This window comes from Eucyclogobius newberryi, unplaced genomic scaffold (assembly GCF_026437365.1).
Source record: "Eucyclogobius newberryi isolate DKJ021-1_F unplaced genomic scaffold, fEucNew1.0.hap1 SCAF_7, whole genome shotgun sequence".
NCBI classification, from domain to species: Eukaryota; Metazoa; Chordata; class Actinopteri; order Gobiiformes; family Gobiidae; genus Eucyclogobius; species Eucyclogobius newberryi.
This window is the reverse complement of record NW_027316389.1, coordinates 41,000,477-41,136,854: the sequence shown is the minus strand read 5'-3', so window position 1 is coordinate 41,136,854 and position 136,378 is coordinate 41,000,477. Positions and strand designations below refer to the sequence as shown.

The window sequence follows — 136,378 nt, the reverse complement described above, 5'->3', positions numbered from 1 at the left end:
CTCAAAGACATTCTCCCCCTAATTATAGACCCTATTCTTAATATAATAAATACTTCACTCGAAAGTGGCTATGTTCCACAGTCCTTCAAACATGCAGTCATTAAACCTCTTCTGAAAAAGCCTAATCTAGATCCCGACCTATTGGTAAACTACAGACCTATTTCAAATCTTCCCTTCGTCTCTAAAATCCTTGAAAAAGTTGTAGTAAAACAGCTTTGTCGCCACCTGCAGGACAATAACTTATTTGAAGTTTTCCAGTCAGGGTTCAGAGCCCACCACAGCACTGAAACTGCACTAGTTAAAGTCACAAATGATTTGTTATTAGCCGCTGACGATGGACTGGTCTCAATCCTGGTTCTGTTGGACCTCAGCGCAGCGTTTGACACCATTGACCACAACATTCTACTGCAGAGGTTAGAATGTGATGTAGGTGTTGGAGGAACAGCCCTCAGCTGGTTTAAATCCTATCTATCTGATAGGTTCCAATTTGTTAATGTAAACCAGAGCTCCTCACCAAGCTCTAAAGTAATTTACGGTGTGCCACAGGGTTCGGTACTCGGTCCAATTCTGTTTACTCTTTATATGCTGCCATTAGGTCACATGATCAGGTCACATGGCATTAACTTCCACTGCTATGCAGACGACACTCGGCTGTATTTATCAATGAAACCTGATCAGAGCGATCAAGTAGACAGACTTAGTACTTGTGTGAAGGAGATAAAAACCTGGATGACACTTAACTACCTGCTTCTTAACCCGGAAAAAAACGAGGTCATTGTGCTTGGCCCTAAGCATCTACGAGACGCTCTATCTGAGCAGATAGTCACACTGGACAATGTCAGTGTAGCCTCCAGTTCTACTGTAAGAAACCTTGGAGTCTTATTTGACCAGGAGCTCTCATTTAAAGCTCATATAAATCAAGCTTGTAAAACAGCCTATTTCCATTTGCGCAACAAGAGCCAAAATCAGAAGAATCCTGCCTAAAAGTGATGCCGAAAAACGTATCCAAGCATTTGTAACGACTAGATTAGACTACTGTAACTCCCTGCTTGCAGCGTGTCCTAAAAGCTCCATAAAAAGCTTTCAACTGGTTCAAAATGCAGCAGCAAGATTACTAACAGGAACAAAAAGAAGAGAGCACATTACGCCAGTGCTGAAGTCTCTTCACTGGCTCCCCGTCGAGTCTAGAATCAAATTCAAAATTCTACTCTTGACCTACAAAGCCATAAATGACATGGCCCCATCCTACCTCAAAGATGCTATAGAACCATATCATCCAAACAGAGCTCTTCGCTCTCAGAATGCTGGCCTTCTGGTGGTGCCAAGAGTCTCTAAAAGTACTGTAGGAGGTGGAGCGTTTAGCTACCAAGCTCCTGTGTTATGGAATCAGCTCCCGCCCCATGTTAAATATGCTGACACAGTCTCTTCATTTAAGTCCAGGCTTAAAACGTTCCTCTTCGAAATCGCTTATGGTCAGACTAGTTAGGAACATAAAGATAAACCCACAGCTTCAGCTACGCTGCCCTAGGAGTAACTGTGCTGGGGGAAGTATGACAGCTTGAGCACTATCCTCTTCTTCTTCTGACTACTTATGCTATCAAACAATATTTATTTTTTAATTCCACTTGCAAACTGTTCACCGCCTTCTTTTCTTTCTCTCACTCCTGAGGACCTGTGGACCCAGATGCCCCTCCCCTGGTGAAGTGGTCCCTGCCCTGTGTGGACGGTCCCTCATCTGCCTGAAGAGTGGGTCCAGCTCCAGTCTCCCTCGTGTCCGTCTGTCCGTCTGTGAGAGTGGGATCTCTCCTTCACTGGAACTCCTCCAGGTTTCTACGCTTTTTTCCCAAAGAGGTTTTTTTTGTAGTTTTTCCTGGCCGAGAAGGAGAGTCTAAGGACAGAGGACCCTGGGACATCGTCCCTCGCCACCACAGACATTGTCTGACTTCATTGCCACCACAGACATTGTTGATTCATTTCTCCCTGTGGCCCTCAGAGGCAACTGTTGTTGTGATTTTGGGCCTTACAAAAATAAATTGATTTGATTTGATGAAGAGTCCATTCTGCTGGGTAAAAGGGGGGGGGGGGTTAAGAGTCCATTCTGCTGGGTATATAAATATGGCCAGTGTAAGTTTAATAACTGATTGTCGAGTTGTGGTTTTAAGTTTTAAGCTAAATAGTTATCAATATTTTTGGCATGAGATCAATACCCTGAGTATTGATCCGCCCATCACTAGTTGATGAATTCAAATATCTTGGGCTGGTACTAGACCCCCAACGAAAATTTGACAAGAAAATATCCATAACAATACAAAGAAATCTAAATTGTTTTAAACTAATTAGTAACTACATCCCAAACCAAGCGGCCCTGCTGTACATGTTACATGCTACATTCTCTCATATTTCATACTGCATGATATCATGGGCCCAGGCAGCTCCCTCAGCCACAAAGAAAATCGGTTCACACGCAGTGCTGCGCGCGCACACATAGTGCACTGCGCGCGCACACATAGTGCACTGCGCGCGCACACATAGTGCACTGCGCGCGCACACATAGTGCACTACGCGCGCACACATAGTGCCCTGCGCGCGCACACATAGTGCACTGCGCGCACACACATAGTGCACTGCGCGCGCACACATAGTGCACTGCGCGCGCACACATAGTGCCCTGCGCGCGCACACATAGTGCACTGCGCGCGCACACATAGTGCCCTGCGCGCGCACACATAGTGCACTGCGCGCACACACATAGTGCCCTGCGCGCGCACACATAGTGCACTGCGCGCACACACATAGTGCACTGCGCGCGCACACATAGTGCACTGCGCGCACACATAGTGCACTGCGCGCACACACATAGTGCACTGCGAAAACTTGAAAATCTATGGCGCGCAGAAAATAAAATTCACCACAAACGGACACCGGGGCCAATCAAGCAGGAAGCGCAAGTGTTTGACACTGAAGAAGACTCTTGTGGACAGTAGAAGACTCTTGTGGACAGTAGAAGACTCTTGTGGACAGTAGAAGACTCTTGTAAACAGTAGAAGACTCTTGTGGACAGTAGAAGACTCTTGTGGACAGTAGAAGACTCTTGTGGACAGTAGAAGACTCTTGTTGACAGTAGAAGACTCTTGTGGACAGTAGAAGACTCTTGTGGACAGTAGAAGACTCTTGTGGACAGTAGAAGACTCTTGTGGACAGTAGGAGACTCTTGTGGACAGTAGAAGACTCTTGTGGACAGTAGAAGACTCTTGTTGACAGTAGATGACTCTTGTGGACAGTAGAAGACTCTTGTGGACAGTAGAAGACTCTTGTGGACAGTAGAAGACTCTTGTGGACGACAGTAGATAATTAATCATTATTTAATGCATTTAGAAAACAATTTGTACATTCAGCCTTGCATTTGTTGCTTTGTTACAAGTTACAGGTCAAATCTTGCGTGTAATTTATAGTAATTCATTAGTTCACACAAACGCACCATATTTTCCTGGCCCGGCCCCTCGGCCAAATTTTAGAACCCAATGTGGCCCTCGAGTCAAAAAGTTTGGGGACCACTGATTTAGAGTAAAAGTACCTCAGTTCCATTGCAATGCAATGCAGGGGTCCAGTGCTGCAGATCTCACAGCGCTTAACAGTGCAGGGTTTTAGCTTAGCTTAGCTTAGCTTAGCTTAGCTTAGCTCCGTCCGGCTCCGGCCGGTCGACAACAACCAGCCGAACTCAGTGGCTAGCGCAGGAACAAACGCCACGAGGACCGGGGGCACTTTTGTCTTAAGCATTAGATAGATGTAGTTGTGGTAGAATCATAAGCTCTGGAGAAAGTCTGGAGAAATGAATTAAACGAAAGCGTAGCTGCTGCTGAATAAGTAGCTGAATAAGTAGCCATGTGCTTCGCAGCTGATTGGTCAAAAAAGAAGAACAACATTGCGCTGCTGAAAAAAGGTAGCACGAAAACTACCCATTTTTAAAGCTTAATGTGTACTTTTAAGGTAAAGAATACTGTTCTCTGAAGCACGGAGGGGGAGGGGCTACTTCATAACTTCAACTTTCACATAATGCAAAAAAAAAAAAAAAAAAAAAAAAAAATCACAAATTTGCGGGGAAAAAGCCACAATCCTGTTTTTCTCCGTTTGGTCCAGGTCGACTTGTGGCGGTTTTACGGGCGGCGAGTCACATATGTGTCCCTCAGACTCTTCGACCGCATTCTGCAGATTATTAATTATTTGGACCGTATCGACTATCAATACATATATTTTAATTGTTTAAAAGTTGTAATAACTTACCAGGCAGTCCAGTCTCCTCACGGATCTTCCTCCAGGCTCAGTCCTTCTTGTATTCCACCAAAGACACGTCATAAAGCAAGAGAGAGGAAGGAGACGGCATTGAAAGTTTCCTTGAGAAGGTGATTCCAGGGCCCATTTCCAGCTCTGGAGTTGCCTGATTATGAGCGCCTCATGAAGGCTGCAAAAGTTAAAGGAGTACAAAGGCAAACAAGTGCTCTTCACCCCTGACATTCATTACAGCCCCAATCTGCAGCACATGTAAAACCAGTAAGAACGTTTGTAAATGACTCAACTAGGAAAAATAGGCCAACATTTAGGGAAATCTGAGAACATTTAAGGTGAGACAAAATGTTTAGTCCAACCTGTGACCTACGAAAAAAGATAATTTGTATAAATGTACCAATGTTAGAGTGATAGCAGCATCCTGTCCTGCACTGATCTTCTGTTGTGTTGAATTAGAGTTATTCTGGCTAAACATCTACAAGGAGAAAAATAAAAACATGAATACATTTTTGTGATAAAAAAAAATTATACAAAAAATACTAAATCAACAAAACATAATTCAAATGTTCCTTTAGACCATAGTCCAGTGGTCCCCAAACTTTTTGACTCGAGGGCCACATAACTTTTCCCTTCTCTGATGGGGGGCCGGGTTAGAACAGAAAAAGTGTGACGATTGCAAGAGCCTAAACGTAAAAATATATTGTTTTCCAGAAAGCACAATCGAATAACCCTCTCTGGGTTCTTCACAGAACAAAAGTAAAGAAATAAATAACACTATTTATGAAATAAACAACTAAATAACCCTCTCTGGGTTCTTCACATAAAAAAGTCCATAGAACATAAACCTTCTGTTGTGCCGTGCACAATCTTAACAGGTCCAAGTTCAGCTTAGTTGTCAGAGCAGAATCTCTTACTTATGTTGAATGGCTCATATGAGCAGGCTCTCAAAGTTCTTGTGTTCCTTCCTTATAATCTTTTTGTAGGTTCCAATAGCTTTTAGACATCGCTGTTTGCAGCTCTCTCTCTCAACTTCCCTGTGAAACACCCAAAGCAAACAGGCTGAGAAACTGAACTAAGTGATACAGCACCCACACAGCACAACCAGTACCACTACCAGTAGGGTTGTGGACATGGATTTTAAACCAGTAGAATTTATTATGATTATATTTTTATACTCAGAATGACTCATTCAAATACATTATCCCCGATTTCTTCAATGAGTCTGGTGATTGTACTCGCTGATAGACTCACTGCATTAAATACATCTTTCTTCTCGGGACACACCTCCTCCGCGACAGCTTTCATGCATTTCTTGACAAACTCTCCATCAGTGAAAGGTTTACCGCTGCTAGCTATCAGTTGAGCAACCCGAAAGCTGGCCCGAACATATGACTGGTTCAGCTGAGCTTGGCCTACATATGTTTTCTGCTGAGCTAACAGTCTACTTTTTAGCTTTGAGAGTTTGTCTGCTCGCATTTGGCCTTGCAATCTATCATACTTGTCTTTATGACGGCATTCATAGTGTCTCCGCAGATTGTATTCTTTGAATACTGCCACCGCCTCTTGACAGATGAGACAGACAGCCTTTCCTTTGCATTGAACAAAAAAATAATCGTTTGTCCACTGCAGGTTAAATGCCCTGCATTCTGAATCAATTTTTCTTAGTCTTACCTAATCTTTTCGCCATGATTCCGTTCTCTCTTTTCCCCTATTTTTTCCCCAATTTGTACGTTGTGACATGAGATATTTACACATCTGACCAAGAAAGTCTCATTTACACAATAGTGACACGCCAGTTCCCACGTGCCCGCGGTCCGCGCTGCGGGACTAATAAGACTAATTTCTCAGTGAATATGATTCTGATTGTAATAAAACACACAGCGTTTCGAAACTAAAAATGTAGAGAACACGACGTGTCCCCTGGACAGTGCTTCTAATGTCCACAAGATCTACAGTCTGTCAAACACTGGCGCTTCCTGCTTGTTTGGCCCCAGGGCCATTTGTGGTGAATTTTATTTTAGCAGCTTAGAGGGAACAGTGGCATCTTTTGGGGAAATGTGGGCATTACAGGCCAAAGGTCAAATGAACAGCCAGCCACAGTATCGTGAGTTTGAATCCCGACTCCGACATTTGCTGCATGTCCTCCTTTCTCTCTCATCATTCCCCTTCCTTTCTCATTCCATCAACTGTCTAATAAAGTCTACGGCAAAAAAATAATAATATTTTAATATAACTTGGGACACCCCCCCCAAAAAAAATTGGACAATGTAAACTCAATTTAATGTGTAGAATGTAAACAGATTTAGCCTGGATGGTGGTGCATAGAGCCATACCAACAAGGGTTTTCCTTAAAGGTCCCATATCATGCTCAAGTCGACTTTTCAGAGTTTGTAACCTTCTTACAGTGTTATTGGTCCCTCATATATGTGCCCAAAGTGGTTTTTGATCGATTCCTGCAGTTTATTAGCTAGAGAACCTCACACCTACCACCAGGGACGATCCTCACACCTACCACCAGGGACACGCCTCACACCTACCACCAGGGACGATCCTCACACCTACCACCAGGGACGATCCTCACACCTACCACCAGGGACGATCCTCACACCTACCACCAGGGACGATCCTCACACCTACCACCAGGGACGATCCTCACACCTACCACCAGGGACGATCCTCACACCTACCACCAGGGACGATCCTCACACCTACCACCAGGGACGATCCTCACACCTACCACCAGGGACGATCCTCACACCTACCACCAGGGACGATCCTCACACCTACCACCAGGAACGATCCTCACACCTACCACCAGGGACGATCCTCACACCTACCACCAGGGACGATCCTCACACCTACCACCAGGGACGATCCTCACACCTACCACCAGGGACGATCCTCACACCTACCACCAGGGACGATCCTCACACCTACCACCAGGGACGATCCTCACACCTACCACCAGGGACGATCCTCACACCTACCACCAGGGACGATCCTCACACCTACCACCAGGGACGATCCTCACACCTACCACCAGGGACGATCCTCACACCTACCACCAGGGACGATCCTCACACCTACCACCAGGGACGCGCCTTACACCTACCACCAGGGACGTGCCTTACACCTACCACCAGGGACGATCCCCTCACACCTACCACCAGGGACGATCCCCTCACACCTACCACCAGGGACGATCCCCTCACACCTACCACCAGGGACGATCCTCACACCTACCACCAGGGACGATCCTCACACCTACCACCAGGGACGATCCTCACACCTACCACCAGGGACGCGCCTTACACCTACCACCAGGGACGATCCTCACACCTACCACCAGGGACACGCCTCACACCTACCACCAGGGACGATCCTCACACCTACCACCAGGGACACGCCTCACACCTACCACCAGGGACGATCCTCACACCTACCACCAGGGACACGCCTCACACCTACCACCAGGGACGATCCTCACACCTACCACCAGGGACGATCCTCACACCTACCACCAGGGACGCGCCTTACACCTACCACCAGGGACGATCCTCACACCTACCACCAGGGACACGCCTCACACCTACCACCAGGGACGATCCTCACACCTACCACCAGGGACACGCCTCACACCTACCACCAGGGACGATCCTCACACCTACCACCAGGGACGCGCCTTACACCTACCACCAGGGACGATCCTCACACCTACCACCAGGGACGATCCTCACACCTACCACCAGGGACACGCCTCACACCTACCACCAGGGACGATCCTCACACCTACCACCAGGGACACGCCTCACACCTACCACCAGGGACAATCCTCACACCTACCACCAGGGACGCGCCTTACACCTACCACCAGGGACGATCCTCACACCTACCACCAGGGACACGCCTCACACCTACCACCAGGGACGATCCTCACACCTACCACCAGGGACGCGCCTCACACCTACCACCAGGGACGATCCTCACACCTACCACCAGGGACGATCCTCACATCTACCACCAGGGACGATCCTCACACCTACCACCAGGGACGATCCTCACACCTACCACCAGGGACGCGCCTCACACCTACCACCAGGGACGATCCTCACACCTACCACCAGGGACGCACGTCAGCCCTTGCCTGTTTCAGTCCCTCCTCCAGGGAGCACTCTGTTCCTGTAACATGCCCCCCTCCCCCTTCGCCCCGCCTCCGCGCTGCTGCCACTGATCTTTAAAATAAAAGAGGATGTTCTCGAACTAATGGGGAAAAAGTAGAAACCTGGAGGTGTTCCAAAGAAGGAGAGATCCGACTCCCTCAGACGGACAGGAGGACGTGAGATAGACAGTGGAGCTGGAGCCACTCAGGAGGAGAACCAGTTCTTCAGGAGGAGAACCAGTTCTTCCAGGCAGATGAAGAACCGTTCATATGGAGTAGAGATCGCTTCTCCAGGGAATCGAGGAGCATCTGGGTCCACAGGTCATCAATGTGCCTGTCCCACTCCCGGTGGGGAAGTGGGAGAAGAAGAAATGGCAATGAACAGATTGCAAGTGAAATGAAATATTAAATATTCTGTTTGTCAGAGCAGAGCTCAAGCTGCCATACTTCCCCCAGCATAGTTGCTCCTAGGGCAGCATAGCTGGGAAACTGAAGGTTTATATTTCTGTTCCTAACTGGCCTGACCATAAGCCATGTCAAAGATCATTGATAAATACTGTGTGTCATCTGCATAGCAGTTTAAGTTAATGCCATGCTTTCTGATAATGTTACCTAAACTCTGGCTAAACTCACATCTATGCTGGACCATGAGTGTCTAACCCTGCAGGACACTCTGTCCCCTGCAGGACACTCTGTCCGCTCTGGAGAGCAGCTTCAGTGAGAGACTGATCCACCCTCGCTGTGTGAAGGAGATGTTTCGCAGGTCTTTCCTTCTGCTGCTGTCAGACTCTACAACAAACACTGTTAGTCCTGAACACTCGCAATACTGATGTAACCATGTGCAATACTGATGTAACCATGTGCAATACTGATGTAACCATGTGCAATACTGATGTAACCATGTGCAATACTGATGTAACCATGTGCAATACTGATGTAACCATGTGCAATACCTGTAAATAAGAGTTCTATTTTGTTTTTATCCGGTTTACTTACCTGCTAATAGTATTACCTAGTCTTGTGCTAGTTATTTTTACTTTATTTTATTTTAACTTTATTTTATTTTCATTTTATTTTATTCTATTATCATTATTTTATTATTATTATCTTAATCTTTTTATTTATCTATTTTATTTTATTTCCCCCCCTCCATTCCCTATTAAGATAGGAGAGGAGTTTTGTTAAGTTTTTGTTCATTTTTTGTTTTTGAAACTTCCTATAATCTGTCCTTTCCTCCTGTTTCTACTTTGTTGTAACAACGAAATTTCCCCTTGTGTGGATATTATAGGATTATCTTATTTTATCTAAAGGCAGCTTATAAAGATTAAAAATAATTGGATCGAATACTGACCCCTGAGGCACACCGTAAGTTACTTTAGAACAAGCTGAGGAGCTCTGATTTACATAACAAACTGGCACCTATTAGGTAAACGGGCTTCAAACCAGCATCACATTCTAACCTCTGCAGTAGAATGTTGTGGTCGATGGTCAAACGCTGAGGTCAGAACCAGGATTGAGACCAGTCCATCGTCTGAACCCTGCTGTGGTGGGCTCGGAACCCTGCTGTGGTGGGCTCGGAACCCTGCTGTGGTGGGCTCTGAACCCTGCTGTGGTGGGCTCTGAACCCTGACTGGAAAACTTTCAAATAAGTTATTGTCCTGCAGGTGGCGACAAAGCTTTGTCCAGGATTTTAGAGACAAAGGGAAGATTATAAATAGGTCTGTAGTTTACCAATAGGTCGGGATCTAGATGAGTCTTTTTCAGAAGAGGTTTAATGACGTCATGTTTGAAGGACGTGGAACATAAACACTTTCTACTGAAGTATTTATTATATTAAGAATAGAGTCTATAATTAGGGGGAGAATGTCTTTGAGGAGCTTGGAATGGGGTCTAGGACACAAGTGGAGCTTTTAAGAGGACATAAGGGCTGAAGTTCTCTCTCTTGATCAACAGCTGTGAACATTTCTAAATTTACTGGTGGATTTATATGTGACACTAGTTTTACAGTTTGGGCTTGTTCAGGGCGAATAGTGGGAGTCATTTCATCTCATTTATCTCTGTTTTTATTTTATAGTTGAAAAATAGAAGGAAATCAGAGCGGAGAGAAGCTGGGAGTGAGGGCCCTACTTGGGCGGCAGTAGCTCAGTGGTAGAGTGCAGGTTGGCGGTGCGATCGCAGCTGCCTCATGTAAATACTGCCATTGTGTCCTTGGGCAAGACACTTAACCCAACTTGCCCCCCAGTGTCTGTCGGAGTGAATGGGTGACTGGTTCCTTGATGTAAAGCGCTTTGAATACCTTGACGGTAGAAAAGCGCTATATAAATGTGACTGCGCTGTGACTGTTAGCCTTTTGGCTAAGATCAAGTGTAGTATCTTTACTATATTTGGTTTTAGTTTTGGGTGAGACAGCGGTCACCTCTGGGGTCAACCTGGGGTTTGCCTTTGTGGCACTCACCTTTGGCCTCAGAGGATAAATTGTACCGTTTTGTTAATTGTAACTTTTGTTTATATTTTTTCAGCACTTTAAGGCACCCCAGCACTTTATTGTTCGTAAGTGCAATCTTAACTGGTTTTAGCTGCACATATTTATTTTTTAATTGGTTTTAAGCTAATTTTAGTGAATTTTAGTTGGTTTTAAGCTGTTGGTGCCCCCAGAATGTCGGCCTCCCATGCCGGCAGGAGGAGGCACCACACCTGAAGGAGGTGTCTGGAAAAGTACCACAGTTTTCACGTTTGGACTTTTCCAGACACCTCGTCCAGAAAGCTCTGAATTTCAAAGCCGATGACCTGAACTGTATCTTGACCCTGCCTTTCAACAACGACTTTGATGTGAGCTTTCGCTCTGCGATCATTCTGAAAGAATTCTGCACAGTGAAAGGCCGGGCTATTAAGGTCAGAGATGTGGACGGCATTTGGACAGGCAGCTTGAGGGTCCCCATTCAACAATGGCAGGACCCTCGGTTGGGAGACAACTGGGGCTATATTCACTACCAAGGACAACCCAAGCTCTGCCGGGGGTGTGGGGAGCATGGGCACTGTGACAGAGCTGCTTAGTCTTGAGAGGACTTACATGAGACACGAGCACACTGGTGGGAGATGGTCAAATCTAGGACTAGGACTTTTTTTAGACGCATGGGGAAAAATAAAAAGAGAATAGCCGCATGTTGGGACTGCAGAAGCGTTTACAAAGATATTTTAACTTGATAAAAGTTGATTTTAATGAAGAAATAAAAGAGATCAGACCTATCTGAAATAAAAAGTAAAGGAATCATTTTAAATCTCTACAGTACCAAAGAAATTAATGAAACCGTCTGCCACACTTCTTAACTCCATCGAAAATATTTGATCAGACAGTGAGCTTTTAACCCGCATTTTAACAGTTTGATATAGTTTTATTATAAACTTATTTTATTATTTTAAAATGACATACCCGTTTTTAATCATACTCATGGCGATCACACTTTCTACAATCAATGTGAGAAGTGAAGAGTCTAGAGTGTTTGATCCTGTATTGACTCTTAACCTTGATGTGTTTTCATTACATTTTTAAATCACTACAGGAACTGGGAGGAGTTGTGGCCACACACACATCCATTAGGAGTGGCTCAAACCAAAATACCCCTAGATGACTGGCAGCACTGTGGTGAGAGACCGGACACTTTTGACATACCCATCAGCCATTTTACCACCGCTGTTTTAATAGATAATTCATTTATTGAAGGAAGGTTTTTATTGTTCATGTGCATTGCAGCATCTCTGGGAACGTTGCACCTCCACTTTCAGGTCAAACATTCAGCCTTCTTTTTTTTCTTCCTTTTCGACCGTTTTAACATTACATTCCAAAAAGTGTGCCATCATAAAGTCATGTTAAATACTCTGTGCCGTGGTGGTTTGGAGTCAGACTGTACTGTGCAGTACACTTTATATGGACACGTGTGGAGCTGTGTGCGTTCTGACAGTGGATTGATCAACACATTCTGCTGCATCAGTCTCTTCTCATTTTGTTTCTATATTTGATCTTTTGATTAGGTTTTAATGCCCTGAACATGAAAGGATGCTACTCGTATATTTAGAAAGCCACAAAACAGAAGAAAAAAATACTGGAAAACCAAAAGGATTAATTGCAAAAACACAAGATGAACTCACCAAAAATGAAAGGGCCTACGACTCCCCACATCACTATGCTCTTCTGCCATAATCCAATATCCATTTTTAGTACCTTATGAAGTAAACGTACTAAAACAAATACTTTATGCAGGTTTGTTATCAATCCCGAGAGTTTGAACCAAACATGGGTTTCCCAAACATGCCCGTCTGAAATCAACAACACAAACGTATAGAGTATGTATGTCTATATAAATGCCAATGCCATTCTGTTGTCACTATCATCATCGTAATAAGAGAATATGGACTTCTCGAAGCCTCTTTTCACCTCTAGTTATGACTGGACATCATCTGATGAATTTACCGCTACACTACAGAAACAAGACCCAAGATGGCCATGGAAGGGATTTCCTGTGAGGAAATCCTTGGTAGGACAAGTTTAAGCCCGATTGCAAACCTTTCCTGGTTTGTAAAACATAATTCATCTCCCTGTCTGGGACTTGTCTTGTGCATGACAAGCGAAGATACTGTCCACTATACTAACGAGTACATAAGAGAAAAAGTATGAAATGTTTTTCATCTTGACAGTTTTCATCCCGGCCACAGGGTTAAATTCATTGATCTCTTTGATGTAAAGTTAGAAGAACTACACCAACAATTTGGCCATTTACAAGACCCTTTGAGGATGCAGAACGTCTAGATTTGCTGCCAAGGCTTGGTTTCTCATAAAAGATCATCAAATTGTGTTGGGCAGGGCCAAAAACACAGAGCCTAACCACATGCTGAATGCAGAGCACATCGCACTGGGCTCCGCAGGCTGCCTCCATTCCAAGAGGACAAGGAGAACGCCACAAAGCAAAGAGGAAGTATAGGAGGAGATGACCAATTATTCTATTTTGATTTCTTATTGGTGCCCGTCACGTCAGTATCGCCAAGTCTCTTTTTAGTTCCAACATTAAAGTCCATCATTCATAAAGGAGCTCAGCGCGTTGTGTGAGGCAGAGCTACATGCGGAGGATGGTGGATTGTGGGCTTAATTGAGGGTAGTTTGGAGGCAGTGGGGATCAAGGAGGTGTAGCCGCCCTGCACGGCAGAACATTCCCCGACTCCTGCCACCCGCTCACCGCGTCCAGCTGAGGATTCACGCTGGCCGTGCATGGCAGTGCGCTCCCCGGCCTCTGCGTTTTGTGCCTCACCGGAAGACACTTTCCCTCTGGCTTTTTGAGCCGCTGGTCCACCTGTCCTCTCTTACCACAGTCAGAAACGAGCTTAGGATCACCACCCGGAGCCCGAGAGATGTCCCCCCCTTTGGAGGTAAGGTGCGGGGCCTGTTCCGCGCCCATCCTCCTCCCGGGTTCAGCCTTTGCCTCCACAGGTCCAGGAGGTAGACCCTCACGGGTCCCACCCTCCGGTCAGGAGGAGCAGTGGACACTGGTTGTCCTGCCTCTACCTTCCCAGACGCCAGCGCTGTGTTGGAAACCTGCTCCTGTGACACCCCCACCACCCACGCCATCCACTTCTTAGACTGAGAGCTCAATTTCGGGCATGTTCCAGGCACCACCACGACTCCTCCAGCCTCTCTATCGTCCCCACCAGCGTTCTCCTTGTCCTCCTCCATGTCACCCGCACCACATGGTTAAAATGTCTGAACATGCGGCACTCTCTGTATTTCAGAGCCCTCTGCGCGAGAATGAAGACATCCTCTACACACCCGCTCTATCGTGAATTACCAACGTCACATGATGTCTGGGTCTCTGTCTCTGGGTGGAATCTGCATGTCCTCCCCGTGGGTTCTCTCCGAGTCTCCGGCATCCACCCACCATCCAAACGCATGCATGTGTGAAATTAAAAGTGTTGTATAAGACAAGACAGATGAGTCTGAAATGGAGGATGAGAGAGAAGGGAGGACATGCAGTAAATTGTCGGAGTCGGAATCCAAACTCACGACACTGTGCCGACTGCACATGGAGCCTGACATAGCATCCTTTAACAGCACACTGAACCCAATCAAACGATCAAAAATGTTAACAAAAATGAGAAGAATAAACATTGAACATCAAAACAAAATGTTGTGGTATAAAATGCATTATATTCATCATACAGAGGGAAACATAAGAGGGGATTAGCTATACTGATTGCAAACCCAATAGCTTTAAAACAGCGTTCTTGAACGCAAAGACAAAGAGGGCAGATATTTACTGATTAAAGGAAGTATGAAAGGAAAGGTTTTTGCCCTGATGAATGTGTGTGCTCCACCAGGGAGTGACATCATCTTCTATACGGATATTATGCACCTGATTGTAAACCACTCTGAGGGAACCCCAAGTTGTGGCGGCGATTGGAATTTCCGCATCCAACCTACATTGTACTTGACAACTTTGAAAGGCACTGGAGGAAAAATAAACTTGAAGTTCCATAAATGAATGAAGGTTATCGGAGCGAGTGAAATCTGGAGGGAGATGAACCCTTTATGTATGCCAACATACCCAATTTTCTAATCGACATGCAATTTACTACAGAATAGACTTCATTTTCAAGAGATCTAAAATGACTGAAGCAGATACAGGCACAATAGACCTAAGCGATCATGCTCTACATTTCTGTAGATTTGGAGGAAAGACAAAAAAAAACACACTGGAGGTTCAATGCAGCTGCTTAATGACCCTTTGTTTAAGGACAAAATGTCCAACAACATTAAGACTTATCTGGGCAAAATTAGACATTTTCCCACCCACACTTTGGGATTTGTTTGTTGTGGGATTCTCCAGATGTTAAGTGGATTCAAATTAGTTTTCCACAAGATGCTCAGAGACATGGCACGGCAGCCAATGTGGGCGGAGCGACTTGAGGGGACGCTTCCAAAGCAGTCTTGAGAGGACAAATTATAGCCATAGCCTCTGAAAAAAAGAAACAAAAGGGAGCAAAAGCTAAAAGATCTGCAAGAAAGTTTAAAATTGCTGGAAGAAAACCTTGCCAAAAATGGGTGTCTTAAAATGCTACAAGAAACTAAAAAGATGAGAAATTAATGATCAGACTTCACACAAAATAGCTAAGAAAATGCTCTTTTCCAAACAATGATTATGAGAGTGGATCAATATTTTCTAAATTACCATCTTGAAAACTAACAACTGAAAAAACATGGGACAGGTAAAGTTATGTAATCTTCAGCACTTGAAACCTTCTTTAAAAAAACCTTTCAAAATTTCCAGACAAGAAGAAAGTATACATTCCTTTCTGGACACAATTTGCCTGTGAAGCTGAAATGACAGGGAAATACAAGGCACAATCAAAAGATTAAAAGAACCAAACATCGACAGGAGCAATGGGTTCACTTCAGAGTGGTATTTAACCTGCTGCAGACGATGTATTTGACCAAACCAGAAATTTAAATACCCAACGTGATTCATTTTTTCAAGAAGTTTGTACATTTAATTTTATCCAGACATTGAACCAACAAACTGAGATTCTCCCTTACTGGCTCTGACCTTTGGCACAAAAAAACTCTTTGATATTAAAGTGTGGTACTTCATAGAGACCCATCAACAATTCTGGAGAAACATTATACCCCTCTTTATACTTTGTTAAATAAAAATATCTGGAAACATTGAACTTTTTACCCTATTTATGTTAAAGGATTGAAACTATAAATTGCATATTTTGCCCTGATTTCTCCATCCGTCCCAGATTCTTCGATTTTCATCCACAACCGGCTGTTTGATGAGTGGAATAAAACAATCTCTAGATTTATATGGCAAGGGAAAAACGCTGTACAGTGAACCCTCGTTTATCGCGGGGGTCACGTTCCAAAACGAACCCGCAACAGGCTAAATCCGCGAAGTAGAAACCTATATTTTTTTAGTTATTATACAATGAAATACTCCATAAAACATTGAAGCTCACGCTCGCTCTCACCGGCCTCGCAAACTTCAATTTGGCAAGCGGTTTTACGTACGTGTCCATATGAATCCATAACGTTATTGACACAGGTAGAGAAGACGCAGAGAGACTGTTTAGCCAATCAGAATGCAGAACACAATGCATGATGCAAATCCGCGAAGCAGCGAGAGCGTGAAAAGTGAACCGCGTTATAGCGAGGGATCACTGTACATGATTTAAAACTTTACAATTATCAAAAGAAAAAGGAGGCGGAGTTTACCCATGAAAAAATACTTTATTTCAGCTCAAATCAGAGCGTGGCTGGTGTGACTCAGAATATGAAGCTCAATGGTCTTATACTGAGAGTCATGTGGTGCCTGAGGTTCCTGTACAGGTCTTATACTGAGAGTCATGTGGTGCCTGAGGTTCCTGTACAGGTCTTATACTGAGAGTCATGTGGTGCCGGGGGTTCCTGTACAGGTCTTATACTGAGAGTCATGTGGTGCCTGAGGTTCCTGTACAGGTCTTATACTGAGAGTCATGTGGTGCCGGGGGTTCCTGTACAGGTCTTATACTGAGAGTCATGTGGTGCCGGGGGTTCCTGTACAGGTCTTATACTGAGAGTCATGTGGTGCCGGGGGTTCCTGTACAGGTCTTATACTGAGAGTAATGTGGTGCCGGAGGTTCCTGTACAGGTCTTATACTGAGAGTCATGTGGTGCCGGGGGTTCCTGTACAGGTCTTATACTGAGAGTCATGTGGTGCCGGGGGTTCCTGTACAGGTCTTATACTGAGAGTCATGAGGTGCCGGAGGTTCCTGTACAGGTCTTATACTGAGAGTAATGTGGTGCCGGAGGTTCCTGTACAGGTCTTATACTGAGAGTCATGTGGTGCTGGGGGTTCCTGTACAGGTCTTATACTGAGAGTCATGTGGTGCCGGGGGTTCCTGTACAGGTCTGACTTGCAGATGACAGACGCTTGAGTCATTTGGAGGAAGTTAAGAATCACTGGGTCAAATCTGTTCTTACAACATGGAAGGAGCTGATCAAGACATAAACTAAACAAAGATGTTAAAATCTTAAACTGGTTTTCTTATGATCAAAATGTCACACCAACAGCTCAGACTCAAGATTTAAAGTCTGGACACCAAACTGTATAAAGGTCTTTTACCAGATTGTAAAGGAGAATCATCTGAAGACAATGGGCAGCATCTTTGGAGCATCCTCCTGGCAGCAGCAAAAAAGCCCCGCACAAAAAAAAGGGACATAAAACGCACATTATATTGAAAACTAGAAAAATGAAGAAAATATATATATATATATATATATATATATATATATATATATACATACACACACACACACACACACACATTCAGACTAAAAATGAGCACATTTGACATTTTGTGGGCAAAAATGGAATTTTTTTGGGTGTACGTGTGTTTTAGCTTCGATTGTTTTATTTTATGTCTTGTAGTAATAATAAATAAAACAAATCTTGATAAAATAAAGACAATTATCCTGAATGCAGACGGTCTCAGAGCCGCAAACCTCCTGAGTCGCCTTTAAAAATGCCGGTGGTGTGATATGTGCTCCCTCAGACACTTCCAACTCCACAATGAGTTCATTCATAAACTTCCCTTTTCTTTTTTGTTCTTCCCTTCTAATATGATATAACAGTCTTACCTTCTCCACTTGTCCATGATCCAAAGCTTTTGTCGTGTCCAAGCTGGGGTCCGATGCCATGTGGTTTGCATGTTTTGCAAAAAAAGAGCAAACTAAACCCAAACTACACAAAAAAGCACATGAATGTGAGCGTGCTCTGCTCCCACAGCTGCACTGATGACTCCCTCTGTGGGCCGTCCTCCAAGCTGCTGTGGCTGAAGTGAAATACTGAGGCTCAGAACTCCTCTAAATATACACTGGCCATAGTTTATTGCATACAATACTCTGTGACACCACTTGCCTTGTCAAAAGAAAGTCCCTGTTCCCGTCAGCTGATTGTTATTAATTGTTTTTGCGTCTATGAAGTGGCCACAGAGTATTTAAGCTTCTGTTTTATCTGTGTGTTTGAAGTAGGATTGGCTCTAGCATTAGTTTTTGCCCCGAGAACATCGACACGGAGCATGTCTGCTTCAGGAGCACTTTTCTTTCATGGATCTATTATATTATCTGCATAAGGCTCTGCCCGCCATCCAAACTGAGTAGTGGCCACTACGCGGGACTGCAGCCTCACGGTCGGACCATTTCAAGAGTTCGGCCTCGAAAATTACCCAAAATGCTAAATTATTTTTAGTCTAAGAATAAAATAGAAGGAATTTGATTGTTTCTAAAATCCTTAAAAAATATTTTTTTGATCTCACGGTGAACGGTGTACGCGCACCGAGCGCGCACGCAATCCTCGTGAACGAGCCTCAGAAGAACATGTGACGAAAACTAAACACAAGCAGAAGAAAGTGGACGAGACGAGACCACGATCCACGTGTTTTATGTCCTCACGTTTTCACACATTCAATATGAAGTGTAAATCAGCTATTACAGTTAACACAAGCTAACACAAGCTAACACAAGCTAACACAAGCTAACCTTTAGCTACACAAAAAGTTGCATTTGGAATGATACGCCGTGATTTCACGGCTCATGCCTTCTGCAAATAAATAACTCATTATTTTCTCCGTCCAAGATAAATTGTTTTAATGTTTTGTGTTTTCTTCAGGTGAAGTTTAACACAGACCAGGGGAAATAAAGTGATGTTTGTATTATGTGCAATCAAAAACTACCATTAATTCAAATATAACCTGCTGAAATGGGTCATATCTTACACATGTAAATGTAAACCTATTACAAGTATGACGTATTACGTAAAAGTGACAGTGGTGTACTCACAGGGCTGATAAGACCACATTTGAGCTTTTATTACATATTTAATAATGAAGTGTTTAAACAGCAAAGCACACGCTTGTTTTCTATAGGAATGTCATGGATTTACTTCCACGGAATATGTAGAGATTTAGAAAACATGTGAGTTATGCTCTAACTTCTAAGGTTTAAACTTATGCAAAAGTAACGACTTTTGGTTCTAGCTTTAAAAATGATGTGAAAAGAGGAACTTTTGTGTTAGAGAGCGAAATGTAAATGTGTCAATCACATATTCCAGCTTTTCTCTGTTAAATATACAGAATATATCGATGTTCTAATGAGAATCTTTCATCTTCTCCAGAGCGAAGCAGCCGTCCAGAGCAGAGCTGAGCGTCCAGAGCAGAGCTGAGCGTCCAGAGCAGAGCTGAGCGTCCAGAGCAGAGCTGACCGTCCAGAGCAGGGCTGAGCGTCCAGAGCAGAGCTGACCATCCAGAGCAGAGCTGAGCGTCCAGAGCAGAGCTGAGCGTCCAGAGCAGAGCTGAGCGTCCAGAGCAGAGCTGACCGTCCAGAGCAGAGCTGACCGTCCAGAGCAGAGCTGACCGTCCAGAGCAGGGCTGAGCGTCCAGAGCAGAGCTGAGCGTCCAGAGCAGAGCTGACCGTCCAGAGCAGAGCTGACCGTCCAGAGCAGAGCTGAGCGTCCAGAGCAGAGCTGAGCGTCCAGAGCAGGGCTGAGCGTCCAGAGCAGAGCTGAGCGTCCACTCTTTGTTATTTGACAACTTCTCATTACAAAGCAAACATGCAGTCAGTCCTTCTGCATTGGCAATGAAAGCAATTCATTCTTCCTTTAATCCTCCGCCCACGTGCCCCGCCCACGTGCCCCGCCCACGTGCCCCGCCCACGTACTCCGCCCACATGTGTTGCAGGCTATGACACAAATCTTCGTTGACAGAAATGCTGAAATTGAATATTTATTATAAAAATGTTTACATTGGAAAATGTTCAGAATGTTTGCGTCATGTTTGTCCTCCGACAGAAACCATATTAAAACAACAAATATATCCCCCCATCTGTTTCTGTTTTCAGAGAGGCACTAGAAGACTAACCCTAACCTCAAAGAGACGCATGCGGCTCCGGAGCCGCGGCTCGCCGATCCCGGCCCTAGGAGTATGATATTTGTAAAAACTCATGAGTCATGTTTAGCGGATTTCATCCTATTTTTTACTGGTGTTGTCACCATCTCCCTCTGCGCCAAATGTCATCATTCTATGATCAGATTTTTTTGGGCCATTTCCTATCGCTCAATGCATTTTTTGTACATTTGGGGCGACCGGGCCTTTCCTGTAGTCGGCCCCAAACTTTAGAACGCTCTTCCTCCACATAAAGACCCTTCAGCTGATGAAGAGCCTTCAGCTGATAAAGACCCTTCAGCTGATGAAGAGCCTTCAGCTGATAAAGAGCCTTCAGCTGATAAAGACCCTTCAGCTGATAAAGAGCCTTCAGCTGATAAAGACCCTTCAGCTGATAAAGAGCCTTCAGCTGATAAAGAGCCTTCAGCTGATAAAGACCCTTCAGCTGATAAAGACCCTTCAGCTGATAAAGACCCTTCAGCTGATGAAGAGCCTTCAGCTGATAAAGACCCTTCAGCTGATAAAGACCCTTCAGCTGATGAAGAGCCTTCAGCTGATGAAGAGCCTTCAGCTGATAAAGACCCTTCAGCTGATAAAGACCCTTCAGCTGATAAAGACCCTTCAGCTGATAAAGAGCCTTCAGCTGATAAAGACCCTTCAGCTGATAAAGACCCTTCAGCTGATAAAGACCCTTCAGCTGATGAAGAGCCTTCAGCTGATAAAGACCCTTCAGCTGATGAAGAGCCTTCAGCTGATAAAGAGCCTTCAGCTGATAAAGAGCCTTCAGCTGATAAAGACCCTTCAGCTGATGAAGACCCTTCAGCTGATAAAGAGCCTTCAGCTGATAAAGAGCCTTCAGCTGATAAAGAGCCTTCAGCTGATAAAGACCCTTCAGCTGATAAAGACCCTTCAGCTGATAAAGACCCTTCAGCTGATGAAGAGCCTTCAGCTGATAAAGACCCTTCAGCTGATAAAGACCCTTCAGCTGATGAAGAGCCTTCAGCTGATGAAGAGCCTTCAGCTGATAAAGACCCTTCAGCTGATAAAGACCCTTCAGCTGATAAAGACCCTTCAGCTGATAAAGAGCCTTCAGCTGATAAAGACCCTTCAGCTGATGAAGAGCCTTCAGCTGATAAAGACCCTTCAGCTGATAAAGACCCTTCAGCTGATGAAGAGCCTTCAGCTGATAAAGAGCCTTCAGCTGATAAAGACCCTTCAGCTGATAAAGACCCTTCAGCTGATAAAGAGCCTTCAGCTCATAAAGAGCCTTCAGCTGATAAAGACCCTTCAGCTGATAAAGACCCTTCAGCTGATAAAGAGCCTTCAGCTGATAAAGAGCCTTCAGCTGATAAAGAGCCTTCAGCTGATAAAGAGCCTTCAGCTGATAAAGACCCTTCAGCTGATAAAGACCCTTCAGCTGATAAAGACCCTTCAGCTGATAAAGACCCTTCAGCTCATAAAGACCCTTCAGCTCATAAAGAGCCTTCAGCTCATAAAGAGCCTTCAGCTGATAAAGACCCTTCAGCTGATAAAGACCCTTCAGCTGATAAAGACCCTTCAGCTGATAAAGACCCTTCAGCTCATAAAGACCCTTCAGCTGATAAAGAGCCTTCAGCTGATAAAGACCCTTCAGCTGATAAAGAGCCTTCAGCTGATGAAGAGCCTTCAGCTGATAAAGACCCTTCAGCTGATAAAGACCCTTCAGCTGATAAAGACCCTTCAGCTGATGCTCTCAAGTCTGGTTTAAACATACACTTTTATTCACCAACATTTAACCCGGCATGAGAATTGTGTGGTCCTCTGACAGTCTTTTATTATTTATATATTTCATGTTGTTTTTAATGATTTTTTATTTGTTAGTTCATATTTATTGATTTATTATGTATGTATTTATTTGTTTTTTCACATATTTTGCCTGTGCTTGTTTTGTACTCTGTGCAGCACTTTGGAGACTTTGTGTTGGTAAAATGTGCTATACAAATTGGATTATATAGGAATGCAAATTTCCGTGTCTTTTCTTCAATATTTACTGGATGAAAAATAGGGCAGGTGCTCCTGAAGGGACCGGCTGCACCTGCAGGTCCAAGACTCTGCAAGGTGTGTCACAAGAAGACCGCTGCTGGCTGCAAGTCTTGTAACATTCCTCTGTGCTTTGTGCCGGCCCAAACTCTTACGGCCAGTGGCACAAAGACATGAGACTGGAGTAAACCTTTTTCTATTTATCATTTTTGTGAATAGTTTTACATTTTGCACAATTTTTTGCCTGTTTTTTTCATGGTGACACTGATGTTTACATCATCGAGGAGCTAAAATTGTAGTAAAACAGTTTGGCACAGTTGGCACATATTTGGATCACTTGTTCCGAATATACTTTTTGATACAAAAAGGTCAAAGCACCAAAATGCCTGTTTCTAGAGATCTGAAACTTGACACAGTTGTTGTCATGACAACAGCATGTGCAGTGAACAGCATAAGCACACAATGAAGTATGTCATGCTCAGGACCATTACACATGGACATTATTCAGGCGAGACTGAAAAAAGGATGTTTTGTTCATGTTTGTGCTTCTGTAGTGTAAGTTCTGAAGCCCTGACAGTTTGACATCTGCACATCTGCAGAAACTAGAAGCTTTCCCATGATGCATCACACTCACATTTGGGCTGTAAGATCTTCTTTTAATAAGCAATGACATTTGGGTCTGATCATTGTGCACAGGGCCAAAGAGGCTGATGGAAACAGGTTAAAGACACTAGAAAAAATATACACATCAAGCTTAAAAAACAGAGTCAATAAAAAATATAGAGATAATGTAGAGTGTTTGCAGCCTTTTGACCCTCTACTTTTGTATTTAAGGTTATTGGAATATAAAGTAAAGTACAGACATAAAATAAAGGCGGCAAATAAACAGAAATACAAAACCAATTCAATCAGTAAATTTAAAATATGAAGCTATTTTTTATCACAAACAAAATGTCAAAGCAGCCAGTAAACAAGAGTACAAAGCCAATCCCCTTCATACATAAGAAGGTTAAAGCAATTTTTAAACAAAAATACCACAATTATGAACCATTCAAAATGAAACTCTTAACTCTTAAACAGCTTACAGGAAAATCATGAACAATTTAAACTTCACTTTTGTCATGTGACAGCTTTTAAAGAAAGCTGAAGATGGTCCACAATATGTTTGTTGTGTGTGTTTAAGAACCAGGACTTACCTTTTAAAAGGAAGACTTTATGACTAAAGCTAAATGTGCTGCTGTAGCTGATGCCTGTATCTCAGAGGCGTATTTACACGTGTGCAACAATAACTGCTCAACTGCTGAGCTAGTTTATGGATCTGCTCCACATGTAACTCCAAACGCCAGCTGAAAGTTCAGTCAATCATTTGCAATTGGACGACATTCCAGCCGAACTTGTATGTTTGAAACCATCGAACAGCATTTAGTGGCACTTAATATACATTTGATTCAAGTTGTAACCTTGCCAAAGGGGGGTCAGTGGAGGGGGCCCTCGACCTGTGTCCCCTCCCCAATTACACGGACCGTAAAGCTCTTGCCATGTAGCAATGTGGACGGTTGTTTGTTGTCAGTAAAACTTTCATATAAAGGACATTAGGAGTCTAAGTATGTGGAGACAGGGCGGCTAAGGGTACGGGAGCAGACGTTAACGTAGCGGCTAAGGGTACGGGAGCAGACGTTAACGTAGCGGCTAAGGGTACGGGAGCAGACATTAACGTAGCGGCCAAGGGTACGGGAGCGGACGTTAACGTAGCGGCTAAGGGTACGGGAGCAGACATTAACGTAGCGGCTAAGGGTACGGGAGCAGACGTTAACGTAGCGGTTAAGGGTACGGGAGCAGACGTTAACGTAGCGGCTAAGGGTACGGGAGCAGACGTTAACGTAGCGGCTAAGGGTACGGGAGCGGACGTTAACGTAGCGGCTAAGGGTACGGGAGCAGACGTTAACGTAGCGGTTAAGGGTACGGGAGCGGACGTTAACGTAGCGGCTAAGGGTACAGGAGCGGACGTTAACGTAGCGGCTAAGGGTACGGGAGCAGACGTTAACGTAGCGGCTAAGGGTACGGGAGCAGACGTTAACGTAGCGGCCAAGGGTACGGGAGCGGACGTTAACGTAGCGGCTAAGGGTACGGGAGCAGACGTTAACGTAGCGGCTAAGGGTACGGGAGCGGACGTTAACGTAGCGGCTAAGGGTACGGGAGCGGACGTTAACGTAGCGGCTAAGGGTACGGGAGCAGACGTTAACGTAGCGGTTAAGGGTACGGGAGCGGACGTTAACGTAGCGGCTAAGGGTACGGGAGCGGACGTTAACGTAGCGGCTAAGGGTACGGAAGCAGACGTTAACGTAGCGGCTAAGGGTACGGGAGCAGACGTTAACGTAGCGGTTAAGGGTACGGGAGCGGACGTTAACGTAGCGGCTAAGGGTACGGGAGCGGACGTTAACGTAGCGGCTAAGGGTACGGGAGCAGACGTTAACGTAGCGGCTAAGGGTACGGGAGCGGACGTTAACGTAGCGGCTAAGGGTACGGGAGCGGACGTTAACGTAGCGGCTAAGGGTACGGGAGCAGACGTTAACGTAGCGGCTAAGGGTACGGGAGCAGACGTTAATGTAGCAGCTAAGGGTACGGGAGCGGACTTTAACGTAGCGGCTAAAGGTACGGGAGCGGACGTTAACGTAGCGGCTAAGGGTACGGGAGCGGACGTTAACGTAGCGGCTAAAGGTACGGGAGCGGACGTTAACGTAGCGGCTAAGGGTACGGGAGCGGACGTTAACGTAGCGGCTAAGGGTACAGGAGCGGACGTTAACGTAGCGGCTAAGGGTACGGGAGCGGACGTTAACGTAGCGGCTAAGGGTACGGGAGCGGACGTAGCGGCTAAGGGTACGGGAGCAGACGTTAACGTAGCGGCTAAGGGTACGGGAGCAGACGTTAACGTAGCGGCTAAGGGTACGGGAGCAGACGTTAACGTAGCGGCTAAGGGTACGGGAGCAGACGTTAACGTAGCGGCTAAGGGTACGGGAGCAGACGTTAACGTAGCGGCTAAGGCACGGGAGCAGACGTTAACGTAGCGGCTAAGGGTACGGGAGCAGACGTTAACGTAGCGGCTAAGGGTACGGGAGCAGACGTTAACGTAGCGGTTAAGGGTACGGGAGCAGACGTTAACGTAGCGGCTAAGGGTACGGGAGCGGACGTTAGGTTAGAATGTGATGTAGGTGTTGGAGGAACAGCCCTCAGCTGGTTTAAATCCTATCTATCTGATAGGTTCCAATTTGTTAATGTAAACCAGAGCTCCTCACCAAGCTCTAAAGTAATTTACGGTGTGCCACAGGGTTCAGTACTCGGTCCAATTCTGTTTACTCTTTATATGCTGCCATTAGGCAACATTATCAGAAAGCATGACATTAACTTCCACTGCTATGCAGACGACACTCAGCTGTATTTATCAATGAAACCTGATCAGAGCGATCAAGTAGACAGACTTAGTACTTATGTGAAGGAGATAAAAACCTGGATGACACTTAACTACCTGCTTCTTAACCCTGAAAAAACCGAGGTCATTGTGCTTGGCCCTAAGCATCTACGAGACTCTCTATCTGAGCAGATAGTCACACTGGACAATGTCAGTGTAGCCTCCAGTTCTACTGTAAGAAACCTTGGAGTCTTATTTGACCAGGAGCTCTCATTTAAAGCTCATATAAATCAAGCTTGTAAAACAGCCTATTTCCATTTGCGCAACAAGAGCCAAAATCAGAAGAATCCTGCCTAAAAGTGATGCTGAAAAACTTATCCATGCATTTGTAACGACTAGATTAGACTACTGTAACTCCCTGCTTGCAGCGTGTCCTAAAAGCTCCATAAAAAGCTTTCAACTGGTTCAAAATGCAGCAGCAAGATTACTAACAGGAACAAAAAGAAGAGAGCACATTACGCCGGTGCTGGAGTCTCTTCACTGGCTCCCCGTCGAGTCTAGAATCAAATTCAAAATTCTACTCTTGACCTACAAAGCCATAAATGACATGGCCCCATCCTACCTCAAAGATGCTATAGAACCAATCATCCAAACAGAGCTCTTCGCTCTCAGAATGCCGGCCTTCTGGTGGTGCCAAGAGTCTCTAAAAGTACTGTAGGAGGTAGAGCGTTTAGCTACCAAGCCCCTGTGTTATGGAATCAGCTCCCGACCCATGTTAAATATGCTGACACAGTCTCTTCATTTAAGTCCAGGCTTAAAACGTTCCTCTTCGAAATCGCTTATGGTCAGACTAGTTAGGAACAGAAACATAAACCCACAGCTTCAGCTACGCTGCCCTAGGAGTAACTATGCTGGGGGAAGTATGACAGCTTGAGCACTATCCTCTTCTTCTGACTACTTATGCTATCAAACAATATTTATTTTTTGATTCCACTTGCAAACTGTTCACCGCCTTCTTTTCTTTCTCTCACTCCTGAGGACCTGTGGACCCAGATGCCCCTCCCCTGGTGAAGTGGTCCCTGCCCTGTGTGGACGGTCCCTCATCTGCCTGAAGAGTGGGTCCAGCTCGCCTCAGTCGGTCCCTCTTCTGCCTGAAGAGTGGGTCCAGCTCCAGTCTCCCTCGTGTCCGTCTGTCCGTCTGTGAGAGTCGGATCTCTCCTTCACTGGAACTCCTCCAGGTTTCTACGCTTTTTTCCCAAAGAGTTTTTTTTTTTGTAGTTTTTCCTGGCCGAGAAGGAGAGTCTAAGGACAGAGGACCCTGGGACATCGTCCCTCGTCCCCACGGACATTGCTTAATCCGTTTTTCACTGTCGCCCTCAGAGGCAACTGTTGTTGTGATTTTGGGCCTTACAAAAATAAATTGATTTGATTTGATTTGACGTTAACGTAGCGGCTAAGGGTACGGGAGCAGACGTTAACGTAGCGGCTAAGGGTACGGGAGCAGATGTTAACGTAGCGGCTAAGGGTACGGGAGCAGACGTTAACGTAGCGGCTAAGGGTACGAGAGCAGACGTTAACGTAGCGGCTAAGGGTACGGGAGCAGACGTTAACGTAGCGGCTAAGGGTACGGGAGCAGACGTTAACGTAGCGGCTAAGGGTACGGGAGCAGACGTTAACGTAGCGGCTAAGGGTACGGGAGCAGACGTTAACGTAGCGGCTAAGGGTACGGGAGCGGACGTTAACGTAGCGGCTAAGGGTACGGGAGCGGACGTTAACGTAGCGGCTAAGGGTACGGGAGCAGACGTTAACGTAGCGGCTAAGGGTACGGGAGCAGACGTTAACGTAGCGGCTAAGGGTACGGGAGCGGACGTTAACGTAGCGGCTAAGGGTACGGGAGCAGACGTTAACGTAGCGGCTAAGGGTACGGGAGCAGACGTTAACGTAGCGGCTAAGGGTACGGGAGCGGACGTTAACGTAGCGGACATTATTGAAGTAATGGTAAATTGGGTGGAGCAGGATCCTGCAGAAGAATTAGATGATGAGCTTGTCCATGATCGACAGCGGCACTGCATGTACCAGGAAACATTCTTCATGCCTGTTGATATAACTCAGGAGGCTCTTGATAACTTTTTTGAGGGTGTTTTAGATTTAGCTCCGGCTGAGGGTAACAGCCTGGTAAGTTTGTTAAAGGATAAAGAAGATGAAGCTAAATGCTTTTCAAAAGAGTTTCTCTTTGAAGGCGATACATTTCATACCCCTCGGAAAACACGTTTAACCTTGTGCCGATATTTCGTTAACAGACTATTGCATGTGGATGGCAGATTTGCAGAAAATGTTAAGTTTTTCTTTTTGGCATTATACATGTTGGAAGTTGAGCAGGTTGTGTGCCCATAGCTTTGCGAAAAGCGACATTCCGGTCATGGTATTGCTGCTTTACAGGAATTACTACAGTTTGATAACGGTTATCGCTTTATGACACCTATAAGAGGAACGCCGCCCTTCTTGCAGTCGGCACACTTTTTTTTGTTGTATTCATTCGTCAGCTCGGTATTCCGTGGTGGTTTTGCTCCTTTAGTTCTGCAGATCTCCGGTGGCCAAGCCTCTTGAAAACACTCTTAAAGCAGGAGGGTTGGACCCGGAGGGTGCAGATTTGGACTGGGCTGAGAGATGTGACCTTTTGCATCGTCACCCTGTAACCGCGGCTTGCATGTTTGACTCCCGTTGGCACAGATTTTTACATAAAGTTATTATGTCACCAGCTCAACCATCAATAAAGTCATAGATTATTTCTATTGCATAGAATTCCAGCAGAGGGCAAGTCCACACTGTCACCGTCTCATTGGATAGACCAGGCTCTGAAACTTGGGGTAAACTCTGACCGGGAGGTCTTTACGTTTGTGGATAAATAAGTCACCTGTAAACGGCCCTCAAACCCACATCTATTGGAAAAAGTTACTTTGGTGCAGCAGCAGTCCAAAAGTCACTCCAAACGTGTAGTAAAGGTAAAAAGGTGTGCTATTTTAATTTGCCCTGCCCAATATTGATGCGTACGTTCATCAAACAGCTGAATCTGTCCCACTTGTTACAAGGGAACAAGCTGAAGTTATTATGGCTGCGCTTAAGAAGGGTTAGGGTTCTTGATGAACATAACCTGTCTCTTAGTGCTCAGGAATTGTTTGCATCCTTTGGGTTATCACAGTGTGTACGGCGTTTTAGGCGGACACACACACAGTTTCAGACAGGGAACTCGACAAAGTCTGGATTAATAATTACAACGAGAAGTTATTCATTTGCTGGAATGCCAATATGGACATCCAGTTTGTTATAGATGCGTGGGCTTGTGTTGTGTACATTATTTCATAAATTTCTTGGTCTGGAAGTGAAATGTGTTTGCTCTTAAGTTGTGCACAAAATAGGCTTCTAAAGGTAATCTTAGAGCAAAATGTTAGTCATCTTCATAATCGAGATGGTCTGCGCAGGAAGCTGTCTATCGTGTAACAGGGATTCATTCCAACAGGCGATAATATAGTTCACATGAGCAGAGCCATAAGGGAAATAGATGAGGAAATAGATGAGGAAATAGATGAGGAAATAGATGAGGAAATAGATGAGGAAATAGATGAGGAAATAGATGAGGAAAGGCCGGACGATATTTGGATGAGAAACACTATTGATCGTTACTTGGGTAGACCACATAACGAGACCTTTAATGTGCATTGTGACATTCTTATCCGAGTATCGCTTACTCAGTCTGACAAATGTAAAAAAATCTATTATGTTACAAAATCATTTGGGTGCAATTATTAAGAGAACACGGACCAAGCCTGCAGTTTTTCATGATGCACGGTTTTATGAGACTAAAGTTAGAGTTATTTCATCAAAGTATCCTTCAGTTATTCCTGCCATATCGCATTGAGGCTGACCTTAAGCCGCCTCCGTATGATACGTTTGAGGAATTTTATAACAACTGTGAAGTTCGTTTGAGTGACAGGTCCCTACATACAGTTAAATCGATTGTTGATTCAAATAGGCGTTGCTTTGAACTTGCGGCTGAGGACCTGGAGGAGGTCCAGGAGCAGATGGACGGTGATGACGTCTTAGAGGATGCAAGGAGGAGAACAGAGAGACGATGCAGGGAGTCAACTCTGAGCATGAGCAAGAGCCCATTCCCGACTTGGCCGTGAGCAATCAGCAAATTGGTCATGTGGAGAAAGCAAATGTCATGAGTCGTAAAGAGGGTCTTTCCCTTGTGAGAAAAATACAGCCATTTAAGCAAGAACCCTGACCTATTACACGTTTTTATTACGGGTGGAGCAGGCACTGGGAAAAGTCACCTGATTAGAGCGATTCAATATGAGGCGTCTCGGTTATTGGCTCCTACGTGCCAGAGTCCTGATAATGTCAGCGTTTTATTAACGGCTCCGACAGGGATAGCAGCATATAATTTACAGGCGGCTACTATCCATTCAACATTTAGTATCGGTACAAGTATTTCCCTCCCCTACACACCGCTGGGGGAGGAGAAGCTCAATACATTGCGTGCTAAATACGTTGATCTACAAATTGTAAAATTGATGAAATATCTATGGTCGACAAAAAGATATTTACGTACATTCTCCATTTGTAAATTTGTCCATTATAGTTGTAAGGGATTTCTTTCAATTGTCACCAGTCATGGGTCATCCTCTGTACAAGGAAGAGGATTAGGAATAGATTTATTCAAAATTGCGGCACAATAGTGAGACAAAGCGATAAGACTCTTGCAGAGCTGCTAAACCGGCTCAAGAGGAACACACATGCTTGATGACGATCGAGCTTTATTACAAAGTCTTGAAACTAGTGAAGATCCTGACGTGTTGCACATTTTCACCAAAAACGAGTTTGTGTGAAATCATACTTTCAAAGTATTAAATCGAGTATGCGAGGAGACGATACCAGTCTGTGCGCGAGATTTTGGGTATGACAAAAAGACAGGGAATTAAAACAACTGAAAGGACATCTCCATAAGTCCAAACAAGCCAGTTTGGAGGAGACTTTAATCCTGGGGGTAAATGCAGGCGTTACGCTGTGTAAAAATGTAGATTTAGCCGACGGTCTAGTAAATGGGGTATGTGGCTTTGTTACACATATAGTTGAAAATCCACAGGAAAAGCTGTCTCCTTTAGCAATATATGTTAAATTTGACGACGATGGTGTAGGTGCGCAGAGAAGGAGGCAAACACGTACCGCTGCAGACCTGACTGGTTCTACCCGCATAGAACCAGAGGAGGAACAGGCCAATAAAAGAGGCGAAAAGCGGCGTCAGTTTCCTCTAAAACTCGCGTGGGCGTGTACAGTACATAAAGTACAAGGTGTAACCGTCGATAAAGCCATAGTGTCTCTTAAGAAAGTATTTACGGCGGGTCAGGCGTATGTGGCCCTTAGTCGTGTTAGGAGTTTAGAGGCTCTGATTATTCAAGACTTTAAAGAAGATGCCATTTATTGCAACAATGGCATCAGAGCGCCCTTGAGAGCATGCCTCCCTTCATGGTCCAAAGTTTGCCCTGGCACTTGGAGGCACATGTTCTGACTTTCTTTTTCATGAATGTCCATGGTTTGGCTCGACATGTGTCAGATTTGGCTTCATGCACACAGCATTGGCGGCCTAACTGTAATGCTGTGGTAGAGACATGGTTAACTGTAGATTCATCTTTTCAAACTAGTCACATTTATTTCTTTCTAAATGCATTTATCCTCCAGAGCAGTGGTCATCCAGCTCGGTTTAGGGGGGCCCATCCGTGATCTGACACCTTGCTGTACTTTCATGATCCCAAGAGCTAAGAAGGGCAGGGGTCTACACCCCTGGCAGGTTCAACCATGCCGGACAGGTGAAGGGGGAGAAGGCAGACTAAGATCAGATCATCAAACTATGACTAATTTAATGACATTTACAAAGAAACTGATTTTTCCAAAGAATCTGTTTTACTAACTACCCCTTTTCCTCCTTTTTCAGGACACAAAGACAAGACCACTAGGTTAGGGTACCCTAACCCATCTACAACAGCCAACAACTGTCAATTGTAGTAGTTATAAGTACATGGAATACTTAATAATCAAATTAAGAAACATTGCCCATTTGTTTTGCTTTTCTTTCACCTTCCCAACAATGTATTCTTTTCAAAGTATCAATGTACTGATTTGTAATTTATATTACCACTTTGCATCAAGTAGTTAATAAAAGACTAGTATAAAGTTCTTTGTCTCCTTTTCTTTCAGTACCAAAGTAACTCCATACAAAGTTGACCCATTGTTACTGTTACAAATGTGTCTATACGACCTGTAAAACAGTTGAACTAAATATCTTATTAAACTGTGGTGCTTCACTACAAAATGACAAAAAGTGAAGTGATTCACAATATGAAAGCCTCACTTATCCTGATCTTACCAGATTGAAGTCAGACAGAGGAAAATGAGTGCATACTAGCTTACTCCTCATTTTAATGTATTGGGTAAAAGTGGACTAAGCGAGCTACCTTCTGGCACGGCCTTATGGACCTGTCAGGCCCCTCGCCAGCTCGTGGCGCTCGGGCCAAATAATACGAAACAGACAAAGAAAAATGGTAGCTAATGATAATCTCTCACATCGTGCTGTTTTTATTGCAGAATAGTTGTTGCATAGGAGAGTTGGATGACACAAAGTCAGTCCAGTGCGTTCTGCAGGGCCGACAGGAGCACTCAAGGTGTGGCAAGAGGCCGACAGGAGCACTCAAGGTGTGGCAAGAGGCCGACAGGAGCACTCAAGGTGTGGCAAGAGGCCGACAGGAGCACTCAAGGTGTGGCAAGAGGCCGACAGGAGCACTCAAGGTGTGGCAAGAGGCCGACAGGAGCACTCAAGGTGTGGCAAGAGGCCGACAGGAGCACTCAAGGTGTGGCAAGAGGCCGACAGGAGCACTCAAGATGTGGCAAGGCTATTGAGACGTGTTTTATTCATTGTAGTGATGGCTAGAATTTGCTTTTAAATTTACAAATATCTAATTTATGTGAATATCAAAATCAAACAGTCTAAATTTCAGCTCAGACTTCAAATAACTGACAGTAATTCCAGTATTTCTGCCTGAAAGACATTTGACATTTGTGTTTGGATCATGGGTCTTGTTTGTATTTATTGTTAATTTATTATTATTATTATTATTATTATTATGGAGTTATTATGGATTACCCTTTTTAGGGTTTTTGGTTGTTTTGAAGTGAAATGTTTCATTTTGTTGGAATCTAAAGCCTGATGATCAATGTTGACTTACAAACAAGTGTCTGTGGGATTATAACTCCAAATGGAATATATCAGTCAATTAATAACTGTGCAAAACAGAAGATGTTAATGACAGTCCACTTGGACTCAGACATGCTGAGCGGCCCATTGTTGCTCTGACTCTATTTACCCTATTTGTCTTTCTTATGAGGGAAAATATTACAATTGGTTTAATGTCAGTGACTGTTTTTTTCTTTTCTTTGAATCTAATCAAACATTCATGACCACATATTTCAACATCAGTATCACAATCAACTTATTCGATTCACCGCTGAGTTCCCTGAAAACAAGCAGTTACAACGTGGACAATAATGAGCAGTGTTATATAATCAGACTAGACTTATTATTTTAGGCCTATATTTATCTCTTTTTTATTATTATATTAACTACACCAAGATGTCAATATGATTTTGCTCTTTATTCACGTCACAACATGTCATTGACACACACAATACAAGTGAACGTAATCACAGAAAGAAACATGCACATTCTTGCATCATTACATATGGCACAAGCCACAGCTCCAACAACGGCTCACTTGACTTCAGTAACAAAGGGAGGAAGGCTCGACGGCGGTGTGTCTGATGCCATGTTCTCCGTCCTGGGGTGAGCCATGCCCAAATTAACAAAAAACACCCAGTAAGTAGTACCGGGAGGGGAACAAACTAAAGAACTGAAAAAACAAAATCAAAATGATCAAAAACAACCTTTAAACACCAAAAAACGATCTAAACCATGCAGCAAACCACTGCTCTCACACACCTGCTCTCATGCACCTGCTCTCACGCACCTGCTCTCACACACCTGCTCTCACACACCTTCACTGTGGGCGTGTTCAGGGTGTAATCTATGTTTACGTCATTGGACACTCAGGAGTGTTGTGGAAAAATATAATCTGGCCCTTTGCTTTTCAATTTTCAAATTCTATCTTAATTGGATTTATTTCTAACACGGTCAACAGCCGGACACGACTCCTCTTGGCCTGGACATGTCCATGTCCGGACGTCCTGGAGTGACTAGGACGTCCCACGTTCTGTTTCAAACTAGGACAAAGCCAGCAAGACGTGTGAATTGAATTAATGCAAATGTTCTGTACTGTCTCCTTCCTGAAACCACTGTTTCTTTTATGTCCCATTTGCTCCTTGGTTCCTTTGTACCTGAGAGACCAGTGACCGGGAACTTCTGTGTGTGGTCATGTGACCTTCTGTGATTTAAGGAAGTGGACAGACGTGGGACGGGAGGACTTGGGAAACACACATTTTGGGGAGCAGAAAAGAGACAGACGTGTGGACTCGGCCTTCCATGAGAATGAGTCCACACGAGTTTCTTTCTGGTTCAGCCACAAGTTTAAACAGTTTACTTTTGAAACGAGACAACTTGCTTCTTTGTCTTATCGAGAGATTTTTGCCACCACAGGAGGAACAGACAAGCTTTTCTTGTCAACTTGACTCTTTCAACCTAAAGAAAACCCTGCTCAAATGTAAGAGTCAATGTTTCAAGACACCTTTTGTGCTTTCTTTATCATTTGGCCATTTCCCCGCTTTTAGCCTGAATATTATTCTATTATTCCTATGTGTTTTGGCATAAAATACTCTGTTTCCATGAAATACATAGAAAATACCATATAGACACCACTTGTTTAGTCAAAATAAGTTTTTTTGTTTTGCATAAAATACTTTTTTTTTCCTTTTATATTTAAACAGGTAAATCATTTCAAAAAATGCTGACAACGCCTGGTATTTTTACATAAAATACAATGCAATGTTTTTCAGGTTTTATTTTAAATACTCTTTTTAAAAATATATATAAAACAGGTAAATTGTGTTGAAAATTGCTTTCAGCATCTGGTATTTTTAAATACTTTTTTTCCAAGCTTCAGAATATATTTTTTGGCCTAAAAAACTCTCTCAAAATGTACAAAAGTAGCAGGAGAGCAATGTTTTGCTTAGTTTTTGCTTAATATACTCTTTTTTTATTTTACACTCAATTGCTTCAAAAAATGCTTTCCGCACCTGGTATTTTTACGTACTTTTTACAAGTTTCAAAATATATATATTTTTTGCCTAAAATACTCTCAAATGTAAGTAGCAAGACAGTAAAGTTTTGTTTTTATTTTTTTGCCTAAAATACTCTCTCTATATATATATTTTTTTACACTCAATTGTTTAAAAAATGCTTTCAGCACCTGGTATTTTTTACATACTTTTAACAAGCTTCAAAATATTTTTGGGGCATAAAATGCTCGCTCAAAATGTACAAAAGTAGCAGGAGAGCAATGTTTTGTTTGTTTTTTGCTTAAAATACTCTTGTTTCGAAAAATGCGTTCATCTCTTTGTATTTTTGCATAAAATACTCTCTCAAATGTACAAAAGTAGCAGGACAACAAGGTTTAGTTTAGTTTTTTGCTTACAATACTCTTTTTCTTTTCTACTCAATTGTTTCAAAAAATGCTTTCAGCACCTGGTATTTTTTACATATGTAATAACCTGATGTTTTAATTATCAGGATATTTTATTTTGCATTTCATTATACAATGCATAGGGCATTTGTAATATTATTTTTTAAAATATGCATTTTGCATTGGGTTAAAATGTTCATTCATTGTGTTTCAACTTAACAGTTTTTTCAAGTTATATCTGCTTTTATTTTGGTTTTCTGCGCTCGTGTCTATCACGCACGAATGTGACTCAGAGCACGCGCAGAACAGGTGCACACAGAGAGACTCACAGAGAAGCCACGAGGAGCATGTAGTGATGAGCTGCGCTGCGCTGCTGAGGACTGTAACTCGCTTAAAAATGATTAAACTTGCTTAGAGCTGTGTGTCAATCGACCTGGTTAACTTCCCCTTGCGCCGGAGGATCGTGGAGGTCTTGTGTGTGTTCAAGGTGGTGAGTTTTGTACTATTTTGCCATGGATGTAGCTGACGGAGCTAAGCTAATGCTAAGCTAGGCTAAAGCTAAAGATGCTATCGCGTCTGTGCTGTTTATATCAGACCGTGACCACTGCAGATCTGCACTCACCTTCGTGAGGACGTCGAGGGAGTGGATTGCTGCGCCCATCTTTTCTCCTGGCTAGCTCGCCCATGGACTAAGACCAGTCGCTTTCATCAGTCGTAGTCTATCTCCATCCGAACCCTGCTCATAAATTGGAGTATCTAGCATTAAAGTGGGCAGTTGTCGACAAACTACATGATTACCTGTATGGCACAAAGTTTGAAGTCCGAACAGACAACAATCCATTGACCTATGTGTTGATGTCGGCCAAATTGGATGCAACAGGTCACCGTTGGCTTGCGGCTTTGTCTACATATGATTTTAGTCTCAAGTACAGATCAGGAGTTCAAAACATTGACGCTGACGCTTTGTCAAGGCGCCCACATCCTGACCATAACCCTGAAAAACAATGGACAGACATCTCTGCAGATGGTGTCAGAGCAATGTGTCAAACATCAAATGCATCAAAGACAAATACTTTTCTTGTTTAATACAATATATTAATAAGTACTACGGTGTGTCTTTTTGTACATTAACACTTCTGGGAAGCCTGATTTAAATCGTTTTCTACAGTGAGGATCATACTTCTAACCTAGATGGTTTTATACATTGGAATGTCTCTTTTGACGCTTTAGTTAAATTTGAGTTTAAAGGGGTTCTATCAGAACGTATTATTACCTCTTTATTTTAAGCCGGTTGGTACTTTTAACAAGCTTCAAAATATTTTTGGGGCATAAAATACTCGCTCAAAATGTACAAAAGTAGCAGGACAGCAATGTTTTTCAGGGTTTCTTTGGGGCATAAATACTCGTTTTTTCATAAAACAGGTAAATTGTGTTGAAAATTGCTTTCAGCACCTGGTATTTTTACATAATTTTTTACAAGTTTCAGAATATATTTTTTGGGCATAAAATACTCTAAATGTACAAAAGTAGCAGGACAGCTCCCCCTGCTGTCCATATTCTAAATAACAGTTTGTACAAAAATGTGTCTGACCGTGGCCAATCCAGTTACATGTCTACCCGCAGACATTTTGAGTTATTCACAGATTCTGAAAGTGTGAATTCAAAGCTTTCCAATGATGTGTCACTCATGTAGATCTGATCATATTTGAGTAAGTTGTGGTCATTTGAATGTAAACAACTCTCAAACCCATTCACTGAGAAAATGGCTTCCAAAGTTTCTCACCGGAGTGAGCCCAGAGTCACAGGGGGCGGGGCTCATTTGTATCTCATTGAGATAAACCCTCCCCCTGTCACACTGACAGCCCCTCCCCCTACAGCTGTCACTCAAGACTCAAGAGGAGTGTTATTGATGTGAACTGGACTTGAATCAGAATTAGAAGTTACTATATTAAAATGGAAATACTTGGATTACAAAAGGCCCTGAATAGAATCAAAGAATCAGAATGAGAAAAGGGTTCATTGCATTTGTCGATAAACATAATTCACAGGTGATTCAGTGCAACACAAACAACAAAAGATAATATAAGATAAGATAAGATAGCCTTTAATGTTACAACGCAGTAGATACAGGGGGAAAGGACAGTAACTTATAGGAAGTTTAAAAAACACTCTTAATAGAAGAACTCTTATAAACAGATGCCAGGGCCAGGTATACGAACTGCAACGGGTCCATGGCTTTGAATATATGAGATATGAGATAATAGATATGATATGTACACCACCAGAGTCCAATTACATCAGAGATCACATCCTCATCCTCTTCTTGGTCTGTGCACTCTTCTGTGCTGTGACTCTCGGCTCTTGGCATCAAAGCTGTAAACAAATAACAGGACATTTAAGAAATGGCTAACTATTTCACATAAAACACTCATTAACTATTTTTTTTTTTAACACAATGTGAGAGTTTCAATATAAATACCTGAAGTGCTGATAACTCTTGATCTTTGGAAGCCGTCTGAAGAAGGGACTCAGATGCTTCTGCCAGTCCAAGTTCTTGACAAACACTTTGTCATCCGCCGTTCCAACAAGCTGTGGGATACTGAGGTGAGACTCAGGAGAGCTGTTTTCCACTCCCTGATGACAAGGGCGACAATGTAAAAAAATTAGAACAGAAGAAACATATCTTAAGCAGAGAGCAGCACTGAAGTTTTGCCAGGCTAATGTTTACACATTACAGTAGTCAAATCATATAAACTAACCTCAGCGACGTCTTCCAAAGTGTCAACCCTGGTCTTCATGTATGCTCGCTTGATAATCTGATGATCTGTGCGTGGCCTGCAGCTTCTGATGTGTGGGTGAAGCTGTTTCCACAGTGATCTGAAGCTTGATGTACAAACTGCAGGCTCACCTGAAAAACAGATGTTGCTTATGGTTAATTATACTCTAATCATTAAAACATGAAAATCACCAAAATAATGTTTTACACTTACCACGCTCCTTAGCAGACTTCACGTAGAGACAGGTCATGTCAGTCAGGGTGTCTTTGCCAATTCTGAAAAGGGGGATAAAAGGATTAGGGTTAACAGTAATATGGGAATAACACGCTTCACAGATAACAGTTCACATTGTGACGTTAACGGTGTATTTAAGATGCAAAACGCGGAGATATTGGGACATCTGCCATCGGCTAGCGATGCTAGCTAGCTCACTTGAGATAACACGGCTCGTAAAAGCAAAACACTTGCAGAACAGCACACAAAAACATAAACATACACTCGAGTTTAAAACCGGCGCACATTAAAGTGATTAAAAGCGGGTGTTTTAGTCGCAGAGCTTACCTGGTTCAGCCGTCCTGTCGTCTCTCCCAACACCGTGCACAGAGAGACACACAGGAAGCTGATAATGGCCAGGCAAGCGCGTGATTGGTTCGAGTGACGCAGTGCGTGCGTGACGTGCAACGTACGTAAGCCACGTGACCAGAAGTGGTATCGGGAGTTGTAGTTTTTTTCTCTTCCCACGCCGAAAAATAACCCGATAACATAGCAAAGTTTAGCTTACAACTTAGCTCCGAATAGCTGCGTTTAGCTCCGGGCTGTGGGGCTAACAGCCGGTTTAGCACCATAAAACACACACAAAGCACGACCCACACAACCCACGGGCCAACCCACGCCGAAAAATAACCCGATAACATGGTGATAACAGCAAGTAGTCACATTAAGCCCGTATTGCAGAGTGCACTGAAGCAACATGTTAGCTTAGCATTAGCTCCACCAGAGCAGACAAGTAAGAATCTAAAGTGATCACGAGACCGCCTTAAAACACAGCGTTAAAGCAATAATTTAGTAGTAAAGTAAAAGTGTACCTGAGTAAACAGTTCCGTTGCAATGTAGTCCAGGAAATGTAAGCTCTGAAGACTGTGCTCTGCAGACGGTCTGGAGTCATGAGAGGAAAACACAGAGCAGCAGCTGCCATGAGGATCACAGCTGATTGGTGGAAAATGTAAACAACACGTTGGCTAGAAAAAGGTTACGCCCCCCAGGGGAGCAGGAAAAAGACCCCAAAACTCCACATTTTTAACAGCTTAATGTATACGTTTAAGACAACCAATAGTGTTATCTGAAGCACACAGGGGCTTATTGATAACTTCAACTAGCACATTCTGCAAAAAAACGAAAATCACAAATTTGGGGAAAAAAAAGTAAAATGCTGTTTTTCTCAGTTTCACCGAGGCCGACATGGTCCGACAATTGCCGTGGCGAGTCACATATACTCAGACGTCGTCGGCAGGATTCGAACTGGCGCAGGGTTAAAGTTGTGGCACACCGTAAATTACTTTAGAGCAGGTGAGGAGCTCTGGTTTACATGAACAAATTGGAACCTATCAGATAAATAGGATTTAAACCAGCTGAGGGCGGGGCCTCTGAGGGCGGGGCCTCTGAGGGCGGGGCCTCTGAGGGCGGGGCCTCCAACACCTACATCACATTCTAACCTCTGCAGTAGAATGTTGTGGTCGATGGTCAAACGCTGCGCTGAGGTCCAACAGAACCAGGACTGAGACCAGTCCATCGTCAGCGGCTCATAACAAATCGTTTGTGACTTTAACTAGTGCAGTTTCAGTGCTGTGGTGGGCTCTGAACCCTGCTGTGGTGGGCTCTGAACCCTGACTGGAAAACTTCAAATAAGTTATTGTCCTGCAGGTGGCGACAAAGCTGTTTTACTACAACTTTTTCAAGGATTTTAGAGACAAAGGGAAGATTATAAATAGGTCTGTAGTTTAACAATAGGTCGGGATCTAGATGAGTCTTTTTCAGAAGAGGTTTAATGACGTCATGTTTGAAGGACGTGGAACATAGCCACTTTCGAGTGAAGTATTTATTATATTAAGAATAGAGTCTATAATTAGGGGGAGAATGTCTTTGAGGAGCTTGGAATGGGGTCTAGGACACAAGTGGAGCTTTTAGAGGACATAAGGGCTGAAGTTCTCTCTCTTAATCAACAGCTGTGAACCTTTCTAACTTTACAGGTGGATTTATATGGGACGTTAGATTTACAGCTTGGGCTAGTTCAGGACTTTTTTGATCGGGACGCCGAAAATCAAATTTTGTGCAAAATTATTTTTTTCTTCCAAAAAGTAAAATTTCCACGGACCATGTACAATTTCATTTCACTCTGTAAGGTAAGTATGAAATGGAAATGTCAGAGATTGAGATTTTCCCGTTGGAGGTTTATTCAAAATTTCAAACATTTTCAACAACGTTACATTTTTACATCCTATATACAATTTGATTTCACTCTGTAGGGGGTGCTATCATGGCCCTTTTCTTAACTATGAGCAGGTCCAGGCTTGAAAGTCTATGAACCAATTTAAATGTGGGCGAAATCGGACTTGGGATGAGCAAATGGGAGCAATTTTGTTAATGATAATTTGTCTTTGTCGGACAAATTTGCACCTGCGCCGCACACATACATTGTATAATTGAAATTTGGATACCTTTTGATGCCACACTCCTGAAGATGATTTCCCCCAAATTTGAGCTTGATCAGGCAATCGCCCAAAGAAGAGTTTGTTAAAGTGTGAAGCGTAAACATTTGGACATTTCAGAGATTTTGTACAAGGGCTATTAAGCCATTAACTTTCGACATTAAAGTCATAATCGTATGAGATGAAAGTCAAAGTCAAAAAGTTGTAATTTAACAAGAATAAAGTCATGAATTTATGAGAACAAAGTTGTGGTTTAGGGGCCGGTTTAGGGGCTCTGAATGTTCTGATTCAAAGTGACATGAGCAGTTCACTTTCAGCACGCCAGGACGCAAATGAACGGGCTTGGATGAGTTGACAGTTTAGAACTACACAAAAGCCTGCAATAGATGTTAAAGTGTTTCCTGGCCTTTAAAACAATGTCTTACGTGTGTGCTGATTACAAGACAAGACACTGCAGTTTATCAGCGCCAGGACAGAAGGAGACGCCTCTGTGTTATATTCACACATGTTCTGCTCCTCTAAGTTGTTTTTCTACCTGGGCACTTTGCGCACAATCACAATTCTTACTCATTGTGTGCACTTACGTTTTATGCACCGATTCTAACCTTTTTGTCGTCCCTTGGACAAACTCAGTAAAAACACACGGAACACAAAACAGCTGTTTGCTGTCTGCGCTTCCTCTCAGATCCTCCTGTCTAACGCTTGGATCGTGTTTGGCACAGCCAAAAAGCGATATGTTTTACGCACACGCCATCATCCATACAACTCATTCCACCTCCTATAGCCGAGTAACACAAGTACAACCTGATATACCCATGTAGCCCAGGCTGATGACTACAATGAGAGGATACTATAAAGCTCCAACAACACAAGTGCACCCAACACCGGAGTACGTCATTTTACACATCAATCCTTGTTAACTGTGAGGCACTGCAGCTCCACCAGCCGTAGTGCTCTGATATAAAACCTATGCAACAAAAAACTTATATGAACAGTGACTTTGTACAAAGTTTAGGAGGTTGAAGAGGCAGATGTCGAGGGAGCAGATTATTGGTGAAAATGGTCCGAGACTCCCTCGTCTTCTGTGGCTCTGAGTGCGGTCAGTGTCCTACCCAGTGTCCAGGACCTGAGCCATGCGCAGGCAATTAACCAGAAGGACATGGGGACACTGCACCTGGGAAATGATTGTATGTGATGTCTGAAAGGCCAGCATTATAAAGATCAACATCTATTGTGGGCTTTGTGTAAACTTTTAACCAATCCAAGTCCATTTGCGTCCTGGCCGTGGTGCTGAAAGTGAAAGTAAACTTTAATGTCGAAATGTAATTACTTTATTCTCTTAGTGCCCCTTTTTTTTGTTTTGGATTTGCCCTTATACTTTGTTGTAATTTTGCGATTTTCACAGTACGATAACATTGGATGTTTCTCTTATTGCTACGGCTACACAGTAAAAAATATGGCATGGGTCCAATTGGCTTTTTTGATTGGGACGCCAACATTGAATTTTGGGCAAAATCTTGAACATTTTTGTAAAAAAAAAAAATTCCCCACTATATATACATTTAAATGTCACGCTAGGACGCGGGGACGCTATCGCACACATTTACATTTTTTTTCACAATACACAAGTCCGAGCTTGAAAGTTGATAACTGATTCAAATTTGGTCCAAATTGCACTCGTTTTGCGCAAATGGGAGCAATTTTTTAATTAGCAAAATTTCAAAATGTGGTGTAGAGCATGTAAGCTGTGAGTCCAGACTACTGCAGAGTGATATTGCCTTTAAACACCTCTCTCATTTACTTCTCACACAGAGTTCAGTTTCCTGAGGCTTTGGATGCAACGCAAACTACAAAAATGGGACTCTTCACATTCTGTGTTGTTGCTATTGCCTTCACAGGTAGGAAAAAGTACATTTTACTTTGGTTAAATGTTGTGATTACGTGTTGGTGGAAAACTAAAGGTATATTAAAAACGAACCAGCAGTTTGTCTTTATATGTTAAAGGAAAAACATTTTTAACCTTGAGTTTATGAATACGATGTCACATGCCTGAATGTTTTTGTGTTTAATTATGATTCCAGGTTTAGTGTCAGGAGATGGTGTGTTGCCTGATTCTGTGGAAGCAGCTGTTGGAGGCACAGTCATGTTCACCACATCAATTCCTCCAACACAAACACCTTTTTTTAGAATGGAATGGGATTTTGAATATATTGATATAGTCGACACAAAGCGTGATGGCATTTATCCAAAGTATAAAGACAGGGTCACTCTGTTCAACTCTACTGGATCTCTGGAGCTCAGGAACGTGACTTTTGATGACGCTGGACTGTACCAAGTGGCTATTGAACTAACACAATTATCTAAAAGAAAAGGGAAAACAAAACTGAAAGTTTATGGTAATTGTTTTATTATGATGTAAATGTATGCATGTAAAACTACACACATTTTAATCTCATATAAGCACCATATATGAAACATTACAATTGATTTGGATTCAAATGATTTTTTAATTAAATTTAATCTATTTTATTCTGTATATTCATATATATCTGTATATTATTCCTACACCATCTTCAGGTTAATGATGAGGTTAATGATAGTTTTATGAAAAATACAAACGTTATAGAACAGTAATCTATATAAAATCCTTAATCCCAAATCCACCTCCCTGGGGCCCTAATTTAGATGCTGAGCCCTGTAGGTTGGGAGTCACTGCTCAAGGTGAAAGTGGGTTGGCACAGGCTTATATGATCGCCATGGCATTCATTCTCTTATTGTATGTTGATTAAATGACTCTGTCTCTCCTCCCACAGAGCGAGTGTCTGATGCGAGAGTCACAGTCAGCAGCTCAGACTCGGTGGAGTTCATCAGTTCTGTGACTCTGTCGTGCTCTGCCTCTGGCCTCTCTCTGTCTTTCCTCTGGTTAAATGGCAGTGATGAAGTCACAGCCAGTGACAGAGTGAATCTCACTGATGGAGGCGCAACTCTCACTATAGCCACTGTGAGGCGCTCTGACCAGGGACCATTCAGATGTAAAGTGTCTAATCCTGTCAGTAGCAGCACCAGTGATCCTGCAGAACTCTCCATCAGCTGTGAGTGAATGATGTCTACTGTTAATCACATTCACGACTCTCCACATTTAACTTTATTCAATGTTTTCTTCCTTCAGACGGACCTGATGATGTCATTTTGAAGACCTCTCCACAAATCGATGACTTTGAGGAAGGCTCAGACGTCCTTATGTCCTGCTCAGCTGACTCTAGACCTGCAGCTCAGTTTCAATGGCTTTTTAATGGAGAGCTGTTGTCTTTTACTGGAGCACAGTTAGAACTGATGAAGATCCAGATGAACCAGAGTGGAGACTACAGCTGTCAGGCTTTCAACAGCAAAACTCACAGATACACAACTTCTGAGCCTGGACTCATCTCTGTGTTGAGTAAGAGCAGTGTCTTTTATCCATAAGATTTGTCTGTTGAACGTATCTTCATAATTTGCCTTCATGCCATGTCCTTTAAAATGTCAAAAGACAAATATTTATTACGTTTGCAATATTTACTGTAACTAATCTAACATCTTCAGTGAGGAAATCTTTGTGATATTTAGTTTTTCTTCCACAGAGAGAATAATGAATATTTCTGTCGAGTCATCGTCCAATCAGCCGATGGAAGGCTCCTCAGTGAATATAATCTGTGATGCCTCTGGCTCCATCTTCAGCAGAAAGTGGTTGATAAATGGACAGGAGCTAAAGCCTTCTGAAAACATTGTATTTTATGAACAAAAACAAGTGTTGTCTTTTAATGTCCTGAACAGAAAAGACAGTGGGACTTACGTCTGTGAAATTAGTAACTCCATCAACAGTGAGACAGCGTCTTACTCTCTGCATGTGAACTGTAAGTGTCAGTGCTAAACGCTTCATGTTTCATTCATCTACGTCAAGCATTTACTTTAACTCTTCATTATTTTTTTCAGATGGACCAGAAAATGTTCAAATCTCAGGTCCAAAAGAGATTCAAGAGGGCAAAACATTAAAATTAAGATGCTTTTGTGACTCTGTACCAACTGCTAACTACACCTGGATTAAGAATAGGAAGATCCTCGCTCAATCATCTGAATATACTAAAGAGTCTGCTGGATCTTCAGACAGTGGACAATACATCTGTAAAGCAACAAATAAAATCACAAAGAAAACAGTCGAGGCTTCACATACAGTGCTTGTGACAGGTAAAAAAACAGAATCTTTCTTCAGATGACAAACAGGCTAACTATAGATCCTTTAAACCAGCCGTATTGAATGGCTGTTTCCACAGACATGAATTCACTTACTCAGATCTAAATAATCTGCAGTAACTTGTGCAGTGACTAAATGGCACTGTGCTCTCTGCTTAAGTCACTACATCTGAGCAGTTTTGTTTCACTGTATCTCATTCTATGTCGTTAGTACCTCAGGAGGGCCTCTCAACTGGAGCCATCGCTGGAATCATTGTTGTAATATTCGTGATTGTTGCTGGAGCGATTGTAGGAGGTTTACATTTGTATAAATGCCAGTAAGTTATTAGAACAAGATCTACAGTCTTGATTTAATGTACATAGGCCTACTGTATTGATCCTGTTCTGTTTGTTTTTCAGAAAAGGCAAACAATAAGTAATAAGAGAGAATATCTACTCTTATTACTTATTTTTAGTAGAAAAAAAAAATCTGTTGTCATTTGGACTCTGGACTGAATGGAACACTCCTGGCCGAATGAGGATTACACCGACTTATTTTTTATAGTTTATTTTCATGGTTTTAGAATATTTTATAGTTTATAAAATATTCTATAGTCTGCTTGTGAGTGTATTTTTTGGACGCCTCGGAAGAGTGGAAACTACAGCTGTCAGGCTTTCAACAGCAAAACTCTCAGATACACAACTTCTGAGCCTGGACTCATGTGATAAAATGTGAATATATGATTATATTTCTGTAATGTATTTTATCTGCATAATAGTGATATATTATCTGCATCATTAGTCTAAGAGAAAAACAGCATGCGTGTCAGCATTTGTTTGTGAAGGTGTCGTAAAGAGAATGTTTCTCCTAGGGAGGGGTGTAACACCCCAGGGGAGTTAGATAAACATTACCCACGGCTTTATCTCTACAGACTGTTGTAAAAGACAAGTGCTTTGATGTGAAGCTGACCAATGAGAAATGTGCCTATTCCAGAATATCTAATAAAACCAACCTGCATGAGAAAAAACGTCGTGAGACGCAGGAGGGTCACGCGGCCTGCTTACAACAGCCTGCGTGACCGGTCCCGGCGTTTTCTCCATGCATGCCACACAAACGTCTGATATTTCTGTCGTTTCATATTCTAAGTTGAATTGTGTTCTCTGTGTGTTAAGGAATAGCATTGGTGTATGTCTGATTCCATGACAACTCATCTCTCTGTTGAGTAAGAGCAGTGTCTTTTATCCATAAGATTTATCTGTTAAACGTATCTTCATAATTTGCCTTTATGCCATGTCCTTTAAAATGTCAAAAGACAAATATTAAGTTTGCAATATTTACTGTAACTAATCTAATATCTTCAGTGAGGAAATCTTTGTCATATTTAGTTTTTCTGTCGAGTCATCGTCCAATCAGCCGATGGAAGGCTCCTCAGTGAATATAATCTGTGATGCCTCTGGCTCCCATCTTCAGCAGAAAGTGGTTGATAAATGGACAGGAGCTAAAGCCTTCTGAAAACATTGTATTTTATGAACAAAAACTAGTATTGTCTAACCCTAGAACATTTTTATAGTTTATAAAATATTCTATAGTCTGCTCGTGAGTGTATTTCTCGAACGCGCATCTGGAGCCTCGGACGCGCGTCTGCACGTGTGCGTATTTTTCGACTTCTGTAAATATATATTCATATTTAGCCACAACATGATTTTATATTATAATTATAGTCAGTTTATTTTACTCTGTTCAGAGCAATTGTATGGAATTTGATTACTCCTTAGAATTGATGCTTGTGGATTTATTTTGTTTCTGCCGCTCTCCACTTCATCCAACTTGTTCTGGTTTTAAAGTGAATAAGTCTTGTTTGAAATTATAATTATAATTTAATTTTGTTCGTACAACAGCCTGTTCGTTAGTACAACAGCCACTTTACGTGGGATCTAAGCGGACATATGACAGCGGAGAAAGTGACTGACAGCGAAAGTGGGGCATAGGCCACCAGACACACGCAGGAGCGTTACACAAGCGAGACGTTGCAGGGGTGAGGGCCTAGGAGCGACGGCACTAAAGAAGCCAAAGTAGGTTAAGGATTAAATTAAAGGCCGTGGCTGGAGAGCCGCGGCGCGGTCAAATTGCTGCGCAGTTTCAGGGACCGCGGCATTTCCCTTATAGCCCGTTATAGCCTCATGGCTAACCCTTACCTTAACCTTAACCCTAACCCTAACCCTAACCTTAAAACTAAAACGGCGCTAAAACGCGGTCAAATAGCGGCGTTGTTTCAGGAGCCGCTATATATATATATATATATATATATATATATATATATATATATATTTCGCCCTAGGAGGAGTTTGTTAGAGTGTGAAGCGTAAATGTCAACATTTCAATTTGGCGTTTTTCCTATTTCTGACACATATTTGCGGGTCCGCCGCACAGAGACCGTAGCACTTAGAATAAAAATATGGATAGCTTTCGATGCCCCGCTTGACTAGATAACATTCCCCAAATATGAACTTGATCGGGCTATCGCCCTAGGAGGAGTTTGTTAAAGTGTGAAGCGTAAAAATGTGTTTTTTAATGGAGGAATACATTTTATTTGAGACTAAATGTAAGTATCTGAGGGAAAACTTACCAGTATTTGAATGTGGATATGTGCATCACTGAAATAACAAATAATACATTTATTTAAAGGAACACTGTATTACAGGAGTAACACTGACACAACAACATACCTGGAATGGTCTTGTCAGGGGGCAAAGGTCATGTCAAGAGGCTTTGCACATTTTCTTTTGCTTCTGACTCAATGTAAAGGAGATTTTCCCTTGAAATACAAAAAACTGTATTTATCTACTGAGCAGTATAGAATGTTAATTTTATACAGAGGGTAACTGGAGTAAAGCCATGCAGGTACAGGAGGAATAAAGAAACAGTACAAATATTACTTTTTGTACCAATGAAACTACATTTTACCTTGATCTACTTTTTCCAGTCGCTCGTCAGCTTCACCATCTCTGTGGTTGCACATCCAGTTTTTTACATATTTTTCCTCAAAGTTTTTGTCTTTGGTGAATGACTCTGTGGTACCAAAAAGGCAACATACAGAATGAATTATTGTGACTTGTACATAAAATGTAGATTTACCTAATTCCAATAAAAAGTATGAATTCCAGTGCTATAAATGCTAACCACAAGTAATTAAATCCAGACGTCTTCATATGAGGTCCATGCTTGTTAGGCTGCATGTTGTCTTCATATGAGGTCCATGCTTTGTTAGGCTGCATGTTGTCTTCACATGAGGTCCATGCTTTGTTAGGCTGCATGTTGTCTTCATATGAGGTCCATGCTTTGTTAGGCTGCATGTTGTCTTCACATGAGGTCCATGCTTTGTTAGGCTGCATGTTGTCTTCATATGAGGTCCATGCTTGTTAGGCTGCATGTTGTCTTCATATGAGGTCCATGCTTTGTTAGGCTGCATGTTGTCTTCATATGAGGTCCATGCTTTGTTAGGCTGCATGTTGTCTTCATATGAGGTCCATGCTTTGTTAGGCTGCATGTTGTCTTCACATGAGGTCCATGCTTTGTTAGGCTGCATGTTGTCTTCATATGAGGTCCATGCTTGTTAGGCTGCATGTTGTCTTCATATGAGGTCCATGCTTTGTTAGGCTGCATGTTGTCTTCATATGAGGTCCATGCTTTGTTAGGCTGCATGTTGTCTTCATATGAGGTCCATGCTTGTTAGGCTGCATGTTGTCTTCATATGAGGTCCATGCTTTGTTAGGCTGCATGTTGTCTTCATATGAGGTCCATGCTTTGTTAGGCTGCATGTTGTCTTCATATGAGGTCCATGCTTTGTTAGGCTGCATGTTGTCTTCATATGAGGTCCATGCTTTGTTAGGCTGCATGTTGTCTTCATATGAGGTCCATGCTTTGTTAGGCTGCATGTTGTCTTCATATGAGGTCCATGCTTTGTTAGGCTGCATGTTGTCTTCATATGAGGTCCATGCTTTGTTAGGCTGCATGTTGTCTTCATATGAGGTCCATGCTTTGTTAGGCTGCATGTTGTCTTCATATGAGGTCCATGCTTTGTTAGGCTGCATGTTGTCTTCACATGAGGTCCATGCTTTGTTAGGCTGCATGTTGTCTTCATATGAGGTCCATGCTTTGTTAGGCTGCATGTTGTCTTCATATGAGGTCCATGCTTTGTTAGGCTGCATGTTGTCTTCATATGAGGTCCATGCTTTGTTAGGCTGCATGTTGTCTTCATATGAGGTCCATGCTTTGTTAGGCTGCATGTTGTCTTCACATGAGGTCCATGCTTTGTTAGGCTGCATGTTGTCTTCACATGAGGTCCATGCTTTGTTAGGCTGCATGTTGTCTTCATATGAGGTCCATGCTTTGTTAGGCTGCATGTTGTCTTCATATGAGGTCCATGCTTTGTTAGGCTGCATGTTGTCTTCATATGAGGTCCATGCTTTGTTAGGCTGCATGTTGTCTTCACATGAGGTCCATGCTTTGTTAGGCTGCATGTTGTCTTCATATGAGGTCCATGCTTTGTTAGGCTGCATGTTGTCTTCATATGAGGTCCATGCTTTGTTAGGCTGCATGTTGTCTTTGAGGGCTTTTTAATAGTGTACACTTTTGGGTGGCCACATCACATTTTCTGCCTTTTACTCCAATAGGAAATGATAAAGTGGAAGCTGAGGTGGTCATGGTAACTGTACTGTAATTCTATGATTGTCTTTAGTGTGGTAAATGGTCTTTGTCCATATCAGATGCAGCACGGCCTGCAAGTGGAAGAAAGTTAAATTAGTAATGTACATGCAATACTTATTCTGAAACATTTTCAGGTGTAACAAAATGTATTTAATTGATGGTCATCTATAAACAATAAAACATAATTAACCACTAAGTAAACAGAACCATCATAAGTATGGCAGAGTAATGAGGAAATAAAAAGATAAATAAAGCACAAGTGTAACAGCTGCAGAGCTCAAGAAACAAGCCACACAAAAGTTTCACCCAGAAACTTGCATGTCGTTTGTTTGCTGTTGAATGGATTTAAGTGAGAATAGCATAGAAATAAATCATATTGATGAGAAAAATAAAATGTTTGTTTTAAAGCCAAATTAATCATTACATTTCCAATACTTTAGAAAATTCATAGCATAGAGTACTTGTACTTTCAGAGACAATAGTCATGGAAAATAATGGAAAACATTTATTTGGTAACCTGCTCTATGAGCTATTCTCTCCTCCAGACGCATAGACACAGACAGAAGCTCTGCTGCGTCTCGAGGCTCCTGTCCCCACACCGCTCCCAGAGAGGCAGGTCAGCCCCATGGTCGGCCCCTGAGGGCGGGCGCACAACCCAGAGTTTACTCCCGTGTCCACATAACACACATAGATTGGTCCACTCTGTGCCTATTCAACCCATATTTTATCCCAAGAACAGATTATGATTATTTGATGTTGTACTAATGACTTTTTCTAGTAGTTAAGCTAAATGCTTGCAAAATGTTAGCTACTGCAGCTAACAGACGCTAGCTAACAAGACAAACAAGGTTAACAATAAAAACTTGTGGGATTTCTATTCACTTCTCAATAATACAAACATCATGATGACTCACCGTAAGTTGTCTCACTGCTGAGGCTCCGCCTCTGCTCACCAGTATGATCTGTTTCTCCTGTCTCTGCTTGGCATAGAACAGCTGTCTTTTGTCAGTAAAACGTTTGTAGCAGGAGGGATGAGAGTAGTAATCACTGTCCAACATGTGTACGATGTGCAACACGGCGTTGTTCTCTCCCCTTCAGTGAGATCCACTCTTTTGCGATCGTCCTGAATGTGTCCCATCGTGTTCGAGTCATGACGCAGGTATTTTCGTCACAATTTTTGTCTACAATATGCATACAGCACGCAGGATTTTCCTCTGGATTCGGCATTGTGCGCTGCCGCGTTCAACAGGGCGCGCCATCTTTGTTTCTTCTTCTCCTTGGGGTTTTTTGGCGGCCTCAGTACACTCCTCTGTCCACCGGGGGGTCACAGCAGCCTCAGTACACTCCTCTGTCCACCGGGGGGTCACAGCAGCCTCAGTACACTCCTCTGTCCACCGGGGGGGACAGCAGCCTCAGTACACTCCTCTGTCCACCGGGGGGGCAGCAGCCTCAGTACACTCCTCTGACCACCGGGGGGGGACAGCAGCCTCAGTACACTCCTCTGTCCACCGGGGGCAGGTTACGCGGTTGGCGTGATATGTAAAGTTTATGAATGCGTTGGATATCTCCTGCCTCTCCTTGAACCGACACCTTAACGTGGTGGAGGGGTTTGAGTGCCCTAATGATCCCGGGAACTATGTTGTCGGGGGCTTCAAGCCCCTGGTAGGGTCTCCCAAGGCAAACAGGTCCTAGGTGACGGGTCAGACAAAGATCGGTTCAGAAGCCCCCTATGATGAGTAAAAAAACAAGGCCGTTTACGTCGCCCGGATCGGCGTCACCGGGGCCCCATCCTGGAGCCAGGCCTGGGATGGGTGCTCCATGGCGAGCGCCTGGTGGCCGGGTCTTACCCCACGGGGCCCGGCCGGGCACAGCCCGAAAGAGCGACGTGGGGCCGCCCTCCCGTGGGCCCACCACCCGCAGGAGGATCCATAAGGGGCCGGTGCAGAGAGATCTGGGCGGCAGTCGACGGCAGGGGCCTCGGCGACCAGATCTCCAGACACAGAGACTAACTCTGGGGACATGGAATGTCACCTCGCTGGGGGGGAAAGAGCCTGAGCTTGTGCGGGAGGTTGAGCGATACCGACTAGATATAGTCGGCCTCACCTCCACGCACAGTTTGGGCTCTGGAACCCATCTCCTCGAGAGGGGCTGGACGCTCCACTTCTCTGGTGTTGCCCGCTGGGAGAGGCGGCGGGTTCATGGGAGTTTTCCCAACCAGTCCACATGTGCTTAGTGGATCTGGAGAAGGCTTTCGACCGTGTCCCTCGGGGTGTCCTTTGGGAGGTGCTCCGGGAGTACGGGGTCCGGGGCCCTTTGCTCAGGGCTGTCCGGTCCCTGTATGACCGGAGCAGGAGCTGTGTTCGCATTGCCGGCAGTAAGTCAGACCTGTTCCCAGTGCATGTTGGACTCCGCCAGGGCTGCCCTTTGTCACCGGTTCTGTTCATAATTTTTATGGACAGAATTTCTAGGCGCAGTCAGGGGTCGGAGGGTGTCCGGTTTGGGGACCAAAGGATTCCATCTCTGCTGTTTGCAGACGATGTTGTCCTGATGGCTCCATCAAACCCGGACCTGCAACATGCACTGGGACGGTTTGCAGCCGAGTGTGAAGCGGCTGGGATGAGAATCAGCACCTCCAAATGGGGGGTAAGACCCGGCCACCAGGGGGTAAGACCCGGCCACCAGGCGCCCGCCATGGAGCACCCATCCCAGGCCTGGCTCCAGGATGGGGCCCCGGTGACGCCAATCCGGGCGACGTAAACGGCCTTGCTTTTGTCGTCATCATAAGAGGCTTCTGAACCGATCTTTGTCTGACCCGTCACCTAGGACCTGTTTGCCTTGGGAGACCCTACCAGGGGCTTGAAGCCCCCGACAACATAGCTCCCGGGATCATTCGGGCACTCAAACCCCTCCACCACGTTAAGGTGTCGGTTCAAGGAGAGGTGGTGCTGTGATTGTGTATCAACTCGAAAAATCTCAAAGTCTCCCACCCAGTCTCTACGTGTACAGAACCCGCCCTCGACACTTTGGCTGCACAGTAGAAAGACCTGTCGCCGTTCTCGACCAGTTTAATTTCACCAGTAACTCGAATCACATGGAACTGCCCAAGTTTATTGTAATCGACACCGGGTTGCGATAACTACAGCGCAATGTACATTATTGCTCGCAAACTCGTAAGCGACACCGAGCGTGGTAAAATGTTACCCGAGTACGGTAACAGGCTATTCGGAGAAGCTAGCGCGATGGGTCTCTTTGGGCAGCACTCACTCGATGCGGTAACGGTGTTCAACCACCACGAGGTGGCTATTAGGACAGACGCAATGTGTGTCTTGGATTTTTGTTGGCGGGGACTGGGTCCCAAAACGGCCTGCCTGAGCTCGATACCTAAATTGAAAGGACTGAAAGCGATCGTTTGGTCGAATCACAGCCACTGTGTGCAAGACATCGAACGCGGAGTGTTGACCTGGCTCTTTGGTTACACTAACGAGCTTCCGAGAGAGGTGCAGATGATCGATCAAACAAACGAGAAACTCGGGGTCAGGTATATATGTTTGGCCATGGATAAGTTCCACGATGTCCTGCCTAAACCCCCTTGCGCTAAAGCGTCTTTCTTTACGCACATCAATTTTACCGGGGACTTTAGGTTGGCGAGAGCCGCGTTGGGCACCATGGCCGGACCTACAAGTAGAATCGGATCACCTTGTCCAAATGACACATCGGGTTTTTGGTACAAATTACCGACACTCGGGTCTTGTTACCCGACACCATTTAGCTGCGGTCGTAAACACTCGAGCGCTCAAACTACCCCGAGCGATTTTAAGGCGTCTCTAGTAGAATGGACACGCCAGCAAGACGGCTGTGACTATCAGGGACTTTCCGTCCAGTACACCTTATACTACCACTGGGAAATGGGCCACTATAAAATTATGATCACGCACACTGTCAAGGACACAGACCCGACACTCAGTATGTTCAAACTGTGTTTTCACACACACACACACACACACACACACACACGCACACGCACACGCACACGCAGAACACACACACATATATATACGCTTTTCGCTAACGATGTAGCGGATTGCTGCGTACTGTGCATCAACGAGTCAATCAAGTTGATGGCCTCCAGCATGATACCACTGAACCACCAATGCGCACATGGCGCATTTGTATGGCCATCTATTTATTTATTTTTTTCCTTCAACCACATTTACGGACGCATTTTGCCCTCGGACATGGCTATAACAGGAGCTGAAAAGAAAAGAAATATCACAGACCCCCCCATGGCCCATGGACGAGGGTGGGTAGGGGGTGGTTGGGGAGGGTATCACAGACCCCCCATGGACGAGGGTGGGTAGGGTGGTGGGGTATCACAGACCCTCCCATCGCCCATGGACGAGGGTGGGTAGGGGGGGTATCACGGACCCCCCATCGCCCATCGACGAGGGACCCCCCATAGACGGAGGCTGTGTATCGCTGACCCCCCCGTGGACGGAGGCGGGGTCTCGCTGACCCCCGTGGACGGAGGCGGGGTCTCGCTGACCCCCCGTGGACAGAGGCGGGGTCTCGAGGACCCCCCGTGGACGGAGGAGGGGTCTCGCTGACCCCCCGTGGACAGAGGCGGGGTCGGCGAGACAGTTAAAAAATAAAATAAAATAATAAAAATAAAAATAAATACAAATTAAATACAAATAAAAAAAAACTCAGTTCGTCGCCGTAGCCGTAGAAGAGGTCCCCTGCGCGGTCTAGCCCAACGTGAGGACTTGACCGCCCTGCGCTTCGTGTCGACCAGTTCCCGCGGGATCTCGCTCCTGTTGGCACGCAACGTCCCCAGCAGGGTGAGCCCGTCCCTCTCGAAGAATCCAGGTTCTTCTCCGGAGGCACGCGCTTATTGGATTTCCCGGTGTAAACCTGCATCTTCCAGGCCTAACTGGACAGCGAGTCACACGCGACCCACAGCTTGATTCCGTACTTCGCCGGCTTTGAGGGCATGTACTGGCGGAAGGGGCAGCGACCTGTCGAAGAAGAAGAAGAAGAAGAAGAAGAAGAAGAAGAAGGTAAAAAAAATAAAAATAATTATGAAGGAAAAACAAGAACACAAGAACAACAAATATTATTTGATTTTAATTTCCTTTTTTCTTATTTGTTTATTTATTAATTATTATTAAAAAAAATATATATATTATTATTATTTAAAAAAAAATCACCTCTAAACGGAACCAGCCTCTCGTCTACGGTGACCTCGGGTCCCGAATTGTACATGAGCGGCAGTCGCTCGCGCCACAAGTCCCACAGCTCCCTGATGGGCGCCAACTTGTCTACTCCTCCTCCTCCTCCTCCTCCTCGCCTCGCCTCGCCTCTCTAGTCTCGCGATCGTCGAAGCGGAGGACGCTGGAGTAGGAGTGAAACGTCGCGGAATATCGAGCGTCCGGTCTCCGGGTTCCAGAGGCTCTCGCACGCCTCGCCTCTCGACCTGTAAACCCCGGCCAGGATCAGCAGTCCAACGTAGGCGCGCAATTCGGTCCGATCGAGGGGCTTTCAGCTCGTTGGCGTCCGAGGCCGCGGCCGCCGCAGTTGCTGCAGCTGCTGTCTCCTGGCCCCTTCCAGATTGGTCATTTCGATAGCTATGTCCTCTAACTCCGGGTGGAAGTACGCGAGGAACAGGGACAGCGGGTCCCTGGACGCGGCGCGCGCCGCCGCCGTGGGTCGCAGCCTTCTCCTTCGCCTTTGTCTTCTCCTCCTTCTTCTACACGTTCTCTTGCTCCTTCTTCGTCTTAAAACTGAATAGCCCTAGGTCTTTTGTCCCCTTCTCCTTTGGCTAAAAACTGAATAAACCTAGGTCTTTTGCCGCCGCCTTCTCTTCTTCTTCTTCTTCTTCTTCTTCTTCTTCTTCTTCTTCTTCTTCTTCTTCTTCTTCTTCTTCTTCTTCTTCTTCTTCTTCTTCTTCTTCTTCTTCTTCTTCTTCTTCTTCTTCAACAGCTGAAGAAACCTAGGTCTCGTGCGGGACATGATGGTAATTCAGTAGGGCTAATAGCCGTTGACGTGATATCCGTGACAAGGGATCACGTTAGTAAGGAGAGATATCGCTCTCGATCTATCTTTATCTATATCTATCTCTCTGACGCTCGCTTGCTGGGGGGGGTGGGGTATCCTAGAACCCCGCATCAGACACTCGGCTGGGGGTATCTTAGACCCCCCCATCAGACACTCGGCTGGGGGGTATCTTAGACCCCCCCATCAGACGCTCGGCGGGAGGGTATCCTAGACCCCTGCATCAGACACTCCGCTGGGGAGTATTTTGGACCCCCCCGCATCAGACGCTCGGCTGGGGGTACCCTAGACCCCCCCACCCCCTGCATCAGAAGCTCGGCTGGGGGGCCCTAGGCCCCCCTTTATTGATTGTCAGAATGGGACGCACAAGGGTTAAGTAAACAAACATGCGCGACAGGTGTATTATTTGGAGAGTTCATAACTTCTAAATATAAACTTACCAAAGGATGTTCAGGGATGTTCGCTAGAGGTGAGCAGGGTCCATCAAGCTACTATCGTTTTATCAACGTGTAAAATTTTATGTGAAGCCAGTCTTAAGTCTTTTGGGGGGGGAGGGGGTCCAGAGAGAGACGAAAAAATTAAGTCTTTTCAGCTTCAACCCATTTTGAGATGATCCTTTAGCTCATGACCAAAAGTTCTCCACTCGCATCGCACCAGTTTTTTTACGGCGAAAACTTAAATGCGGAAATATATTCTAAGCCTGATAGCGCAATATCCCTACGCCTGAATCATTCCGCCTCTGAATCAGCCAATAAGGTGAGACATTACTACAACAACATCAAACATGGCTGCTCTTGTGGAGCGGCATGTTGTCTCTCGAGCCGATAGAAAACGCTATGAAAATATGGATTACACGTGCATCACACACATTTCATCGGTAGAAAAAGAACAAACACAGCCACTGACTGTTGTCCGCTGGAGGAAGCTGGTGACTTGTGCTCGGAAGTGGATAGAAATCGACGGAATAGACAGCGCGTTAGCGGCAGCTGTTTGTGTCACAATGATGACTTCGCCAAACAAAACTGTCCTACGTCTTCTGTTGCTTCTTCAGATGAAAATCTTGCTCATCTTCTGGAGAGTAACAAGCCAGGTTTTCACCCTACATGCTATAGACGTTTCACCCTACATGCTATAGACGTTTCATTGACAAGAAACTAATTACTAGTGCTGAAAAGCAAAACAGTCGGTATGTGGGCAGCATGGAGAGGCTGACGATGACGCTGAATCTACCACATCAACTCTGCCACCTTCTCCCAAACAACTGAGATCTACCACAGATCAAGACAGACAAAATCATCTAAAAAGTCAAGCAATGTACTTCCTGCAGTTTGCATTATTTGCAAGAAGGTTGATCGCTGTATCAAAGAGGCTCACAAGACAAAGAAAGATAAATTGGTCCAAGCTGAAACTTTAACTGCTGGTGAGTAGATTATATACTGATTCTGGCATGTGTGTTTTCTCTTGCTCGTGGTAAATAGGACTAATCACAGTGAAATAAGTTGGCCAAAATATACATATATGTGCCTAGGTTATTACATGTAGGTGTAGATGTAATGTACGTAAGACTGTATGATGATGTGAGTTGAATAAAAGGGCAATACAACTTTTGCGATTGTTTACTGATTGTGCTCACCCTCGATTGAAATTCTTTTACTTATCCTTTACTAGGACGTTTGGTCAAAGCAGCTGAATCAAGAGCAGATGAATCCATCCTGATGTGTACCAGAGGTAAAGATTGTATTGCCATTGAAGGCACCTCTATCACAAGAGGTGTTACAAAGAATACACAAGCTTTCTGACAAAGAAGACAAGTGATGAAAGGTAACATTTTGGTAATCAAATAAAATATATATATTTCCATATATTTAGATAAATTCATAATTTAATTGAAAATAATTGTAATGACAACACAATAATTTTAAAGACGTTTGAATCAAAGCAAATTTCTGTTTGTAGTGAGCTAGTATATTTCTATCACTGACCAATCACTGCATTTCCTTGCTTTATACAGGTGATCTAAAGTCTGGGAGTACGGCGATGCATATACAGTATTCTGTGACACTGTCATCCGGACACGACTGATTGAAAACCAGGAAATCCTCAGAATGAAGAAGCTCTTGTCCCTGTTCCAGAAATTCATCAAAAAATACCCTGGTCATGGAAGTTATCGGTAATTAAATTATTCTTATTGTTTATGAAAGAAAAAAAATGGAAGATCAGATAAACATCACAGCTATGTTTGTTCATGAAATTTCATTCAAGATCAAACCAATCCTGTTAGCTACAGGAGTCTACGTATTATCATTCAATTTATTTATTTATTTATACAGGGAAAACCCAATGAGAAAAGTGGTTACCCTGTTAAAACACAACACAAAATAAACAACAAACATAGGATACTAAAACACAAATAAAATAATAATTTCTATCTAAGAAAAGATAAGATAATCCTTTATTGTCCCACATGGGGAAATTTCATTGGTGCAGCGCAGGAAGATACAGAGGCAGATACAGAAGAAAAGAACAGATCACTTATAGGAAGTCAGAAAAACACTTTCAGTAGAAGATCTCCTATAAACAAAAACTCCCATAGACAAATAAATAAATACATAAATACCATTGCATGTGATCACGAAAGTAATTGCACATGAATATGTGTCACGACAGCACATAGATTGCACATGAATTTCACAGTAATTGCACATGAATCACAACAGTAATTGCACATATGACGGAGTTGCACATGGTTAGGTCAGTATTGCGAGTGTTCAGGACTAACAGTGTTTGTTATAAAGTCTGACAGCAGCAGGAAGGAAACACCTACGAAACCTCTCCCTCCCACAGCGAGGGTGGATCAGTCTCTCACTGAAGCTGCTCTCCAGAGCGGACAGAGTGTCCTGCAGGGGGTGACACTCATGGTCCAGCATAGATGTGAATCTAGCCAGGACCCTTCTGTCCCCCACCTCCTGCACCGAGTCCAGAGCGCAGCCCAGGACGGAGCTGGACTTCTTGATGACTTTGTCCAGTCTCTTCCTCTCCCTCTATGTGATGCTGCTGCTCCAGCAGGCCACACCGTACAGGAGCTGATGCCACCACAGAGTCGTAGAAGGTCTTCAGGAGTGGCCCTGTCACTCCAAAAGACCTGAGTCTCCTCAGGAGGTAGAGCCGACTCTGGCTCTTCCTGTACAGTGCGTCTGTGTTATGAGTCCAGTCCAGTTTGTGGTTCGGATGAACACCCAGGTACTTGTATGAGTCCACTCTCTCAATGTCCCGTCCCTGGATGTTCACTGGTGAGGTGGCAGTGGGGTGGCGTCTGCGGAAATCCACCACCATCTCTTTGGTCTTCCCCGCGTTGATGAGGAGGTGGTTCCGCTGACACCAGTCCACAAAGTCCTGCGCCAGTCCTCTGTACTCCGCATCATCGTCATCCGTGATGAGTCCGATGATGGCAGAGTCATCAGAGAACTTCTGCAGGACACAGCTGTCCGTGTCATGTCTGAAGTCTGCAGTGTAAAGGGTGAAGAGAAAGGGCGCGAGGACAGTGCCCTGGGGCGCCCCCACATTGCAATCCGAGTGTCAGACACACAGTCCCGGGCTCTCACAAACTGGGGTCGGTCCGTGAGGTAGTCCAGGATCCACTCTGCCAGGTCATACTCCACACCAGCTGTCTCCAGCTTGTCTCTCAGGAGCAGCGGCTGGATGGTGTTGAAGGCGCTGGAAAGATCGAAGAACAGGATCCTCACAGAGCTGCCAGGCTTTTCCAGGTGAGAGAGAGAGCGGTGCTGCAGGGAGATGACGGCGTCCTCCACTCCGATGCCAGACCGATATGCAAACTGCAGCGGGTCCATGGCTGAGCTCACGGTGGAGCGGAAGTGGTCCAGGACCAGCCGCTCCAGTGTCTTCATCAGGTGGGACGTGAGAGCCACTGGCCTGAAGCTGTTGAAGTCTTTGGCGCGCGGTGTCTTAGGCACAGGTACCAGACAGGAGGTCTTCCAGACCTGTGGTACCACCCTCAGCTTCAGGCTCATGTTGAAGACATGCTCCATAACTCCACACAGTTCATCTGCGCAGGACTTAAGGAGCCTGGGGCTGATGCCGTCAGGTCCTGGTTAGTCACTTCCTCACTTTAATCCTCTTCAGCTCACTCCTCACCTGTGCTGCTGTGACAGTCAGTGGTTGGCAGGGGGACTGTGTGCTGGGGGGATGGGTGAGTCCAGGCGAAGTGGGGAGCTGATGGTCCGGGGCAGAGAAGCGAAGAGGAACAGATGCAGGCCATTGTCCAGCTGTGGAAGAGGGACCATGCAGCTGTGCAGGGGGAGGGGCGGGTGACCGATCAAATCTCAAGAAGTGAGCATTTAAATCATTCACCCACTGTAGATCCCCCTCTGTCTGGGCAGGGGGGATTTTGAAGCCCGAGATGGTTTTCAGGCTTCTCCACACTCCCTGAATGTTCTTTTTCTGCAGCTGCTCCTCCATCCTCCTCTTGTAGCCGGCCTTAGCCTGCCTGATCTATCAATACTTATGAATTTCTATTCCTTGACTAATTTTTACAGATCCGATCTTCTGAAGAAGAGATTACAGCGAGACTTCCCACAGCTGAATTTCCACCAACCACCAAGAAGAAACCTGAGTGAAATGGTTTCCACAGAGACGACAGGACTTCTCCACCATGGTTCTTCCACTGAAACTGATATGTCAGTTTCTGAGATGTCATGTAGTGATGGAGAAATGGTGCCAGAAAGGGGTAAAGATGCTGCACTGCGAGAGCACTCAAGGACAGTTTATAGTGCGGGTATATTGCTGAAACAAGCGGTCAAGAGTGCCCCTAGTATGGATGTAAATTGGCCTCCTACATCAGAGGATCTAAATGTTTCCTCTGCCAGAAAGATTGTGCAAATTGAACTTTATAACTTACTAGCTTGGTGTGTAGGTGCTAGTGATGAATTGACATTGTCTAACATGGTAAATGTATCCGAGGGGGTTGATCTTTGTTTACTGTCAATTTGCCAAGATATATATTTGTCCTCAAAAGGTAAAAATCAAACCAGTTGTACTTACACATTTTGACATCAATCATACTTATATCATTCCTCTGTTTGTTTGTATATCCTATTCTGCAGAAAGTTTGCCTTATACTAGATCGAACGATACACATGTTAATTAGCCTGTTTATCATGCTGGAAATACTGCTTTTATGATTGTAATTATTTGTTCATATTGTAAATACATTCCATAAAATTATATCCGTTCTATAGAATAAAACTTTTACCAATAGCCTATGTTTTCTTTCTTCAAATGGGCAACTGGTGTTGAAAGGGTTAAAATACTACTTTTAGATTATGTTTTTATAGTGTAGTATGAATCAAGACTAGAGAATTAGTAATTGTTGAAGCATTCAGTTGAATACTAAATGTGGAGTAAGTGCGTAACGATAACAAAATAAAAACTTTTTTTGACTTACATTTGCACATAAACTGAAGCACCCAGAGTCTCACCACTTTACATCCTCCAAGAAAGTAGTTATGTCTCTGAGAATCTGAATTTCTGAAGTAATCAATCAAAGAAAGAAAAAAATAAGAAGGTATGAAGATGGGTGTACACCACAATTTGTCACATATTTGGGTAAACTGGCAACTTCGACACCTATTTTCTCAAATACTGGAAGAAATCATAAGGAGAAATTTTTCCCCCAGCTCAAGTATATCTTTGAGATTGGAAAACCACTTTTGAAAAGTAGTCCTGGTGTGGTGGAGCGAAATTCATTTTCTAGCCACATTCTGAGTTACAGCCTATGGCCTACACATCATATTGGCCAGAATGAACCCCCTCCCTTTCTTTTTGGGCTAAGCTCCGAATGTTTAGGATGTCTGGCTCCGCCTCTGCCTCAACCTCTGGATTAGCATTTACCCCCTGAGCAGGGTTTACTTCATCTTGTGAAACGGTTCTGACATGTTTTTTTTTTTTCTTAATTCATCTGTTGGATGTTAGGTCTAGTAACAAAAAGCCTAACTGTAAAATCTAGCTCGCCCTCAATTGGCGCTAATACACCTTAATTCTGAGGGACCGGCTCATCCATTACATTTGCTGTTTCTATGTTAGAAAAAAACAAAACAGATTCACATCAAACAATAGCAATGGAATCATTCCCCATAGCCACTATATGTAACACTGGTAAAATATATATTTGGCTTATGATCTTATATACCATTGAGGAGGTTCTATATCTATATTTTTAAAGTTCAAATTAAGGTTAGGGCCTGTTTTGTATGACTACAAATTATATTTGAACACTTTTGAAAAACAACAATAATTGCCCCACAAAGTTTCATATACCGCCCCTTTAATATTTCACAGTCTTTAACCTTGCGTATGTCCTCTTAGTGTCTATAATACATATCCAGTGTTCCAAGGTAGGTCCAAAAGTCAAAAGTAACTCCAATTAAAAAATTGTCTTTAAATCCTGCAAAACCCCAAAAATAAGAACGCAAAGCATGCAGCTATGCATGTTCTCGTGCCGTCACCAGCGGAGAAACGGAGAAAATCAAATTAGATCTTGCAGACCTGGGTCCTGTCGGTCCATCTAACTAGGAGCTTGGTACCTGCTACAAACCCGGAGAACATAATCACACGCCATTAACAATACGCATGGCGCATAACAAACATTTGCATACAATTATAATATATGTTGCCTGTGCTACACAGTAATATCAGAAATGATTCATGAGATTGGTCCTTCACTTTTGCAGCCTGAATGAAAAAAGATTCACCTTTCAATTGAAATGATTCTACATCAAATAAGAAGAAAGTACCAAAAGGACAAAAAGGAAAGATGGATTATCTTACCTCTTACTTACACATTTACTATCACTGTAATTTCTCCGATTGGAAATAATTCTGCCCATCATATTTGGTAGTTGAGGACTGTGTTCCGTGTCCTTTGCCTGGTGAGGATTTTACGTGACATCTGCGTTCACATCTGGGCAGACAAACAAGTCCGTACAGCAGTGGTCCCCAAACTTTTTGACTCGAGGGCCACATTGGGTTCTAAAATTTGGCCGAGGGGCCGGGCCAGGAAAATATGGTGTGTTTGTGTGAACTAATGAATTACTATAAATTACACGCAAGATTTGACCTGTAACTTGTAACAAAGCAACAAATGCAAGGCTCAATGTACAAATTGTTTTCTAAATGCATTAAATAATGATTCTTCAGTGTGTCAAACATTTGCGCTTCCTGCTTGATTGGTCCCGGTGGCCGTTTGTGGTGAATTTTATTTTCTGCGCCCCATAGATTTTTTTGTCCGCGCACTAAGTGCGAGCAGTGCACTATGTGCAAGCAGTGCACTAAGTGCGAGCAGTGCACAGCGCACTGTGTGCGAGCAGCGCACTATGTGCGAGCAGTGCGCAGCTGCGCACTCGCGCAGCTTGGAGGAAACAGTGCCATCTCTTGGGGAAATGTGGGCATTACAGGTGAAAGGTAAAATGAATGGCCAGCCACAGTATCGTGAGTTTGAATCCCGACTCCGACATTTGCTGCATGTCCTCCTTTCTCTCTCATCATTCCCTTCCTTTCTTTCTCATTCCATCTACTGTCTAATAAAACCTACAGATTTTTTTTTTTTAATATAACTTGGACAAGTTTGGCTGGCCGGATTGAAAGGCCAAACGGGCCGGATGTGACCACTGCCGTAAAGGTTTATGTAAAGAAAATAAACATGTAAGCAGTCCTAAAACCTACTCCGACTTTAGCAAAGAAGTAACATCCAACAGTAACAATAGGAGAATACAGTGCATTCACGTTTCCTGTGCAAATTACTTCAGCTAACCATTTGTGTAACCACAGTGTGAAGTAATTAGACATAAACCAATTCTATTCCTTAACACACAGAGAACACAATTCAACTTAGAATATTAAACGATACAGAAACGTCAGACTTTTTGTGCAGCTTGCATGCAAGGAAGAAACCGTCGGGCCGGGTCGCCAAGGCTGTTGACCCTTGTATGATTAATTGTGATTCTCACACCTGTTAGTTAAAGGCGCAATGGACGATTTTTCGGCGATTTGAGAACGCAGGCAGAAGTGCGCATGCGCACTCCCCCGTGCGGACTGATACAACACACAGGTGCGTTTGTTTATTAGCGCGACGGATCGCATTGCGTCTCTCGTCTCCGTAGATTTCCGTCTCTTATGATTCGGCTCGAACAGTCTTTCTCCGTCTTCATTTTGTCCCGTACACTGAGGGAACTATATTATGATGGATCCATCCGCTTAGACACGTGGAAAAGTGCTGCTCTCAGAGGACGAGCCGCACGCGGCTGCAGGTGAGCGGTAGGTGTGTTTTATGATGGCAAGACTAATCGGCAGTCCACGCCACGAGGATATAAGACTCAAATTTGGGCCCAAAAAATCGTCCATTCAACCTTTAATCACATTCAGACTTTCTCTCTTACTTACTTCGTTCATAGCGCTTACATTCACTCGTCTTTGTGTCAGTAACAACTCGTACATAAGGCTTCATGACTTTCTTTCGGTGAGCAATTTAACTCCTTTATTTGAGAACTTATCTACATGCATAAAGCCTACCAATATTTTTTCAGTAATATCAAACTTCTGCTTATGTGAGAAACTTATCTCGTGCATAAGCCTACATTATTTCTCAGTAATACCAAACTGGGCATAAAGCCTACAATATTTTTCAGAAATATTAAACTAATGCATAAAGCCAACAAAATTTTTCAGAAATATTAAACTAATGCATAAAACGTTTTATGGCTCACTCTTTTTCACACTCAAAGTTTTTTCTGACCTTCTTTGCCTGTGTTCTCCTGCTGCCTCGAAACAACGCGCTCTCCTCGCGGAGAATGAGGTGCGATGGGCGGCCACGGGGAAAAGTGGACTTCCTTCTGCTGTGCACACAGACTTTCACTGATTCACAGCTCAATCTCCGCGAAGGGCAGCATGTCATCCGGCTCGAAGGACCAGAAAATGTCAAGAAATTAGACAGAAACCAATGTATTCCTTAAGAATACATTGGTTTATTGAATACAATTTGAAGTTGTGAAAAGTTATGCGGTATAACTTTAAATTATTCTAATAATATTTTTTTATCTCTCACAAAATAACATGATACTATCACAAAGTGATAGTATCATGTTAAAACTTGAAACTGAATAAAAACACCTGTGATATAATTTAAAGAACAAGTAATACTGCAGGATTTTATTCAAGTACCATTGGCAGCTCTACGCTTCCATACATAACAAATACAGACAAAGTAAATGAAATGAACATGTAATTAGCAATGCTTACTGACAAGTAATAACAGGTATAAAGTTCAAAATGATTACTGCTTGCTGCATATGTACATAAACTACCAACCATGCACAGATAACATTATTTTCTTCATTATGTACATAAGGACGTTTTTTTTTTTTTTTTTAATTATTTTTTTATTGAAAGAATAAACACAGATCAATCAATACTTGTGTGTAAATAAAGATACAGACCAATAACATTGTGAAAAAAGAAAAAAAGAGAAAGGAGAAAAAAATAAAGAAAAAAAGAGAAAGAAAGAGAGAAGAAATACATAAAATAAAGACAAGAAAGTGCTGAGTGGGCGGAGCCAGAGAAAATACAAAGTGTGTATTGTGAGATTACCGTTTTTAGAATAATGCATCCAAATGAAAATAAAATACATGGTTAGGGCACACCTGATCCATAATGTGAGTCCCATTTCGTCCAGTTTATGTCAAATTTGTCCATTTCCAAGTTAAGTCCATATGTGATTTCTTCCATTTTCCGTATGTCCATTATGATTTCGGTCCAGTCCTTTATTGTTGGTGCAGTCTGTGTCATCCATTTTTTTGTGATGGCCTTTTTCCCGGCCACCTAAAGTATTCTCCAGAGATATCCGTTCCCAATGTCCATGGCAGGGGTCCTGAGACCCAAATACATGGATCTAAAGTCTGATGGGATCGTAGTGTCAAAGATTGTCTGTAGTGCCATATTGATTTCTGTCCAATAAGTCTGTACAACAGGGCAGTCCCAAAATATGTGATAATGACGTGCCTCCTGGCAACCACACTTCCTCCAACATACAGCCCCTCCCTGTGAGTAATGAGAACTTTGATAAGGTGTTATAAAGAAACTTGTCACATTCTTCCAACCGAACTCCCTCCAGTGTCCCACTGTCCACTGTCCCAACTTTCAAATTAACTTTATCTTATATCCATTTGTTGGGAGTTTGCAGACCAGCTCATTGTGTGTGGTATCTAAGAAGTAAACAGATGACACATTGGACATGGCCAATGTTGTGCATAACCAGTGCAAATGAACACAATGCTGACTCAATTCTGAGTCACAGTAGAATGAAAAAATGTATGACTTTTGATGCCCTACTCCTGGAGATGATTGTCACCACATTTAAAGTTGGTTGGGCTAACTCCCAAGGAGGAGTTCGTTCAGAGTACAGAGTGTAAAAATGTGCATATTTCCAAGATTTGCTATTTTCCAATTGGTATAACATGAGATGTTAGTGTCATTGCTACGGCTTTCCCAAACAAAATATGGCATGGGTCCATTTGGCTTTTTTGTTTGGGACGCCAAAATAGAATGTTGTGCAAAATTTCATGTAATTTGGAAAAACTATATTGTTTGTTGGCCATGCTGAAGGCCAAACAACTCCAATTCTTGAAAAATAACTAAAGATGATTCTCACATTTTAGGTTGGTCGGGGGAACATTTGGGGAGGAGTTTGTAAATGTATGAAGTGGAAATGTCAGATTTTCCCATCGGGAAAACATTGGAGTTTTCCGTCATCGCTACAGCATGTTCAGGGGGTCAAATTAGAGCTCAAAGAGCTTCCAATGGCCGCTGGGCTTCGTACTCCGCACTTTCAACTTGATAAAAATGGCGCTGATGCGCCCTCATTTTATCTTATCTAAGAACTAAACAGACAGCGACACATTGGGCATGGCTAATGTTGTGGGATAACATTGGAGGGTTTTGTCATTGGTACGGCTCAGGGTTCACAGGGGGAACAGGGATACCGGGGAATAGCGGCCCCAGGGATGACCGGTACCGGGGAATATAGGGCAGAACCCCCTGGACCACTGTGCTTGACGTTTTTATATGGCACATAATTCTTTTAACTTTCAGCTGGAAACAGCATTGTCCAATCTGCACCTAAAGATGTTGCATTTTTTTTTATTTAATCAACTAGTTTTTAAATATTGTATCCAGAATCGTGAGTATTCAAATGAAATATGTTGATATGAACTTTTTTAAAAATTAAAATTTGTACCGTTACCATAGCAATCCCTTGCTCGATTGGGACAAAGACATTGCTTTCTTCTTCTTTGGTGTTTTATAGCGGTTGGTATCCAAGTGTTACATTACTGCCATCCACTGTTACCAACACCCATTGTCTATTTCTTCTTCTTCTTTGGTGTTTTATATATCCAAGTGTTACATTACCGACATCCTCTGTAGTTATACCGCTTAGATATGAATTAAATAATATGTTTTGTTGTCATATAGGACGTAAAAATGGTCACAGTTGTTATGGCAACAATAACATTTGATGTCAGGATTCAGCATCAAGCCAAGATTCTAGAACGTCACTTTAGACCCTCCTTTAAAGTAACACATTGGCGGTAATGTAAGTGTTACATTACCAGATTTTATTCAGTGTCTGTCGGTATTGCAACACTTGGATGCCAACCGCCATAAAACAACAACAACAACAACAAGTGTTACATTACCAGGCGGTATTCTTCAAAGTCTGAAGAATAAAGTCTGGCGGTAATGCAACACTTGGATACCAACCACCATACAACAACAACAACAACAACAACAACATCGTACAACTACAGTAGGCATAGAGACGTCTCTTAAACTGCATGGGTAAGAACTCAAACAGGTCAGGGAAGTGAGATTCAAGGCTTAGTTGGCGACAACACAATGATCAGTGATAAATGCAAAAAGGTGAATAATCTGCTTCGTTTTCTGTCCGGCCAGGACTGGGGAGACAGGAGAGGGTCGCTCCTGAATATTTATCGGGGTATCATGAGGGCAACTATTGATTATGGCTGTATTGCCTAAATGTCTGCAGCTGAGACTAACTTATCCTTAGGCGGATTTTTGTCCAACTGTCTCTAAAGACACCTCTCCAAATTAAAACCATACTTGTATGTGGATTATATATAAAAACTCGGTAACTGTGTAAAGGTAACATTCTCCATGTTTACTATCAATAGTCAGAACTACTCTAAGTCTGACTGAACAAAAGTTATAAATCTTGGATAAACCACAAAAACGTTTTTTGTTAAAAATGAGGATGTTTGTAGCTGCTGTTTGTATGTGAGGCCTGAAATACATGAAATATCATTACAAAAACTAGTTGGTCATTTAAGTTTCAAATGTGAGATCATTATCTGTAGAAACAAGTATTTTACTTCACTTATTGTAATACTTTATCCAGGCATTGGATAAAAGGACCATTCCCTTGTCCAACTCTATCCAAACCTATCCAAATTGGACACATTTAGAAAACATTTGATCACTTTTGACTTCTTCAAGCTACATACATCAATGAGGGCTCTATTGAAAGCTTACAACTAGGGGAATCCATTTCTTTACACAGAAATACTATAATATCTTATTGAAATGCATATTCCATAAATAACAATAAAAAAAAGACTGGGCGTACCGGCGCTGCTTATTTTGTGCCTGACCTGGTGGTCAAGAAGAGGTTAACAGATTGCCTTTCTGTTTTTACATCGGAACTCATAGCGATATAGTTAGCATTGGAATGGGCTGAATCTACTTTAAAGTGTTGCGGCGTTGTGGTGGCCTCTGACAGCCTTTCTGCATTGCAAAGCATTAAATCTGGGAAGTCGGATTGCAGACAGGATGTTTTCAATAGTATCTTCTGTCTTATACTCTTATACATAGGAAGGATGTGAGGGTTTCCTTCATTTGGGTTCTTGCGCATGTGGGGGTAGATGGTAACAAAGTGGCTGATTCACTGGCTAAAATTTCCCTTAGGCGGCCATCAATTGATGTGACGGCTGAGTTAAGCAAATCTGAAGTCAAGCCAATTATCAAGAGTCAAGTGTATAAGCTTTCGCAGGAATTTTGGAGTCGGTGTGATACTGGACGGCATCTCTATCAAAAATAGGGTGGTGTTGGTCCATGCAGATCCATGGGCAGGAATGCGGTGGAGGAAAGGGCCTTTGCTTGCATGAAGTTGGGCCATACTGGACTCAATTGGTCTCTGAGTAGAATAGGCAAGCATCCGACCGGTCTGTGTAATCACTGTCAAGAGCCAGAGACGCTCGAGCACGTGCTGATTTGGACCGGGTTGGCCTTGTGGTTTCAGAATAATGGGCCGGAATTAAAACTGCGGAATGTTCTTTCATTTCAGTCACAGGGTTTGTGTAAGGCTGTAGTTGCTTACTTATATAACACAGGGTTGGGTTGGGTAGACGTTTATAGAGTTGGGGTGTGTTGGGCTGCTGTGGTGTGTGGCGGTGGTGTGGCGCTTGGGTGCCGGACGTCTTCCATAGGCGCAATGTATTTTGACTTTTGTAGGTAGAGCCGTTTTTAACACACATAAAATTGGCATAGGAAAAAACCTACATTTTTTGCAGATTCTGAATTTTGGGCAAACATTTTTGAGTTTTTGAGCATGTTCAGAGGTCAAATTAGAGCTCAAAGAGCAGAAGAGAAAAGTGGGGGGACATTTTTTTAAATGTATTTTTGTAACACCCAAAATCACAACAACGGTTGCCTCTGAGGGCCACAGTAAGAAACAAATTAAGCAATGTCTGTGATGGCGAGGGACAATGTTCCAGCGTCCTCTGTCCTTAGCCCCTCCTTCTCGGCCAGGAAAAACGACAAAAAACCTGCTTGGGAAAAAGTAGAAACCTGGGGGAGTTCCACAGTGAAGGGTGGATCTGACTCCTACAGACGGACAGACGGATGCGAGGGAGACAGTGGAGCTGGACTCACTCAGGAGGAGAACAAGTTCTTCAGGAGGAGAAACAGCTCTTCAGGCAGATGAAGGACCGTTCATACGGGGTAGAGACCGCTTCACCAGGACAGGAGCATCTGGGTCCACAGGTCATCGGAGTGAGAAAAAGAAGGAATTAAATAATAAATATTGTTTGATAGAATAAGTAGTCAGAAAGAAAGGATAGTGCCCAAGCTGCCATACTTCTCCCAGCATAGTTGCTCCTAGGGCAGCGTAGCTGAAACTGTAGGATATATTTCTGTTCCTAAATGGCTTGACCATAAGCGATTTCAAAGAGGAAACGTTTAAAGCCTGGTCTTAAATGAAGAGACTGTGTCGGCCTCTTTAACATGCACTGGGAGCTGATTCTATAACATAGGAGCTTGGTAGCTAAACGCTCTACCTCCTGCTGTGCTTTTAGAGACTCTTGGGACCTCCAGAAGGCTCTACCTCCTACTGTGCTTTTAGAGACTCTTGGGACCACCAGAAGGCTCTACCTCCTACTGTGCTTTTAGAGACTCTTGGGACCTCCAGAAGGCTCTACCTCCTGCTGTGCTTTTAGAGACTCTTGGGACCTCCAGAAGGCTCTACCTCCTACTGTGCTTTTAGAGACTCTTGGGACCACCAGAAGGTCAGCATTTTGAGAGCGAAGAGCTCTGTCTGGATGATTGGTACTATAGCATTTTTGAGGTAGGATGGGGCCATGTCATTCATAGCTTTGTAGGTCAGGAGTAGAATTCTAAATTTGATTCTAAACTCGACAGGAGCCAGTGAAGAGACATGAGCACCGGCGTAATGTGTTCTCTTCTTTTAGTTCCTGTTAGTAATCTTGCTGCTGCATTTTGAACCAGTTGAATGGTTTTTATGGAGCTTTTAGAACACACTGCGAGCAGGGAGTTACAGTAGTCCAATCTAGATGTTACAAATGCATTAATACGTTTTTCAGCATCACTTTTAGGCAGGATTCTTCTGATTTGGGCTATATTGCACAAATGGAAATAGGCTGTGAAGGCTTGAGTTATATGTACTTTAAATGAGAGCTCCTGGTCAAATAAGACTCCAAGGTTTCTTACATTACGACCATGACCGTTTTTTTCAGGGTTAAGAAGCAGATAGTTAAGTGTCATCTGCATAGCAGTGGAAGTTAATGCCATGTGACCTGATAATGTTGCCTAACAGCATGTAAAGAGTAAACAGAATTGGACCGAGTACTGATCCCTGTGGCACACCGTAAGTTACTTTAGAGCATGGTGAGGAGCTCTGGTTCACATTAACAAATTGGTACCTATCTGGTAATAGGATTTAAACCAGCTGAGGGCTGTTCCTCCGACATCTACATCACATTCTAACCTCTGCAGTAGAATGTTGTGGTCGATGGTGTCAAACGCTGCACTAAGGTCCAACAGAACCAGGATTGTGACCAGTCCATCGTCAGCAGCTAATAACATCATTTGTGACTTTAACTAGTGCAGTTTCAGTGCTGTGGTGGGCTCTGAACCCTGACTGGAAAAATACTATGTAAAATAAGTTATTGTCCTGCAGGTGGCCACAAAGCTGTTTAACTACAACTTTTTCAAGGATTTTAGAGACGAAGGGAAGATTTGAAATAGGTCGGTAGTTTACCAATAGGTCAGGATCGAGGTTAGGCTTTTTCAGAAGAGGTTTAATGACTGCATGTTTGAAGGACTGTGGAACATAGCCACTTTCTAGAGAAGTATTTATCATATTAAGAATAGAGTCTATAATTAGGGGAGAATGTCCTTGGAATTGCGTCTAGGACACAAGTTGAGCTTTTAGAGGACATAATGGCTGAAGTTATCTCTGCTTGATCAACAGCTGTGCCCCTTTCTAAATTTACTGATGGATTTATATGGGACATTAGTTTTACAGCTTGGGCTAGTTCAGGGCTAATAGCGGAAGTAATTTCATCTAATTTATCTCTGATTGTTTTTATTTTTTTGTTAAAAAATAGGAGGAAATCATCAGAGCTGAGAGAAGCTGAGATTGAGGGCTCTACTGCTGTGATAGTTTGTTAGCCTGGCTACAGTGCTGAAAAGAAATTTAGTTTTACTTTTGTTGACTTCTATTAGATTTGAATAGTATCTGGTTTGGGCCTTACGCAGAGCATGCTTATAGGATAGTAGCAGCTTTTCCATGCTTTTAGGGATTTTTCTGTGTGGGAGCGACGGAATGATCCTTCTAACTTTCTAACTCAGGGGTGTCAAACTCGCGGGCCGAATTTCGATGCTCAGGCTGGGTCACGGGCCGAACATAACGTAAAACATAAAACTATTAAAAATATAAGAAATAAATAGCTTTGTAGCGCCTACGCTGTTTTGAAGCAATTACTGGATCGATAAAAAAATTACAAAACGTTTGTTCTCATAAACTGAAATGTATTTCGAAAAACAAGTGTAATTTCAACAATACTGTGCTTCAGTTTATGTGCGTTACAACTTCAGAGTTGACCTACAGTTCTACACAGAGATAAACATTTGACTTTATAACAAAATAAACTTCTCTAAAAAACTTTAAATGTACCAACTAACATTTCCACGTCTGTGTAGTTCTCTGTACACCTGAACTGACACACCACTAAACTTCTGCTCAAAAGTGCTTAAAGTGCACTTCTCCCTCGGCAGCTCACACAGCAGAGCCCCGTGGGGGAGGGGCGGCCACCGGCGGCATTGTGGGACGCGTAGTTTTAGAGATAAAAACGTTTACGGATGTAACTACGGTTCTATGAATCGATTTTTTTTAAAAATTGAAATGTTCGGCGGGTCAGATTAAAACGTCTGGCGGGCCAGATTTGGCGTTTGACAGAGTTTGACACCTATGTTCTAACTCTTTGTTTATGTGAACGCAGAGATCGTAACACTTAGAATAAAAAATTGGATCGGTTTTGATGCCCCGCTCCTGAAGATGATTGTCACCAAATTTAAAGTAGGTTGGTCTTACAAAATATGACATGGGTCCATTTGGCTTTTTTGATCGGGATGCCAAAATATAATTTGTGCAAAGTGTCATGAATTTAAGAATAACTAAAAAATTGTCTCCCATGCATTGGCAATTTTCCCATTGGGATTACATGGGAGTTTTCTGTCTTTGCTATGGCGTACAAAATATGACTCCGACCCTTTCGACTTTTTTGATCGGGACGCCGAAAATCTAATTTTGTGCAAAATGATTTTTTTCTTCGAAAAAGTTAAATTTTCACGGACCATATACAATTTCATTTCACTATGTAAGGTAAGTATGAAATGGAAATGTCAGAGATTGAGATTTTCCCAATGGAGGTTGGAGGTTTATGCAAATTTCAAACATTTTCAACAACGTTACATTTTTACATCCTATATACAATTTGATTTCACTCTGTAGGGGGTGCTATCATGGCCCTTTTCTTAACTATGAGCAGGTCCAGGCTTGAAAGTCTATGAACCAATTTAAATGTGGGCGAAATCGGACTTGGGATGAGCAAATGGGAGTAATTTTGTTAATGATAATTTGTCTTTGTCGGACAAATTTGCACCTGCGCCGCACAAATACATTGTATAATTGAAATTTGGATACCTTTTGATGCCACACTCCTGAAGATGATTTCCCCCAAATTTGAGCTTGATCAGGCAATCGCCCAAAGAAGAGTTTGTTAAAGTGTGAAGCGTAAACATTTGGACATTTCAGAGATTTTGTACAACGGAGTATAAGGGCTATTAAGCCATTAACTTTCGACATTAAAGTCATAATCGTATGAGATGAAAGTCAAAGTCAAAAAGTTGTAATTTAACAAGAATAAAGTCATGAATTTATGAGAACAAAGTTGTAGTTTAGGGGCCGGTTTAGGGGCTCTGAATGTTCTGATTCAAAGTGACATGAGCAGTTCACTTTCAGCACGCCAGGACGCAAATGAACGGGCTTGGATGAGTTGACAGTTTAGAACTACACAAAAGCCTGCAATAGATGTTAAAGTGTTTCCTGGCTTTTAAAACAATGTCTTACGTGTGTGCTGATTACAAGACAAGACACTGCAGTTTATCAGCGCCAGGACAGAAGGAGACGCCTCTGTGTTATATTCACACATTTTCTGCTCCTCTAAGTTGTTTTTCTACCTGGGCACTGTTACGGCAGTTTCCTGTAAACAATGATCAAGTAAAGAGTAACCAGGCAATAACTTGAAGCAGAAACAGAGTCTCTCGGTCTCTCTCAAAAGGTGGAAGTTTATTCACGTGCACAGTGGATAAACACCCTCACTCTCCCTAAGACAAGTTCGTTCTGTCCCTACCTAACTTTACAAGTTACAAAGTACACCTTTTATAGGTGGTAACAAACATGACATAATCACAACCCAAATCAGCTCAAAAAGAGATAGACCAGACTATCACGTTTGTGACGGTTCCAGCTCTCTCTTCAGAGGTTTAATCAAAGACCATTTCCACACTGAATCCGGTCCTGACGCATTAATTGATGATTAAGAGGCGCCGGACAGTAGATATTCCGTATAATCAGGACCTCATATTCTTATCCCATCTGCACACAGGAGAACAACAAAGATATTAATTCCGTGACATGTCATGGCCTAAAACAACATTAGAATGACTTGACATGACCCATTTTCCGCCTTCTTTGCGCACAATCACAATTCTTACTCATTGTGTGCACTTACGTTTTATGCACCGATTCTAACCTTTTTGTCATCCCTTGGACAAACTCAGTAAAAACACACAGAGTACAAAACAGCTGTTTGCTGTCTGCGCTTCCTCTCAGATCCTCCTGTCTAACGCTTGGATCGTGTTTGGCACAGCCAAAAAGCAATATGTTTTACGCACACGCCATCATCCATACAACTCATTCCACCTCCTATAGCCGAGTAAGGCAAGGCAAGTTTATTTGTAGAGCACATTTCATACACAAGGCAATTCAAAGTGCTTCACACAGCAGGAAAAATGCATTCAAATCACAAAGAAATTACATAAACAGAAATACAATAAAATTAACTAAATTAAAAATTATCAATCCAACTGATTGTCAAAACTAATAAAATCACAAACAAAAGAGAAGAGCGCAAAGAAAAAAATCCTTTCAGTCATATGCGCAGCTAAACAAAACAGTTTTTAGCTTAGATTTGAACATTGTCAGAGTAGAAGCCTGTCTCACATCTTCAGGAAGACTGTTCCAGATTTTAGCTGCATTAAACTGAAACGCAGATTCCCCATGTTTTGTCCTGACTCTGGGCACCAGCAGGAGGCCGGTCCCTGAGGTCCTCAGAGTCCGAGATGGTTCATATGGCACTAACATATCCAAGATGTACTTTGGTGCTAGGCCATGGAGAGACTTGTACACAAGCAGAGCTGCTTTAAAGTCTATTCTCTGAGCCACAGGGAGCCAGTGCAGAGACCTGAGAACAGGACTAATGTGATGGTACTTCCTGGTTCTAGTCAGGACCCGAGCAGCAGCGTTCTGGATGTACTGCAGCTGTTTTACAGCTCGTTTGGAGAGGCCAGTGAGCAGGCTGTTACAGTAGTCTAATCTACTGGAGACAAACGCATGGATAAGTCTCTCTAAATCTGGTTTTGACACTATATTTTTGATTTTGACAATGTTTTTTAGATGGTAAAAAGCTGCTGATGTTATTGATTTGACGTGGCTATTAAAGTTCAAGTCTGAGTCCATTATTACCCCCAGATTTCTAATTTGGTTTGTAGGTTTTAGAGCGAGACTCTGGAGGTGACCGCTAACACACTAACCGATTATTTCAGGCTTGTCTGAGTTCAGCTGGAGAAAGTTGTTTTGCATCCACAAACTGATCTGTTGGATGCAGTGACAGAGTGAATCTACTGGTCCATAGTCACCTGCCGACAGTGAAACATAGATCTGAGTGTCGTCTGCATAATTGTGATAGGACACATTTTCACTGCGTATCAACTGACCTAACGGCAGCATGTAGAGGTTGAACAGAAGGGGACCCAGGACTGACCCTTGGGGCACTCCACAGGTCAGGGTCATGTGGTCTGAGACACAGCTACCAATTTCAACAAAGTACTTCCTGTCCTCCAGATAGGACCTTAACCAGTTTAGGGCAGTGCCAGTGATGCCCACCCAGTCCTCTAGTCTCTGTAAGAGGATCCCATGATCGACAGTGTCAAAAGCAGCACTGAGATCTAACAAAATTAAGACTGAGGCTTTGCCCGTGTCAGTGTTCAGGCGGATGTCATTTGTCACCTTGACAAGAGCAGTCTCAGTGCTGTGATGAGGTCTAAAACCTGACTGAAAAACATCAAATGAGTTGTTTATTAAGAGGAAATCTGTGAGCTGTTGGTAAACAACCTTTTCAAGGACTTTGCCCCAAAATGGCAGATTAGAGATGGGCCGGTAATTACTCAGTACTGCGGCATCAAGACTGCTCTTCTTTAGGAGAGGCTTTATGACCGCAGTTTTCAAAGACATTGGGAATGTTCCAGATTGAAGCGACATGTTGACTATGTGAGTGAGTGGTGCTAACAAACTGTTCAGCACATACTTTAGAAATCTGGTGGGTAACACATCGAGGCAGCATGTAGATGAACTCAGACTGGTGATGATCTCATGGACAGTTTTGTCAGTTACTGGTGGAAAGTGAGTTCGCTCTAAGTGTCTTGGTGGTTTTACGGTAATTTTTTGCATTGTGGGATTTATAGCATTTTTAATGCCCTGAACTTTGTCATTAAAGAATAATCCAAACTCATTACACTTGGATAATGAAATGAGTTCTAACGGCGGCTGAGCTGGAGGGTTTGTTAATCTGTTTACTGTGGCAAACAGGACACGCGAGTTGTTACTGCAGCTTCCAATTATTTCAGAAAAATATCTTTCCCTAGTTCTACATAAGATTAGGTTGTACATGTTCAGCTTCTCTTTGTAAATCTCTTTTTGAACCTGGAGCTTTGACTTGCGCCATTTCCGTTCGGCCCTGTGACACTCCCTTTTCTGTGCCCTGACCGAATCATCATTTCTCCACGGCGCCTTCTGCTTATTTTTAACCATTTTAGCCTTCATAGGGGCGATGGTGTACAGAACATTCAAAACACTAGATGTAACAGAGTTCAACAAATCATTTACTTTAGAACATGAGACATTTTCAAAGTTTATTATTTCCATAAACAGTGCACATGTGCCATCACTTATGTGTCTCCTCTGAACAACTGCAGGACCAACCGGAGGTTGGAGAGAAACAGACAGGTCAAGGAAGACACAGAAATGATCAGACAGAGCAACATCGATCACATTAACATTTGAAATATTTACCCCCTTTGTAATTATGAGATCTAGAGTGTGTCCTTTGCTGTGGGTGGGGCCTCTCTGCTGTGGGTGGGGCCTCTCTGGCCTCTCTGCTGTGGGTGGGGCCTCTCACATGCTGAGTAAGACTGAAGGTTTCAAGGACAGCATCAAACTCTTTAGCGTTTCTGTCACAAATATTATCAACATGCACATTGAAATCACCTGTAATGACCAAACCATCAAAGTCTGTGCATATGACTGAAAGCATCTCAGTAAAATCATCAATAAAACTTTGGCAGTGCTGGAGAGGCTTGTATAAAACAATGAAGAGAATGGATGGAGACCGTTTTAGCTCCATTTTAAAGGATACATACTAAAATGATGAAAACACCCCAAAAGACAACCTGCGGGTAATTATTTCATCTCTAAAGACAACACAGACTCCACCCCTTTTTTTTTCTTCTCGTGTTTCAGATTCAAACTTAAAGTTGGGTGGAGCAGATTCTATCAGAACTACATTTCCTGTGTTTTTGTCAAGCCATGTTTCAGTTAAAAACATAAAATCAAGATTATAAGAAGAAATAAAATTATTAATTAAGAGAGATTTGTTACATAAGGATCTGACATTTAGCACAGCAAGTTTCAGACTAGTTTCAGTGAGACTGGGCTTTATCTTTTCACAGGGAATATGAATCACATTTCTCAGGCCTGACTCGCATTTTGTTTTTCCATCTGTGTGCTGATGTGACTACAGAAATAGCACTAGGGGGGGGCTCGTTTTACATAGGGCCCCGGGTTGGTTTTATTTTTAATGTGACAATAAGTCCCGGCAACGTTGAGACCCAGTGCATCCTAGCTATGGGAGATACCAGGTGAAAGGCGAGGTTGGATGGGTGGTGGGGCTTTTGTAGCCAAGGAGAGTTTGGGACCAGGTGAGAGGCGAGGGGGGGGATGGGTGGTGGGGCTTTTGTTGGTGTAGTCGGCTTGGCCAGGAAGAGTTGCTAAGTATTGACATAGCCCTTGATCTTGCTATATTGGGCGTGAGTGGAGCCATCTTAATGCCTGATTTGATCAGACTTTCAAAATGGCTGGGAAGGCCCATGGGTGAGAGTGGAGATGAGAAGGAGAATGATGAATCTTTAGTGGGAGTAGATGTTGCAGGGGGAACCCAGGGCTGGTGTGAAGGCAGGGGCGATGACAGGGATGTTGTTGGGCTTGTCACAGATGGGTCCAAGGCCTTTGAAGATTGTTCCTTTGCTGGAGGCGGTGGAGGTGAATGTGGAGCAGCTGGAGCTGAATCCTTTGCTGGTGGTGGTGGAGCAGCTGCTGATGAATCCTTTGGTGGAGGCTGAGGTTGTGGTGCTTTTGATGTTGAAACATTGGCTCGGTCTCTGGCTGATGGAGCAGGAATTCTTCTCTCATTCCTCTCTTCTCTAACTATCTGCTCAGGACCCTGTCCAGGCCCAGTCCAATGCCTCAGAGCGTGGAGCAGGTTCTCTGTCAGCACCCTCACTCCACCTCTGCATAGGTGGGGGCCATTTCTCTTAAACAGGTCCTCACGTTTCCAGAATAGATAGAAGTTCTCAATGTAGTGTAGTCCTCTAGGGGCACACTCTTTGGACAGCCATGTGTTCAGCTGAAGAAGCCGGCTAAACTTGTTTATCCTCCTGTCGATGTTTGGAAGAGGTCCACTTATGAATGTTTTGATTTCCATTTTATCAAGCACGTCGAATAACTTCAAGAAGTATTTTTTCAAAACTTCAGTCTGTTCCCGCCGCATGTCCACTGCACCCTCGTGCACAATCAGCTGTTTAGCTCCTCCATGCTCAGCCATAATATTTGGAAGGAGTTACGTTATCTCAGAAACAATGGTGCTTGGAAAAGAATGTGTGTTTATCTTTTCATGCGTCACGTGACTTATTGCGCCGTCTCCAACCAAAACAATCTGCGTGACCTTGGCTCCTGGCACAGATCCTCCTCGCTGTATTTTGGCCACGTCATCTTTCCTTTTTTTATTTAATTCCATCTCTGAAAGTGGTAAAAATCTGTTTGTGAGCTGTATTTTAGGTGACTTCACCTTATCTTTGTATCGTTTAGGCTTTGCTCCAAGTTTGTTCCAAGAAACAGCCTGGCCTTTCTGGTTTTTAGACAGTTTTGGAAACGACACAGAGTCACTGCGGTTCAGGTTGAAAGTAGCAGTTTTTCTTGTAAAAAGCGTGCTCTTCTTACCATCGGTTGACACAGGAATGGTATCGTGAAGAACTTTTTCAGATTCCAAAACAAATATCCGTGTTTTCAGCTCATCAATTTCTTGTTGATATTTCCGACAGCGTTCACAGTCTTTCTCCCTTCTTCTCCCGGACATGTCGCTGGCGTCAGATATGTCGTTAAAACTGGAAAAATGTTCTTAAAATCCTTGGTTTACTTGAAAAAGTCTAAAGCAAAAATGTTTGGAAGACAAAAACTGATTAAAAAGCAAAATAAATAAGGAAAGCAGCGATAGCAAGTGGAGCGAGAGAAAAAGCGTGTGCACTCTTCGGAAGCAGGAGTAACACAAGTACAACCTGATATACCCATGTAGCCCAGGCTGATGACTACAATGAAAGGATACTATAAAGCTCCAACAACACAAGTGCACCCAACACCGGAGTATGTCATTTTACACATCAATCCCAAGTTAACTGTGAGGCACTGCAGCTCCACCAGCCGTAGTGCTCTGATATAAAACCTATGCAACAAAAAACTTATATGAACAGTGACTTTGTACAAAGTTTAGGAGGTTGAAGAGGCAGATGTCAAGGGAGCAGATTATTGGTGAAAATGGTCCGAGACTCCCTCGTCTTCTGTGGCTCTGAGTGCGGTCAGTGTCCTACCCAGTGTCCAGGACCTGAGCCATGCGCAGGCAATTAACCAGAAGGACATGGGGACACTGCACCTGGGAAATGATTGTATGTGATGTCTGAAAGGCCAGCATTACAAAGATCAACATCTATTGTGGGCTTTGTGTAAACTTTTAACCAATCCAAGTCCATTTGCGTCCTGGCCGTGGTGCTGAAAGTGAAAGTAAACTTTAATGTCGAAATGTAATTACTTTATTCTCTTAGTGCCCCTTTTTTTGTTTTGGATTTGCCCTTATACTTTGTTGTAATTTTGCGATTTTCACAGTACGATAACATTGGATGTTTCTCTTATTGCTACGGCTACACAGTAAAAAATTGGCATGGGTCCAATTGGCTTTTTTGATTGGGACGCCAACATTGAATTTTGGGCAAAATCTTGAACATTTTTGTAAAAAAAAATATATACATTTAAATGTCACGCTAGGACGCGGGGACGCTATCGCACACATTTAGATTTTTTCACAATACACAAGTCCGAGCTTGAAAGTTGATAACTGATTCAAATTTGGTCCAAATTGCACTCGTTTTGCGCAAATGGGAGCAATTTTTTAATTAGCAAAATTTCAAAATGCGGTGTAGAGCATGTAAGCTGTGAGTCCAGACTACTGCAGAGTGATATTGCCTTTAAACACCTCTCTCATTTACTTCTCACACAGAGTTCAGTTTCCTGAGGCTTTGGATGCAACGCAAACTACAAAAATGGGACTCTTCACATTCTGTGTTGTTGCTATTGCCTTCACAGGTAGGAAAAAGTACATTTTACTTTGGTTAAATGTTGTGATTACGTGTTGGTGGAAAACTAAAGGTATATTAAAAACGAACCAGCAGTTTGTCTTTATATGTTAAAGGAAAAACATTTTTAACCTTGAGTTTATGAATACGATGTCACATGCCTGAATGTTTTTGTGTTTAATTATGATTCCAGGTTTAGTGTCAGGAGATGGTGTGTTGCCTGATTCTGTGGAAGCAGCTGTTGGAGGCACAGTCATGTTCACCACATCAATTCCTCCAACACAAACACCTTTTTTTAGAATGGAATGGGATTTTGAATATATTGATATAGTCGACACAAAGCGTGATGGCATTTATCCAAAGTATAAAGACAGGGTCACTCTGTTCAACTCTACTGGATCTCTGGAGCTCAGGAACGTGACTTTTGATGACGCTGGACTGTACCAAGTGGCTATTGAACTAACACAATTATCTAAAAGAAAAGGGAAAACAAAACTGAAAGTTTATGGTAATTGTTTTATTATGATGTAAATGTATGCATGTAAAACTACACACATTTGAATCTCATATAAGCACCATATATGAAACATTACAATTGATTTGGATTCAAATGATTTTTTAATTAAATTTAATCTATTTTATTCTGTATATTCATATATATCTGTATATTATTCTTACACCATCTTCAGGTTAATGATGAGGTTAATGATAGTTTTATGAAAAATACAAACGTTATAGAACAGTAATCTATATAAAATCCTTAATCCCAAATCCACCTCCCTGGGGCCCTAATTTAGATGCTGAGCCCTGTAGGTTGGGAGTCACTGCTCAAGGTGAAAGTGGGTTGGCACAGGCTTATATGATCGCCATGGCATTCATTCTCTTATTGTATGTTGATTAAATGACTCTGTCTCTCCTCCCACAGAGCGAGTGTCTGATGCGAGAGTCACAGTCAGCAGCTCAGACTCGGTGGAGTTCATCAGTTCTGTGACTCTGTCGTGCTCTGCCTCTGGCCTCTCTCTGTCTTTCCTCTGGTTAAATGGCAGTGATGAAGTCACAGCCAGTGACAGAGTGAATCTCACTGATGGAGGCGCAACTCTCACTATAGCCACTGTGAGGCGCTCTGACCAGGGACCATTCAGATGTAAAGTGTCTAATCCTGTCAGTAGCAGCACCAGTGATCCTGCAGAACTCTCCATCAGCTGTGAGTGAATGATGTCTACTGTTAATCACATTCATGACTCTCCACATTTAACTTTATTCAATGTTTTCTTCCTTCAGACGGACCTGATGATGTCATTTTGAAGACCTCTCCACAAATCGATGACTTTGAGGAAGGCTCAGACGTCCTTATGTCCTGCTCAGCTGACTCTAGACCTGCAGCTCAGTTTCAATGGCTTTTTAATGGAGAGCTGTTGTCTTTTACTGGAGCACAGTTGGAACTGATGAAGATCCAGATGAACCAGAGTGGAGACTACAGCTGTCAGGCTTTCAACAGCAAAACTCACAGATACACAACTTCTGAGCCTGGACTCATCTCTGTGTTGAGTAAGAGCAGTGTCTTTTATCCATAAGATTTGTCTGTTGAACGTATCTTCATAATTTGCCTTCATGCCATGTCCTTTAAAATGTCAAAAGACAAATATTTATTACGTTTGCAATATTTACTGTAACTAATCTAACATCTTCAGTGAGGAAATCTTTGTGATATTTAGTTTTTCTTCCACAGAGAGAATAATGAATATTTCTGTCGAGTCATCGTCCAATCAGCCGATGGAAGGCTCCTCAGTGAATATAATCTGTGATGCCTCTGGCTCCATCTTCAGCAGAAAGTGGTTGATAAATGGACAGGAGCTAAAGCCTTCTGAAAACATTGTATTTTATGAACAAAAACAAGTGTTGTCTTTTAATGTCCTGAACAGAAAAGACAGTGGGACTTACGTCTGTGAAATTAGTAACTCCATCAACAGTGAGACAGCGTCTTACTCTCTGCATGTGAACTGTAAGTGTCAGTGCTAAACGCTTCATGTTTCATTCATCTACGTCAAGCATTTACTTTAACTCTTCATTATTTTTTTCAGATGGACCAGAAAATGTTCAAATCTCAGGTCCAAAAGAGATTCAAGAGGGCAAAACATTAAAATTAAGATGCTTTTGTGACTCTGTACCAACTGCTAACTACACCTGGATTAAGAATAGGAAGATCCTCGCTCAATCATCTGAATATACTAAAGAGTCTGCTGGATCTTCAGACAGTGGACAATACATCTGTAAAGCAACAAATAAAATCACAAAGAAAACAGTCGAGGCTTCACATACAGTGCTTGTGACAGGTAAAAAAACAGAATCTTTCTTCAGATGACAAACAGGCTAACTATAGATCCTTTAAACCAGCCGTATTGAATGGCTGTTTCCACAGACATGAATTCACTTACTCAGATCTAAATAATCTGCAGTAACTTGTGCAGTGACTAAATGGCACTGTGCTCTCTGCTTAAGTCACTACATCTGAGCAGTTTTGTTTCACTGTATCTCATTCTATGTCGTTAGTACCTCAGGAGGGCCTCTCAACTGGAGCCATCGCTGGAATCATTGTTGTAATATTCGTGATTGTTGCTGGAGCGATTGTAGGAGGTTTACATTTGTATAAATGCCAGTAAGTTATTAGAACAAGATCTACAGTCTTGATTTAATGTACATAGGCCTACTGTATTGATCCTGTTCTGTTTGTTTTTCAGAAAAGGCAAACAATAAGTAATAAGAGAGAATATCTACTCTTATTACTTATTTTTAGTAGAAAAAAAAAATCTGTTGTCATTTGGACTCTGGACTGAATGGAACACTCCTGGCCGAATGAGGATTACACCGACTTATTTTTTATAGTTTATTTTCATGGTTTTAGAATATTTTATAGTTTATAAAATATTCTATAGTCTGCTTGTGAGTGTATTTTTTGGACGCCTCGGAAGAGTGGAAACTACAGCTGTCAGGCTTTCAACAGCAAAACTCTCAGATACACAACTTCTGAGCCTGGACTCATGTGATAAAATGTGAATATATGATTATATTTCTGTAATGTATTTTATCTGCATAATAGTGATATATTATCTGCATCATTAGTCTAAGAGAAAAACAGCATGCGTGTCAGCATTTGTTTGTGAAGGTGTCGTAAAGAGAATGTTTCTCCTAGGGAGGGGTGTAACACCCCAGGGGAGTTAGATAAACATTACCCACGGCTTTATCTCTACAGACTGTTGTAAAAGACAAGTGCTTTGATGTGAAGCTGACCAATGAGAAATGTGCCTATTCCAGAATATCTAATAAAACCAACCTGCATGAGAAAAAACGTCGTGAGACGCAGGAGGGTCACGCGGCCTGCTTACAACAGCCTGCGTGACCGGTCCCGGCGTTTTCTCCATGCATGCCACACAAACGTCTGATATTTCTGTCGTTTCATATTCTAAGTTGAATTGTGTTCTCTGTGTGTTAAGGAATAGCATTGGTGTATGTCTGATTCCATGACAACTCATCTCTCTGTTGAGTAAGAGCAGTGTCTTTTATCCATAAGATTTATCTGTTAAACGTATCTTCATAATTTGCCTTTATGCCATGTCCTTTAAAATGTCAAAAGACAAATATTAAGTTTGCAATATTTACTGTAACTAATCTAATATCTTCAGTGAGGAAATCTTTGTCATATTTAGTTTTTCTGTCGAGTCATCGTCCAATCAGCCGATGGAAGGCTCCTCAGTGAATATAATCTGTGATGCCTCTGGCTCCCATCTTCAGCAGAAAGTGGTTGATAAATGGACAGGAGCTAAAGCCTTCTGAAAACATTGTATTTTATGAACAAAAACTAGTATTGTCTAACCCTAGAACATTTTTATAGTTTATAAAATATTCTATAGTCTGCTCGTGAGTGTATTTCTCGAACGCGCATCTGGAGCCTCGGACGCGCGTCTGCACGTGTGCGTATTTTTCGACTTCTGTAAATATATATTCATATTTAGCCACAACATGATTTTATATTATAATTATAGTCAGTTTATTTTACTCTGTTCAGAGCAATTGTATGGAATTTGATTACTCCTTAGAATTGATGCTTGTGGATTTATTTTGTTTCTGCCGCTCTCCACTTCATCCAACTTGTTCTGGTTTTAAAGTGAATAAGTCTTGTTTGAAATTATAATTATAATTTAATTTTGTTCGTACAACAGCCTGTTCGTTAGTACAACAGCCACTTTACGTGGGATCTAAGCGGACATATGACAGCGGAGAAAGTGACTGACAGCGAAAGTGGGGCATAGGCCACCAGACACACGCAGGAGCGTTACACAAGCGAGACGTTGCAGGGGTGAGGGCCTAGGAGCGACGGCACTAAAGAAGCCAAAGTAGGTTAAGGATTAAATTAAAGGCCGTGGCTGGAGAGCCGCGGCGCGGTCAAATTGCTGCGCAGTTTCAGGGACCGCGGCATTTCCCTTATAGCCCGTTATAGCCTCATGGCTAACCCTTACCTTAACCTTAACCCTAACCCTAACCCTAACCTTAAAACTAAAACGGCGCTAAAACGCGGTCAAATAGCGGCGTTGTTTCAGGAGCCGCTATATATATATATATATATATATATATATATATATATTTCGCCCTAGGAGGAGTTTGTTAGAGTGTGAAGCGTAAATGTCAACATTTCAATTTGGCGTTTTTCCTATTTCTGACACATATTTGCGGGTCCGCCGCACAGAGACCGTAGCACTTAGAATAAAAATATGGATAGCTTTCGATGCCCCGCTTGACTAGATAACATTCCCCAAATATGAACTTGATCGGGCTATCGCCCTAGGAGGAGTTTGTTAAAGTGTGAAGCGTAAAAATGTGTTTTTTAATGGAGGAATACATTTTATTTGAGACTAAATGTAAGTATCTGAGGGAAAACTTACCAGTATTTGAATGTGGATATGTGCATCACTGAAATAACAAATAATACATTTATTTAAAGGAACACTGTATTACAGGAGTAACACTGACACAACAACATACCTGGAATGGTCTTGTCAGGGGGCAAAGGTCATGTCAAGAGGCTTTGCACATTTTCTTTTGCTTCTGACTCAATGTAAAGGAGATTTTCCCTTGAAATACAAAAAACTGTATTTATCTACTGAGCAGTATAGAATGTTAATTTTATACAGAGGGTAACTGGAGTAAAGCCATGCAGGTACAGGAGGAATAAAGAAACAGTACAAATATTACTTTTTGTACCAATGAAACTACATTTTACCTTGATCTACTTTTTCCAGTCGCTCGTCAGCTTCACCATCTCTGTGGTTGCACATCCAGTTTTTTACATATTTTTCCTCAAAGTTTTTGTCTTTGGTGAATGACTCTGTGGTACCAAAAAGGCAACATACAGAATGAATTATTGTGACTTGTACATAAAATGTAGATTTACCTAATTCCAATAAAAAGTATGAATTCCAGTGCTATAAATGCTAACCACAAGTAATTAAATCCAGACGTCTTCATATGAGGTCCATGCTTGTTAGGCTGCATGTTGTCTTCATATGAGGTCCATGCTTTGTTAGGCTGCATGTTGTCTTCACATGAGGTCCATGCTTTGTTAGGCTGCATGTTGTCTTCATATGAGGTCCATGCTTGTTAGGCTGCATGTTGTCTTCATATGAGGTCCATGCTTTGTTAGGCTGCATGTTGTCTTCACATGAGGTCCATGCTTTGTTAGGCTGCATGTTGTCTTCATATGAGGTCCATGCTTTGTTAGGCTGCATGTTGTCTTCACATGAGGTCCATGCTTTGTTAGGCTGCATGTTGTCTTCACATGAGGTCCATGCTTTGTTAGGCTGCATGTTGTCTTCACATGAGGTCCATGCTTTGTTAGGCTGCATGTTGTCTTCACATGAGGTCCATGCTTGTTAGGCTGCATGTTGTCTTCATATGAGGTCCATGCTTTGTTAGGCTGCATGTTGTCTTCATATGAGGTCCATGCTTTGTTAGGCTGCATGTTGTCTTCATATGAGGTCCATGCTTTGTTAGGCTGCATGTTGTCTTCACATGAGGTCCATGCTTTGTTAGGCTGCATGTTGTCTTCATATGAGGTCCATGCTTTGTTAGGCTGCATGTTGTCTTCATATGAGGTCCATGCTTGTTAGGCTGCATGTTGTCTTCATATGAGGTCCATGCTTTGTTAGGCTGCATGTTGTCTTCATATGAGGTCCATGCTTTGTTAGGCTGCATGTTGTCTTCATATGAGGTCCATGCTTGTTAGGCTGCATGTTGTCTTCATATGAGATCCATGCTTTGTTAGGCTGCATGTTGTCTTCATATGAGGTCCATGCTTTGTTAGGCTGCATGTTGTCTTCATATGAGGTCCATGCTTTGTTAGGCTGCATGTTGTCTTCATATGAGGTCCATGCTTTGTTAGGCTGCATGTTGTCTTCATATGAGGTCCATGCTTTGTTAGGCTGCATGTTGTCTTCACATGAGGTCCATGCTTTGTTAGGCTGCATGTTGTCTTCATATGATGTCCATGCTTTGTTAGGCTGCATGTTGTCTTCATATGAGGTCCATGCTTTGTTAGGCTGCATGTTGTCTTCATATGAGGTCCATGCTTTGTTAGGCTGCATGTTGTCTTCATATGAGGTCCATGCTTTGTTAGGCTGCATGTTGTCTTCATATGAGGTCCATGCTTTGTTAGGCTGCATGTTGTCTTCATATGAGGTCCATGCTTTGTTAGGCTGCATGTTGTCTTCATATGAGGTCCATGCTTTGTTAGGCTGCATGTTGTCTTTGAGGGCTTTTTAATAGTGTACACTTTTGGGTGGCCACATCACATTTTCTGCCTTTTACTCCAATAGGAAATGATAAAGTGGAAGCTGAGGTGGTCATGGTAACTGTACTGTAATTCTATGATTGTCTTTAGTGTGGTAAATGGTCTTTGTCCATATCAGATGCAGCACGGCCTGCAAGTGGAAGAAAGTTAAATTAGTAATGTACATGCAATACTTATTCTGAAACATTTTCAGGTGTAACAAAATGTATTTAATTGATGGTCATCTATAAACAATAAAACATAATTAACCACTAAGTAAACAGAACCATCATAAGTATGGCAGAGTAATGAGGAAATAAAAAGATAAATAAAGCACAAGTGTAACAGCTGCAGAGCTCAAGAAACAAGCCACACAAAAGTTTCACCCAGAAACTTGCATGTCGTTTGTTTGCTGTTGAATGGATTTAAGTGAGAATAGCATAGAAATAAATCATATTGATGAGAAAAATAAAATGTTTGTTTTAAAGCCAAATTAATCATTACATTTCCAATACTTTAGAAAATTCATAGCATAGAGTACTTGTACTTTCAGAGACAATAGTCATGGAAAATAATGGAAAACATTTATTTGGTAACCTGCTCTATGAGCTATTCTCTCCTCCAGACGCATAGACACAGACAGAAGCTCTGCTGCGTCTCGAGGCTCCTGTCCCCACACCGCTCCCAGAGAGGCAGGTCAGCCCCATGGTCGGCCCCTGAGGGCGGGCGCACAACCCAGAGTTTACTCCCGTGTCCACATAACACACATAGATTGGTCCACTCTGTGCCTATTCAACCCATATTTTATCCCAAGAACAGATTATGATTATTTGATGTTGTACTAATGACTTTTTCTAGTAGTTAAGCTAAATGCTTGCAAAATGTTAGCTACTGCAGCTAACAGACGCTAGCTAACAAGACAAACAAGGTTAACAATAAAAACTTGTGGGATTTCTATTCACTTCTCAATAATACAAACATCATGATGACTCACCGTAAGTTGTCTCACTGCTGAGGCTCCGCCTCTGCTCACCAGTATGATCTGTTTCTCCTGTCTCTGCTTGGCATAGAACAGCTGTCTTTTGTCAGTAAAACGTTTGTAGCAGGAGGGATGAGAGTAGTAATCACTGTCCAACATGTGTACGATGTGCAACACGGCGTTGTTCTCTCCCCTTCAGTGAGATCCACTCTTTTGCGATCGTCCTGAATGTGTCCCATCGTGTTCGAGTCATGACGCAGGTATTTTCGTCACAATTTTTGTCTACAATATGCATACAGCACGCAGGATTTTCCTCTGGATTCGGCATTGTGCGCTGCCGCGTTCAACAGGGCGCGCCATCTTTGTTTCTTCTTCTCCTTGGGGTTTTTTGGCGGCCTCAGTACACTCCTCTGTCCACCGGGGGTCACAGCAGCCTCAGTACACTCCTCTGTCCACCGGGGGGTCACAGCAGCCTCAGTACACTCCTCTGTCCACCGGGGGGGACAGCAGCCTCAGTACACTCCTCTGTCCACCGGGGGGGCAGCAGCCTCAGTACACTCCTCTGACCACCGGGGGGGGACAGCAGCCTCAGTACACTCCTCTGTCCACCGGGGGCAGGTTACGCGGTTGGCGTGATATGTAAAGTTTATGAATGCGTTGGATATCTCCTGCCTCTCCTTGAACCGACACCTTAACGTGGTGGAGGGGTTTGAGTGCCCTAATGATCCCGGGAACTATGTTGTCGGGGGCTTCAAGCCCCTGGTAGGGTCTCCCAAGGCAAACAGGTCCTAGACAAAGATCGGTTCAGAAGCCCCCTATGATGAGTAAAAAAACAAGGCCGTTTACGTCGCCCGGATCGGCGTCACCGGGGCCCCATCCTGGAGCCAGGCCTGGGATGGGTGCTCCATGGCGAGCGCCTGGTGGCCGGGTCTTACCCCACGGGGCCCGGCCGGGCACAGCCCGAAAGAGCGACGTGGGGCCGCCCTCCCGTGGGCCCACCACCCGCAGGAGGATCCATAAGGGGCCGGTGCAGAGAGATCTGGGCGGCAGTCGACGGCAGGGGCCTCGGCGACCAGATCTCCAGACACAGAGACTAACTCTGGGGACATGGAATGTCACCTCGCTGGGGGGGAAAGAGCCTGAGCTTGTGCGGGAGGTTGAGCGATACCGACTAGATATAGTCGGCCTCACCTCCACGCACAGTTTGGGCTCTGGAACCCATCTCCTCGAGAGGGGCTGGACGCTCCACTTCTCTGGTGTTGCCCGCTGGGAGAGGCGGCGGGTTCATGGGAGTTTTCCCAACCAGTCCACATGTGCTTAGTGGATCTGGAGAAGGCTTTCGACCGTGTCCCTCGGGGTGTCCTTTGGGAGGTGCTCCGGGAGTACGGGGTCCGGGGCCCTTTGCTCAGGGCTGTCCGGTCCCTGTATGACCGGAGCAGGAGCTGTGTTCGCATTGCCGGCAGTAAGTCAGACCTGTTCCCAGTGCATGTTGGACTCCGCCAGGGCTGCCCTTTGTCACCGGTTCTGTTCATAATTTTTATGGACAGAATTTCTAGGCGCTGTCAGGGGTCGGAGGGTGTCCGGTTTGGGGACCAAAGGATTCCATCTCTGCTGTTTGCAGACGATGTTGTCCTGATGGCTCCATCAAACCCGGACCTGCAACATGCACTGGGACGGTTTGCAGCCGAGTGTGAAGCGGCTGGGATGAGAATCAGCACCTCCAAATCCGAGGCCATGGTTCTCGACCGGAAAAAGGTGGCTTGCCCTCTCCAGGTGGGTGGGGTGTCCTTGCCCCAAGTGGAGGAGTTCAAGTATCTCGGGGTCTTGTTCACGAGTGAGGGAAGGATGGAGCGTGAGATCGACAGTTGGATCGGTGCAGCGGCTGCAGTGATGCAGTCGCTGCATCGGACCGTTGTGGTAAAGAGGGAGCTGAGCCGAAAGGCAAAGCTCTCTATTTACCGGTCGGTCTACGTTCCTACCCTCACCTATGGTCATGAGCTTTGGGTAGTGACCGAAAGAACAAGATCGCGGATACAAGCGGTCGAAATGAGTTTCCTCCGCCGTGTGGCTGGGCGCTCCCTTAGAGATAAGGTGAGGAGCTCGGCCACACGGGGGGAGCTCGGAGTAGAGCCGCTGCTCCTCCTCGTCGAGAGGAGCCAGCTGAGGTGGCTTGGGCATCTGTTCCGGATGCCTCCTGGGCGCCTCCCTCGGGAGGTGTTCCAGGCATGTCCCATCGGGAAGAGGCCCCGGGGAAGACCCAGGACACGCTGGAGAGACTATGTCTCTCGGCTGGCCTGGGAACGCCTCGGGATCCCCCCGGGGGAGTTAGAGGAAGTGTCTGGGGAGGAGGAAGTCTGGGAGTCCCTGCCCAGACTGCTGCCCCCGCGACCCGGCCCCGGATAAAGCGGCAGAAGATGGATGGATATCTCCTGTGATTTTATATATACATATGTATATATATATATATATACATATATATATACATATATATATATATATATATATTTTTTTTTTAGAAACCGGACCGCTTGGGGCCTCGGAGAAAATAAAGGGCTGGTCCGGGGACGGGAGTCATTTGCTGAGGGTCCAGAATAAACAACCCTAACGGTTGAAATCCTTTATACATAAAATGACTTAATTACTGAATGTATTGGTTATCTTGTGTGAATTTTCAGACACCCGGACAAAAATATAAGGCTGGTCGGTTGGGAGAAATCGGTGAGAGACACCGGGACGTTTTTAAGAGAACATCCGGAGACGCGAGTCCAGGAAAAAAAAGCAAGGTTGGTTGGATTTTTTTTTTGTTGTTGTTGAAATTTTATTATCATTTTTATTTTTAAAAAACGTGTACTGGTTTATAAGAAGAAAAAGGTTTATCAGCTGTGCGTTTTGTAGCTCACTGCCATTTTACCCTACCAACAGATAGTCGAAGCATCCGAATTAAGATCGATGTTCACAGTAAGATTTAGAAAATAACTACTATTGCCAGGGTTGGCTCTATCGTGAACATCCGTAGTATGTTCACCCAATCGTTCAAGTCGCTCGAAGGATCATCAGCCAATGACAGGTGAGATGATCACGCTTCTGTTCTGATCTACAAGTTACAAACTCATCATATCACGCCAACTGTAGTAAAACGTAGGTTTGTAACTTCCGACGGAAACTTGAAAGTTAACAAGACATACTTGGTGTTCGTACATCTGCACTTCTGGGATTCCGATATCTCGGGCTAGTTTTATGTTAAAGTAATACACGGGACCTGTGGGGTGAGGTTCTTAGAGCTCAACATTTGGGTGATGGCAGCTGACTGGTTAAACAGCAAACACAAAATGCAGGAGCACGTGGGGTCACCTAGAGCCTCACCGTACCCCAACCCCCCGTGTTCTGCCCTGGTTGTCACAAAATGTTCGTAGGATCCCGGTGACACCAACGACTTCAGAGGCATCGGTTTACCTCGAGTGTTCAGTAGCATGCCTTTGCAAGAGTCCCCGTTGATACATAAAGGCAAATCGGAATCGTTGAGCATTTTGCTCAACAGGGCTCGATCGTACTCGTGGCGCACCAGAGCTCTATCGGGTATGACTCGTTCGGCCAGCGACGACATGAGGGGTCGAGGGTTTTTAAGTAGTTCCATGACAGTGAGCACCGGTGTGCAGCTGGCGCACAGTGGGTTATGTTGATTATTATTGGTTTCGCACATACAGGGCTGAGGGGTGAAGCAATCGTAAAATAAAGATCTGATGTTGGACATGGACAGATGTCTGCTCTGTGCAATTTTACCGACGAGTCGAGACCTGATCTCTTCCCTGTATCGAGCAACCTTCTCTGCGACATACACATCACCGGTGACATCGGGGCTATCCTCTGTCGACTTAGCCCGAGTCCACAGATTGTGGATTTCGCGACGGGCGGGACTTTCCAGGGTCCGGTGACATTTTGAGCACAACCCGCCAGCACGATCGACAGAGCACCTAGAACACATCCACACGCAACAAACCCTCACCCTGTCGCCTTCGAACAGGGAGCAAATCGAACAGAGGAAGGTTGTACATTGTGTGAAGTGCGGTTCGGTCAAGTACCATTTTGGGTTATTGGCGAAGCATGTCACACATACTCTCACGTTACACTGACAGCGCAGTTTGATGCCTGCCCTTTGTCTACATTTGCTGCTTTTGACCAGTGTGACCAGACAGACCAAGCATTTGGAGCTGCTGGGTTTACTTTGAGCTCTGCTACAGTCGCTAGCGGTGTAATTGACCGCGGATACTCTCTTGTACAAGTGTGTCGCTTTTCGCGTCGAGCTCAGCAACACACTTTTACGCTTCTTGTCACATTCTATTAGCAGATTCCACGGGACCCGAGCGGAGAACCCGGAACCTTCGCATCCGTCGACCTTGACCGAATTGTTGTGCTGCTCCTTGTCGAGAGCACTATCACTCGATCCCGTTCCTGTAATAGGGGGCATGCTTTACGTTCCCGGAGCAGAAGGATTCCAGTTGAGCGACCTGAAGACTGTGTCAGCCTGCCCCGTTCACAAGTTCAGCTTCAAACACTGCGCAGAGATCCTGTTTCGGCACGCTTCGTCCGGCCTGGACTGCTGTTGCAGTCGTCGCCTGAGGATCGGGGTACAGAGCAACAAGTACTGAACGCGTCTACTGCGAATGTTCGACTCAACCCAGCCGGGAGAAAACTGGTTAAGGTACCCAAGTGCGAGTCGAGTAAGAACGTTCTATGGGCCTATGAATTAACCAATATTGTCAACGCCTACAAATGGCTCCTGGACAATCGAACTATCGAACATGCAAAGTGTTGCGACGCTGTGATTGTGTCCATCCATCCATCCATCTTCTGCCGCTTTATCCGGGGCCGGGTCGCGGGGGCAGCAGTCTGAGCAAGGACTCCCATACTTCCTTCTCCCCAGACACTTCCTCTAACTCCTCCGGGGGGATCCCGAGGCGTTCCCAGGCCAGCCGAGAGACAGTCTCTCCAGCGTGTCCTGGGTCTTCCCCGGGGCCTCTTCCCCGTGGGACATGCCTGAAACACCTCGCCCAGGAGGCATCCGGAACAGATGCCCGAGCCACCTCAGCTGGCTCCTCTCGACGTGGAGGAGCAGCGGCTCTACTCCGAGCTCCCCCCGTGTGACCGAGCTCCTCACCTTATCTCTAAGGGAGCGCCCAGCCACACGGCGGAGGAAACTCATTTCGACCGCTTGTATCCGCGATCTTGTTCTTTTGGTCACTACCCAAAGCTCATGACCATAGGTGAGGGTAGGAACGTAGACCGACCGGTAAATAGAGAGCTTTGCCTTTCGGCTCAGCTCCCTCTTTACCACAACAGTCCGATGCAGCGACTGCATCACTGCAGCCGCTGCACTGATCCGCCTGTCGATCTCACGCTCCATCCTTCCCTCACTCGTGAGCAAGACCCCGAGATACTTGAACTCCTCCACTTGGGGCAAGGACTCCCCACCCACCAGAAGAGGGCAAGCCACCTTTTTCCGGTAGAGAACCATGGCCTCGGATTTGGAGGTGCTGATTCTCATCCCAGCAGCTTCACACTCGGCTGCAAACCGTCCCAGTGCATGTTGCAGGTCCGGGTTTGATGGAGCCATCAGGACAACATCGTCTGCAAACAGCAGAGATGAGATCCTGTGGTACCCAAACCGGACACCCTCCGACCCCTGACTGCGCCTAGAAATTCTGTCCATAAAAATTATGAACAGAACCGGTGACAAAGGGCAGCCCTGGCGGAGTCCAACATGCACTGGGAACAGGTCTGACTTACTGCCGGCAATGCGAACACAGCTCCTGCTCCGGTCATACAGGGACCGGACAGCCCTGAGCAAAGGGCCCCGGACCCCATACTCCCGGAGCACCCCCCAAAGGACACCCCGAGGGACACGGTCGAAAGCCTTCTCCAGATCCACTAAGCACATGTGGACTGGTTGGGCAAACTCCCATGAACCCTCGAGCACCCGATGGAGGGTATAGAGCTGGTCCAGTGTTCCACGACCGGGAAGAAAACCACTCTGCTCCTCCTGAATCCGAGGTTCGACTATCGGTCGGATTGTCCTCTCCAGTACCTTGGAATAGACCTTACCCGGGAGGATGAGGAGGGTGATCCCTATGTAGTTGGAACACACCCTCCGGTCCCCCTTCTTGAACAGAGGGACCACCACCCCGGTCTGCCAGTCCAGAGGCACGGTCCCCGACCGCCACGCGATGTTGCAGAGACATGTCAACCAAGACAGTCCTACAACATCCAGATACTTTAGGTACTCAGGGCGGATCTCATCCACCCCCGGAGCCCTGCCACCGAGGAGTTTGCGAACAACCTCAGTGACTTCAGTTTGGGTGATGGATGAGCCAGCCTCCGAGTCCCCGGTCTCTACTTCCTCTTCGGAAGACGTGACTGAGGGATTAAGGAGATCCTCAAAGTATTCCTTCCATTGTCCGACGACATCCCCAGTCGAGGTCAGCAGGCCTCCACCCGCACCGTAAACGGTGTTGGTGAGACACTGCTTCCCCCTCCTGAGGCGCCGGACGGTTTGCCAGAATTTCTTTGGTGCCAACCGATAGTCCTCCTCCATGGCCTCCCCGAACTCCTCCCAGGCCCGGGTTTTTGCCTCTGCGACAGCACGAGCCGCGGCTCGCTTGGCCTGCCGATACCCGTCGATGACCTCAGGAGACCTACAAGCCAGAGTGGCCTGATAGGCCTCCTTCTTCAGTCTGACGGCATCCCTTACTTCCGGTGTCCACCACCGGGTTTGGGGGTTGCCGCCACGACAGGCACCGGAGACCTTGCGACCACAACTCTGAGCAGCCGCATCAACAATGGAGGCGGAGAACATGGTCCACTCGGACTCAATGTCCCCAACCTCCCCCGGGACATGGGAGAAGCTCTCCCGGAGGTGCGAGTTGAATACCCTACTGACAGAGGGCTCCACTAGACGTTCCCAACAGACCCCCACAATGTGCTTGGGTCTGCCAAGTCTGTCCGGCTTCCTCCTCCGCCAGCGGATCCAACTCACCACCAGGTGGTGATCGGTTGAAAACTCTGCCCCTCTCTTCACCCGAGTGTCCAAGACACGCGGCCGGAGGTCAGATGACACAACAACAAACTCCGGCCTAGGGTGTCCTGGTGCCATGTGCACTGATGGACACCCTTGTGCTTGAACATGGTGTTCGTTATGGACAATCCGTGGCTAGCACAGAAGTCCAACAACTGAACACCGCTCGGGTTCAGATCAGGGAAGCCGTTCTTCCCGATCACCCCTCTCCAGGTGTCACTGTCATTGCCCACGTGGGCGTTGAAGTCCCCCAGTAGAACAACGGAGTCCCCGGTCGGTGCACTGTCCAGTACCCCTCCCAAGGACTCCAAGAAGGCCGGGTACTCTGCACTGCTGTTCAGCCCGTAGGCCGCCACAACAGTGAGAGACCTGTCCCCCACCCGAAGGCGGAGGGACGCGACCCTCTCGTTCACTGGGGTAAACTCCAACACGTGGCGGCTGAGCTGAGGGGCTATAAGCCCACACCAGCCCGCCGCCTCTCCCCGCGGGTAACACCAGAGAAGTGGAGCGTCCAGCCCCTCTCGAGGAGATGGGTTCCAGAGCGCAAACTGTGCGTGCAGGTGAGGCCGACTATATCTAGTCGGTATCGCTCAACCTCCCGCACAAGCTCAGGCTCTTTCCCCCCCAGCGAGGTGACATTCCATGTCCCTAGAGTTAGTCTCTGTGTCTGGAGATCTGGTCGCCGAGGCCCCTGCCGTCGACTGCCGCCCAGATCTCTCTGCACCGGCCCCTTATGGATCCTCCTGCGGGTGGTGGGCCCACGGGAGGGCGGCCCCACGTCGCTCTTTCGGGCTGTGCCCGGCCGGGCCCCGTGGGGTAAGACCCGGCCACCAGGCGCCCGCCATGGAGCACCCATCCCAGGCCTGGCTCCAGGATGGGGCCCCGGTGACGCCGATCCGGGCGACGTAAACGGCCTTGTTTTTTTACTCATCATAGGGGGCTTCTGAACCGATCTTTGTCTGACCCGTCACCTAGGACCTGTTTGCCTTGGGAGACCCTACCAGGGGCTTGAAGCCCCCGACAACATAGCTCCCGGGATCATTCGGGCACTCAAACCCCTCCACCACGCTAAGGTGTCGGTTCAAGGAGAGGTGGTGCTGTGATTGTGTATCAACTCGAAAAATCTCAAAGTCTCCCACCCAGTCTCTACGTGTACAGAACCCGCCCTCGACACTTTGGCTGCACAGTAGAAAGACCTGTCGCCGTTCTCGACCAGTTTAATTTCACCAGTAACTCGAATCACATGGAACTGCCCAAGTTTATTGTAATCGACACCGGGTTGCGATAACTACAGCGCAATGTACATTATTGCTCGCAAACTCGTAAGCGACACCGAGCGTGGTAAAATGTTACCCGAGTACGGTAACAGGCTATTCGGAGAAGCTAGCGCGATGGGTCTCTTTGGGCAGCACTCACTCGATGCGGTAACGGTGTTCAACCACCACGAGGTGGCTATTAGGACAGACGCAATGTGTGTCTTGGATTTTTGTTGGCGGGGACTGGGTCCCAAAACGGCCTGCCTGAGCTCGATACCTAAATTGAAAGGACTGAAAGCGATCGTTTGGTCGAATCACAGCCACTGTGTGCAAGACATCGAACGCGGAGTGTTGACCTGGCTCTTTGGTTACACTAACGAGCTTCCGAGAGAGGTGCAGATGATCGATCAAACAAACGAGAAACTCGGGGTCAGGTATATATATTTGGCCATGGATAAGTTCCACGATGTCCTGCCTAAACCCCCTTGCGCTAAAGCGTCTTTCTTTACGCACATCAATTTTACCGGGGACTTTAGAATGGTGAGAGCCGCGTTGGGCACCATGGCCGGACCTACAAGTAGAATCGGATCACCTTGTCCAAATGACACATCGGGTTTTTGGTACAAATTACCGACACTCGGGTCTTGTTACCCGACACCATTTAGCTGCGGTCGTAAACACTCGAGCGCTCAAACAACCCCGAGCGATTTTAAGGCGTCTCTAGTAGAATGGACACGCCAGCAAGACGGCTGTGACTATCAGGGACTTTCCGTCCAGTACACCTTATACTACCACTGGGAAATGGGCCACTATAAAATTATGATCACGCACACTGTCAAGGACACAGACCCGACACTCAGTATGTTCAAACTGTGTTTTCACACACACACACACACGCACACGCACACGCACACGCACAACACACACACATATATATAGTAGGACAGTGTGGTAAACTGTACCATTGTATTTGCAGTGAATCGAAATGGCTCACCAGGGGGAAGTTGCCAAATGGAAAAGAATCGCATCAGCGCTTTATTCCGGCACATTAGACGGGTGTGCTGAGTTCAAGACGACGCAGGAAATTGTCCAGTATTTGTACAGTTACCAAGAGGCTCATGGGGCCCACGAATCGCCACGGGGACACCGCAATTTCTACTATCACCCAGAAAAAGTTGACGGTCCAATTAAAGTGAATACGCTTTTCGCTAACGATGTAGCGGATTGCTGCGTACTGTGCATCAACGAGTCAATCAAGTTGATGGCCTCCAGCATGATACCACTGAACCACCAATGCGCACATGGCGCATTTGTATGGCCATCTATTTATTTATTGTTTTCCTTCAACCACATTTACGGACGCATTTTGCACTCGGACATGGCTATAACAGGAGCTGAAAAGAAAAGAAATATCACAGACCCCCCCATGGCCCATGGACGAGGGTGGGTAGGGGGGTGGTTGGGGAGGGTATCACAGACCCCCCATGGACGAGGGTGGGTAGGGTGGTGGGGTATCACAGACCCTCCCATCGCCCATGGACGAGGGTGGGTAGGGGGGGTATCACGGACCCCCATCGCCCATCGACGAGGGACCCCCCATAGACGGAGGCTGTGTATCGCTGACCCCCCCGTGGACGGAGGCGGGGTCTCGCTGACCCCCGTGGACAGAGGCGGGGTCTCGAGGACCCCCCGTGGACGGAGGAGGGGTCTCGCTGACCCCCCGTGGACAGAGGCGGGGTCGGCGAGACAGTTAAAAAGTAAAATAAAATAATAAAAATAAAAATAAATACAAATTAAATACAAATAAAAAAAAACTCAGTTCGTCGCCGTAGCCGTAGAAGAGGTCCCCTGCGCGGTCTAGCCCAACGTGAGGACTTGACCGCCCTGCGCTTCGTGTCGACCAGTTCCCGCGGGATCTCGCTCCTGTTGGCACGCAACGTCCCCAGCAGGGTGAGCCCGTCCCTCTCGAAGAATCCAGGTTCTTCTCCGGAGGCACGCGCTTATTGAATTTCCCGGTGTAAACCTGCATCTTCCAGGCCTAACTGGACAGCGAGTCGCACGCGACCCACAGCTTGATTCCGTACTTCGCCGGCTTTGAGGGCATGTACTGGCGGAAGGGGCAGCGACCTGTCGAAGAAGAAGAAGAAGAAGAAGAAAAAGAAGAAGGTAAAAAAAATAAAAATAATTATGAAGGAAAAACAAGAACACAAGAACAACAAATATTATTTGATTTTAATTTCCTTTTTTCTTATTTGTTTATTTATTAATTATTATTAAAAAATATATATATATTATTATTATTTAAAAAAAAATCACCTCTAAACGGAACCAGCCTCTCGTCTACGGTGACCTCGGGTCCCGAATTGTACATGAGCGGCAGTCGCTCGCGCCACAAGTCCCACAGCTCCCTGATGGGCGCCAACTTGTCTACTCCTCCTCCTCCTCCTCCTCCTCGCCTCGCCTCGCCTCTCTAGTCTCGCGATCGTCGAAGCGGAGGACGCTGGAGTAGGAGTGAAACGTCGCGGAATATCGAGCGTCCGGTCTCCGGGTTCCAGAGGCTCTCGCACGCCTCGCCTCTCGACCTGTAAACCCCGGCCAGGATCAGCAGTCCAACGTAGGCGCGCAATTCGGTCCGATCGAGGGGCTTTCAGCTCGTTGGCGTCCGAGGCCGCGGCCGCCGTGGGTCGCAGCCTTCTCCTTCGCCTTCGTCTTCTCCTCCTTCTTCTACGCGTTCTCTTGCTCCATCTTCGTCTTAAAACTGAATAGCCCTAGGTCTTTTGTCCCCTTCTCCTTTGGCTAAAAACTGAAGAAACCTAGGTCTCGTGCGGGACATGATGGTAATTCAGTAGGGCTAATAGCCGTTGACGTGATATCCGTGACAAGGGATCACGTTAGTAAGGAGAGATATCGCTCTCGATCTATCTTTATCTATATCTATCTCTCTGACGCTCGCTTGCTGGGGGGGTGGGGTATCCTAGAACCCCGCATCAGACACTCGGCTGGGGGTATCTTAGACCCCCCCATCAGACACTCGGCTGGGGGGTATCTTAGACCCCCCCATCAGACACTCGGCTGGGGGGTATCTTAGACCCCCCCATCAGACGCTCGGCGGGAGGGTATCCTAGACCCCTGCATCAGACACTCCGCTGGGGAGTATTTTGGACCCCCCCGCATCAGACGCTCGGCTGGGGGTACCCTAGACCCCCCCACCCCCTGCATCAGAAGCTCGGCTGGGGGGCCCTAGGCCCCCCTTTATTGATTGTCAGAATGGGACGCACAAGGGTTAAGTAAACAAACATGCGCGACAGGTGTATTATTTGGAGAGTTCATAACTTCTAAATATAAACTTACCAAAGGATGTTCAGGGATGTTCGCTAGAGGTGAGCAGGGTCCATCAAGCTACTATTGTTTTATCAACGTGTAAAATTTTATGTGAAGCCAGTCTTAAGTCTTTTGGGGGGGGAGGGGGTCCAGAGAGAGACGAAAAAATTAAGTCTTTTCAGCTTCAACCCATTTTGAGATGATCCTTTAGCTCATGACCAAAAGTTCTCCACTCGCATCGCACCAGTTTTTTTACGGCGAAAACTTAAATGCGGAAATATATTCTCAGCCTGATAGCGCAATATCCCTACGCCTGAATCATTCCGCCTCTGAATCAGCCAATCAGGTGAGAGATTACTACAACAACATCAAACATGGCTGCTCTTGTGGAGCGGCATGTTGTCTCTCGAGCCGATAGAAAACGCTATGAAAATATGGATTACACGTGCATCACACACATTTCATCGGTAGAAAAAGAACAAACACAGCCACTGACTGTTGTCCGCTGGAGGAAGCTGGTGACTTGTGCTCGGAAGTGGATAGAAATCGACGGAATAGACAGCGCGTTAGCGGCAGCTGTTTGTGTCACAATGATGACTTCGCCAAACAAAACTGTCCTACGTCTTCTGTTGCTTCTTCAGATGAAAATCTTGCTCATCTTCTGGAGAGTAACAAGCCAGGTTTTCACCCTACATGCTATAGACGTTTCACCCTACATGCTATAGACGTTTCATTGACAAGAAACTAATTACTAGTGCTGAAAAGCAAAACAGTCGGTATGTGGGCAGCATGGAGAGGCTGACGATGACGCTGAATCTACCACATCAACTCTGCCACCTTCTCCCAAACAACTGAGATCTACCACAGATCAAGACAGACAAAATCATCTAAAAAGTCAAGCAATGTACTTCCTGCAGTTTGCATTATTTGCAAGAAGGTTGATCGCTGTATCAAAGAGGCTCACAAGACAAAGAAAGATAAATTGGTCCAAACTGAAACTTTAACTGCTGGTGAGTAGATTATATACTGATTCTGGCATGTGTGTTTTCTCTTGCTCGTGGTAAATAGGACTAATCACAGTGAAATAAGTTGGCCAAAATATACATATATGTGCCTAGGTTATTACATGTAGGTGTAGATGTAATGTACGTAAGACTGTATGATGATGTGAGTTGAATAAAAGGGCAATACAACTTTTGCGATTGTTTACTGATTGTGCTCACCCTCGATTGAAATTCTTTTACTTATCCTTTACTAGGACGTTTGGTCAAAGCAGCTGAATCAAGAGCAGATGAATCCATCCTGATGTGTACCAGAGGTAAAGATTGTATTGCCATTGAAGGCACCTCTATCACAAGAGGTGTTACAAAGAATACACAAGCTTTCTGACAAAGAAGACAAGTGATGATAGGTAACATTTTGGTAATCAAATAAAATATATATATTTCCATATATTTAGATAAATTCATAATTTAATTGAAAATAATTGTAATGACAACACAATAATTTTAAAGACGTTTGAATCAAAGCAAATTTCTGTTTGTAGTGAGCTAGTATATTTCTATCACTGACCAATCACTGCATTTCCTTGCTTTATACAGGTGATCTAAAGTCTGGGAGTACGGCGATGCATATACAGTATTCTGTGACACTGTCATCCGGACACGACTGATTGAAAACCAGGAAATCCTCAGAATGAAGAAGCTCTTGTCCCTGTTCCAGAAATTCATCAAAAAATACCCTGGTCATGGAAATAGTAGAAAAAGCTTCAGTTGTAGTCATCTGGACTCAGTTTGCAAAAATAGACGTTTCGACTCTCATCCAAGAGTCATTGTCAATAACAGAATTTAGGTCGAGAACTCCGATATTAATACTGTTCTGTGGTAAGACCCGCCCATTGGGAGGAGACTTCCTGAAGTAGAAAGAGTTGTTTGTTTCAACAGAAACTCCCCCCTTGTATCTACCGAGCTAGCCTATTCAGAATCTTAATGGGCTATTAGAAACCTCTTTGTCTTTGTGAGACCCTGGCTCAACCACCCTGAGTACCTGATTAGCATCTGAATGTCCTCTACCTTTCCAGGGGTTCAATAACCCATTATAAATAACAGGAAGATTAAACCTTAGCCCTCCATTTCTGTTTAAAGAAGGTCTTTCTTTTTTAACAAAAAAGCTTCCTTGACTCCTCTTTCAAACCATCTTTTCTCCCTGCTTAAAACCTTCACATCACCGTCTTCAAACGAGTGATTAGAGGCTTCAAGGTGGAGATGCACGGCGCTCTGTGGTCCTGAACTAGTATTTCTTCTGTTCTGTGTCTTACCACAGAACAGTATTAATATCGGAGTTCTCGACCTAAATTCTGTTATTGACAATGACTCTTGGATGAGAGTCGAAACGTCTATTTTTGCAAACTGAGTCCAGATGACTACAACTGAAGCTTTTTCTACTATGGAACACGCCTGGACGAATGAGGGATTACACCGACATATTTCCAAGAATTTTGGTCCTGGTCATGGAAGTTATCGGTAATTAAATTATTCTTATTGTTTATGAAAGAAAAAAATGGAAGATCAGATAAACATCACAGCTATGTTTATTCATGAAATTTCATTCAAGATCAAACCAATCCTGTTAGCTACAGGAGTCTACGTATTATCATTCAATTTATTTATTTATTTATACAGGGAAAACCCAATGAGAAAAGTGGTTACCCTGTTAAAACACAACACAAAATAAACAACAAACATAGGATACTAAAACACAAATAAAATAATAATTTCTATCCAAGAAAAGATAAGATAATCCTTTATTGTCCCACATGGGGAAATTTCATTGGTGCAGCGCAGGAAGATACAGAGGCAGATACAGAAGAAAAGAACAGATCACTTATAGGAAGTCTGAAAAAAACTTTCAGTAGAAGATCTCCTATAAATAAATAAAAACTCCCATAGACAAATAAATAAATACATAAATACCATTGCATGTGATCACGAAAGTAATTGCACATGAAAATGTGTCACGACAGCACATAGATTACACATGAATTTCACAGTAATTGCACATGAATCACAACAGTAATTGCACATATGACAGAATTGCACATCAGTATTAGGTTAGGTCAGTATTGCGAGTGTTCAGGACTAACAGTGTTTGTTATAAAGTCTGACAGCAGCAGGAAGGAAACACCTACGAAACCTCTCCCTCCCACAGCGAGGGTGGACCAGTCTCTCACTGAAGCTGCTCTCCAGAGCGGACAGAGTGTCCTGCAGGGGGTGACACTCATGGTCCAGCATAGATGTGAATCTAGCCAGGACCCTTCTGTCCCCCACCTCCTGCACCGAGTCCAGAGCGCAGCCCAGGACGGAGCTGGACTTCTTGATGACTTTGTCCAGTCTCTTCCTCTCCCTCTCTGTGATGCTGCTGCTCCAGCAGCCCACACCGTACAGGAGCTGATGCCACCACAGAGTCGTAGAAGGTCTTCAGGAGTGGCCCTGTCACTCCAAAAGACCTGAGTCTCCTCAGGAGGTAGAGCCGACTCTGGCTCTTCCTGTACAGTGCGTCTGTGTTATGAGTCCAGTCCAGTTTGTGGTTCGGATGAACACCCAGGTACTTGTATGAGTCCACTCTCTCAATGTCCCGTCCCTGGATGTTCACTGGTGAGGGGGCAGTGGGGTGGCGTCTGCAGAAGTCCACCACCATCTCTTTGGTCTTCCCCGCGTTGATGAGGAGGTGGTTCCGCTGACACCAGTCCACAAAGTCCTGCGCCAGTCCCCTGTACTCCGCATCATCGTCGTCCGTGATGAGTCCGATGATTGCAGAGTCATCAGAGAACTTCTGCAGGACACAGCTGTCCGTGTCATGTCTGAAGTCTGCAGTGTAAAGGGTGAAGAGAAAGGGCGCGAGGACAGTGCCCTGGGGCGCCCCCACATTGCAATCCGAGTGTCAGACACACAGTCCCGGGCTCTCACAAACTGGGGTCGGTCCGTGAGGTAGTCCAGGATCCACTCTGCCAGGTCATACTCCACACCAGCTGTCTCCAGCATGTCTCTCAGGAGCAGCGGCTGGATGGTGTTGAAGGCGCTGGAAAGATCGAAGAACAGGATCCTCACAGAGCTGCCAGGCTTTTCCAGGTGAGAGAGAGAGCGGTGCTGCAGGGAGATGACGGCGTCCTCCACTCCAATGACAGGCCGGTATGCAAACTGCAGCGGTTCCATGGCTGAGCTCACGGTGGAGCGGAAGTAGTCCAGGACCAGCTGCTCCAGTGTCTTCATCAGGTGGGACGTGAGAGCCACTGGCCTGAAGCTGTTGAAGTCTTTGGCGCGCGGTGTCTTAGGCACAGGTACCAGACAGGAGGTCTTCCAGACCTGTGGTACCACCCTCAGCTTCAGGCTCATGTTGAAGACATGCTCCATAACTCCACACAGTTCATCTGCGCAGGACTTAAGGAGCCTGGGGCTGATGCCGTCAGGTCCTGGTTAGTCACTTCCTCACTTTAATCCTCTTCAGCTCACTCCTCACCTGTGCTGCTGTGACAGTCAGTGGTTGGCAGGGGGACTGTGTGCTGGGGGGATGGGTGAGTCCAGGCGAAGTGGGGAGCTGATGGTCCGGGGCAGAGAAGCGAAGAGGAACAGATGTAGGCCATTGTCCAGCTGTGGAAGAGGGACCATGCAGCTGTGCAGGGGGAGGGGCGGGTGACCGATCAAATCTCAAGAAGTGAGCATTTAAATCATTCACCCACTGTAGATCCCCCTCTGTCTGGGCAGGGGGGATTTTGAAGCCCGAGATGGTTTTCAGGCTTCTCCACACTCCCTGAATGTTCTTTTGCTGCAGCTGCTCCTCCATCCTCCTCTTGTAGCCGGCCTCAGCCTGCCTGATCTATCAATACTTATGAATTTCTATTCCTTGACTAATTTTTACAGATCCGATCTTCTGAAGAAGAGATTACAGCGAGACTTCCCACAGCTGAATTTCCACCAACCACCAAGAAGAAACCTGAGTGAAATGGTTTCCACAGAGACGACAGGACTTCTCCACCATGGTTCTTCCACTGAAACTGATATGTCAGTTTCTGAGATGTCATGTAGTGATGGAGAAATGGTGCCAGAAAGGGGTAAAGATGCTGCACTGCGAGAGCACTCAAGGACAGTTTACAGTGCGGGTATATTGCTGAAACAAGCGGTCAAGAGTGCCCCTAGTATGGATGTAAATTGGCCTCCTACATCAGAGGATCTAAATGTTTCCTCTGCCAGAAAGATTGTGCAAATTGAACTTTATAACTTACTAGCTTGGTGTGTAGGTGCTAGTGATGAATTGACATTGTCTAACATGGTAAATGTATCCGAGGGGGTTGATCTTTGTTTACTGTCAATTTGCCAAGATATATATTTGTCCTCAAAAGGTAAAAATCAAACCAGTGTTGTACTTACACATTTTGACATCAATCATACTTATATCTTTCCTCTGTTTGTATGTATATCCTATTCTGCAGAAAGTTTGCCTTATACTAGATCGAACGATACACATGTTAATTAGCCTGTTTATCACGCTGGAAATACTGCTTTTATGATTGTAATTATTTGTTCATATTGTAAATACATTCCATAAAATTATATCCGTTCTATAGAATAAAACTTTTACCAATAGCCTATGTTTTCTTTCTTCAAATGGGCAACTGGTGTTGAAAGGGTTAAAATACTACTTTTAGATTATGTTTTTATAGTGTAGTATGAATCAAGACTAGAGAATTAGTAATTGTTGAAGCATTCAGTTGAATACTAAATGTGGAGTAAGTGCGTAACGATAACAAAATAAAAACTTTTTTTGACTTACATTTGCACATAAACTGAAGCACCCAGAGTCTCACCACTTTACATCCTCCAAGAAAGTAGTTATGTCTCTGAGAATCTGAATTTCTGAAGTAATCAATCAAAGAATGAAAAAAATAAGAAGGTATGAAGATGGGTGTACACCACAATTTGTCACATATTTGGGTAAACTGGCAACTTCGACACCTATTTTCTCAAATACTGGAAGAAATCATGCGGAGAACTTTTTCCCCCAGCTCAAATATATCTTTGAGATTGGAAAACCACTTTTGAAAAGTAGTCCTGGTGTGGTGGAGCGAAATTCATTTTCTAGCCACATTCTGAGTTACAGCCTATGGCCTACACATCATATTGGCCAGAATGAACCCCCTCCCTTTCTTTTTGGGCTAAGCTCCGAATGTTTAGGATGTCTGGCTCCGCCTCTGCCTCAACCTCTGGATTAGCATTTACCCCCTGAGCAGGGTTTACTTCATCTTGTGAAACGGTTCTGACATGTTTTTTTTTTTTTTCTTAATTCATCTGTTGGATGTTAGGTCTAGTAACAAAAAGCCTAACTGTAAAATCTAGCTCGCCCTCAATTGGCGCTAATACACCTTAATTCTGAGGGACCGGCTCATCCATTACATTTGCTGTTTCTATGTTAGAAAAAAACAAAACAGATTCACATCAAACAATAGCAATGGAATCATTCCCCATAGCCACTATATGTAACACTGGTAAAATATATATTTGGCTTATGATCTTATATACCATTGAGGAGGTTCTATATCTATATTTTTAAAGTTCAAATTAAGGTTAGGGCCTGTTTTGTATGACTACAAATTATATTTGAACACTTTTGAAAAACAACAATAATTGCCCCACAAAGTTTCATATACCGCCCCTTTAATATTTCACAGTCTTTAACCTTGCGTATGTCCTCTTAGTGTCTATAATACATATCCAGTGTTCCAAGGTAGGTCCAAAAGTCAAAAGTAACTCCAATTAAAAAATTGTCTTTAAATCCTGCAAAACCCCCAAAATAAGAACGCAAAGCATGCAGCTATGCATGTTCTCGTGCCGTCACCAGCGGAGAAACGGAGAAAATCAAATTAGATCTTGCAGACCTGGGTCCTGTCGGTCCATCTAACTAGGAGCTTGGTACCTGCTACAAACCCGGAGAACATAATCACACGCCATTAACAATACGCATGGCGCATAACAAACATTTGCATACAATTATAATATATGTTGCCTGTGCTACACAGTAATATCAGAAATGATTCATGAGATTGGTCCTTCACTTTTGCAGCCTGAATGAAAAAAGATTCACCTTTCAATTGAAATGATTCTACATCAAATAAGAAGAAAGTACCAAAAGGACAAAAAGGAAAGATGGATTATCTTACCTCTTACTTACACATTTACTATCACTGTAATTTCTCCGATTGGAAATAATTCTGCCCATCATATTTGGTAGTTGAGGACTGTGTTCCGTGTCCTTTGCCTGGTGAGGATTTTACGTGACATCTGCGTTCACATCTGGGCAGACAAACAAGTCCGTACAGCAGTGGTCCCCAAACTTTTTGACTCGAGGGCCACATTGGGTTCTAAAATTTGGCCGAGGGGCCGGGCCAGGAAAATATGGTGTGTTTGTGTGAACTAATGAATTACTATAAATTACACGCAAGATTTGACCTGTAACTTGTAACAAAGCAACAAATGCAAGGCTCAATGTACAAATTGTTTTCCAAATGCATTAAATAATGATTCTTCAGTGTGTCAAACATTTGCGCTTCCTGCTTGATTGGTCCCGGTGGCCGTTTGTGGTGAATTTTATTTTCTGCGCCCCATAGATTTTTTTGTCCGCGCACTAAGTGCGAGCAGTGCACTATGTGCAAGCAGTGCACTAAGTGCGAGCAGTGCACAGCGCACTGTGTGCGAGCAGCGCACTATGTGCGAGCAGTGCGCAGCTGCGCAGGCACGCAGCTTGGAGGAAACAGTGCCATCTCTTGGGGAAATGTGGGCATTACAGGTGAAAGGTAAAATGAATGGCCAGCCACAGTATCGTGAGTTTGAATCCCGACTCCGACATTTGCTGCATGTCCTCCTTTCTCTCTCATCATTCCCTTCCTTTCTTTCTCATTCCATCTACTGTCTAATAAAACCTACAGATTTTTTTTTTTAATATAACTTGGACAAGTTTGGCTGGCCGGATTGAAAGGCCAAACGGGCCGGATGTGACCACTGCCGTAAAGGTTTATGTAAAGAAAATAAACATGTAAGCAGTCCTAAAACCTACTCCGACTTTAGCAAAGAAGTAACATCCAACAGTAACAATAGGAGAATACAGTGCATTCACGTTTCCTGTGCAAATTACTTCAGCTAACCATTTGTGTAACCACAGTGTGAAGTAATTAGACATAAACCAATTCTATTCCTTAACACACACAGAACACAATTCAACTTAGAATATTAAACGATACAGAAACGTCAGACTTTTTGTGCAGCTTGCATGCAAGGAAGAAACCGTCGGGCCGGGTCGCCAAGGCTGTTGACCCTTGTATGATTAATTGTGATTCTCACACCTGTTAGTTAAAGGCGCAATGGACGATTTTTCGGCGATTTGAGAACGCAGGCAGAAGTGCGCATGCGCACTCCCCCGTGCGGACTGATACAACACACAGGTGCGTTTGTTTATTAGCGCGACGGATCGCGGATCGCAAATCCGTAGATTTCCGTCTCTTATGATTCAGCTCGAACAGTCTTTCTCCGTCTTCATTTTGTCCCGTACACTGAGGGAACTATATTATGATGGATCCATCCGCTTAGACACGTGGAAAAGTGCTGCTCTCAGAGGACGAGCCGCACGCGGCTGCAGGTGAGCGGTAGGTGTGTTTTATGATGGCAAGACTAATCGGCAGTCCACGCCACGAGGATATAAGACTCAAATTTGGGCCCAAAAAATCGTCCATTCAACCTTTAATCACATTCAGACTTTCTCTCTTACTTACTTCGTTCATAGCGCTTACATTCACTCGTCTTTATGTCAGTAACAACTCGTACATAAGGCTTCATGACTTTCTTTCGGTGAGCAATTTAACTCCTTTATTTGAGAACTTATCTACATGCATAAAGCCTACCAATATTTTTTCAGTAATATCAAACTTCTGCTTATGTGAGAAACTTATCTCGTGCATAAGCCTACATTATTTCTCAGTAATACCAAACTGGGCATAAAGCCTACAATATTTTTCAGAAATATTAAACTAATGCATAAAGCCAACAAATTTTTTCAGAAATATTAAACTACTGCATAAAACGTTTTATGGCTCACTCTTTTTCACACACAAAGTTTTTTCTGACCTTCTTTGCCTGTGTTCTCCTGCTGCCTCGTAACAACGCGCTCTCCTCGCGAAGAATGAGGTGCGATGGGCGGCCACGGGGAAAAGTGGACTTCCTTCTGCTGTGCACACAGACTTTCACTGATTCACAGCTCAATCTCCGCGAAGGGCAGCTTGTCATCCGGCTCGAAGGACCAGAAAATGTCAAGAAATTAAACAGAAACCAATGTATTCCTTAAGAATACATTGGTTTATTGAATACAATTTGAAGTTGTGAAAAGTTATGCGGTATAACTTTAAATTATTCTAATAATATTTTTTTATCTCTCACAAAATAACATGATACTATCACAAAGTGATAGTATCATGTTAAAACTTGAAACTGAATAAAAACACCTGTGATATAATTTAAAGAACAAGTAATACTGCATGATTTTATTCAAGTACCATTGGCAGCTCTACGCTTCCGTACATAACAAATACAGACAAAGTAAATGAAATGAACATGTAATTAGCAATGCTTACTGACAAGTAATAACAGGTATAAAGTTCAAAATTATTACTGCTTGCTGCATATGTACATAAACAACCAACCATGCACAGATAACATTATTTTCTTCATTATGTACATAAGGACGTTTTTTTGTTTTTTTTTTTAATTATTTTTTTATTGAAAGAATAAACACAGATCAATCAATACTTGTGTGTAAATAAAGATACAGACCAATAACATTGTGAAAAAAGAAAAAAAGAGAAAGGAGAAAAAAAATAAAGAAAAAAAGAGAAAGAAAGAGAGAAGAAATAAATAAAATAAAGACAAGAAAGTGCTGAGTGGGCGGAGCCAGAGAAAATACAATGTGTGTATTGTAAGATTACCGTTTTTAGAATAATGCATCCAAATGAAAATAAAATACATGGTTAGGGCACACCTGATCCATAATGTGAGTCCCATTTCGTCCAGTTTATGTCAAATTTGTCCATTTCCAAGTTAAGTCCATATGTGATTTCTTCCATTTTCCGTATGTCCATTATGATTTCGGTCCAGTCCTTTATTGTTGGTGCAGTCTGTGTCATCCATTTTTTTGTGATGGCCTTTTTCCCGGCCACCTAAAGTATTCTCCAGAGATATCCGTTCCCAATGTCCATGGCAGGGGTTCTGAGACCCAAATACATGGATCTAAAGTCTGATGGGATCGTAGTGTCAAAGATTGTCTGTAGTGCCATATTGATTTCTGTCCAATAAGTCTGTACAACAGGGCAGTCCCAAAATATGTGATAATGACGTGCCTCCTGGCAACCACACTTCCTCCAACATACAGCCCCTCCCTGTGAGTAATGAGAACTTTGATAAGGTGTTATAAAGAAACGTGTCACATTCTTCCAACCGAACTCCCTCCAGTGTCCCACTGTCCACTGTCCCAACTTTCAAATTAACTTTATCTTATATCCATTTGTTGGGAGTTTGCAGACCAGCTCATTGTGTGTGGTATCTAAGAAGTAAACAGATGACACATTGGACATGGCCAATGTTGTGCATAACCAGTGCAAATGAACACAATGCTGACTCAATTCTGAGTCACAGTAGAATGAAAAAATGTATGACTTTTGATGCCCTACTCCTGGAGATGATTGTCACCACATTTAAAGTTGGTTGGGCTAACTCCCAAGGAGGAGTTCGTTCAGAGTACAGAGTGTAAAAATGTGCATATTTCCAAGATTTGCTATTTTCCAATTGGTATAACATGAGATGTTAGTGTCATTGCTACGGCTTTCCCAAACAAAATATGGCATGGGTCCATTTGGCTTTTTTGTTTGGGACGCCAAAATAGAATGTTGTGCAAAATTTCATGTAATTTGGAAAAACTATATTGTTTGTTGGCCATGCTGAAGGCCAAACAACTCCAATTCTTGAAAAATAACTTTTTGTTATCTAAAGATGATTCTCACATTTTAGGTTGGTCGGGGGAACATTTGGGGAGGAGTTTGTAAATGTATGAAGTGGAAATGTCAGATTTTCCCATCGGGAAAACATTGGAGTTTTCCGTCATCGCTACAGCATGTTCAGGGGGTCAAATTAGAGCTCAAAGAGCTTCCAATGGCCGCTGGGCTTCGTACTCCGCACTTTCAACTTGATAAAAATGGCGCTGATGCGCTAATGTTGTGGGATAACATTGGAGGGTTTTGTCATTGGTACGGCTCAGGGTTCACAGGGGGAACAGGGATACCAGGGAATAGCGGCCCCAGGGATGACCGGTACCAGGGAATATAGGGCAGAACCCCCTGGACCACTGTGCTTGACGTTTTTATATGGTACATAATTCTTTTAACTTTCAGCTGGAAACAGCATTGTCCAATCTGCACCTAAAGATGTTGTATTTTTTTTATTTAATCAACTAGTTTTTAAATATTGTATCCAGAATCGTGAGTATTCAAATTAAATATGTTGATATGAACTTTTTTAAAAATTAAAATTTGTACCGTTACCATAGCAATCCCTTCTCGATTGGGACAAAGACATTGCTTTCTTCTTCTTTGGTGTTTTATAGCGGTTGGTATCCAAGTGTTACATTACTGCCATCCACTGTTACCAACACCCATTGTCTATTTCTTCTTCTTCTTTGGTGTTTTATATATCCAAGTGTTACATTACCGACATCCTCTGTAGTTATACCGCTTAGATATGAATTAAATAATATGTTTTGTTGTCATATAGGACGTAAAAATGGTCACAGTTGTTATGGCAACAATAACATTTGATGTCAGGATTCAGCATCAAGCCAAGATTCTAGAACGTCACTTTAGACCCTCCTTTAAAGTGACACATTGGCGGTAATGTAAGTGTTACATTACCAGATTTTATTCAGTGTCTGTCGGTATTGCAACACTTGGATGCCAACCGCCATAAAACAACAACAACAACAACAACAACAAGTGTTACATTACCAGGCGGTATTCTTCAAAGTCTGAAGAATAAAGTCTGGCGGTAATGCAACACTTGGATACCAACCACCATACAACAACAACAACAACAACAACAACAACAACAACAACATCGTACAACTACAGTAGGCATAGAGACGTCTCTTAAACTGCATGGGTAAGAACTCAAACAGGTCAGGGAAGTGAGATTCAAGGCTTAGTTGGCGACAACACAATGATCAGTGATAAATGCAAAAAGGTGAATAATCTGCTTCGTTGTCTGTCCGGCCAGGACTGGGGAGACAGGAGAGGGTCGCTCCTGAATATTTATCGGGGTATCATGAGGGCAACTATTGATTATGGCTGTATTGCCTACATGTCTGCAGCTGAGACTAACTTATCCTTAGGCGGATTTTTGTCCAACTGTCTCTAAAGACACCTCTCCAAATTAAAACCATACTTGTATGTGGATTATATATAAAAACTCGGTAACTGTGTAAAGGTAACATTCTCTATGTTTACCATCAATAGTCAGAACTACTCTAAGTCTGACTGAACAAAAGTTATAAATCTTGGAAAAACCACAAAAACGTTTTTTGTTAAAAATGAGGATGTTTGTAGCTGCTGTTTGTATGTGAGGCCTGAAATACATGAAATATCATTACAAAAACTAGTTGGTCATTTAAGTTTCAAATGTGAGATCATTATCTGTAGAAACAAGTATTTTACTTCACTTATTGTAATACTTTATCCAGGCATTGGATAAAAGGACCATTCCCTTGTCCAACTCTATCCAAACCTATCCAAATTGGACACATTTAGAAAACATTTGATCACTTTTGACTTCTTCAAGCTACATACATCAATGAGGGCTCTATTGAAAGCTTACAACTAGGGGAATCCATTTCTTTACACAGAAATACTATAATATCTTATTGAAATACATATTCCATAAATAACAATAAAAAAAGACTGGGCGTACCGGCGCTGCTTATTTTGTGCCTGACCTGGTGGTCAAGAAGAGGTTAACAGATTGCCTTTCTGTTTTTACATCGGAACTCATAGCGATATAGTTAGCATTGGAATGGGCTGAATCTACTTTAAAGTGTTGCGGCGTTGTGGTGGCCTCTGACAGCCTTTCTGCATTGCAAAGCATTAAATCTGGGAAGTCGGATTGCAGACAGGATGTTTTCAATAGTATCTTCTGTCTTATACTCTTATACATAGGAAGGATGTGAGGGTTTCCTTCATTTGGGTTCTTGCGCATGTGGGGGTAGATGGTAACAAAGTGGCTGATTCACTGGCTAAAATTTCCCTTAGGCGGCCATCAATTGATGTGACGGCTGAGTTAAGCAAATCTGAAGTCAAGCCAATTATCAAGAGTCAAGTGTATAAGCTTTCGCAGGAATTTTGGAGTCGGTGTGATACTGGACGGCATCTCTATCAAAAATAGGGTGGTGTTGGTCCATGCAGATCCATGGGCAGGAATGCGGTGGAGGAAAGGGCCTTTGCTTGCATGAAGTTGGGCCATACTGGACTCAATTGGTCTCTGAGTAGAATAGGCAAGCATCCGACCGGTCTGTGTAATCACTGTCAAGAGCCAGAGACGCTCGAGCACGTGCTGATTTGGACCGGGTTGGCCTTGTGGTTTCAGAATAATGGGCCGGAATTAAAACTGCGGAATGTTCTTTCATTTCAGTCACAGGGTTTGTGTAAGGCTGTAGTTGCTTACTTATATAACACAGGGTTGGGTTGGGTAGACGTTTATAGAGTTGGGGTGTGTTGGGCTGCTGTGGTGTGTGGCGGTGGTGTGGCGCTTGGGTGCCGGACGTCTTCCATAGGCGCAATGTATTTTGACTTTTGTAGGTAGAGCCGTTTTTAACACACATAAAATTGGCATAGGAAAAAACCTACATTTTTTGCAGATTCTGAATTTTGGGCAAACATTTTTGAGTTTTTGAGCATGTTCAGAGGTCAAATTAGAGCTCAAAGAGCAGAAGAGAAAAGTGGGGGGACATTTTTTTAAATGTATTTTTGTAACACCCAAAATCACAACAACGGTTGCCTCTGAGGGCCACAGTAAGAAACGAATTAAGCAATGTCTGTGATGGCGAGGGACAATGTTCCAGCGTCCTCTGTCCTTAGCCCCTCCTTCTCGGCCAGGAAAAACGACAAAAAACCTGCTTGGGAAAAAGTAGAAACCTGGGGGAGTTCCACAGTGAAGGGTGGATCTGACTCCTACAGACGGACAGACGGATGCGAGGGAGACAGTGGAGCTGGACTCACTCAGGAGGAGAACAAGTTCTTCAGGAGGAGAAACAGCTCTTCAGGCAGATGAAGGACCGTTCATACGGGGTAGAGACCGCTTCACCAGGACAGGAGCATCTGGGTCCACAGGTCATCGGAGTGAGAAAAAGAAGGAATTAAATAATAAATATTGTTTGATAGAATAAGTAGTCAGAAAGAAAGGATAGTGCCCAAGCTGCCATACTTCTCCCAGCATAGATGCTCCTAGGGCAGCGTAGCTGAAACTGTAGGATATATTTCTGTTCCTAAATGGCTTGACCATAAGCGATTTCAAAGAGGAAACGTTTAAAGCCTGGTCTTAAATGAAGAGACTGTGTCGGCCTCTTTAACATGCACTGGGAGCTGATTCCATAACATAGGAGCTTGGTAGCTAAACGCTCTACCTCCTGCTGTGCTTTTAGAGACTCTTGGGACCTCCAGAAGGCTCTACCTCCTACTGTGCTTTTAGAGACTCTTGGGACCACCAGAAGGCCAGCATTTTGAGAGCGAAGAGCTCTGTCTGGATGATTGGTACTATAGCATTTTTGAGGTAGGATGGGGCCATGTCATTCATAGCTTTGTAGGTCAGGAGTAGAATTCTAAATTTGATTCTAAACTCGACAGGAGCCAGTGAAGAGACATGAGCACCGGCGTAATGTGTTCTCTTCTTTTTGTTCCTGTTAGTAATCTTGCTGCTGCATTTTGAACCAGTTGAATGGTTTTTATGGAGCTTTTAGAACACACTGCGAGCAGGGAGTTACAGTAGTCCAATCTATATGTTACAAATGCATTAATACGTTTTTCAGCATCACTTTTAGGCAGGATTCTTCTGATTTGGGCTATATTGCACAAATGGAAATAGGCTGTGAAGGCTTGAGTTATATGTGCTTTAAATGAGAGCTCCTGGTCAAATAAGACTCCAAGGTTTCTTACATTACGACCATGACCGTTTTTTTCAGGGTTAAGAAGCAGATAGTTAAGTGTCATCTGCATAGCAGTGGAAGTTAATGCCATGTGACCTGATAATGTTGCCTAACAGCATGTAAAGAGTAAACAGAATTGGACCGAGTACTGATCCCTGTGGCACACCGTAAGTTACTTTAGAGCATGGTGAGGAGCTCTGGTTCACATTAATAAATTGGTACCTATCTGATAAATAGGATTTAAACCAGCTGAGGGCTGTTCCTCCGACATCTACATCACATTCTAACCTCTGCAGTAGAATGTTGTGGTCGATGGTGTCAAACGCTGCACTAAGGTCCAACAGAACCAGGATTGTGACCAGTCCATCGTCAGCAGCTAATAACATCATTTGTGACTTTAACTAGTGCAGTTTCAGTGCTGTGGTGGGCTCTGAACCCTGACTGGAAAAATACTATGTAAAATAAGTTATTGTCCTGCAGGTGGCCACAAAGCTGTTTAACTACAACTTTTTCAAGGATTTTAGAGACAAAGGGAAGATTTGAAATAGGTCGGTAGTTTACCAATAGGTCAGGATCGAGGTTAGGCTTTTTCAGAAGAGGTTTAATGACTGCATGTTTGAAGGACTGTGGAACATAGCCACTTTCTAGAGAAGTATTTATCATATTAAGAATAGAGTCTATAATTAGGGGAGAATGTCCTTGGAATTGCGTCTAGGACACAAGTTGAGCTTTTAGAGGACATAATGGCTGAAGTTATGTCTGCTTGATCAACAGCTGTGCCCCTTTCTAAATTTACTGATGGATTTATATGGGACATTAGTTTTACAGCTTGGGCTAGTTCAGGGCTAATAGCGGAAGTAATTTCATCTAATTTATCTCTGATTGTTTTTATTTTATTGTTAAAAAATAGGAGGAAATCATCAGAGCTAAGTGTAGCTGGGATTGAGGGCTCTACTGCTGTGACAGTTTGTTAGCCTGGCTACAGTGCTGAAAAGAAATTTAGTGTTACTTTTGTTGACTTCTATTAGATTTGAATAATATCTGGTTTGGGCCTTACGCAGAGCCTGCTTATAGGACAGTAGCAGCTTTTCCATGCTTTTAGGGATTTTTCTGTGTGGGAGCGACGGAATGATCCTTCTAACTTTCTAACTCAGGGGTGTCAAACTCGCGGGCCGAATTTCGATGCTCAGGCTGGGTCACGGGCCGAACATAACGTAAAACATAAAACTATTAAAAATATAAGAAATAAATAGCTTTGTAGCGCCTACGCTGTTTTGAAGCAATTACTGGATCGATAAAAAAATTACAAAACGTTTGTTCTCATAAACTGAAATGTATTTCGAAAAACAAGTGTAATTTCAACAATACTGTGCTTCAGTTTATGTGCGTTACAACTTCAGAGTTGACCTACAGTTCTACACAGAGATAAACATTTGACTTTATAACAAAATAAACTTCTCTAAAAAACTTTAAATGTACCAACTAACATTTCCACGTCTGTGTAGTTCTCTGTACACCTGAACTGACACACCACTAAACTTCTGCTCAAAAGTGCTTAAAGTGCACTTCTCCCTCGGCAGCTCACACAGCAGAGCCCCGTGGGGGAGGGGCGGCCACCGGCGGCATTGTGGGACGCGTAGTTTTAGAGATAAAAACGTTTACGGATGTAACTACAGTTCTATGAATCGATTTTTTTTAAAAATTGAAATGTTCGGCGGGTCAGATTAAAACGTCTGGCGGGCCAGATTTGGCGTTTGACAGAGTTTGACACCTATGTTCTAACTCTTTGTTTATGTGAACGCAGAGATCGTAACACTTAGAATAAAAAATTGGATCGGTTTTGATGCCCCGCTCCTGAAGATGATTGTCACCAAATTTAAAGTAGGTTGGTCTTACAAAATATGACATGGGTCCATTTGGCTTTTTTGATCGGGATGCCAAAATATAATTTGTGCAAAGTGTCATGAATTTAAGAATAACTAAAAAATTGTCTCCCATGCATTGGCAATTTTCCCATTGGGATTACATGGGAGTTTTCTGTCTTTGCTATGGCGTACAAAATATGACTCCGACCCTTTCGACTTTTTTGATCAGGACGCCGAAAATCTAATTTTGTGCAAAATAATTTTTTTCTTTGAAAAAGTTAAATTTCCACGGACCATATACAATTTCATTTCACTATGTAAGGTAAGTATGAAATGGAAATGTCAGAGATTGAGATTTTCCCAATGGAGGTTGGAGGTTTATGCAAATTTCAAACATTTTCAACAACGTTACATTTTTACATCCTATATACAATTTGATTTCACTCTGTAGGGAGTGCTATCATGGCCATTTTCTTAACAATGAGCAGGTCCAGGCTTGAAAGTCTATGAACCAATTTAAATGTGGGCGAAATCGGACTTGGGATGAGAAAATGGGAGCAATTTTGTTAATGATAATTTGTCTTTGTCGGACAAATTTGCACCTGCGCCGCACAAATACCGTACATTGTATAATTGAAATTTGGATACCTTTTGATGCCACACTCCTGAAGATGATTTCCCCCAAATTTGAGCTTGATCAGGCAATCGCCCAAAGAAGAGTTTGTTAAAGTGTGAAGCGTAAACATTTGGACATTTCAGAGATTTTGTACAACGGAGTATAAGGGCTATTAAGCCATTAACTTTCGACATTAAAGTCATAATCGTATGAGATGAAAGTCAAAGTCAAAAAGTTGTAATTTAACAAGAATAAAGTCATGAATTTATGAGAACAAAGTTGTGGTTTAGGGGCCGGTTTAGGGGCTCTGAATGTTCTGATTCAAAGTGACATGAGCAGTTCACTTTCAGCACGCCAGGACGCAAATGAACGGGCTTGGATGAGTTGACAGTTTAGAACTACACAAAAGCCTGCAATAGATGTTAAAGCGTTTCCTGGCTTTTAAAACAATGCCTTACGTGTGTGCTGATTACAAGACAAGACACTGCAGTTTATCAGCGCCAGGACAGAAGGAGACGCCTCTGTGTTATATTCACACATGTTCTGCTCCTCTAAGTTGTTTTTCTACCTGGGCACTTTGCGCACAATCACAATTCTTACTCATTGTGTGCACTTACGTTTTATGCACCGATTCTAACCTTTTTGTCATCCCTTGGACAAACTCAGTAAAAACACACAGAGTACAAAACAGCTGTTTGCTGTCTGCGCTTCCTCTCAGATCCTCTTGTCTAACGCTTGGATCGTGTTTGGCACAGCCAAAAAGCAATATGTTTTACGCACACGCCATCATCCATACAACTCATTCCACCTCCTATAGCTGAGTAAGGCAAGGCAAGGCAAGGCAAGGCAAGGCAAGGCAAGTTTATTTGTAGAGCACATTTCATACACAAGGCAATTCAAAGTGCTTCACACAGCAGGAAAAATGCATTCAAATCACAAAGAAATTACATAAACAGAAATACAATAAAATTAACTAAATTAAAAATTATCAATCCAACTGATTGTCAAAACTAATAAAATCACAAACAAAAGAGAAGAGCGCAAAGAAAAAAATCCTTTCAGTCATATGCGCAGCTAAACAAAACAGTTTTTAGCTTAGATTTGAACATTGTCAGAGTAGAAGCCTGTCTCACATCTTCAGGAAGACTGTTCCAGATTTTAGCTGCATTAAACTGAAACGCAGATTCCCCATGTTTTGTCCTGACTCTGGGCACCAGCAGGAGGCCGGTCCCTGAGGTCCTCAGAGTCCGAGATGGTTCATATGGCACTAACATATCCAAGATGTACTTTGGTGCTAGGCCATGGAGAGACTTGTACACAAGCAGAGCTGCTTTAAAGTCTATTATCTGAGCCACAGGGAGCCAGTGCAGAGACCTGAGAACAGGACTAATGTGATGGTACTTCCTGGTTCTAGTCAGGACCCGAGCAGCAGCGTTCTGGATGTACTGCAGCTGTTTTACAGCTCGTTTGGAGAGGCCAGTGAGCAGGCTGTTACAGTAGTCTAATCTACTGGAGACAAACGCATGGATAAGTCTCTCTAAATCTGGTTTTGACACTATATTTTTGATTTTGACAATGTTTTTTAGATGGTAAAAAGCTGCTGATGTTATTGATTTGACGTGGCTATTAAAGTTCAAGTCTGAGTCCATTATTACCCCCAGATTTCTAATTTGGTTTGTAGGTTTTAGAGCGAGACTCTGGAGGTGACCGCTAACACACTAACCGATTATTTCAGGCTTGTCTGAGTTCAGCTGGAGAAAGTTGTTTTGCATCCACAAACTGATCTGTTGGATGCAGTGACAGAGTGAATCTACTGGTCCATAGTCACCTGCCGATAGTGAAAAATAGATCTGAGTGTCGTCTGCATAATTGTGATAGGACACATTTTCACTGCGTATCAACTGTCCCAACGGCAGCATGTAGAGGTTGAACAGAAGGGGACCCAGGACTGACCCTTGGGGCACTCCACAGGTCAGGGTCATGTGGTCTGAGACACAGCTACCAATTTCAACAAAGTACTTCCTGTCTTCCAGATAGGACCTTAACCAGTTTAGGGCAGTGCCAGTGATGCCCACCCAGTCCTCTAGTCTCTGTAAGAGGATCCCATGATCGACAGTGTCAAAAGCAGCACTCAGATCTAACAGAATTAAGACTGAGGCTTTGCCCGTGTCAGTGTTCAGGCGGATGTCATTTGTCACCTTGACAAGAGCAGTCTCAGTGCTGTGATGAGGTCTAAAACCTGACTGAAAAACATCAAATGAGTTGTTTATTAAGAGGAAATCTGTGAGCTGTTGGTAAACAACCTTTTCAAGGACTTTGCCCAAAAATGGCAGATTAGAGATGGGCCGGTAATGACTCAGTACTGCGGCATCAAGACTGCTCTTCTTTAGGAGAGGCTTTATGACCGCAGTTTTCAAAGACATTGGGAATGTTCCAGATTGAAGCGACATGTTAATTATGTGAGTGAATGGTGCTAACAAACTGTTCAGCACAGACTTTAGAAATCTGGTGGGTAACACATCGAGGTAGCATGTAGATGAACTCAGACTGGTGATGATCTCATGGACAGTTTTGTCAGTTACTGGTGGAAAGTGAGTTCGCTCTAAGTGTCTTGGTGGTTTTAGGGTAATTTTTTGCATTGTGGGATTTATAGCATTTTTAATGCCCTGAACTTTGTCATTAAAGAATAATCCAAACTCATTACACTTGGATGTGGAAATGAGTTCTAACGGCGGCTGAGCTGGAGGGTTTGTTAATCTGTTTACTGTGGCAAACAGGACACGCGAGTTGTTACTGCAGCTTCCAATTATTTCAGAAAAATATCTTTCCCTAGTTCTACATAAGATTAGGTTGTACATGTTCAGCTTCTCTCTCTAAATCTCTTTTTGAACCTGGAGCTTTGACTTGCGCCATTTCCGTTTGGCCCTGTGACACTCCCTTTTCTGTGCCCTGACCGAATCATCATTTCTCCACGGCGCCTTCTGCTTATTTTTAACCATTTTAGCCTTCATAGGGGCGATGGTGTACAGAACATTCAAAACACTAGATGTAACAGAGTTCAACAAATCATTTACTTTAGAACATGAGACATTTTCAAAGTTTATTATTTCCATAAACAGTGCACCTGTGCCATCACTTATGTGTCTCCTCTGAACAACTGCAGGACCAACCAGTGGTTTGGGAGAAACAGACAGGTCAAAGAAGACACAGAAATGATCAGACAGAGCAACATCGATCACATTAACATTTGAAATATTTACCCCCTTTGTAATTATGAGATCTAGAGTGTGTCCTTTGCTGTGGGTGGGGCCTCTCTGCTGTGGGTGGGGCCTCTCGGGCCTCTCTGCTGTGGGTGGGGCCTCTCACATGCTGAGTAAGACTGAAGGTTTCAAGGACAGCATCAAACTCTTTAGCGTTTCTGTCACAAATATTATCAACATGCACATTGAAATCACCTGTAATGACCAAACCATCAAAGTCTGTGCATACGACTGAAAGCATCTCAGTAAAATCATCAATAAAACTTTGGCAGTGCTGGAGAGGCTTGTATAAAACAATGAAGAGAATGGATGGAGACCGTTTTAGCTCCATTTTAAAGGATACATACTAAAATGATGAAAACACCCCAAAAGACAACCTGCGGGTAATTATTTCATCTCTAAAGACAACACAGACTCCACCCCTTTTTTTGTTTTCTCGTGTTTCAGATTCAAACTTAAAGTTGGGTGGAGCAGATTCTATCAGAACTACATTTCCTGTGTTTTTGTCAAGCCATGTTTCAGTTAAAAACATAAAATCAAGATTATAAGAAGAAATAAAATTATTAATTAAGAGAGATTTGTTACATAAGGATCTGACATTTAGCACAGCAAGTTTCAGACTAGTTTCAGTGAGACTGGGCTTTATCTTTTCACAGGGAATATGAATCACATTTCTCAGATTGGGCCTGACTCGCATTTTGTTTTTCCATCTGTGTGCTGATGTGACTACAGAAATAGCACTAGGGGGGGCTCTTTTTACATAGGGCCCCGGGTTGGTTTGATTTTCAATATGACAATAAGTCCCGGCAACGCTGAGACCCAGTGCATCCTAGCTATGGGAGATACCAGGTGAAAGGCGAGGTTGGATGGGTGGTGGGGCTTTTGTAGCCAAGGAGAGTTTGGGACCAGGTGAGAGGCGAGGGGGGGATGGGTGGTGGGGCTTTTGTTGGTTTAGTCGGCTTGGCCAGGAAGAGTTGCTAAGTATTGACATAGCCCTTGATCTTGCTATATTGGGCGTGAGTGGAGCCATCTTAATGCCTGATTTGATCAGACTTTCAAAATGGCTGGGAAGGCCCATGGGTGAGAGTGGAGATGAGAAGGAGAATGATGAATCTTTAGTGGGAGTAGATGTTGCAGGGGGAACCCAGGGCTGGTGTGAAGGCAGGGGCGATGACAGGGATGTTGTTGGGCTTGTCACAGATGGGTCCAAGGCCTTTGAAGATTGTTCCTTTGCTGGAGGCGGTGGAGGTGAATGTGGAGCAGCTGGAGCTGAATCCTTTGCTGGTGGTGGTGGAGCAGCTGCTGATGAATCCTTTGGTGGAGGCTGAGGTTGTGGTGCTTTTGATGTTGAAACATTGGCTCGGTCTTTGGCTGATGGAGCAGGAATTCTTCTCTCATTCCTCTCTTCTCTAACTATCTGCTCAGGACCCTGTCCAGGCCCAGTCCAATGCCTCAGAGCGTGGAGCAGGTTCTCTGTCAGCACCCTCACTCCACCTCTGCATAGGTGGGGGCCATTTCTCTTAAACAGGTCCTCTCGTTTCCAGAATAGATAGAAGTTCTCAATATAGTGTAGTCCTCTCGGGGGACACTCTTTGGACAGCCATGTGTTCAGCTGAAGAAGCCGGCTAAACTTGTTTATCCTCCTGTCGATGTTTGGAAGAGGTCCACTTATGAATGTTTTGATTTCCATTTTATCAAGCACGTCGAATAACTTCAAGAAGTCTTTTTTCAAAACTTCAGTCTGTTCCCGCCGCATGTCCACTGCACCCACGTGCACAATCAGCTGTTTAGCTCCTCCATGCTTAGCCATAATATTTGGAAGGAGTGACGTTATCTCAGAAACAGTGGCGCTTGGAAAAGAATGTGTGTTTATCTTTTCATGCGTCACGTGACTTATCGCCCCGTCTCCTATCAAAACAATCCGTGTGACCTTGGCTTTTGGCACAGTTCCTCCTCGCTGTATTTTGGCCACGTCATCGTTCCTTTTTTCATTTAATTCCATCTCTGAAAGTGGTAAAAATCTGTTTGTGAGCTGTATTTTAGGTGACTTCACGTTATCTTTGTATCGTTTAGGCTTTGCTCCAAGTTTGTTCCAAGAAACAGCCTGGCCTTTCTGGTTTTTAGACAGTTTTGGAAACGACACAGAGTCACTGCGGTTCAGGTTGAAAGTAGCAGTTTTTCTTGTAAAAAGTGTGCTCTTCTTACCATCGGTTGACACAGGAATGGTATCGTGAAGAACTTTTTCAGATTCCAAAACAAATATCCGTGTTTTCAGCTCATCAATTTCTTGTTGATATTTCCGACAGCGTTCACAGTCTTTCTCCCTTCTTCTCCCGGACATGTCGCTGGCGTCAGATATGTCGTTAAAACTGGAAAAATGTTCTTAAAATCCTTGGTTTACTTGAAAAAGTCTAAAGCAAAAATATTTGGAAGACAAAAACTGATTAAAAAGTAAAATAAATAAGGAAAGCAGCGATAGCAAGTGGAGCGAGAGAAAAAGCGTGTGCACTCTTCGGAAGCAGGAGTAACACAAGTACAACCTGATATACCCATGTAGCCCAGGCTGATGACTACAATGAAAGGATACTATAAAGCTCCAACAACACAAGTGCACCCAACACCGGAGTATGTCATTTTACACATCAATCCCAAGTTAACTGTGAGGCACTGCAGCTCCACCAGCCGTAGTGCTCTGATATAAAACCTATGCAACAAAAAACTTATATGAACAGTGACTTTGTACAAAGTTTAGGAGGTTGAAGAGGCAGATGTCAAGGGAGCAGATTATTGGTGAAAATGGTCCGAGACTCCCTCGTCTTCTGTGGCTCTGAGTGCGGTCAGTGTCCTACCCAGTGTCCAGGACCTGAGCCATGCGCAGGCCATTAACCAGAAGGACATGGGGACACTGCACCTGGGAAATGATTGTATGTGATGTCTGAAAGGCCAGCATTATAAAGATCAACATCTATTGTGGGCTTTGTGTAAACTTTTAACCAATCCAAGTCTATTTGCGTCCTGGCCGTGGTGCTGAAAGTGAAAGTAAACTTTAATGTCGAAATGTAATTACTTTATTCTCTTAGTGCCCTTTTTTTTGTTTTGGATTTGCCCTTATACTTTGTTGTAATTTTGCGATTTTCACAGTACGATAACATTGGATGTTTCTCTTATTGCTACGGCTACACAGTAAAAAATATGGCATGGGTCCAATTGGCTTTTTTGATTGGGACGCCAACATTGAATTTTGGGCAAAATCTTGAACATTTTTGTAAAAAAAAATATATACATTTAAATGTCACGCTAGGACGCGGGGACGCTATCGCACACATTTAGATTTTTTTTCACAATACACAAGTCCGAGCTTGAAAGTTGATAACTGATTCAAATTTGGTCCAAATTGCACTCGTTTTGCGCAAATGGGAGCAATTTTTTAATTAGCAAAATTTCAAAATGCGGTGTAGAGCATGTAAGCTGTGAGTCCAGACTACTGCAGAGTGATATTGCCTTTAAACACCTCTCTCATTTACTTCTCACACAGAGTTCAGTTTCCTGAGGCTTTGGATGCAACGCAAACTACAAAAATGGGACTCTTCACATTCTGTGTTGTTGCTATTGCCTTCACAGGTAGGAAAAAGTACATTTTACTTTGGTGTTGGTGGAAAACTAAAGGTATATTAAAAACGAACCAGCAGTTTGTCTTTATATGTTAGAGGAAAAACATTTTTAACCTTGAGTTTATGAATACGATGTTGAGTTTATGAATACGATGTCACATGCCTGAATGTTTTTGTGTTTAATTATGATTCCAGGTTTAGTGTCAGGAGGTGGTGTGTTGCCTGATTCTGTGGAAGCAGCTGTTGGAGGCACAGTCATGTTCACCACATCAATTCCTCCAACACAAACACCTTTTTTTAGAACGGAATGGGATTTTGAACATATTGATATAGTCGACACAAAGCGTGATGGCATTTATCCAAAGTATAAAGACAGGGTCACTCTGTTCAACTCTACTGGATCTCTGGAGCTCAGGAACGTGACTTTTGATGACGCTGGACTGTACCAAGTGGTTATTGAACTAACACAATTATCTAAAAGAAAAGGGAAAACAAAACTGAAAGTTTATGGTAATTGTTTTATTATGATGTAAATGTATGCATGTAAAACTACACACATTTTAATCTCATATAAGCACCATATATGAAACATTACAATTGATTTGGATTCAAATGATTTTTTAATTAAATTTAATCTATTTTATTCTGTATATTCATATATATCTGTATATTATTCCTACACCATCTTCAGGTTAATGATGAGGTTAATGATAGTTTTATGAAAAATACAAACGTTATAGAACAGTAATCTATATAAAATCCTTAATCCCAAATCCACCTCCCTGGGGCCCTAATTTAGATGCTGAGCCCTGTAGGTTGGGAGTCACTGCTCAAGGTGAAAGTGGGTTGGCACAGGCTTATATGATCGCCATGGCATTCATTCTCTTATTGTATGTTGATTAAATGACTCTGTCTCTCCTCCCACAGAGCGAGTGTCTGATGCGAGAGTCACAGTCAGCAGCTCAGACTCGGTGGAGTTCATCAGTTCTGTGACTCTGTCGTGCTCTGCCTCTGGCCTCTCTCTGTCTTTCCTCTGGTTAAATGGCAGTGATGAAGTCACAGCCAGTGACAGAGTGAATCTCACTGATGGAGGCGCAACTCTCACTATAGCCACTGTGAGGCGCTCTGACCAGGGACCATTCAGATGTAAAGTGTCTAATCCTGTCAGTAGCAGCACCAGTGATCCTGCAGAACTCTCCATCAGCTGTGAGTGAATGATGTCTACTGTTAATCACATTCACGACTCTCCACATTTAACTTTATTCAATGTTTTCTTCCTTCAGACGGACCTGATGATGTCATTTTGAAGACCTCTCCACAAATCAATGACTTTGAGGAAGGCTCAGACGTCCTTATGTCCTGCTCAGCTGACTCTAGACCTGCAGCTCAGTTTCAATGGCTTTTTAATGGAGAGCTGTTGTCTTTTACTGGAGCACAGTTAGAACTGATGAAGATCCAGATGAACCAGAGTGGAGACTACAGCTGTCAGGCTTTCAACAGCAAAACTCACAGATACACAACTTCTGAGCCTGGACTCATCTCTGTGTTGAGTAAGAGCAGTGTCTTTTATCCATAAGATTTGTCTGTTGAACGTATCTTCATAATTTGCCTTCATGCCATGTCCTTTAAAATGTCAAAAGACAAATATTTATTACGTTTGCAATATTTACTGTAACTAATCTAACATCTTCAGTGAGGAAATCTTTGTGATATTTAGTTTTTCTTCCACAGAGAGAATAATGAATATTTCTTTCGAGTCATCGTCCAATCAGCCGATGGAAGGCTCCTCAGTGAATATAATCTGTGATGCCTCTGGCTCCATCTTCAGCAGAAAGTGTTTGATAAATGGACAGGAGCTAAAGCCTTCTGAAAACATTGTATTTTATGTGATGTAGGTGTTGGAGGAACAGCCCTCAGCTGGTTTAAATCCTATTTATCTGATAGGTACCAATTTGTAAACCAGAGCTCCTCACCTTGCTCTAAAGTAATTTACGGTGTGCCACAGGGTTCGGTACTCGGTCCAATTCTGTTTACTCTTTATATGCTGCCATTAGGCAACATTATCAGAAAGCATGGCATTAACTTCCACTGCTATGCAGACGACACTCAGCTGTATTTATCAATAAAACCTGATCAGAGCGATCAAGTAGACAGACTTAGTACTTGTGTGAAGGAGATAAAAACCTGGATGACACTTAACTACCGGCTTCTTAACCTTGAAAAAACCGAGGTCATTGTGCTTGGCCCTAAGCATCTACGAGACGCTCTATCTGAGCAGATAGTCACACTGGACAATGTCAGTGTAGCCTCCAGTTCTACTGTAAGAAACCTTGGAGTCTTATTTGACCAGGAGCTCTCATTTAAAGCTCATATAAATCAAGCTTGTAAAACAGCCTATTTCCATTTGCGCAACATCGCCAAAATCAGAAGAATCCTGCCTAAAAGTGATGCCGAAAAACTTATCCATGCATTTGTAACGACTAGATTAGACTACTGTAACTCCCTGCTTGCAGCGTGTCCTAAAAGCTCCATAAAAAGCTTTCAACTGGTTCAAAATGCAGCAGCAAGATTACTAACAGGAACAAAAAGAAGAGAGCACATTACGCCGGTGCTGGAGTCTCTTCGCTGGCTCCTGTCGAGTCTAGAATCAAATTTAAAATTCTACTCCTGACCTACAAAGCCATAAATGACATGGCCCCATCCTACCTCAAAGATGCTATAGAACCAATCATCCAAACAGAGCTCTTCGCTCTCAGAATGCTGGCCTTCTGGTGGTCCTAAGAGTCTCTAAAAGTACTGTAGGAGGTAGAGCGTTCAGCTCCCAAGCTCCTGTGTTATGGAATCAGCTCCCGACCCATGTTAAATATGCTGACACAGTCTCTTCATTTAAGTCCAGGCTTAAAACGTTCCTCTTCGAAATCGCTTATGGTCGGACCAGTCAGGAACAGAAATATAAACCCACAGCTTCAGCTATGCTGCCCTAGGAGTAACTATGCTGGGGGAAGTATGACAGCTTGAGCACTATCCTCTTCTTCTGACTACTTATGCTATCAAACAATATTTATTTTTTAATTCCACTTGCAAACTGTTCACCGCCTTCTTTTTCTTTCTCTCACTCCTGAGGACCTGTGGACCCAGATGCCCCTCCCCTGGTGAAGTGGTCCCTGCCCTGTGTGGACGGTCCCTCATCTGCCTGAAGAGTGGGTCCAGCTCGACTCCGACGGTCCCTCATCTGCCTGAAGAGTGGGTCCAGCTCGACTCAGACGGTCCCTCATCTGCCTGAAGAGTGGGTCCAGCTCGACTCAGTCGGTCCCTCATCTGCCTGAAGAGTGGGTCCAGCTCCAGTCTCCCTCGTGTCCGTCTGTCCGTCTGTGAGAGTCGGATCTCTCCTTCACTGGAACTCCTCCAGGTTTCTACGCTTTTTTCCCAAAGAGGTTTTTTTGTAGTTTTTCCTGGCCGAGAAGGAGAGTCTAAGGACAGAGGACCCTGGGACATCGTCCCTCGCCACCACAGACATTGTCTGACTTCATCGCCACCACAGACATTGTTGATTCATTTCTCCCTGTGGCCCTCAGAGGCAACTGTTGTTGTGATTTTGGGCCTTACAAAAATAAATTGATTTGATTTGATTGATCTATCATAATATAGTTCCCTCAGTGTACGGGACAAAATTAAGACGTAGGCCATTTGCCGAAGACAGAAAAGTGGCTAGAAAATCAATTCCGTAGCAACATTATGGGGGATACTTTCTTTTGGTGTTTTCTTAAAGGTAAATACTTGAGGTAACATGAAAAAAGTTCCACAAACCAAATCCCTGCAGTTTTTGAGAAATAGCACGTTGAGGTTCAATAAATAGCAAAAATTATGCCATTTTGGCACTTGAGGCATTTTTACTGGCATTAAAACTCCAGATGCAGGCACGATAGATATACAAATTTTAGTTTACACATCAAGGGGCAACTAAAGTTTGGACATATAAAACCTCAGACTGATCGGATTAATATTAAGCTTACACCAGTAAGTGTAAAAAGTGAAAAATCTGTAATTTAGAAACGATTTTAGATTTGGACAATTTTCATCAAATCTGAATAACTTTTCACAAATCCATTAACAATACCAACACCAACAATACAAGTGAAAAACTAATAATGAATTAAAGATATAAAACTTTTAAATGAAATATAATGACTTGATAAGATTATACACAGGTCTGAGGTCAACATTCAGTTTAGAGCAATAATGTATTTACATGAATCTGTTTCATTATCTTCTGACATGACATCATTATCCTGAGGTTCGTTAGAACAGTTCTTACATTGACAAAGGTCAGTGCAGACAAGTTGAGACGACCTATAAGAACACCCATTTGACTTGCATTTGTTTGTGCGACACTTGCAGTTTATGACCTTCAGAACATCTCTTGGGGCTGGACTGCCAGACATCCAATATATGGACAGTTCATTGTCCTTTATGTTCCAACCATTTAATGATGGTGACGATGCAGATATGTGTTGATGTAGTGCCCTACGATGAATTGCAGCTTGGTAGTTTGCTCGTAGTATGTGCTGCTTTAGAGCATCTCTAGTTGCTCAAATACATCACCAGCCTGAAGAGTTTCCACTTACACAAAGTCGCTCGCATTTTGTTGACTTGGTCGACGAAATTATATCTGAGGAAAATCAGCTTGTAGTCTTCTCTTCAATTGATAGCTCCTGGAAAATAGTCACTGTAGTGATTACAGATAATCAGTTGATACAATTTTAAATGAGGTAGTCATAAATACATACCCGTATGATGATGCATCCAAAGCTTCGTGTGTTTCAACCATTTTTTTTAAATATCCTCAATAACTTGGTCATATGCATGACTTCTTGCTCTTCCAGGATATTCTTAGTTATCACACAAAAGAGCTTGTACGTATGTCCAAAGGGAAGTCTGGTTTCACTGGGAAAAATAAGAGACATTTTTCATTACAAATTATATGGTAAATGAAAATCATTTCTAGAGTAACTTTATTGTTTCAACAATTTCTAGGCCTAAAAAGAGATATATTTTCTATAAATATCATATCTTAATATGCCTTGTGCTCTAATCTTGTTTGTTCTTTGTGAACAGGAACTTTGTGTACTTGTTAAGAGCAGCTGTGATGGTATCTTGTGTACTTTTTATTATCTTGTGTACTTGTTAGAGCAGCTGTGACGGTATCTTGTGTACTTGTTAGAGCAGCTGTGATGGTATCTTGTGTACTTGTTAGAGCAGCTGTGACGGTATCTTGTGTACTTGTTAGAGCAGCTGTGATGGTATCTTGTGTACTTGTTAGAGCAGCTGTGATGGCATCTTGTGTACTTTTTATTATCTTGTGTACTTGTTAGAGCAGCTGTGATGGTATCTTGTGTACTTGTTAGAGCAGCTGTGATGGTATCTTGTGTACTTGTTAGAGCAGCTCTGGTGGTATCTTGTGTACTTGTTAGGGCAGCTGTGATGGTATCGTGTGTACTTGTTAGAGCAGCTGTGACAGTATCTTGTGTACTTGTTAGGGCAGCTGTGACAGTATCTTGTGTACTTGTTAGGGCAGCTGTGACAGTATCTTGTGTACTTGTTAGGGCAGCTGTGACGGTATCTTGTGTACTTGTTAGAGCAGCTGTGATGGTGTCTTGTGTACTTGTTAGAGCAGCTGTGATGGTATCTTGTGTACTTGTTAGAGCAGCTGTGATGGTGTCTTGTGTACTTGTTAGAGCAGCTGTGATGGTATCTTGCCTCTATTGCCACACGGTCCTTATCCCGGATGTGCCTCACGAAGTCGTCATGAAGGAAAATCAGAATCATAAACAATTAGCAGACAAATTATAGATATGTGAGGTGCATTTTTATTCATCCATCCATCTTCTTCCGCTTTATCCGGGGCCGGGTCGCGTGGGCAGCAGTCTGAGCAGGGACTCCCAGACTTCCCTCTCCCCAGACACTTCCTCCCGGGAGGCGCCCAGGAGGTTTCCGGAACAGATGCCCGAGCCACCTCAGCTGGCTCCTCTCGACGTGGAGGAGCAGCGGCTCTACTCCGAGCTCCCCCCGTGTGGCCGAGCTCCTCACCTTATCTCTAAGGGAGCGCCCAGCCACCCGGCGGAGGAAACTCATTTCGACCACTTGTATCCACGATCTTGTTCTTTCGGTCATTACCCAAAGCTCATGACCATAGGTGAGGGTAGGAACGTAGACCGACCGGTAAATCGAGAGCTTTGCCTTTCGACTCAGCTCTTTCTTCACCACAACGGTCCGATGCAGCGACTGCATCACTGCAGCCGCTGCACCGATCCGCCTGTCGATCTCACGCTCCATCCTTCCCTCACTCGTGAACAAGACCCCGAGATACTTGAACTCCTCCACTTGGGGCAAGGACACCCCACCCACCTGGAGAGGGCAAGCCACCTTTTTCCGGTCGAGAACCATGGCCTCGGATTTGGAGGTGCTGATTCTCATCCCAGCCGCTTCACACTCGGCTGCAAACCGTCCCAGTGCAGCTGCAGGTCCGGGTTTGATGGAGCCATCGGGACAACATCGTCTGCAAACAGCAGAGATGAGATCCTGTGGTCCCCAAACCGGGCACCCTCCGACCCCTGACCACACCCTCCGACCCCTGACCACACCCTCCGACCCCTGACTGCGCCTAGAAATTCTGTCCATAAAAATTATGAACAGAACCGGTGACAAAGCGCAGCCCTGGAGGAGTCCAACATGCACTGGGAACAGGTCTGAGTTACTGCAGTGAACACAGCTCCTGCTCCGGTCATACAGGGACCGGACAGCCCTGAGCAAAGGGCCCCGGACCCCGTACTCCCGGAGCACCCCCCAAAGGACACCCCGAGGGACACGGTCGAAAGCCTTCTCCAGATCCACAAAGCACATGTGGACTGGTTGGGCAAACTCCCATGAACCCTCGAGCACCCGATGGAGGGTCTAGAGCTGGTCCAGTGTTCCACGACCGGGACGAAAACCACTCTGCTCCTCCTGAATCCGAGGTTCGACTATCGGTCGGATTCTCCTCTCCAGTACCTTGGAATAGACCTTACACGGGAGGCTGAGGAGTGTGATCCCTCTGTAGTTGGAACACACCGTCCGGTCCCCCTTCTTGAACAGAGGGACCACCACCCCAGTCTGCCAGTCCAGAGGCACGGTCCCCGACCGCCACGCGATGTTGCACAGACGTGTCAGCCAAGACAGTCCTACAACATCCAGAGAATTTAGGTACTCAGGGCGGATCTCATCCACCCCCGGAGCCCTGCCACCGAGGAGTTTGTGAACAACCTCAGTGACTTCAGCTTGGGTGATGGATGAGCCAGCCTCCGAGTCCCCGGTCTCTACTTCCTCTTCGGAAGACATGACTGAGGGATTAAGGAGGTCCTCAAAGTATTCCTTCCACCGTCCGACGACATCCCCAGTCGAGGTCAGTGGGTCTCCACCCGCACCATAAACATTGTTGGTGAGGCACTGCTTCCCCCTCCTGAGGCGCCGGACGGTTTGCCAGAATTTCTTTGGGGCCGACCGATAGTCCTCCTCCATGGCCTCCCAAACTCCTCCCAGGCCCGGGTTTTTGCCTCTGCGACAGCACGAGCCACGGCTCGCTTGGCCTGCCGATACCCGTCGATGACCTCAGGAGACCTACAAGCCAGAGTGGCCTGACTTCCAGTGTCCACCACCAGGTTCGGAGGTTGCCGCCACGACAGGCACCGGAGACCTTGCGACCACAGCTCCGAGCAGCCGCATCAACAATGGAGGCGGAGAACATGGTCCACTCGGACTCAATGTCCCCAGCCTCCCACGGGACATGGGAGAAGCTCTCCCGGAGGTGCGAGTTGAATGCTCTACTGACAGAGGGCTCCACTAGACGTTCCCAACAGACCCTCACAATGCGTTTGGGTCTGCCAAGTCTGTCCGGCTTCCTCCTCCGCCAGCGGATCCAACTCACCACCAAGTGGTGATCAGTTGACAACTCTGCCCCTCTCTTCACCCGAGTGTCCAAGACACACGGCAGGAAGTCAGATGACACGACAACAAAGTCTATCTTTGACCTCTGGCCTAGGGTGTCCTGGTGCCATGTGCACTGATGGACACCCTTGTGCTTGAACATGGTGTTCGTTATGGACAATCCGTGGCTAGCACAGAAGTCCAATAACTGAACACTGCTCGGGTTCAGATCGGGGAAGCCGTTCTTCCCGATCACCCCTCTCCAGGTGTCACTGTCATTGCCCACGTGAGCGTTGAAGTCCCCCAGTAGAACAACGGAGTCCCCGGTTGGTGCACTGTCCAGTACCCCTCCCAAGGACTCCAAGAAGGCCGGGTACTCTGCACTGCTGTTCGGCCCGTAGGCCGCCACAACAGTGAGAGACCTGTCCCCCACCCGAAGGCGGAGGGACGCGACCCTCTCGTTCACTGGGGTGAACTCCAACACGTGGCGGCTGAGCTGAGGGGCTATAAGCCCACACCAGCCCCGCCCACACCAGCCCGCCGCCTCTCCCCGCGGGCAACACCAGAGAAGTGGAGCGTCCAGCCCCTCTCGAGGAGATGGGTTCCAGAGCCGAAACTGTGCGTGGAGGTTAGGCCGACATATCTAGCCGATATTGCTCAACCTCCCGCACAAGATCAGGCTCTTTCCCCCCCAGCGAGGTGACATTCCATGTCCCCAGAGTTAGTCTCTGTGTCTGGAGATCTGGTCGCCGAGGCCCCTGCCGTCGACTGCCGCCCAGATCTCTCTGCACCGGCCCCTTATGGATCCTCCTGCGGGTGGTGGGCCCACGGGAGGGCGGCCCCACGTCGCTCTTTCGGGCTGTGCCCGGCCGGGCCCGGTGGGGTAAGACCCGGCCACCAGGCGCTCGCCATCGAGCACCCATCCCAGGCCTGGCTCCAGGATGGGGCCCCGGTGACGCCGATCCGGGCGACGTAAACGGCCTTGTTCTATTTGTCATCATAATGGGCTTCTGAGGTGCATTTTTATTATACAGAAAGAGTGAAATTGAATGATTATACCAAAGGCTGTTCTACATGTATGTGGTATTAAAGGGGGATTGTGAACTATGATTCAAGCCTGTACATACCACATGATTCTGTTTCAGCCTTTGCCAATTTATCCTTGACTCGACCTGAGTCTTTTCCTGGATGGCACATCTCCAATTTCAGTGGATTCTAGGGAAACAAGACAAATGAGCATCAGCATAATACAACAGCTGAGCATAGGAACATTATACAAAAGGTATGAACCCGGTCTAAACCCGGTCTACACCGGGATTAAACCCGGTCTACACCAGGACTAAACCAGGACTAAACTCGGACTAAACCCGGTCTACACCAGGACTACACCAGGACTACACCAGGACTAAACTCAGACTAAATCCGGTCTACACCAGGACTACACCAGGTCTACACCAGGACTACACCAGGACTACACCAGGACTACACCAGGACTACACCAGGACTACACCAGGACTACACCAGGACAAAACCCGGTCCAAACACAGACTAAACCAGGACTAAACCCGGTCTAAACACAGACTAAACCAGGACTAAACCTGAAGTGAGAATTATTTATCAAAAAACAATTATTCCAAAAAAATGATCAAAGTTTCTTACCTTCAAGATTTTCGAGTGACTTTTTCTGGCGTTCTTTGTCGTTTGTCTGTAAATCTTTTGTAACACGATGAGTGGAAACTCGGCAAACTATCGAGCTCTGTGTATCGCAGATCCAAACACTTCAGCACGGGTTGTACAGCGCGCGCTTCTCTCCTGTCGAGCGATAAACACTCTTTCACAATCAGCCGAAACGTGTCCCATCTGACCTTTGTCATAACGCATGTCTGTTTGGTGCAATTTTCTACAATGTGCATACAACAGGCAGGTTTATCTGCAGATCCATGGCGCCGCTTTCGCGGATTCGACGCCATGTTTGTTGATAAACAGACCGGATCACTGACTTTATCGCCAAGAAGCGCTGTTCTGATTGGTTCAGACTAGGTCAGCGCCTCGTCACTTGTCCGCGACAAACAAAAAATAGTTCCACCTTTGATTAGAAAGTACGCAAAAACAGCAGGAATTTTCCGCGTGAAAACTCTAGGTTAGATTTATTAGTTCATAACGTTTTTTATAGTTAGATAGAGGCATTTTTTATCCCCCATCCCGTTGTAGCGGTGATTCACTCTACAGAGTCTGGCATATGGCCTAAAGGGAGAAAGACAGTTCAAGCTGTCTCATTAGAGACGGAAATCTACGGGAGACGAGAGATGCGATCCGTCGTGCTAATAAACAAATGCATGTGTGTGTTGTATCAGTCCGCACGGGGGAGTGGCACACTTCTGCCTAAGTTCTCAAATCGCCGAAAAATCGTCCATTACGCCTTTAAGAGTAAAAGTACCTCAGTTCCGTTGCAATGCAATGCAGGGGTCCAGGGCTGCAGATCTCACAGTGCTCAACAGTGCAGGGCTTTAGCTTAGCTTAGCTGAGCTCCGCCCGGCTCCGGTCAGAACAACAACAACAACAAGCCGAACTCAGTGGCTAGCGCAGGAACAAACGCCATAAGGACCGGGGGCACTTTCGTCTTAGGCATTTGATAGATGTAGTAGTGGTAGAATCACAAGCTCTGGAGAAATGAATGAAATGTCTCCGAGGAACACGTAGCTGCTGCTGAATAAGTTAGCCATGTGCTTCCAGCTGATTGGTCGAAAAATAACAACAATGCGCTGGCTAGAAATAGGTGACACCCCCGAGTGGAGCACTGGAAAAAGACACAAAAACTACCCATTTTTAACAGCTTAATGTATACTTTTAAGACAACCAATAGTGTTATCTGAAGCACGGAGGGGGAGGGGCTCCTTCATAACTTCAACTTGCACATTCTGCAAAAAAACGAAACTTACACATTTGAAAAAAAAAAACTTAATTTGTCTTTTTCTCCGTTTTGTCGGGGCCGACTTGTGGCGGTTTTTAGGGTGGCAAGTCACATTTGCTTCTGACATCCATCAGGCCACTGTGGCAGCACATGTGTTGACATGACATATTTAAGTCAATGCCTCTTTCAGACCTGCTTTAGACCTGCTTTAGTCCTGCTTTAGTCCTGCTTTAGACCTGCTTTAGTCCTGCTTTAGACCTGCTTTAGTCCTGCTTTAGTCCTGCTTTACTCCTGCTTTAGTCCTGCTTTAGTCCTGCTTTAGACCTGCTTTAGTCCTGCTTTAGACCTGCTTTAGTCCTGCTTTACTCCTGCTTTAGACCTGCTTTAGTCCTGCTTTAGACCTGCTTTAGTCCTGCTTTAGACCTGCTTTAGTCCTGCTTTAGTCCTGCTTTAGACCTGCTTTAGTCCCGCTTTAGTCCTGCTTTAGACCTGCTTTAGTCCTGCTTTAGTCCTGCTTTAGTCCTGCTTTAGACCTGCTTTAGTCCTGCTTTAGTCCTGCTTTAGACCTGCTTTAGT

At 44.1% G+C, this 136,378-nt stretch overlaps 1 protein-coding gene and 3 pseudogenes across 3 annotated transcripts; all 4 read left to right on the top strand.

Moving 5' to 3' along the window:
- Positions 1-27,816: 27,816 nt before the first annotated feature.
- LOC140348527 (uncharacterized) lies at positions 27,817-29,256 on the top strand (annotated as a pseudogene).
- Positions 29,257-29,366: 110 nt separating this feature from the next.
- Positions 29,367-30,539, top strand: LOC140348526 (uncharacterized; annotated as a pseudogene).
- Positions 30,540-30,635: 96 nt separating this feature from the next.
- On the top strand, positions 30,636-32,786 carry LOC140348525 (uncharacterized; annotated as a pseudogene).
- Positions 32,787-43,697: 10,911 nt separating this feature from the next.
- Positions 43,698-126,158, top strand: LOC140349226 (cell adhesion molecule CEACAM5-like). Of its 3 annotated transcripts, XM_072435499.1 has the most exons (9): positions 43,698-44,092; positions 44,170-44,436; positions 44,618-44,890; positions 44,970-45,221; positions 81,788-82,066; positions 82,144-82,410; positions 82,592-82,864; positions 82,944-83,195; positions 125,860-126,158. In XM_072435499.1, the coding sequence occupies exons 2-9, from the start codon at positions 44,241-44,243 to the stop codon at positions 126,144-126,146; spliced, it is 2,079 nt and encodes a 692-aa protein (XP_072291600.1). In that variant the 5' UTR covers positions 43,698-44,092; positions 44,170-44,240; the 3' UTR covers positions 126,147-126,158. The 3 variants fall into 3 exon arrangements, with proteins under 3 accessions (XP_072291600.1, XP_072291602.1, XP_072291601.1); XM_072435501.1 differs by lacking the exon at positions 82,592-82,864 and having other exon boundaries at positions 43,699-44,092; XM_072435500.1 differs by lacking the exon at positions 44,618-44,890 and having other exon boundaries at positions 43,700-44,092.
- The last annotated feature ends 10,220 nt before the right edge of the window (positions 126,159-136,378 follow it).

Coding starts and splice junctions, on each gene's coding strand:
- LOC140349226 (XM_072435499.1), top strand. CDS start 44,241: ATGTCCTGCTCAGCTGACTCTAGACCTGCAGCTCAGTTTCAATGGCTT. Junction 82,411..82,591: donor TGGACTCATCTCTGTGTTGA/GTAAGAGCAGTG, acceptor TTTCTTCCACAG/AGAGAATAATGAATATTTCT. Junction 82,865..82,943: donor TTACTCTCTGCATGTGAACT/GTAAGTGTCAGT, acceptor TATTTTTTTCAG/ATGGACCAGAAAATGTTCAA.